This window comes from Ursus arctos, unplaced genomic scaffold (assembly GCF_023065955.2).
Source record: "Ursus arctos isolate Adak ecotype North America unplaced genomic scaffold, UrsArc2.0 scaffold_1, whole genome shotgun sequence".
Classification (NCBI taxonomy): domain Eukaryota; kingdom Metazoa; phylum Chordata; class Mammalia; order Carnivora; family Ursidae; genus Ursus; species Ursus arctos.
Window position 1 is genome coordinate 98,397,345 of NW_026622763.1, and position 144,179 is coordinate 98,541,523.

The 144,179-nt window shown below is 41.8% G+C and overlaps 3 protein-coding genes and 1 long non-coding RNA gene across 14 annotated transcripts; 2 read left to right on the forward strand and 2 right to left on the reverse strand.

The window, feature by feature from the left end:
* Window positions 1-5,529: 5,529 nt before the first annotated feature.
* On the reverse strand, window positions 5,530-41,438 carry LOC113250378 (thiamine transporter 2-like). Its single transcript, XM_026491782.4, has 6 exons — window positions 41,287-41,438; window positions 27,449-27,609; window positions 24,618-25,443; window positions 20,661-20,853; window positions 14,730-14,871; window positions 5,530-6,293 (listed from the first exon to the last, which is right to left on the reverse strand). The coding sequence occupies exons 2-6, from the start codon at window positions 27,596-27,598 to the stop codon at window positions 6,120-6,122; spliced, it is 1,485 nt and encodes a 494-aa protein (XP_026347567.2). The 5' UTR covers window positions 27,599-27,609; window positions 41,287-41,438; the 3' UTR covers window positions 5,530-6,119.
* A 7,545-nt stretch (window positions 41,439-48,983) lies between these two features.
* On the reverse strand, window positions 48,984-70,362 carry SLC19A3 (solute carrier family 19 member 3). 11 transcript variants are annotated; one of them, XM_048214292.2, is made up of 8 exons: window positions 70,219-70,332; window positions 69,117-69,239; window positions 67,959-68,197; window positions 57,330-57,481; window positions 54,733-55,558; window positions 52,975-53,167; window positions 50,965-51,106; window positions 48,984-50,172 (listed from the first exon to the last, which is right to left on the reverse strand). In XM_048214292.2, exons 4-8 carry the CDS (start codon window positions 57,477-57,479, stop codon window positions 49,996-49,998), a joined length of 1,488 nt encoding a protein of 495 aa, XP_048070249.1. In that variant the 5' UTR covers window positions 57,480-57,481; window positions 67,959-68,197; window positions 69,117-69,239; window positions 70,219-70,332; the 3' UTR covers window positions 48,984-49,995. The 11 variants fall into 11 exon arrangements, with proteins under 11 accessions (XP_048070249.1, XP_048070248.1, XP_048070247.1 ...); XM_048214291.2 differs by having other exon boundaries at window positions 68,141-68,197; window positions 69,117-69,246; XM_048214290.2 differs by having other exon boundaries at window positions 69,117-69,246.
* Window positions 70,363-93,229: 22,867 nt separating this feature from the next.
* Window positions 93,230-93,864, forward strand: LOC125281295 (small cysteine and glycine repeat-containing protein 4-like). Its single transcript, XM_057316736.1, has one exon. It carries the CDS (start codon window positions 93,230-93,232, stop codon window positions 93,593-93,595), a length of 366 nt encoding a protein of 121 aa, XP_057172719.1. The 3' UTR covers window positions 93,596-93,864.
* A 2,665-nt stretch (window positions 93,865-96,529) lies between these two features.
* LOC130542305 (uncharacterized) lies at window positions 96,530-111,326 on the forward strand. The gene is made up of 2 exons (XR_008956768.1): window positions 96,530-96,770; window positions 108,114-111,326. It is a non-coding gene; the product is annotated as an uncharacterized LOC130542305 (long non-coding RNA).
* The last annotated feature ends 32,853 nt before the right edge of the window (window positions 111,327-144,179 follow it).

Sequence of the window (144,179 nt, forward strand, 5' to 3'; positions counted from 1 at the left end):
GACCCCTCCAAAATGGCAGCATCTCTTAGTTTGCTTCTAAAACGACTTTAAGAAGAAAAGCTAAAATTAGCAAATGCATTGCGTCAAATAACATCCATAAGAATGTAAACAAGGAATAGCCCTGGCTGAGCTTATTGTGGAAGCTGCATTGGCAACAATGAGGAAGTGCTGGGGTCATGTGTCCTGGGTCACTCGTCCATCCCCATCCTCCTCAAGATGGTATATAAGGGGCTCCCCCAGCAGAAGGTGGCATCAGACCTCTCTCACCTCCTGAGTCTCCCTCCTCACCTCTCCTGAGTCCTTACTCTCTTGACACCATGGGGTGCTGTGGCTGCGGAAGTTGTGGTGGCTGCGGTGGTGGCTGCGGTGGCTGCGGTGGCTGCGGTGGCGGCTGTGGTGGCTGTGGCGGTGGCTGTGGTGGTGGCTGCGGTGGCTGTGGTGGCGGCTGTGGTGGCAGCTGTACCACCTGCAGGTGCTACCGGGTCAACTGCTGCCCCTGCTGCACCGGCTGCTGTGGGTGCTGCTGCACTGTCCCCGTGGTCTGCTGCTGCCGCCGCTCCTGTGGCAGCAGCTCGTGTGGCTGTGGCTCGTGTGGCTGTGGCTCGTGTGGCTGTGGAGGTGGGAAGGGCTGCTGCCAGCAGAAGTGCTCCTGCCAGCAGAAGTGCTGTAAGAAGCAATGCTGCTGCTAGTGGACGGTGTGTGGGGGCTACCGGTGCCCATTCAGTTGGTAAGACTTCCTCCTTCCTGTTGCTCTTCCCCCACCTGATGGTCCTGAAAATACCCTTTTCCTGTCTTTCTTTGGTGCCTTAAGTCCTTCCATCAGAAGAGTCCTGAAGAGAAGGCATCTACTGGAAAAAATACAGCCAGACACCAGAGTAATTGTGCAAATTACTAATGAAATCATGTTTGATGGAAATATCAGTTCTATCTTTTCCCACTTTTTCTTGTCATCATGCATAGTTTTTCCCCCTTTTTCCCTTCCTAGTCATTATATAATACTGTCTAAATTTCCTAATAAAATAAAAACTGGAAGTCCATACAAAGTGTTCTTTTTGCCTTTGTCGTGTATGTGCGCATGGAATCCTGGTTTGTCCTGAAACTTGAGAGCAAATATACCTTTGCATGTTTTTAAAACCCTTGTAGCAGTCCCAAGTTCGAAGCCCTAGCCGGGTCTCTGGGGACCACCCTCTCCCCTCAGTGAAACTTCACTCTCCTGCCAGCCTCCTCCCTTCCTTACAGCCCAGTGCGCCGACTCCCCGGGAGATGCGGTCTCCATGTATTGATGTAACGACATGGCCCTTCAGTGGCTATTCCTTAAGCCCTACATGGGCCTTCCCCCCAGGACCCAAATACAGAATTTAATGGTGGGCCTGAGACCATTTGGGCTTTCCATGGGGTCTCTTTGGTGGAAAGAGTCAATCTTTTCCTTTTCCTCTTTCTAAAGTTTTTTGGTGTATGCAGTTTTCTTCTTTCGATTATTTCAGTTCACCGCAGCATAACAGACATGGCCTTGCTGGGATCTGGCCTGGAAGTGGGCTATCGGCATGTGGAGGGTGGGAATATGATCACGGAGATCAGATATTCCACACAGAGAGGGGATGATACAGCCAGGCTCACTTGAGATTTGGTGTCGGGGTGGGGCCCCTTCTAGTCTTGAAAAAACTCTACGACTCTCTGCTTCCTGGGGCTCTGGCCTATAAACTGGTGTCCACCAGAGACATATGGACATAATCCTAAGATCACAAATTGACTTAAATCATCTGTAGACTTAAGAATACTCTACAATATCCCATTACATAATGGGATGAGGCTTGGATGTGGGGCAGGAGAATATAACTGCAAAACTTCCAGACAGGTAAAAGCCAAGGTGAGGGCTGAGGTAAGAGAGAGAGTGAGAGAAATGAAAGTGAAAACAAAACACCTCTCACTTAAAGTAAGTTGGCAAAGTTTCAAAAACTCTTTGTAGTAGGAAGCCTCTAACATGGCTCCCAATGATCCCTGCCTCCTGGTGTTCACACCCTTGTGAAATCACCTTCTCTTGCGTATGAGCTGGCTCTAGTGGCTAATGATGAGAATAGCACAAAAGTGACAGGATGCCACATTCTTGATTAGGTTACAAAAATCTGTGACTTCCCTCTTCAAGCCAGTTCTTGATTTCTTGGCTTGCACACTTTGATGAAGCAAGCTGATGTGTTGGAGAGGCTCACGTGGCCAGGAGCTGAGGGCAGTCTCCACTCAACAGCTAGCAAGGAATTGAAGCCTTCTGCTCAGTGGCCATGAGGAACCGAATCCTGGCAACAATTACATGAGCTTGGAAATGCATCATGCCCCAGTCAATGCCCTGCCTCCTTGAGATGACCACAGTGCAGTCAACACCTTGACTTCCTGTAGGACACCCCCCCAGAGGGCTCGGCTAAGGTGTACCCAGATTTCTGACTCAGAAACTGTGAGATAATAAATGTGTGGCATTTTAAGCCATGAGTGTTGGGGTAGTTTGTTATAAATACTAAATAACTAACACACATTTAAAAACATCTAATGTTAAGAAAGGGCAACAAAATAAAGTTGGAACATGAATTCATTTCAGATGAAACTGACTTTATAGAACTAACAGTGTCCTTTAAATATTTTTTGGATCTTTCAAACAATAAATAAGAGAATGCTTTCCATAAAAAAGAAGAGGATTGATAGTGAAAATACAGGTAGAAACAAAATAAAAATAGGTTGATATCAAAATCTCAGGAATAAAAAAAAAGTGTGAGTTGAAATAAAAACTCAAGCAACAAAATAAGACACCACCAAAGACAGAATTTGTGAATTGCCAGATGGATATCAGGTGTTCACTTGCACACAGCAGAGAGAAACAGAGTCCCAGAGTAGAAACTGAAGTAGTCTGTCTTGACGTGGTATCTAGTCTGGGAAAAAGGTTTTAAAGACTTTCCCAATAGGGCTGCCTCCTATGCCCAAGGATTTCTTTCTACTACCATCAAACTTACTCACCTGGACTTAAATTCCAGATACCCCTGGATGGATAAAATTTCAGTCAACTTTTACTCTGCTAAAAACACTGGACTCCAAAGTATCATGAAGCAACGGTAGCATTTTCCATTATGACTGTTATTGAATATTGAGTTGCTTAAAATTAATTAGAACACTTTTGCTCATACAGATCAAGTAAGAATTTAGTAAACAGTTCATCTGTTTCTTTTCTATGGATACCAACTAGCCAACACCACACGTATCTGTGAGTTAGACTATTCTGACCTCTGCTTTGGCTCCATTGTCCATTATGGTAACCATACCCATCTTTTCTTTAGCAACTCAGTGCCTCCGTGTGGCCCCTGCCACCCTAGGATCCCATGACCTCCATTGTATTTAAGTATCCCAGTTCATTGGTAACATCTCCCATTTAAATTTCTGACCTAAAGAGCAAAGCAGCCACAGAGTTCTTCTAGAATGGTAGACTGCTCTCACGAATGTCTTCTCACAGTTATGGTAAAAGGTGTGTCTTCTGGATCCTCCCAAGTTGGGTGAACAAATCCACATGATAAACCCACTCTAATATCGTAATTTCCCTACGCTTTTGAATACCTTCCTCTAGAGCATAACTAGGCAGTTCTGGCAATTCAACTCACTTAGTGTAGACCCCTTATGGCTTCACGTTTCAGCTAACCAACCAACCTGGCAGCCCATATCAACAAATTCTGCTTGATCCAACTTTATGTTCCTTCTACCATGATCCCACAACCTTAAGACCCATTCCCACGCATATTATCTAGATTTCTGTCTATACAAACTGGGAGAATCATGCAGCTCTTTTGGAGTGTAATGCCTCTCCACACATTTTGTGCTTTCCCTTTTGCGGCCTGCTGAAACTTGAGTCTAGTTAAAAGTTTAGAAGCAAAGGGGGATGGTGGGGTGGGTCTGAGGAGACTCAGCAATGTCTTGCTACCTTGGCTGACGCCATTACAGGACTATCTCATTAGGCAGGGTTGGAAGGGCAGCTTCTAATGGCAAAGACCTGGGAGATCTTGGGCTGAGATATCCCCAGCTTTATTGAGATCTGACCACATGTTTCCATTCCAGTTTTCAGGATTCCATTCATTCCCAGTGAATGTCCTCCCTTTATCAGAAGACACCCTGCAAGGTTAGGAATTCAGTTTGCATTGTAAAGCAGCCAATCACAGAATGAGACTCTGGGTTTGGTTATCAGAAATCTCAGCTCTGTGGCTGCAGGAGATAAGGGTTTATTTCAGGGAAGGATTAGAGCTTTCAGGACATTAATGTAGTACTCGAGGTGGGAATTTGAAGCCCTGAGCTCATCCTTTTTTCTCCCTTATTTTCTCCAGTGCTGTCAGGAGCAACCATCCAATTCCATCATTCTCTTTAGTTTAACTGAAATAGTCTAAGTTGACAAATACATGGCAATCCAGAACCTCACTCTCTACGGGTACTTGTACTGTGCTGAATATTGTCCCCCCCCCCAATTTATGTTCATCTGGAACCTATAAATGGGACTTTACTAGGGTCAACCCTAAATCCAATATGATTGGCCTCCTTATACTAAGAGGGGACTTCGGACATAGAGACAACGACACATAGGGAGAACATCATGTGACAATAGTGGAACAAATTGGAATGATGTGTCTACAAGCTATGGGATGTTAAGAATTGCCAGCAACTGCTCAAAGCTAGGAAGAGGCAAGGAAGGATCCTTCCCTAGACCAAGTTTTCAGAGAGCAAGTATGGCCCCACCAACACCTTGATTTCAGACTTCTAGATTCCAGAACCATGAGAAAAGAAGTTTCTGCTTAAAGTGACTCAATTTGTGGTCATTTGTTATAAGAACATTAGGAAACTAATATAGTATTTGATTAAGAGTGTCCAATGCTGACACTTGTGAGTCTAAAACCACATCATGTCCTGACTACTAGCGCCTTCCTTATGACTGGAAACAGATTCATAGTGGCTTTAAATCTAACTAGATCAGATAACCAGTTCCAGAAACCCCAGAAACTGTTCGGAAAAGTCGTTCTTATAAATCTGTCCTCTATAACCACTCCTGGAACCAAAATCTGTATCAATCAGAATTCAGCCTGAGAAACAGAACCAGTGGAGATATAGTTATTGAAAAATTTATTTCAAGTTGTTGGCTTACTTGGCTGTGGGGGCTGAGGAGGCCAAGTCCAAAATTCATAGGGCTGGCCATCGGGACGGGTAGGCTAGAACTCTCGGGCATGTCCTCAGATGGAACTTCTTCCTCTGGGAAGGCTCAGTTCTGCTCTTAAGGCCTTTCAACTGATTGAATTGGGCCCATCCAGATTATCTAGGGTAATCTCCCTTACTTAAAATCAACTGATTGTGACCTTTAATCACATCTGCAAAATCCATCGCAGCAACAGCTCCATTAGTACTTGTTTGAATAAATAAGGAACTTGGCCTAGTCAAGTTGACACATAAGACTGTCACAAATTGCAACAAACTTATCCATTAGTTTGAAAAGAACTGAAATCATTACAATATGCAATCTTTTCATGTAGAGTCATGGTAAAGTTTAATAAAAAATTTTTCCTTAATTTTTTTGGCCTCATTTTATAGGAATTAAATGATTTCTCCATTCTAACTTTTTGGTAGTATACAGTATGAGTATAATAATAACGGTTATCACATGTTGATCATTTACTATGCATCAGGCCTGCACTAGAAACTTCTTTATTACTCAAACCAAAACAAATCACACTTTTATGAGGTTGGGCACAGAAAACCTGTATATCTCATTCACTCTGTGATATTTCATATTTCTGTTCTTGGATGGTCCCATTTGTCTGATTTCCATGTTCTTTTGGGGTGGATTTGAAAATATTAAAACAGTATGTAGGGTCCTAGTTGCTCACCGAGGCCATAAAGATGGCTGTTTTCAACTTGGTTGACTCCAGTTTTTGGTTGTACCCAGTTCACCAGCCCATAGCGGAGGTTTTGATAGGGTGTTGACGAGGTCGATGATAATCCTGTCTTTTATGGTATTTTAATCTAGGACAAAAAATTAAAATGCCACGTAGTGTAGTACTATATATTTTCAGAGTCGTCCGTCCTTTGAGTCCATAGTAGGAGAGACCAGGCTAAAACTGTGTTGCTGTGTTCATATCAGACATTGAGTCCTCCGGTTCACTTGGGTTGTGACCAGTAGAAGACCTACATTTTTCCTTTCCACATTCGGCTGAACAGATTATGTAAAGGCTTCTCATTAGGAAAATTCCAGCAATAACAGAAAAATAACTCCCGTAAATTAAAAACTAAAAAAGAAAAAGAAATTAATGAATGACATTAAAATGGATATTCCACACTAAAGATAGATAGTGATGATTTACTCCTAGCTGGGAGATCGTAAACAGGTCATGGATTCTCTCTCTGCCTCAATTTTCTCAATTGTAAAATCAGAATAATAACAATATTTACAGATTGTTGTGAGGATTAAATGAGTTATTACATAGAAGATATTTAGAACAGTGCCTACATAGTAGAACTCAATGTCAACTGTCTGTAGTTCTGAAACTCTCTGTCTATATAGAGTGTGTATGGTCTTCCTTCTTGCTTTCCTTCTTCTTTCATATTCACATTTTGTATATGACATTGGGAGTTTGTTTATTTCGTAGAATATTACATGTGTTTCTATCCAAAAAATGATAATAAAAAGAAAGACAACGTTTCTATCCAAAATATTGAAATGATATTAATAGCTGTACAGAAGTTTAGAACTTGTATATATTCCTAACAAAGAAATTGAACATTTAATGATTTTTAATGATTCTCCTTAGATACACAGATCAAGAGGTCTTAATTATGTCCTATCTTTTAAAAAATTGACTGTATTAATTTTTGAAATTTTTGTTTGCATGGTATGAATTTTCCCTCCTCCCTTCAAACTTCAGATGTCTTTATAATTTTAAATGTGTCTTCTGTAAATGGACTATAGTTGTAACCCTTTAAGAATCTAACCTGAAAATATTTTTTTAATTATTTTTATTTTTTTCCTGGGTTGTTTAGCATTGAATTGCTTGATTTTTATGTTTGGAAAATTATAAACATTCACAAAAGTGGACAGGACAGTATCCAAATGCCCATGAATCTAGGACCTGGTTTCATCAATCACCAGCTCATAGCCGATCTTGTTTCCACAATGCCCCAATCACTTCCCCTTTCCCCTCGCAGATTAATTTGAATCTAGTATCAAATAATGTAATAAATATTTCAGCTTGTATCTTTAAAAAGAGGGACACACAAAAGCGTAACCACGAATCATTAATACATCTAAAAAATTAACAATTGTTTAATATTGTCTATTCAGTGTTCAAGTTTCCCTGCTTATTTCATAATATTTTTAGTTTCTGGGTATGAATCAGGATTCAAATAAGATCCACACATTGTGATTGCTGAATTTCTCAAGACACTATTGATCTTTTTTAAAAATTTTATTTGTTGAAAATCTGTAATTTCCCAGATGTTGGTGTTTTTTGGTGATAATCCTGGATGTCACATAATGAGTTCTTCTGCTTCCCCTATTTCCTGTAAATTGGCAGTTCAACCTATGAGCTAATGTGTTATTTTAGGGACAACTAACATATTTGTGTTTTTGCCACCATATTTTTCCAATTTTTCATGCTCCTTCATTTTCCCCCTCCCTTCTTGAGCTCTTTCGTGTGACTCTTTTTCCATATACTATGTTTCATTCCTTTCTTCTGCAAAAAAATTGCATATCTACTTCTAATTTTTTGTCATGGTAACACTTGAAATATGGACTCTTAAATAACAAAGCAGGGGTGTATAAAGGTGAGGGCGGTGGGAGTTGTCTGCCTTGGGTATGGGCAGTAAGTGGAGAGAACTATATAAAACTATAATAAAACTGATTAAAAGTCTGTTGCATCTCATTATCGTCATGCTGCAGCAATTTAAACAATGCTGGTGATGAAATCCGCCTCCCTACCAGATGGGCTGCCATCCCTCTCCCTGCTCAGTGCGTTGCCCTCACAGCGTCTAATCAATAATTCCTGCCCTCTTCCAGAATGGCACAGAAATCCTTCGTTTTGAACGTCTTCTACTGATATATATACTATTGTTGTCAACTACTTCAGGCATCTTCTTAAAAACTGCTCAAGATATAAAATATTACTCTTTTGGGGCGCCTGGGTGGCACAGCGGTTAAGCGTCTGCCTTCGGCTCAGGGCGTGATCCCGGCTTTATGGGATCGAGCCCCACATCAGGCTCCTCTGCTATGAGCCTGCTTCTTCCTCTCCCACTCCCCCCTGCTTGTGTTTCCTCTCTCGCTGGTTGTCTCTATCTCTGTCAAATAAATAAATAAAATCTTTAAAAAAAAGATATAAAATATTACTCTTTCATTTTTAAAGATTTTATTTATTTATTTTAGAGAGGGTGGGGAGAGGTAGAGGCAAAGGGAGGGAGAGAGAATCTCAAGCAGACTCCATGCTGAGCGGGAAGTCCGATAGGGGGCTCCATCCCAGGACCCCGAGATCACGACTTGAGCTGAAATTGAGTTAGACGCTCAACGTACAGAGCCCCCAGGCCCCTCTAAATATTACTCTTTTAAATGATTAGTGTTTGTTTCGATTGATTCACATGTTTACTTCTTTTTTCACATTCCTTCTTTCAGGAATACCTTCCTTTGGGGATAATTCTCCTTCTTCGTCAAGTGCATCCTTTAGAAATTGCTATTGTAAGGGTTTGTTGGTGATAACACACTCATTCTATTTCCATTTGTCCTCGGTTTCCTCTCATTTTTAAAATGTGGTTTCTTGGGGCGCCTGGGTGGCTCAGTCATTAAGCATCTGCCTTCGGCTCAGGGCGTGATCCCAGGCGTTATGGGATCGAGCCCCACATCAGGCTCCTCCGCTGGGAGCCTGCTTCTTCCTCTCCCACTTCCCCTGCTTGTGTTCCCTCTCTTGCTGGCTGTCTCTCTGTCAAATAAATAAAATCTTAAAAATAAATAAATAAAATAAAATAAAATGTGGTTTCTAGGTTGGCCGTTATTCTCTGCTACCCTTGAAGCCATTGCTTTGCTGGCTTCTAGTGTGAGCTACTAACACGCCCATCGTCGATGATCTGTGGCTGATATTCTGTTTCTCTAATTTTAAGATGTCTTTTTCTTTGGTTTTCTGCATTGAACCACAGTGTGTTTAGATATGAATTTCTTTTTACTTTTTCTTTTTGAGATTTTGGGGTCTTCTTTCTTAATTCTGAGAATCCATGCTCTTGATTACTTCTGGAAAATTCTAAGCAAGTATTTCTTTATCAGCCTCTCTTTACTACCTTTATTATCTCCTCCAGGAACCCCAAAGAGATATTTGTTAAACTTTCTCCTTTTCATCTCCATGTGTGTTAATCTTCCCACTTCTCTCTCTCTTTGTGCTGAGTTCTTGGTGATTTCTGCCCATTCAATAACTCTTCCTATATATGTGTCTAACTTGCTCTTAACATATTTAAGTTTCTAATTCTCATGAGTTCTATTTTTCCCAAATATTCACAATCATTCATGAGGTATCTTGTTCCATTCTCATGTTGTTATTTTCCTTTGTGTGCAAACCTGTCAAACATCTTTACATGCTAATGCTGGTTAATTTCTCTGTCTAAAATCTTTGTCAGTCTGATTCTGCTATTTAATATTTCAGTTGGCTTGCTCATGGCACTTTATATCCATGCATGATTTTGGACTTTTTTAAAAATCATAATCTCATATTTAGTGGCACTTTATCTGTGGCATTTTTTTTTTTAATTTCTGTATTAAGGGACAGTCTTCCAGAGAGCATTTGTTTTGATACAAACGGTTGCCTGGGGGCCATTACCAACCAGGGCTATTTTAAACAAAATACTCAGCTTTAGAAAAAAATCTTTAGCCTGTAGAAATTGGGCCCTAGAATTATATGAGTGCTGGCTTATGAAAGCAAATTTCCGGGGTAAATTCCTCTGATACCACCCAGGTTCATCTGCTTTGTTGGAGTTTCCCCCATCATTTCATGTTTTGTGTCTGTATCACCACTCACTGAGGATGTAGCTTTTGGGGTTGCCACGAAAACTAAATTCCAGGTCACTGGGAGAATCGGCAGATGCTTGAGCACATGATAGATTCAGTGTTTCCTTATCTATCTGGTTTCCTGTTCCTGCTTTGACCTCTGTGGAGTGTTCTTATTTCTTACCAATTCAGCCATTTATTTAAACAATCTTAAATTTACATCGAGCAGTTTTAGGTGTTTTGTAGGGAAAGGATTTTTTTCTGATATCTAGTTTATTGTTGCTTTGATGGAAATAAGCCTTTCTTATTTTAATATTTTTAAAGTCTGTGGCTTTTAATGGAAGTAAGTCTTTCTTAATTTAATATTTTTAAAAACCTTTGCTAACTTTAAACTTCAAACAACATGGACACCTGCCCTTCTTCTCCTTCTTCAAACGTAATCCCTCCACCCCATTTCTCTGAAGGTACTTGCCTTCAGACCATTTCCACTAGGATAGAAAAGTAAGAAAACAAGACAAGGTCTGAGGGTCAGGACCCAAACTCATTGAAAATCTATATAAGTAGTTATTTTGTTTGATGATGAAAATCTGGCCTTACCTTTAGTTACTCTTTGAGTTAGGATTTCAAAATGGTTTATGAAACAGTGAAACCTAAATCCAGCAGACCACACATTTCACATGTTTTGAGTTAATGAATGTGACCTGAAAACACTCATCTGAGCTATCTGGACTGGCAAATATTCCATGCTTTAAACACATCTGAAAAATTTCAGATTTGATGTATGGGAGGCTGCCCAAAATCTGAACGAATCCCCATTTCATGCACTTAAAAATAATAGCATCGCTGTTCTACTTTTTGTGAGATAATCGTTCTGTTTAGAGTGCCCCTTCCCTTATTAAGCCCTTTGGGGTTAAAACTGAAACTCCATTTCCATGATTCTAATTTTTATTTAATTTAAGGCAGCCGAAAGTACCAGTTATCCTAGCTAGATAATCTAATGGAGTGTGTAATCAGGGGTCCATCTGGTCCCCGCGTGGCTGAGTGCAGTGGCTTCCTGCCAAGAGAGCTGCGGAGGATCATTTTGCATTTCCCCATGAGGACTTGACAGACAGAGCAGAGCAGCAGCTGTGGTTTCCATGACATCAAGGAGTCACTTTACACCAGTGGCTTTTCCCTTTTCTTTTCCATGTGTGCTTCCCCAACTTGCTGGTGTTGGGGTTCAGGTCCAGCTACCCCAAATATGACACTTTGGCATAGCGAATATTTTGTAACTGAAGGAATCTGAGACATGGCAGGTGCAGGAAGGACTTTCAGACCTTCCTTTGGAGCAGGTCATAAGACCCTAGTGTCTATACCGGAGGAAAGGAACATCCTTATCTCCAAAGATAAAGGGACACAGAGAGGAATCTGAATGAACAGGCTGTGTGAAGATTCCCCAATTTACTATTCTTAGCTCATATCCTTTTTGTCCTATCATATTTTTTCCCACAACTTTCCACTCTTTATCAAATCTAGCATAAAAGCACTCAGGCTTCACTATTTCTTCGTGTCTTCATTTCCTTATGAAGGTTCCTGTGTTACATAACTTTTATATCAAATACATGTGTACGCTTTTGCTAATTTGTTGTTGTTACAGAGACCCAGCTGAGAACCAAATAGGGTGAGAGGAAACAATATTTTTCCTCCACTACAGTTTCAAGAGTTGCTTTTCATATCTTAAGCCTTAGGACCATCCAGGGAGGTGGCGGGTGAAATTAATGAGATTCATGAGTGGGAGCTGAATGAATGTCACTCCCTCAATCAAAAAGAAAATGATGGTTACCAATGTGTTCCCTATTCCAAGGGGTATCTCTGCAAATTGAAGGGTGAAACCCAGCAAGGGGTGAGAGGGATGGAGGGATACAGTAACAGGTAACCAACTTGTGAGTAATTGGGTGTGTTCATGTGAAATCTGTGAGGTGGTATTACTTCTTTTACCTAACAAAGGGATTATTTTTTAAAGATGTTATTTATTTACTTATTTGAGAGAGAGGGAGGGAGAGCGAGCATACAGGGGGAGGAGCAGAGGGAAAGGGATGTAATTTCCTGCAGACTTCCGGCTGAGTGTAGAGCCTGATGCCAGGCCCCATCTCAAGACCCCGAGATCATGACCTGAGCTGAAACTGAGAGCCAGACACTTAACTGACTGAGCCACCCCGGTGCCCCCACCCCAAAGAATTATTTTTTAAAAATTAACCTTTTTGAAATTGTGTGATTATTCACCCACTCCCTCTAAAGTCCCTCATATTTATACCTATGAATTTCACGTATTTTTTAAAAACAAAATACCCCAGAAATTTTCTTATGCCTTCAGTAAATCTATTCTTTAAAGTTCCTGCTTTTTACATAACTAGCTAAATTACTCCTTAGCTTTTTCTAGATGAGGTAAAAAGATTCTTTTAGCTGTTCTCATGGGCCTTTTTCCCCTAGCCTTTCAGTAATATTCAAAGGTATACATGGAAGCTCTTTTTAAGATCTGTATGGTCCTTTTAAATTGAGAAATCTATAAAAAGCCTATGTTGTGATAACAGGTTGAGAAATAATGAGAAAATGGAGGAATTAGTTCAGGTTGTCTCAATGCAGATTTCCCTCCACTGAATCTCTGTGTCCTATGAAAATGCTGACTTTGGTTGTAGTTTCTATTTTTTAGATTCCAATCTTTTAAAATGGCACTTGAAATTATATTAAGAAGCTCATGGGATATCCTAAGTGTGTAATCAATGATAAATGGACATTTATGACTGAGACTTGGGAGTTATTAATCAATATACCTCTATATTCCTGGCTTTCTGACATTTAATTCAAGCATATTTCATTAGATTCCTACCAGAAATCAATTTTTAAGAAGCCTGCTTTTCAAACCCAGAAATCTGCAGTAACACTTTTTGGTCTGGGGAATATTTTATAGAAATAGGGTTTGTCTTCCCTTGTGCCTTTGGACTGTATATTTTGTGCTTACCCTGCTCTGGCTCCTGGGTACACTAGTCCTTTATTTAGGAGTCGAGTTTTACATTACATAACTCACATGAAAGAATCTCAGTGAAAGTTGTCGAAGCATTGAGGATATTGGCAGAGATGATAAGAGAAGATAGATAGAAATACAAAGAAAGATTTTAGAGGAGTGCCCTGAATCTAGATTTCCCTTGGTTGAGAAGGTAAAATCATTCGGAAAGCTTGACTTCTCAGGGGAAACAAAGATGAAGCTTGACTTTTTCCGCCAAACTTAATTTTCACCCCCAGCTTTGGATGTTCATGTGAACTCCCCCAGAAAGATCAAAACGGCTCAGGTCATGGTACCAGGGTCCAGGATCGAGTCCCGCATCAGGCTTCTTGCTCAGTGGGGAGTCTGCTTCTCTCTCTGCCTCTGTGGTCCCTCTCCCTCTGTGCTCTCTCTCTCTTTCTCTCTCAAGTAATAAATAAAATCTTAAAAAAAAAAAAATTACATCCCTAGGGGAAGGATGAGGAAGTGTGTGGCAGGTACAGATGAAATAAGATTGGCCATAAATTTGGGTGATGGATGCCTGGGACATCATGACACTATTCTTTCTATTTTTAAAATATATTTGAAATTTTCCCAAATAAAAAGTTCTTAAGAGATCACTAATAAACATCAAGATTCATACCCATACTTTGTTGATTTCAGGCTGGTGCTCTCTTGATCACACCACATACCAAATGATTTCTAAAAAGCTGGAAAGCAAATTTCAAGCTGGATGATAAACCAGGAATTTAAATTCTATTTTAAAAAGTAACACTGGATCTCTTTTATTCTCAAAAAGAATTGACTCTATAGTAATCTTAGTTTTAATATTTATTCAATGAAGATATCTTTCCTTCTACTGAACTAGTTTGAGATTAAAATAGATTTCTTAAATGTCCTGGTGTTACTTGTTCAATTGTGTTTCCAGAAGTGATTTCTTTGTCTCTTTTTGTTTTTAAAGAAGATCTTTTAATATTCTAAACATTTGCGTTAGGTATGTGTAGAGACGTGTAAGACTGACCATCTTGTCCATGAAACGGAGCAGGCTTATGAAGTCTGTGAACTAAGCATTCGTAAGATTGGACTTTAGCCAGGGCAAGAAAAACCTTTAGCTGAGAACCACTTAAACCGGAATGACTTCATGGGTCTATTTTAGATAGTGCTTTCATTCTTTCACTTGCTTAATGAAAAGGTCACCTGTTTAATGAAAAAGTTTCCTAAGAAATAGAATGTATCTTAACTACACCATATTTATAGCTCTCAATACAAAATTATTCCACTGAAGACATCACGTAAATGAAAACAAGCCAGAAACAAACGGCTATCACTCTATGATTCCATTTATAGGACTTCCTAAAATGACAAAGCGATAGGGGTAGGAAAGCCATCAGTGGGTTGCTGGAGAGTATGGAGAGAGGCTGCGGATGGCACAGGGGCATGGGCATTGTCTGGGTGAAGGTGCGGTTCTTTATTTTCATGTGGTGGTGGCTACACAGCTGTGTGTTTGCCCAAATTGACAGAACTGTATATACATTTATTTATATGTCAGTTTATTGTATGAAAATTATATCTCAGTAAGTCCAGTTACTATGTATAATAATATAAATGTGTGTGTGTGTATAGTTTTCAAAGTATGCCTCTGTGTCGGTGAGGGCACAGTGAGGGCCCAGTGAGGGCACGTCCACTTACCTGGATGCTGACCGGAAGCCCTAGTCCCTGGTTGTCCACCACGGCTACAGTCACGACAGTCTGGATCACCAGGGCAATGAAGGTGTTGATTCCGAAGACCAGGGCATAGCGTTCCACGCTGAGATTAACAGCAATCTGAAATCTAACAGTGTACACATGGAAAGAGTTTTGAAAGCACACTTATGTGGGCTTTTTTATTTTTTAAAGTTTTTTTTTAATGTATTCATTTGGGAGAGAGAGAGAAAGCAGAGAGAGAGCACAAGAGCAGGGGTGGGGAGAGGCAGAGCAAGAGAGAGAAGCGGACCCCCGCTGAGCGGGGAGCGTTGTGCTGGGCTCCATGCAGGCCTCTATCCCAGGACTCTGGGATCATGATCTGAGCAGAAGGCAGACGGTGAACCCACTGAACCACCCAGGTGCCCCCATTGTGTTGGCTTTTAAATGCAGAGCAGGGAATCGTGTTGTTCCCAAAATCTGGAGCCCCTCACGCAGCCCAGGCTTCTGTTGAGTTTCTTATTAAAAGCTCCTCTAGCAGAGAAAAAGGAACGGAGGTGAAATGGAATGGTGAAGTGTTACATTCTAACATTTCATGCGATGTGATACATTATAAGAATTTAAAACTGATTAACCTTCTCTAAATTAAGCCAAATATTCCAAATGTTCTGCAACTAGGGAACACTGAACATTATTGGACGTGGATATGGTTTAACAGTCACTTTTTAACCAGACATATCAATGAGTAAATCATGAATCGATGAGTTTTTACTTACTTGGAGGCTCTTCGCTGGATCATTGACTGTCTACATTAACAGTTTCAGAATCTAATAGATGGATTTTTCTCTGGAAAACTCACATATTTGCTTTCACAGTTGGTTCAATCTGGCCATTAGTTCATTTTAAATAAATGGGTTTTTGAATTTAGTCAGGCAAGACTGACATGTATGCTTTCAAATTTTCCCACCCAATTTAGCTAACCTGAATTTATTTAAAAATATGAAAACAAATGGAAAGTTTTAACTATTTTTACATCCGCTCCCGAAATCCTCACATTAAAACACAAATACAAGCATTTAAAAATTATGTGATTTAATGAAAATGTATTATTTCAGTGCAAAAAATTACCATCTAAATATAGCAAAACCCACAAATTATCCTAGATCCCTAGATCCCAAAGTGACTAAAACACGTGGTCCAAATAGGCTTTATAATTTAGGGACTTTCTTGCTCAGGCAACAATTTTTCCTTTGGAAAAAAGAAATGCTATACTAGATAGATGGTCTTGAAACCTAGATTAAATCAGATGGCAGATTCCCGTTTAGTATGCAAATTATCCCAAGTTGGAATTTTGATTTAATTTGTACAGCTGCTTAAACTATCAGTGATTATTTGGTTTTGGGTAAGAACTGTATATGTGGTGGATTCAGATAGAGGCATAATGCTGACATCAGGCTCAGTGTGGCATCGAATCCTAAGATTTTTCAGTCTAAACACCAAAATTATTGTCCCAGGTAACTGAAATGACAAGGAATCATACTGTCTAAATCTTATACTGGTTCATTTCTACATAGGCTTAAAACTACCATGCAGAGTACACTGCTCGGGGCTAATAAGTTCTTGGAAAGAGAATTGTATTCATGTTCTGTTAGGCATTTAGCACTAAATACAGATGAGTCTCTGAGACAGTCTGTAATTTAAAGATAGAGCCACTTTGAAATTTTATTCGACTGTTTATGTTCTATATATTATGCCACTATGGGATTACATTTACCAGTTTACCCTATCTTAAAGGAAAATCATAGGAACAATTTATAAAGCATTAAAAAACACATTACTTTGTGCCCATATAAAAACAGAATGTTTAAATTAAAAAAAAATTCAATAGCCCAAAGCTTTTTGTTTTTTTATGTTATATTACTGTACTTGTTCTTTTTTTTTTTTTTTTTTTTTAAGATTTTACTTATTTATTTGAGAGAGAGAGCACAAGCAGGGGAAGGGGCAGAGGGAGAGGGAGGAGAGGACTCTCCAATGAGCAGGGAGCCCAGCATGGGACTTGATCCCAGGACCCCGGGTTCATGACCTAAGCTAAAGGCAGATGCTTCACCGACTGAGCCACTCAGGCGTCCCTTTGTTGTTGCTGTTGTTTTTCCAGAAATGCTAACCAAATATTTATCATGAAGCAAGGAATTGATGGGCATACCAATGAACAAGCATGATTCTATCCTCACAGAGCTTACACTCCAACAGGGAATACTTAACTGGACCCAGAGAACTGCTTTGACTAATACTTAATTAAATTTATCAGTTTTATCATAAAAAAGAAATATGAAGTAAATCTCTTCTTTTGTAGAGTAATCAGATTTTTTTTTATATGAACTTCTTGTATCACATGATAGTTGAAACCATGGATGGTCAATCATCTTAGAATTTCTTCTAAATCTGAACTCTAACCCTTTGCATTAGAAATACATTTATCCTACACGTGCTAAATTTATTTTAAAAATTTCTTAGGAGTTAGAGTAGTAAAAAGATGTGAATGAAGTTACAGTGACTGGATTCACCTACGGAGAAAATGATATTCTATCAGTATTCTGAAGTTGGACATGTGAGTGATAATTTCATTTAGCACCAAATTTGACAGATCTATGCGGTCAAGTTCTCTTTTTTCCCCACTGTGAGTGTGTATCCTGACATTAAGGTACTATTTGTTGAGTCCTGCCCAGTAATTAGAAAATTTAAATAATGTAACCAAAGTCAATTACATCTTAAATAATTCTTCTCTTCAATAAACTTATCAATCACCTGACTGAATTGACAAGTTAGATGAAAGATGATCATTGAGCTGTATGTAGAATGCTCTGAACATACTGTCTGGGAAAACCCTGACAGTTAAAAGTATGAGTGCCATCCTCAGGGCCTCTCGGAATCTCAGCATTCTTATTATTCTTGTGGCTTACCCCTCTACTTCCTCATGTCTATAATAAATTGTTCTGAGAATTTTTCAATACAGCAAAACATTTGGGTTGTTTGTTTTTTCCTAAACCATCTCATATTCTGACAGATAATCTTACAATTTTTTTTCAAATTTTCCTATTTGTTTCTTTAGTAGAGCAATATTGACTCACTTCACAGTATGCAATAGATATGCAGATGGCTGTGAACCAATCTGTTCTGAAATATTCAAGGATAATATACTCTTACCTTTTCACTATGTGAAGCTGTGGTCAGGAACAGTAAAAATAACTCTGAAAAATTATTTTTACTAATTTTCAGGTTCTCCATCTTCCTAAATGTAGCCATTGAACATCAAGCCAAACTAATTTAGGTTTGACTTAAGTTCCTTTTCCTAATCAAGAGTGAGATTGCTAAGAGGAAACAAAACATTTTGAATAATTTCTAAAATAAAAGTGGGGGAAGATAGAGATCTCCTTGTTAGGATGTTGAAGGTCAGAAAAGACCAAAATAACAATAAGAAAATAACAGAGTAAGCCAAAAATGATACTATTCCATAAAGAAAACAGAAGTATAGTAAATATGCTGAAAATCAAAGAAAAACAGAAAATCTTAGAAGCAGCCAAAAGCAAAATTATCATCACATTTAAAGGAAAAAACAATGAGAATGACAACAAACTCCTTAATGCAAACTGGAAGACAATGGAATAGTAAATCCGTAAAGTGATGAATGGGGGAAAAAAACCCACTATCAACTTAGAATTCTAATCAGCAAAAATATACTTAAACATGACAGTAAAATGTATTTTCAAATAGATAAAATTTGAGAGAAATTTTCACCAGGTTTGTACTGCAAGATATGTTAAAAGAAGTTTTCAGGCTGAGGCGAATCAACAGCCGATGGAAACTTGGATCTACAGAAAGAAATGAAAAGGACTGGGAACGGTAAACTAATGAGTAAGTATAAAAGATTATTTTTTTGGTCTTAATTTTTAAAAAGATGATTTTCTGTTTAAAGTAAATAGAATAATAATGTATTGTAGGGTTTATAACAGAAACTGAAGTAAAATCTATAAAACGGTACAAGGGACAGGGAGTAAATGGAATTATGTTGCTCCAAAGTATTTATACACAAAGTGGTATAATATTAATTTAAGGAAAACTGATGAGTTAAAAATCTAGCCCCACTAAAAACATAAAGACTTAGATAAGAAAAACAAATAGAGGAAATAAAAGTGGAATTAAAAAGAAAGCTCAATGAACTTCAAAAGAGAATAACGACAAACGAGCAGGTGGGGAAAATAGTAAACAAATAACGAACTGGTAGACTCAAACCCAATTGTAAGTTACACGGAGTTCATGGATGAGCCTCTCGAATGTGCAAATTAACGTTTTAAATGAATGTGCATTTTTTGATATATACATTAATGTTTTTGATCAAATTTGGAAACTTGTGGCCCTTATATCTACTTGTTTTTTCTTCTTCTTCATGTTCTCCTCTTCTGGGACTCCATAATGCATATATTGACACATTTTATGGTGTTCTGTAGGTCTCTAAGAAAAGTTTAAGGACAAAGAGCATGTCCAAGATTATGCAGCCCATAATGTTAGGTCAGGAAAATATTTTCAGATGTTTGCTTTGTCTCTGATCAACTTCCTAATTAAATTTAAACATATTGCCGCACAGGAAATGATGAGCAACACCTACCTAATCCTTTTTTAGGTGTTCTTAGGCAGCATTCATCACTTCCTTAGCTCATTTTCTTTCCATTCTAATTAATCGAGATCAAATATTCCCTATGTTTAAACTACTGTATCATTTAACGTTTCTTATTTTTATAGTAGTTTCATAGAACAGCTTCAGTTCTACAACCGCTCTGAGACTATTTGATAAGTTGTTTCAAAAAGAAATGAATGTGCTATGATTATTCAAGCATGTAAGAGGTGAAAACTAAACTGAGTCAAAATTAGATGCAATCACATCTTATTTTGTTGCTAAATAAAACAAAATCAAAGTGGAGAGATTGGAACAACGGTACGCTGTTGGTGGGAATACAAAATGGTACAGCCACTATGGAAAACAGTATGGAGGTTCCTCAACGAATTAAAAATAGAACTACCATACAATCCAGAAATTCCCACTTTTGAGTATTTGTCCAAAATAACTGAAATCAGGATCTAGAAGAAATATGAGCACTCCCATGTTCATTATACTGCTATTCACAAAAGCCAAGATGTGAAAACAACCTAAATGTCTGTAGATGGATTAATGAATAAAGAAAATGTGGTATATACATACAACTGACTATTATTTCGCCTTTAAAAAGAAGGAAATCCTGTAATATGGGACAACATGGATAAGTCTTGGGAACACTATGCTATATGAAATGTGTCAGTCATAGAAGGACAAACGCTACATGATTCCATTTGTATGAAGTGTCTAAAATAATCAAATTCACAGAAGCAAAGGATAGGATGGTAGTTTCCAAGGGCTACATGGAGGGGAAAATCAAGTTGCTATTTAATGTGTATAAATATATATCTTTCAGTTATGCAACATAAATAAGTTCTAGCAGTCCGATGTAAAACATTGTGCCTATATATAGCAATCCTGTAGTGTGCACTTAAAGGTTTGCTAAGAGATGTAGATCTCATGTCAAATGTTTTTATCAAATAAAAAAAAGAGGACTATAAAAGAAAAAATCAATAGAATCATTCTGTTAAATAAACACAATATAAAAAACATAAGAAATCAAAACCTCAGAGCATAACACTATTTATTAATTATGAGAACTTTGAATTTTTTTGCCTGAATAATAACCCTAATCAAGCCCCAGGAGAAAGTCCATTAAAATAGGAATATAGTTGTTGTCTTTTACATTAAGCATTAAATATAACATTGCAAATGTTATTCAGAAGAACTGGAAAAATAAATAAACCTATTCTGTTGCTTGAGATTTAAATAAAGAAATGATAAATACTTACGCTGCTATCGTTATGAGAAACATGTAACTTGACTTGAATATCATGAAACCAGCATAGCACACCCAAATATTAGTTGTGTAATGCATGAGAAGCAGAGACCCTGCGTCTGCTGCTGAGAACATTGCCAGGGCCAGCTCTCCCAGGAGATCCCAGTTGACTTTCACACAGCCCGCTGTGAAGGCTGCCAGAGCTCCTGGAAAGGAAGGAATCAATGTATATTACATCTTGTCATTCCACACAAAACAAAGTAGGGTACCATTTTGTAAAAATTCACACTGGATGGGCACTGAAGCATTTCCAGGCTAGGGTAAAAAATGTTGACCAGTTGTGAACTTTGAAGAAAATCACTCGATCCAGCTCTCTGAAGTGTACATGTCTTTTCCTCTTAAAGTTTGAAATAGACCAACTGAATTTGGGTTTCCACAAATCACAGACTGGAATGGCCCCAGAGAGGCCATTTTTTTCTTTCTTCTTCCCTTTGCGGAAGATAAAACTCAGGTTCAGAAACCTGGTGTCAAACAAAAACAAATCCAGACTTTGATAGGGGAAGGCTTTATTTAGAAGAAAGACTTGCCATAATAGGGAGAACGCTCTGATTGCTGAAATCTGCAAGCATCTTGAAATCAAACAGAAAAAGGGTTTTCTTTTATAGAGTAATCCTTCACTGTAGGGCAAGCAGACATAAGCAACATCTTTGGAGAGGAAGCTGGACACGGAAAGGGAAATGATCAGTGGAGACTGATAGGAAAGCATCCTGCTGTGATCAATTTTCAGGAGAAGTTGATGGGGGCTGGGCACATTCCATATTGCGTTGTGTTTACTCAGAGTTGGGGCAAGCAGAATGTAAGGGGTCTGTAATAAGGAGAGGAGCCTGATGCAAGTTCCAGTCAAGACAAAGCACAGCAGAAGGAACGGTCAATTGTGAATACTTGGTGACCAAGTGAGGCACCGAGTTCTTCAAACTGAATGCCAGCCCTTGCTACCATGTTCTTCTCTGTGCCGTGTTATGAATGTTCTAGCAAGGAGGGATTCTCTCTCTCTGTCCTTATCGCTGTTTTCTCTATCTTCTCTATAACATAGATTTAATAATTTTCTCAAATCCCTGAAAGATACTAACCTTTTCAAGAATTCTCTCTATACACTTCCCCCCATTTGTTAGTTTAACCAGTCCCCCCTTTATTTGTTGACTCATTCATTCACCTACTCACCTATCTAACATTTTTGAGCTTCTCTGTGGGAAAATATGGTGGTAAACTTTGGATCCTTGCCCTTGAAAATAATATAGCCTGGAGAAATTAGATATTTCAATTTTTAGTTTCAATAATGTGTGATAGGATTGTGGAAGTGCTGACCCTAACTCAAATTCAACTAACCATAACCTAGTGGTTCTCACAAGGGTGTTTTTGCCCTTCAGGGGACAGATGGCAATATTTGAAGACAATTTTGGTTGTCATGACTTGGCAGGGGTGGTGGTGCTGCTGGCGGTGGTGAAAGGGCATCTAATTGGTTAAGACCGGTGATGCTGTGGGACATCTTATAATGCACAGGACAGCCCCCATGACAAAGAATTTCCCTGCCCAACATGTCAATATTGCTGAGGATGAGAAACTTTGACCGAGACTTACATGTAGTCACAAGACGTATCCCTGGGACAAATTCATGTTATAATATGCATTATATGGACATACTTATAATGCACTTTTACATTGTGCCATGAATGAAGTAATCAATTGTCCGGTTTCTCGTGACCCTTAGCTTATTTCTTGACGACATGGCTTAATTTACATGCAGCCTTAGATCAGCAAACCAGTCCTACTTCACCTGGTTCTGCCTAAAAATGTGACACTAATTAAGGTCACAAAAAGACTAAAGAAAGATTGTGTTTAGGGGGCTTTTAAAGAGTGAATTTTATGAACATTTTACCTTTTCTACACACGCCCTCAGTAAGGGCACGTTATCTGAAGAGAAGAGGATTGTTTTCTCCCTTCTCCCGAGGAGCAAGTCCTTAGAGAGGAAATAGGTTTAAGATAAACAAATCCTAGAACAGGTTTCTAGAAGTCAAATGGAATTTTTAGAAAGGGAAGTGAGAAGTATATTACCCCAACAATGGACCCTGAAATGTTCAATAAATATGTGGGTGTGGAACGCCCCAACTTCAAAAATAATATCTTCAAAGTCTTATTTGATGTGAAAGCTTTGTTATGTCAGGAAAATCCATGTGCATTCTTGGGTTCACTTCAAAGACAGCTCTGGGCTCTACCCTTCAGACTTTAGAACATTAACTCTGTGTCAGCCCACCTTCCCTCCTTCTCTTCACCTCACTCTCTTTGGAAAAGGATTTTAAAATTCACAAAATATGTTCTGAGAAAAAGGAAGAGTCCATGGACAAGAATCTGAGAACCCCAAACCACTGTAGCTTCCCAGCCAGGAGGGAAGTTTTTCGAGTAGAAAGCCCAGGATAGGGTTGAAGGGTGAATCCCGTAGCAGAAGCTGGGAACCCTCATTCCCTCAGAGACCTTCTCAAGGTTACTCAGTCTCACTGCCTCTTCCTGTTGCACAAAATGCAATATCAGAAATCCATCTATGGGTAAATAAGGTTGAAGCAGACACTTACCAGTCAGCTCAAGGAGAAGCAATAAATAGAAACACACATATCCTCTTGGAAGTCCCGCCTCTCCCATCATGTCACACCCTGCCTTTCTCCTTTCCTAGTGCTCTTTGTCTTGTGCTGCCATTTTCTCCACACCCGAGGATTGCTGTTTGTTAAGGACTACTGTGGAGGGACACAGTTCTTATTGGTTCTTACTAATGACAAATGAATGAAAGTATATTATGTAGGAAAGGCCAGAGAGAAAATTATATAAGATAATACAATAAGCTGGCTGTAGAGAAGAGATAGGGTAGAAGATTGTAAGAATCCTGTCTGGATTCAATATTATTCTAGCAAATATCTGGATATGGTAGGGAATGGAGAAGCTGAGTAGGGAAAATAATCTTAATTAGAAGACAACAAGCTTTGTCAAATTCCTACATGTAGAATAAAGGAAAGATATAAATAAATTATTTAAGTTATCTCAGTGGGAACCTTTGAAATGATAAAGTAGCTCCTAGAACAGTAGCTTTCAAACTTTTTTGACCATAGCCTGAAAAAGAAATATATTTTATATGTCCACCAGTACGTACATACGTGTATGTAAACAGAATTTTCACAAAACAGAACTTATCCTTATAAGATGCTATGCTTTCTATTCTATTCTATTCTATTCTATTCTATTCTATTCTATTCCATTCCATTCCATTCCATTCCATTCCATTCCATTCTATTCTATTCTATTTTAAATTTTCTATTCTGTTCTTTGATTTAAAAATGCTGGACAGAAATCCACTATGTTAATTTCAAGATCCATATTCTATAAAGGGTCAGAGAGTAAATATTTTAGGCTTGCAGACCACATAGCCTTCTTTGTTTTTATTTGGTTGATTGCCTGGATTTATTATCTTTACAACACTTGTCATACATTATTTTTTTCCCTTAAAACCTTTTAAAAATGTAAAAACTATTAGCTCTGGGGGGCCATGGGCCATCATTTGCCCACCTCTATTAATGGCTTGCAAACCACAGTTTGAAGACTAGAGTTACAGAGCAGTTAGAGAGCAGAGTGATTTAGTAGCTTAACTATAAACCATTCAACTCTTTATGGCCAAAACAGGTTCGGCTTGTGGGACACAAATTTGCAGTCCCTGTTTTTAGGGATGGGTAACACTTTATTTTCCATGGATAGCTTTGTCAATCTTTCATTATATTCACTGCCTCTTTTAAATTTGGTGCAAAAACTCTTTTCTTTTTCAGAGTATTTGGTATTCAGTATTGAAATCATTACTACCAATCTATCTAAGACTATGATTTGGAAGACTATATTTCTTGCATATTGAAAAGATAAAGTCTGGTATACTGACCTCCAAAGGTTGCAATAGCTTCCACTGCCCCATTATAGATTGCAGAACTCTGGGACGGCGCCTTGTAATCCCACAGGATTTGAACATAGTTCAAAACCTGGTTGAAACCTGCTGTGGAGAAGGCCCACCACAGGGACCAGTAAAAAAGACGCTTCGAGGAGTAGCACTCCTTCAAATCTCGGAACCACTGCACAAAAACACTCCACACCACATTTCGTGGCATCGGGCTGCTCACCGGACCACCATCCAGGTTCCCTGAAATGGTGGGTATTTCTGAAGTGGGTTTCTCTTCGCCGCCTGGTGCGTTAACTTTGGAAGGTCCATCTAACGCCACATTTTTATTTGGTGGCTTCTGTACTTCTGTGCTGGATTTTGCATGAAAAAACATGCTCTTCTTAGGCATCGGTAGGAGAAGTGAGAAAAGAAAAGCCACGGAGACGGAGGCCAAGGATATGACGTTGAGGTGAAAGTACGACAGGCTGGCCAGGGACACCAGGAGCTGGCCCAGCACCGAGGCTGCTGTGTAGGCGACGAGCGTGACGCTCCTGCAGTAGCCGCTCACCTTCTGGTAGTGCTCGGGGCTGACCACGCTGTAAATGTAGGCGTAGTAGGCCACCTCGGTGGCGGAGACCATCCCATAGAAGAACTCCAGCACCTGCATGGCTCTTAAGCCTTGACCAAATACAAGCAGAAGCCAGGTGACGATGAAGCTGATGCCTTGCAGGATGATGACGGGCTTGTAGCGGACGTAATCGGTGAGGACGAACACGGGCAGCAGCAGCGCCAGGTAAGAGTATGTCCAAATTGGAAAGATCTCATTTGTGATCTGTAAGATGAAATGGGGGCGTGAGGACAAAAGCACCGGAAGTGAAACACACCATAGATCTCTGACATATGTATTATCTGAATGACATGTATCCATCCTAGGACACATTGCTTGGCCCACGTCCATTTGATACTTCACATGAGTTTCTGACAATACAATGGAAAGCTAGGGAAACTGAAATTCAAGGAAACAAGGTGGCAAAATCATGGATATTCATAACACGTGGGTTCCCTCCTCCAGGGAAAAAGAAAGAGCAGTTATTGTTCTTAGTTATCTGCTTCTTACATTTTAAAATGAAATATCATCTGTATAAGCCACTGAGGCTGGGAAAAGAGGCCATAATGCATATGTTAGGCTTACCAGCTTTCCCAGGGCAGTGTAGGGCTGCTCACTGCTCTTGCCTGTCCTTTAAAAATAGTTGACTCTTCTTCCGTAAGGTTAAAAAGAATGTTTCAGTACTGGCAGGACCTGACCATATTTACCTTTGATCCCATCAGTATATAAAACGTGCAGACCATCAGGAGACCATCTAGGTGACCAGGAACACACAGGACAAATGACCGGTTCAAGACCAATTATCGGAAGAAGGGATGCTAGTCTGTCTTCTGTTCTTCTGCATCCTTGGCCTTACTTTGTTGGGCTGCTTTAGAGGAGCCATGAGAAACCACTTAGCATGTCTCTTTTTAAGTCAGCTTTGACCACAGTTTTCCAGGAAACACTGGTGGCATCAGCAAATCATTTGAGCCCACAATAGTACATAATTATTTTAGCTTCTATAAGCGGAATCTATAGCGGATGGAAGGTGATGTAAAGAAGGCTGGGGTAGACCCTCTTAAATCCCTGTTCTTTCAGGGTCTCTCTGACCCTCTTAAATCCCAAGGTCTCAGATCACTGACATCAATCCGCCAACCTTCTGAGCCCGAGGTGTGTTTTGACCTAAGCTGTGTCCTGACTCCTTGAGTTCTCAGGTCACCATTTACCTAAGCCTTCTTACAGTTTGGTAGAACCTCATTCTGGCCCTTCCTGACATTTAGGCGTAGTTACTAACCTGGGAAAAGCTACATTCTGGATCTGTTTTTTGGTGACTGTCTCTGGACTCTAAATTCAGTCCAGGGCTACCTCCCAGCCAAACCTGTTTGCACCTACCGGCATTCAAGTTTGGCATGTGTCTTTTTTATTGGGGGGGGGCGGAAATGGTGGATTGGTTTAGAGGGTAGAGTTTCCTTGGTGTCCGGTAGGGACATGAGGATGGTTTCTGGGAGAGGGAGGCCAGAGGAGATACAATTGTTATGCCCCATTTGCTGCATAATCAGCCCGTAAAATGGGCGTGACATTTTTTCCCTAAGGACATTGAATTGATACAGTGCTTTGTCTGATCTTATTGTTCAGGGACTAAAGTGGTCATCCTTAAATTTTAGTGTGCAGCGGATTCACCTGGAGGGTTTGTTAAATACCAGACATTCAGACTCAGTAGACTCGGGGCAGGGCTTGAAAATGAATATTTCTAACAAGTTCCCAGGTGATGCTCTTGCACTGGTCCGAGGACCACGGTTTGAGAATCACTGACTCATAGGCTCCTTAGGATGAGATCTTAACGACCTGACTGAAAGCTGACAACAGCCTTAATATTTACACATAAAGAGGAAGAAAAAATCTTCAGAGGATTTTTTCATATGCTTTCCCCTAACTTTTCGCTTCCAAATCTTGTACTATCCTCTAAGGTTTGTGCTTGTATCTAGGTATGACTTTATTTTAGGTTCATGATAATAAACAATGACATCTGGAAGTATTATTTTTGTACGGCTGAAAGATCATTTTGAACTCGCCCCAATTTTGTGGTAGGGAAGAGTTTTATGTTTTTACATGACAACTACACAGACATCATTAAGGCCCATTTATTTGCTTTTGAGATTGTAAGTAGTGGTGATACTTTGCTCCCACCCAAGGCTTTAGACATGGGTTCTAACAAGACATAAACCTAAGATAAGCATGTTAGTAAACTCACCATGCTGAGGCTTATATTTTTATCTGGTCCTGCTAAATAAGGTACGACAAATGGCTCTGATGGTTTCATCATTGAGAAAAATCCAAAGCAGCAGAGGTTTACTGTGGGGAAAACCCAAGAATGGCTTGGTGATGTCCGGCAACAACTCATGGGTGGTTAAACTGTGGGGGAAAAAAGAAAAAAAAGCAAGTCAGAAGATTGATGGTTTCTTTTCATAAAATTTGTGTTCTCTTCCCTATGCTCCATTTGTCCTTTGGTCTTAAAAATGACAAAAAGAAGATCACTGTGACAGTAAATATACGTTACAGGTCAAAACACAAGGACCTGAGTCTAGTCTGGGTTTTTTGCTTTAAAGAGAAAACTAATGGTTACTTGAAAACACTGCAGTTAAGGAGTTAAGTTGCATCTCAGATGGAATGGCGGGGTCACTGAGGAAAAAGTACTCCCCAGTATGGCAAGCCAGGGGGTCATGCTCTCCTGTAATCTTTTCCAGTAGAAAGAAGTCAGGGAATTTCTCCTCAGGCAGAAATCTTGGGCATAAGATAAGATTGGTGGAATTTTGATAAACGTAGTTGTAAGCAGACATCAGCTTCATGCTTCCCATCATGGGCCTACTACCCTGTAACGGTTGATGAACTGAAATTCATTTTAATGAGTGCGTTAAAATGGTGAATAAAGTCGCCTTTGAGGAGTGAAGCAGATAGACCTCTTGCTTTTTCTAAGAATCAAACTCTAGGTGAAACTTGGTTTAGCATAAGAAGCCTCCACGAATTTGAATCGTCATCCACCCAGGTGATTTGATTTGCCTTTAATACCTCCCTTCAGAAGAACTCCATGTCATCTAGACAACATGGCGTCATGGGTGAAATTCAACAAGTCTTAAAAGTATTTTTCTGAGCTGATACTTAGCTCTTGCTCTGTTCTTTTCCCACTTACGTTGCTAATACTGAAACGTGAGAGCTTAAGTTCAGGAGGGTAAGCCTTAGGGTCGGCTGACTGGGGGAAGACACGGGCAGCCCTTAGGAAGGCAATCGACTGCTCTGAGAGAACCTCACTCACTCAGTCATTGACCATTTCCTCCCCGAAGCTTCCCGACCCTCTCCAGCTTCTCTTCCACCTTCCTCTATGCTTCCTCTTCGTTACAGCCCTGGCAAAGCAGTGTGGCCTGACAGTCAAGGGCGGCGCTCTGGAGTCAATAGGTCCAAATTCTTCCTGCTACTTACAAGCATGTAAACGTTGGCACATTACTGGACTCCTTTGGTATCTCAGATTTCTCATCTGTAAACTGAGGATGGTAATACCTACCTCATGTTGCAAAGATTACACGCATTAGTACATGTTAGAACGATGCCAGTCAGTAAGCATGCACCGTGCGGTCTGTAGAAGTCATGGCTTTGGAAGGCACTGAGGTGTTGACATGCACATCTGCTCGTTAGCCTGGCAGCTCCAGGGGATGGGGATTCATATTTGTCACCAACTCTAGCACACAATCTTACTCATCAAAGGTCTCCTGGAAATGTTTGTTCAAAGTATAGCCATTGGGCCAAACAGGGTTTTCTAACTGACCAGAACAATTCAAATAATAATAAGAAAGTATTCCCCAAGTGTCCTGGTTACTTTAACTTGTTCTCTGGAGTGGGAAATACAAGCCATTGTTTGATTCTCAAGAATATGGAGGTTACTCTTTTTTTTTCCTAAAGATTTATTTATTTATTTGAGGGGAGGGAGGTGCAGGGAGAGAATCCGAGGCAGAACCCCAACCCTAACCCCACTGAGTGCGGAGCCTGATGTGGGGTTCAATCCCAGGACTCTGAGACCATGACCTGAGCTGAAACCAAGAGGAACCACTTAACCGACTGAGCCACCTAGATGCCCCGGGAGGTTACCCCGAAAATAGTTTTGGAATAATGAAATGAGGATTTCCCGGTGAGAAGAACACAGCTTTTGCAGTCGAGCAAATTCAAATCTCGAATCCACCTTTTGAGTTGTGTGACCCCTGGACAAGCTTCTTAATGGGCCAAGGCCACAGTTGTCCTCACCTGGGCAGGTGGGTAACTTCCTATTCCATCCCAGATGTTGGCAGCCAGTTTGTCAAAGACTGTTGAACTCAAAATGAGTGGATCATTGGTCTGACTAGAATATGGAATCCGTTACCACTGCAACAGGAAGATTCACATGAGTGATCGTGTGGAGAAATAGTTACAACAAATCCTCTTGAATGGGAAATAGGGACTACTGCTGTCAGGACGGGCCCCAAGTTGGCCCCCTGCTGGTACCCTCACTTACTGCAAAAGGACAGCGTTTTTACTTTTTCTGTGGTGCTCTGCCTGCATAGCCCCTCTGAACTGAACAGCTTTCCTTATGGCCCGTGGAAAACTAATGGCTCCCTGGGAAGAACTTTGAAAACACGAGGTTTACACTATTCCCTGATATGTGGTCTCTGCTGAGATTGAAGGGAGTGAAGAACCCAACATGAGAGATGCAAACATTCCTTCCTAGACCTCTTTTTCTAATTCCAAGGCATTTCCCCCTTTTAAAAATTAATGATGGAGTTACAGCTTTAAAAAGAGACAAATACTGAGTTTACAATCTCAGGTTACCTAGGGGTGTGACTGTTAATAGTTCAAGCAGGTGATAATTCTTAGTTGATTTTTAACCTGTTGCTCTAAAGGTCATTGGAAATCAGTTAAAACGTTACCAAACGAATGCTCCGATTTGCTCTTAGGTATGTCAACATGCAAATTTCTAGTATTCTAGAGGATGTTGGGTGCACTGAACACAGTGGGCTTCTGGCTCAGGACACAGATCTATCCCAGCTGCTTCGGTGGGGAGCTCTGCCGCTTCAGGGCCCTCGCTGTTCGGGGGGCAGGTGCACTGCCACGAGTGGGTGGGCATTTAATAAGTATCCCAGCTATTACTGTGATGTGGACCTTCTGGGAGATGGTTTTTTTTTCTGTTGTACTTAACATAACTGGATGAACTTGAATTCCTTTGCCTCTCTGAGTCCCAGTGATTAAAAGAAGGCAACAGTGATCTACTTTATTATTTGTGAGGAGTAAATGAGGTCAACAGGAGAGGACTCAGGGCGCTGCCTAACACAATAAATACCCGTGTCTCTCCTTGGCCTCTCTTTGAGAATCTGGTCTAGTCCCAGTGATGCAGGAAATCACACCACCAATGAATCACTGATAAAATAGCAGCTTCTAATGTTAGACCCGGCTAAGTTGAATTGTTGGTCATCCGTACACGATGTAGGAATAATTTCAAAAATAATTACTCTTAATTTAAGAGAATTACTCTTTCAGAAGACACTGAAAGAGTAAGTTTACAATTTAAGATCGTGAGGAAAACTATTTCTTTAAGGAATTAAATTGTCTGAAAGCCCTTTATTATGCTAACTTCTACATGAGAGATCATACGTCATACTTACTTGCCTTTTAATCAGACCTTTACGGTCTGCCATAAAGGGAACACTTGATCAGTTAAGCTCTGCTCGAAATACATGCTGTCCAGACTTATGCTTCTCCATTTAGATGTTTTACTAAATTCATTCAGATTCTTCTCTAAATTAGTGAACATTTACTGTACATACTTTTTAAAGAATTAAGAGAAAATGATCTCTATATTCCAGCTCACCATGACTCAGTGTTAAAAGTGTTTTGTTTTTTTTTTTTAAACTCGATGACTTAAATCAGCTTTCCATGTCAACATTTTCCATCTGAACCTTGCTCGGCCCTTTCTAACTAGCTGTGTTGGTTAGTACACACTGACCATGGAGCCTCATCATTTTTAATGGTGATCAGACAGATTTCTTTCTACTTGACTTTCAGCAGTCACATAACTCATCTTGCTATTTGGATGCTATCAGGTAGGACTAGGGACTCATTTCAATGACATGGTTCCCTTGCATCCAAGAAATCACAAGAATTAATGAACCGTTGATACCAATTTTGGTACTGGTAACAAACATGTAAAAACGTGGAAGTGGCTTTGGACTGGAAAATGGGTAGAGGCTGGAAGAATTTTGAGGTACTTCATAGAAAAAATTTATGCCTTGAAGAGATTATTGGCAGAAATATTGCTGTTAAGCGCAATTCTGTTGAGGGCTCAGAAAGAGAGAAGCGCTATAGAGAAAGTGTCTATTGTCTTAGAGAAGACATATTTCACCGGGAACAGAATGTTGCTAGAAATATGAACGGTAAATGTGCTTTTGGTGATGTCCTAGATGGGAAGGAGAAACATGTTATTGGACACTGGAGAAAAGGTGGTTTTGTTTTAAAATGGCAAAGAACATGGTCGAATTACATTCTGTTATTGGAAGGAGAGTAGAACTTGAATGCACTGAATCTTGTTTGGAGATAGTTTGCTCGGAGCATTCCAAGCAGTGTTGAAGGTGCAGCCTGGCTTCTCCTTGCTACTTATAATAAAATGTGAGAGAAAGGAAAGAAATCAAGGCAAGAACTCCAAAGCAAAAGGGAACCAGCACTCAATGACTTGGAAGACTCTCAGCCCCTCTAGATAGTATGCTTTATAAACAGAGCCAACAGTATGGCTGGACCATCATTTGCTACAGAGCCCAGGTATGTGGCTGGTGGATCCAATCAACCACCCTAGCAGAAGCCAGGAATGGAGATATGGGCTTATCCTGGAAAGCTCCATGGAGGACCCTCTAGTCTGATGGTTTGGACCTCTGTGAATTGCATGGGAGTCTGGCGGGTCTTTGAGAATTTCATATCAGCAGAATCACTGCCAGTTCGGCTCAACAGGGGCAGAGGCAGCATGAAACAAAAAAAGAGTGAGTCTGAGGGCAGAGACACAGATGCAGAAGTTTGGGCTGACGGAGGACAGAGCATCGAGCCACAAGGGATTATTTTCAGGCCTTGAAATCTAATGGAACTTGCCCTACTAGTTTTTAAGACTTCCTTGGGACCCATTGCTCCATTTTTCCCTTTCAATTTCTCCTATTTGAATGAGAATGTCTACCGTATGCCATGATCATTGTATTTTGCAAGCAGATACCTTGTTTTCTGATTCACCGCTGGAGGGGAATTTTACCAAAGGATGGATCATACCCTAGGTCTCACCTATAGTGATTTATATGATTTAGAGGAAGAAATTCGGGATTGATGATATTTAGAGGAGTCTGGATTTAGAGTGGATACTGGGATGGTTAAGACATTTGGGAATGTTGGGAATGGGGTGAATGTAATTTTGCACGTGGGGAGGACGTGAATTTTGGGAGGCCAGAAGGTGGACTGTTATGGGTTGAGTTGTGTCCTCGCCCAAAAAAATATGATGAAGTCCTAACTCCCAGGCCCTTAAATAGAACTTACTTGGAAACAGGGTTGTTGCAGAAATAATTAGTTAAGATGAGGTCATCCTAGAGTAGGGCGGGCCGTTATTCCGACATGAATGAGATGCTTATAAGGAGAGACACAGATACGGAGACGCAAAGGGGGAAGGTGGCCATGTGCCAACAAAGGAAAAGTTTGGAACGATGCATCTACAAACAAGGAACAGTAAGGATTGCCAGCAAACGCCCTACGTTGGCAGAGGCAAGGAAGGCTCTTCCCTACAGCTTCAGAGGGAGAAGGGTCCTACTGACACCTTACGTCTAAACTTCTAATCGCCAGAACTACGAAAGAGGCAATAAATCGCTAATGTTTTAAACCACCCAGTTTTGTGGTGCTTTGCGGCCGCCTTTGGAAGCTGATATTGATTCTGATACACCTAATTTGAATTTTTAAAATTTAAATTCAATTAATTAACATGTAATGTATTATTAGTTTCAGAGATAGGGCTCAGTGATTTATCAGTTGCATACAACACCCAGCGCTCATCATAGCACGTGCCCTCCTTAATGCCCGTCACCCAGTTACTCCATTCCCGCACCCAGCTCCCCTCCACCAATCCTCGGTTTATTCCCTAGAGTTAAGAGTCTCTTGTAGAGTTTGTCTCTCTCTCTGTTTTCGTCTTATTTTATTTTTCCCTCTGTTCCCCTCGTAATTTGAATTTTTGATAATTTGGACAAAATGTATGATATATTACACATTTAAAATTTTTCATTAAATATATTCTATCCAGTATTTCCTTGTATTCATACTTTCATTACTATTAACTATAAAAAGGACAAATAAGTCTTTTTTTACATATTGAGTGAAATTTCCCAGTTCATTTTTGTAGCTACCTATAGATATCTTCAGCTAGGTAACAGACGTTAGTTATACCCCATATGGTGTTGGTTCAAGAAACTGAAGTGTTCTCATGTGAATTGCAGGAACGATAAAGGAGTGCCTCACCCCTTTAGGTCACCTGACTAAGCAGACAGTAATTTTTAAATAAAAATTTATACATTTCCTTAGAGCTTAGTCATTACTCATAAGTTTATTTTATATTGACTTTCCCACTGAGATACTGATGTATATAACGACGGGAATCCTTTTTACTGGGTCTGTCTTCTTTACCAAGTGATCAAGTTTTAGGAACAAGTGTGCCATGATGGCAACGATGGTGTCTTTTGTACAGGAGGCTGATGTTCCCAAGGCACCTTTGGTTGGGTTTTTGCTTTCAGCCAACAGAGCCCTCATTCACCCCAAGTACTCAGGAAGCCTTTGGGAAAGGAAGAAGAAATAAAGGAAGGAAGAAAGCCAGTTTTGTTGCAGCTGTAGTAAAATTACTCTAACCCATTCATGCACCCGTATTTGATCAGCCTGGTCTGAAAAGAGCATAAATTCAGCATGGCTGCCCAGAAAAAAAGACTTATGATGGAAATACCATCTTATGTATGTAATAAACCCAGGCTAGAGTTACAGGGTTTTCACCACTACTTCACAATGCAAACCCTATGTTTTACGATGGGCATTATCACTACAGAAATTTTCTTTTAAAGAAAAGATGACTAGGTTCATTCTAGAACCTTCTTTTGTCATTCATGGCAGTGCTACAGATAAATTGGGTCCTACGGTATTGTTGGAATGGATGTAACTCATACTGAGTCTGAAAGAATGGCGTAAGTGAAAATTGCTGAACGAATCCTAGGTATAGAAACTCCTCTGTGAATTTTTGGTTTTCAGCAGGCTGTTCCAAGTTCATTTTTTTTTCTTAATTGAAAGCAACATGGTACTCCCTCCTGTGGGTGATGGGCTGAGTTCTGATTTTGCTCATCTGGAGAAGGTGTTTAAACACCGACCGTTGGGTCTCTTCCCAACTTACTGATTCGGCAGGTCTTGGCAGGGAGGGGTTGAGCCTGAGAATTTTCATTTCTAACAAGTTCCCAGATGATGCTGGTGGTTGGGGACCTCACTTTGAGAGTCACTGCTTAGCAAACAGCAGTTTGGGGCAACTTTGAGGCTGGAAGTTTGAGAGATTTCTGTAGTAGTTTTAGCTTTACTCTCTTTGAAGGTTAGACACTAGAGGGCAGTGTGATCCCAGCACATGGGGACAGACAGCCGATGATGTCACATCAAATCCCGACCTTTGCTTCTGCTCAGGCATCTCTGATTTTTATCTGCTTTGTTTATTGACGGTTCATGTAAGAATTTATTTATTTTTATTATTATTTTTTTCACATAGGAATTTATATGTAAGAAAGGTTCTATTGCCAAAAATAGATTTAAAAGCTGTTCTCTCTCTCCAGTCCCTTCTTTTTGAAGTCCTAGGGCTTGCTAGCTGGACAGCAGGGGAGACGGGGGTCTGTGATTTTATGTCCCATTATTCAGATGGCTTTAGTACCGAAAGATAAATTGGCTTCTTAGAGTCCGGTGTTTCTAAAAGTGTTTGCAATGAACTCAAATTCTATTCATAACAGAAATAGAGTTTTGAGACTAAATAAGTTCAGAAGCATGGGTTAGATCAAGTTATACGAGTTCTTTACTGGAACGTTCCTCAGAGTCTTTATTTGTACGTTGGAAATCCTTGACAGGAGGACGTAGAATGCAGGGCCACCACGAGTATTTTGTAAAGAAACACCAGTCTGGTCCTAATTCTTCATTTTTCTCGAAGGAAGTAGAGACCAGAAGATAACATGGCTGCTGGGTAGTGACAGGGCCTGTCTCCTGAGTACGGCTCAATGTACTTTCCACGGGAAATTACCTACAGGCCCGTGTGCAATGACAATGCCCACGTGAGTCAAATGTGCTTCCTGTTTGGGGCCCTGAGTCTTCCTAGTCCACCTGTTGGAATGCTCTTCCTCCAGGTGCCTGCAGGCCGCGCCCCATACCTTCGTACAGACGGTGCTCCAAGGCCCCTTTCCAGACCGGACTTCCCAGGGCACGCAGGGCAAAATGGTTGTTTTTGGTTTTACTTTGTTTTGTTTTGTTTCCTGTCACTATTGCTTTGTCACTACTTGTTATATATTAATATGCTTAATGGTTTTTGCTCATTTCTTCCTTTTAAAATAGAAGAGCCAGAGACATCTTGGTTTCTACTATATTCATATTTAGTAGGTACTCGATGAACATTTTTTGGATAAATTACCCAGTGCTAGCAAAGTATATAACCTAAGATTGATTATTGTAACAGTCAAGGTTCTCCAGAGAAGTAGAATCAATAGGAGTTATAGATGTTATGGGCTAAAATGGCAAAAACTAATGTGTGTGGTTTTTTTTAAAGATTTTATTTATTCATTTGAGAGAGAGAGAGACAGCCAGTGAGAGAGGGAACACAAGCAGGGGGAGTGGGAGAGGAAGAAGCAGGCTCCTAGTGGAGGAGCCTGATGTGGGGCTCGATCCCAGAACGCCGGATCACGCCCTGAGCCAAAGGCAGGCGCTTAACGACTGAGCCACCCAGACGCCCCAAAACTAATGTGTTTTATAAAATAGTTCTAATAGGACCCAGATAATCTAGAGACATTTAGGACAAATTTCTATTTGCATTTCTGGGTTTAAAAGTATAGTATCTGACACTTTCCAGTAATTGTTTAAATGTAATGGTATTTTATTCGTATACATCCTGGTATGTTGGAGAACAAGCTTCAGGAAGTTTGGATTTAAATGTTATTAAGGTGATGGGTATTTACATTTATCCAAAGGCCTCTCTGAGAAGGGGTTCTACACTGGGTTTTACTGCAATTAAGGTAACTGCCTAGGAAAACACTGGCCACTTTTTTATTTTCCACCTTCCGAATCTCACAGGAGAGCTTCTCATGAGCAGACTGACCGGAAACCATACAGGGAAGCAAAGTCAGGCAGATGTCATCCCAGGCTTCTTCCACGCAGGAGGGAGGAGGCCCTGAAAGATGGCCGTGGTGATGGGGATGACATCCAGTCGCCAACAGACAAGCACAGATGTTTGTGAGGTTAACTAACTTAAGATAAAATCCACCCTCTGAGTAGCTCTTCCCTGCTTAGCCTCACAGAGCTTATCTTCCCTCCTTGAATCATAAGGTCCCTCCTGCACGCTGACCATTGAGGTAAGCGAGCAGGGAATGGGGAGTGCGTGCGTGCGTGCGTGCGTGCGTGCATGCAAGCGGTCTTAGATACAAAAGAAACCCTGAAAATAGATGTGATGTGTTAAGGAACTCAAATGTCAGGTACCCGGCTTCTAGTACTCTTAGCTGGAGCAGTGCTGCCTACAGTGAGAGAGAGATACGTTTCCACAAATGCATTCACACTTACTTGCTAGCAACAATCAATGAGTCTTCAGTAATTTCACTTTGAAAGGAGGCTAGAGATAATGTTCTCCAGGGAAGATGATGTTCCCTGGAAAAGAGTGAGTAACCTTGAAATCTCGGCTTTCCGTGGGAGAAGAAGTTTGGGAGGGATGACCTTCCAGATGACTGCATGTTATCTACCACCCACTCTGCCTTCACAAGGTGGGCCCACATGAAGACTGATTTATTTGGAGACCTATTAGATTGATTGTCCTCTTCCTCCGGGTAAAGTAAATACTGATCCAGTTTATATCAATAAAGCTCTTACTTAAGTAGAGTAGGTGGCAATAAAAATCAGAAACTGAATTACATCAATAAACAGGAATGATGACAATGAAAAATATTTGCCAGTGGTTGAGATAACTATTTTCCATTTACTTCTATTTCACGGAAAGTAGGGATTAGCTTTTCCATATGGAATGCTTTTGGGGTTTTCTAGGTCTTTCTTGTGTAACTTACGTGGAGCCATTGATGAGCCTCACTGAGAGTCATTTGTTTTCTGTGCTCCTAGAAGCCCACGCGCTTCTTTCATTCATTATGTTTCTGTCTAACCTAACCCTGGGTTGTTTGCATAACTTCATAACTGAACTTGGAGCTGAACTTCTGATCTTTTCTTCTCCATGACTTTCATGGACCTACAGCTATTTCTACTATCCTGAAGATGCTGAAATTCCTCTGCTTTCTGAATTTTGGTTTGAGAAAATCAGAGATCAACCTAATAGAAGAAACACAATCACGCCCTTGATGGGGATGGGAGAAGACCACAGCCTTCTTGCAGAGAGGAGGAGAAGAATAGGCAAAGTTCTGGGATTGAGCAAGAATATAGAAATGGAGGAGGTGATATTGAGAAAGAAGGGGGATGGAAGTTAGTCCCCGCAGCTAAGGAGAACAACAATGCTACCAGTATTTTCTAGGTTCTTGAGTTCAAATGCCCACTCCATTTTCTAGCTATGATTTCTGGTGTTTACGTGTGGTAGTTGATAATGTCCTTGATTCTCCATGCTGCCTCCAGACAATTATTCTCAATCTTTTGACAAAAATTAAAATGTTCATTTCTTTGGAACTCACTTAACTTGAACACTTTCTTGTGGTCTAGTTGCCGATATTCACTGACTTCCCCATCTCTCTTCCTCTGTCTTCCAAATCCTTGGCCTCAATTCTTCATCCCAAGTCCTGCTATTATCTTCCAGTTCTTCAATATCCACCTGAAATGCATCTCATCTTCCCAGTTCCTCAGTCTTCTCATTCCGGGGACTCCTTTTTCCATTCTGCCTGAACTCCCCATTCTCATAACTACACTCCATTCTCCCTCTAATAAGAGATCCCATCATCTGGTTGTGTCTACAAGTACCTCTTCTTGCTTTCATCAGCTACCTTGATCATGCCATTCCTTAGCGCCATTGGGATGTCTCTGTTTTGCTTCCAATATCTCAGCCTTCTCCTTTCCTTCTTTCCCTTATAATTTCTCCAAAAATCATACCAATACCCTAAACTCCCTTGCCTGTCTATGTTTTGATCACATCTGTGTGGAAAAAAACCTCACCTTAAGGTTTTTTCATAGCACATTTCTTAGTTGGTGATTTTGCATTTCTGATCTTGTCTATTGGACTCAAAACTGAGTTCTCCATTAGGGCTTTCCCTATGTTCCATGGAGTTCCTAGAGTGCCCTTCCACGAGGGGGTATTGGAATCTCCTGTATGCAATTTTCAGCTGCTACTCAGAGATCCTCTGGATTCTGACGCACCCCACCCCTAAGCTGAGGACCACTCTGATACCTCCACCCAGACTGCTTTCCCAAAAAGGGACCACCTGAGTGTCTGCATGCTGCCCGGGTTAGTGCTGTACAAGGGGGGTGTGGCAGGGCTACACGGTTTAAAAGACATATCTGAAATTCTTCAGCCCACAGAAGATTCTCATCCCCTCCATACCCCCTGGAAGCCCCTGGGTAGTCAAATACAATCTGTCTTCCTCTGATCCCTCTTTGGTTTGAATAACCACCATACGTATTACTTCTAGTGACCTACTTGAATCTGGTTGTGCCTGTCTGTCCACATTTCCTGAGATTCCATGTGCTCAGCGTGCACTCCAAGTATGCAATTCCCTATCAAAACCAAATCAATTCTTCCTAACACATAGTATCAACAAGCATGTAAAAATAATACTGCTGGTAGGTTCCATTGACCCAAATACTTGCTTGGGCAGACATTAATATGACATGCTTTCTATGCCTTGTTTTTAATCCTCTGAAAAGTTCACAAAGTAGATACTGTCTCCACTTGGCAGTTGAGAAAGCAGACATTCCGGGAGAGAGGATGTGGCTGGCCCAGGGTCATGCAGTTTAGAATCCAGTTCTGGAAGGATGCAAGGCTTGAACTCTTCTTCCTCTACCTGCTGGGTGGGGCATGCTGGTCTTGTTTTCTCTCATTCCTTTCAAGTTGTTCCATGGTCTTGTTTACTTTCTCCTCTGTCCTTGCTGGCTACTCCCCAAATTAGAACTGTGTGGTGTACAATTTAAGGTTGCCACGTAAAATGATGAACATTGGGGTGCATGGATGGCACAGTTGGTTAAGCATCCGACTCTTGATTTCAGCTCAGGTCGTGGTCTCAGGGTCATGAGATTGAGCCCCCCCCCCTTCGTGTCCAGCTCCTCACTTGGTGGGGAGTCTGCCTGAGAGTCTCTGTCTCTCCCTCTGCCCCTCCCCTCATGCGCGTGAGTGCTTTCTCTCTCTCTAATACATAAATCTTAAAAAAATAAAATGATGAGCATCATTAAATGTCACGTATTACCCCAACTGATAATAAACGCAGCATGCATTCTCTTTTTTCTTATTGAAGTATAATTGACATCCAATATCCTATTAGTTTCAGACGTACATTATGATTTAATATTTTTAGATATTATGAAATGATCCTCACAGTAAGTGTAGTTACCATCTGTCACCATACAAATTTATTACAATATTATTAATTATGTTCCCTATGCTGTATAATACATTTCCAGGGCTTATTTATTTTATTTTTTTATTTTTATTTTTTAAAGATTTTATTTATTCATTCGACAGAGACAGCCAGCGAGAGAGGGAACACAAGCAGGGGGAGTGGGAGAGGAAGAAGCAGGCTCCCAGCGGAGGAGCCTGACGTGGGGCTTGATCCCAAAATGCCAGGATCATGCCCTGAGCTGAAGGCAGAGGCTTAAGGACTGAACCACCCAGGCGCCCCAGGGCTTATTTATTTTAAAACTGGAAGTTTGTACCTCTTCATCCTTTCACCTGTTTTGCAAATCTCTGCCTCTCCTCCTCTATTTATTTTATGTATCTGTGAGTCTGTTTCATTTTATTTACTTATTTTTTTAGATTCCACATATAGGTGAAATCGTACAGCATTTGTTTTTCTGTGTTTGACTTATTTCGCTTGGGGTAATACCCTCCAGGTCCGTCCATGTTGTTGCAAAAGGCAAGATTACATTCTTTTTATGGCTGAGTAAGAGAGCATGCATCCTTGAAACCAGTTCAGTGGACATTTACAGAAGTTTTCTTTGGCTAGTTTAAGCCCCCACAAGCTGTTCTGTGGGTGGAAGAGATCCTGTACTATTTACTCCTAGTGACACCTGCCAGGGTCAGGCTTTCCGTGGTGTGCTGTTTCATGCCCATCTGTAAAGGTTCCTAAATTGAAAGTCGGATGTAAGGGGAAGAACGTTCGCATTGAGAGCTGGCTTTATCCCGTGAATGCAACGAGGCTTAGACCCCTCTGGTCCCTGCCTCCAGAACATCCTGTTCCAGCTGCTGCTGGTGTGGCTTAGCAGAATTTTGGAGGTTGCTTCAAGGATGCTTCGCCTTTATTCTTACACCTAATAGTATACAATTTTGAGTAAATGTTGCAGCCCTGTCCAACCTTGGGCAAACTCTAAAAAGTAATGACATTTTAATTATTATTTGACTCGTACCTTCTCCATAATAAGGAGTAGAAATCAGAATTCTGTACACATTGTTATTCTGTTATTGCCCTCTCTGTTCTGATACAACCCCCCCCACCCCCAGAATGGAATACTTTTCTGTACTTATTTTACCCTATGAAGATGAAGCAAGAGTGGTCCCGCATTTGGTGAAACCAGTGTCTGAAGCAAAAACTAGAAAGGTGCCTTTCATCAGCGGCTTCCTCCAGCAGATGAGTAAAGCTTGTCTGGACTTACCTTTGTGGGCTTAAAAGCCAGAGGAGAGGAGGCTTCACACAAAAGGAGAGCATTAGTCAGCAGAAAGCGAAATTCACAAGGTGAGCACGGCGTTCTGTCCTCTGCTCCGCGGGGACACAAAGCCAGCCAACGTCAGCTGCGATCTCCAAGTTCAGGTCTGTAGGGCAGACCCGTAACACCTGCTGAACATCTTGATTGAGCAACCAAGCACGCTGTGGCATGCTGCGGTCCTCGGCAGACGGAAGGAAGGACCAGAGTTCATTACCACAGAGGAGGGAGCCCCCACCTTTGCATCGGCGGAGACTTGATTTCTCCTTGTATTAAACACAAACCGCTACTATCATATTAACCACTGCTTGGAGAAGCTAAGTTTTTGGATTTTCTCAGCACCTGATTTTGTGAGTGGCCAGAAGACCGGTCAGACCCATTCCTCCTATTCCTTCGCTGGCTTCGTATTTTAATCTCACTCCCCAGGTCTCATCCAAAGACACCGTTTTCTTCCGGGAATATCTCATCGGGTTGAATTTTTGAGCGCACTCACTTGCCTTTCTCTCCATGACATTTGACTTTAATTCCTATCTCCAAAGGGGGTGCATTTTGCCTCCTTCCATTTCCTTTGAGAAAGTCTCCGTTTCTAGGATTTCCTAAGTAATTTGGTCTCTCAGGAGGAAGATTCAGACCTCTACCCCCCCTTTGTGGGCACTGTTAATGTGCTGCCCCATTTCTCCAGCCGTATCACTTACAATCTATTTTTGAGCCATTTTCTTCCAGACATTTGCAGCTGGCTCCCCGCCAGCATTTTTCTCCCTCTGTGTGGGTGTAGCTCACAGGGCTGGCATTCATCCGCCAGTCAGCCCTGTGCATTTTATATAATAACCTCGAAGCTCACATGCATTCTTAGTTTAGGTCAGTTGTCCTTATAATCATTTCGAAAGATAGGAAAGGAAACAAAAAGAAATGACAAGGTTCTCCTTTTGTGTTTAGCAGGAGGGAACAGAGTGTGGGATGTGCCTGCCCCCCAAATACTCCATGAATTTGCTGTGGGTACTGTAGCCTCCCTGGCCCCCCAAGATTCATCCCTTAGCTTTCTTTTTTTTTCAAATTTAAATTTAATTAGCCAATATCTAGTACACCATTAGGTTCAGACGTGGTGTTCAATAATTCATCAGTTGCGTGTAACATCCAGTGCTCATCACATCACGTGCCCTCCCTAATGCTCATTCCCCAGTTACCCCATCCCCCCACCATCTCCCCTCCAGCACCCTTCAGTTTGTTTCCTGTAGGGGCGCCTGCGTGGCTCAGCTGGGTAAACGTTTGCCTTTGGCTCAGGTTATGATCCTAGGGTCTTGGGATCAAGGCTCACGTTGGGCTCCCTGCTCAGTGGCGAGTCTGCTTCTCCCTCTGCCCCTCTCGCTGCTTATGCGCTCTCTGTCTCAAATGAATGAATTAAATCTTTACGAAAATCCGTTAGCTCTCTGAGGCACACTGACTGCGGCGGAGAAACTCCAATGTGGTACATCTAGTATCAGTGTCTGGGGAGTGGACATGGCTAAGTTCCCCAATATTGTTTTGCTCCCCATCCCAGCCTTTTTTTTTTTTTTTTCAATTCTGAAGCTCTGGAAGAGCTAAACAACATTATTTGGGCAACTATGTTTTACACCTTCTTTACAATCCACCAATTCCTACAGTGTCCCTAGAATAAACGCTGACTAGGAAGTTACAGACTGACGTTGGGGATACGGTCCGCCAAAACTGGATACTTGACAATGGAAAAGTAAGCACTTAGTTAAATTGCACATACCTTCAAATAACATAACGATTTAATTTACTCTTTAGTGTTAAAGCAGGAAAACCGCGGTAAATTTAGATGAAGCCCGCATGTGTGGTTCAAATCTGGGCCAGGATCGGCTGGAGCAGAAGCTGACGCTAGAGGAAGTGAGGAGGGTTGTTTAATTTCTTTTTCTCTGCTGCAAACAGAAAACGAAGAAGCACGGTTCTTTGAAGACTTCTGATTAAAAATAAGCTAACTGCAGGAACTAGAACAATGCCTGGTTCATACCAAGCACTGAATTAATTATTAATAAGAGGTGTTACTTTTTAGACGGGATTTCCACTAGGGCAGTTCAAGGTTTCAGCCTCATACAGGCAGTCTCTTCTCCTTTTCCCATCAGTGCAATGACCGCAGTTTCCAAAACTCAAAGCATGTGTTCTGCAGCATAATCAGGCAGTACCATAAGGTATTTGAATTGTGACCGTTCTAGAAAAATGCTACTGATATGGTCTCTCAATCAAAACTCAGGCAACCCAAGGAAATGTGTATGCCTGGACATCTCACATTTAGAAAAATAATTATTACTAGTAATATCGGCCAAGACTTACGGAGCCTTTACTGTGTGCTGGGTGCTCTTGGGTACTTGATAGACATGTCTTGGCTCATTTCAGCCTCATAAAAATCCTGCGAAGTAAGACTGCTCTTGTCCCCATTTTATAGATGAGAACACTGAGGTACAAAAACGTGAAGTAACTTTCCCCGAGTCATGCAGCACGCAGGGCTATTTTCAGCGGGGCAGGTTGGTGGCACGGGCAAAAATCCCCCTGAAGCTCCATCAAATACCGCATCAGACCGTCCCATTCCTTCTTCCATGGTCGGGGAGACAGGAGGTTGGCAAATTCAATGAGCTATCTTTTCTCAGTTCTGTTTGCTTTTATTCCTTTCTGGAGGAGTTCTGCTCTCTTCTGCTCTCGCTGCCAGTATCAGAGATCACCCGGCTCCGAGTCCTCCGAGCCACCTCCCTCCCCGCCACACTGTCAGGGCAGAGTCCAGACACTGAGGTACACACCCCACCGAAGCTGACTTCCTCTGTAAAGTCAGAGACTTGATGTTTGGATCTAGATCTTTCTGAGAATATGGGTGGCTGGGGGGAAAATGCAAGCCAACATCTTCCCCAGACTGCCATGATAGAAGGAACTTAATTCTGAATTTCTTCAGAATTTTGTGCTCAGTGGCTCAAAGTCCTAGAACCACAGATTTGGAGAAGACTCCCAGGGCAGCCTCCCACCCAGTGTAGACATGACCTGAAATCTCCCCCTGTCCCCCCCCCCACACACACACGGGTGATGTTTTTCAGCATCTGAAAGAGTAAAGGAACATCCAATGATCAGGTCAGAATGTTGCTGCTTTCGTCTTGCTTTTTTACTTTTCAATTGAATATGAGGTGTTTTGATACGTAGGGAAGAATCTATGCATCAGGAAAGGACTAGATGCTGTCTAGACCCTAAAGCACATTTTTCCCAGTTACCTGATTCTAGCTTTTCATTACCGGGTGAGCTATTTTCCAGATCTAGATGTTGCAGATAGCTAATAATGCTTATGGACTGACCTGCAAGTGAATTCTGTCCAGTTGAGGGCCCATCCCCCATCCACGTGGTAAAAATTCTGAATGTTTCCAGTAAGGATATAAATGAGAAAGAACTCGAGATTCTTTTCTGGATGTTGGAATAAATAATAAGGAAGAAGCCATTTGTCATGTGTCCTGGGTCTTTCCATCACCATCCTCCTCAAGATGGTACAGGAGGGGCGCCCCCAGCAGACAGCGGCAGCAGACCTCCCTCACCTCCTGAGTCTCCCTCCTCACCTCTCCTGAGTCCTCTCTCCTGACACCATGGGGTGCTGTGGCTGTGGAAGTTGTGGCGGCTGCAGTGGCTGCAGTGGTGGCTGCAGCAGTGGCTGTGGTGGCTTTGGTGGTGGCTGCTGTGACTGCCGTGGAAGCTGCCGTGGCAGCTGCACCAGCTGCAGGTGCTACTGGGGGGCTTGCTGCTCTGCCTGCTGCCTCTGCTGCTGCGGCTGCTGCGGTGTCCCTGTGGTCTGCTGCTGCCACTGCACCTGTGCAGTGGCTCGTGTGGCTGTGGCTTGTGTGGCTGTATCTCCTGTGGCTGCAGCTCATGTGGCTGTGGCTGTGGAAAGGGCTGCTTCCACCGAAGTGCTGTTGCAAGTAGCAGTGCCCTGCTAGGTGGCTGCCTGGCGTCTCCTCTAGGGTAAGAGGTTCTGGAGCCTGCTCTCTCCAGTTAATGAGACTTTCCTCCATCCGTCCTGTCCGCTTCTGCTCCCACACCTCCCCACTTGTTATCACATGGGTGCACTGGGACTCCCTCTTTTGGAGAATATCACTGGATTTTGAACTCATTGCCCTTCTCATTCAACCAATGGTCTCAAACATTTTTATCTGAAAAAATCCCAAATAGGGAATGGGCATCACAAAGACATAAACCCAGCCAACACCTTTTGATCAGTCACCTCACCGAGGCCAAAGGGATCACGATTCTGAATATTCTGTGTGAGGGATATTTGCGTGGCCTCTGGGCTTGGTACTTCTACTGCTCTGTACCAGTGTGCAAACTATTTTTATTACTATTACCATGTTCTATTACCATCACTATTGTTTCCAGTCACCCTGTAGCTATGGCCTAAATTTCCTAAGAGAACACAGAAAATATCTGCTGAGAGATGAATGGATGAAGAAATTGTGGGGTGTGTGTTTACATGTGTATATGTCTGTGTGTGTGGTGTGTGTGTGTATAATTCAGCCACACACAAAAAAAGGAAATCCTGCTATTTGTGACAACATGGATGGACCTTGAGGGCCACTTTTGCTAAGTGAAATAACTCAGAGAAGGGTAAATACCATATGATCTCTCTTATAGGTGGGGGGGGGGAAGGAAAACAGGACCATAGATACAGGGAACAGGTAGGTAGTTATCAGAGGTGGGGGTGGGGATGGGAGAAACAGATGAAGGGGGTCAAAGGTTAAAAGAAATAAGTAAAAAATGCGGAAAAATGCAGAAAACAACCCAAAGCAATTCTGCCTGTATTCTGCTATGGCAACAGGGTGCACCTGTCACCTTGGCCGAGCTGAATGGTAAGTGTGCACAGCAGCAATACAAGCTCAGAGCTGCTGGGCAGGCCACGGCCGCGGGCCCCTCCCAGACACCTGTCATTTCTCCATGAGATTGGCAGGCACTTCTGTCGGACCTTTCAGCACGTGCTACCCTGTGTGCCTCTTCCCCAAAGACCCAGCGACCCCGCTTATTTGTCAAATGTGCATCATGTGCCTCTCCATGTGACAATTTCCTCAAACCAGATCTAAATATTTCACCTAAACCAAGGGCAACTGCGAACAAGCTAGAACCATAACTTTTCTCAGAAATGGTTACTCTCTTGCCATTTCTATCCTCTTACTTCTGTTATTTGTTTATGAATTCTGTTTCTGTTGTTTCCATGAGTCATTCTAGGGACAAAACAAAGCATTTAACGTATTTCTCCATCAGGTGTTTTAGCCAGTCAAGAAACCCCACACCTTACGAAGCACACCTGTGTTTTAATATATATTTTTAAAAAAAGAAAAAGACCTTTCTCTTTAATGAGAAACCAAATGAAAACATTTCTGTCCAAAATACTCTTTTGTCTTCTGTGTTTGTTCCTTTTAATTATAGATGTACATTTAGGTTATTTATGCGTATTACAGAAAATGAAAAAGCAGCAGAATGGTGACATGGAAAAAATAAAAATCTCCAGCTCCTTATTCTCTGATGCTAATTTATTTCCCAAGAGGCTAAACACTTTTTAAAAGTTAGCATTTCAATTTTGTTATGGGTAATGTACGTGGTGGAAACATCAAAAGCCATGGAAAGAGCCCATCTCCACCCCCACTCCTCATTATTCCATAATAGGTAATTGTTCTTAGTTTTGTTTGTCCTTCCAGAAAAGTCGTATGTGTATACCAGCTGATACAGGTATCTCTCGCCTTACTTTTGCACAAATGATGAGCTACTGCAGTCATCATTGGCACTTGACTTCTCGCCACTTAAGAATTTATTTTAGAGCCCTTTATCATTATGTAAGGATCTTCCTCATTTTTTTATCCAGTTAATATTATTACAAGTGAATATATTGGTGCACCATAATACATTTTTCCTGTCCCCATGTAACGACATTTAAATGGTTTCCAATCCTTTGTTCTCAGAAACACTACTGTAATGAAAAACATCTGTGCGAGTCATTTCCCAGGCAGGCAGTACCTCAGTAATGTATATTTCTACCAGAGAAATCTATAGGTGGAATTTGTAATTGTGAGAGTGTGGAGTTTTCCTTCACAGCAATGAAGCTAATTTATACCCCCACCCCCCATCTTTGAGACTGCCTGCTGAACCATTCCCAGAGAACCAAGTGTACTGTTACACTTTTGGATTATTTTCTAGTCTGCCAGGTGAAAAATAGTATCTCATTGTACTTTAATACACATTTCCTTCATGAATTAATTTAATCATCTTCATGTCTGAGCCATTTGTATTTCACTTTCTCTGAATTCCCTGTTCACGTGCTTTGCCCATTTTTCTATCAGGTAACTGATCTTTTTCTTATCAGTTGGTATTTGTTCTTTAAAAATTAGGGAAAGCAGCTTTGGAGTGTTGCAATATTTATTCCAGATTATCGTCTGTCTTTTGGGTTTGTTTGCAGTGATTTTTTTTCCACACGTAAGTTTGGTTTTATGCTGTCAATTCATTTTCTTAGACTTCAAGGTTTTATACTGCTTTAGAAAGATTTGAGGTTATAAAGTAATGTTTACATGTTCTTTCTAGTATTTTTGTGATTTCATTTTTTTATATCTGTGCATTAATAGGTATATGTTACATATAGATAGAGTTATTCTATCATTCTTGGATCCAACTTTGTTTTTCTTCAAAAAAATTGTTCCGATTTATCAAATATCCTATCTTTTTCTTCCTTTTATATGAAATGCTATCTTTATCATAGCCTAAAATCCCATTAGGGACTAGGGATTAATTCAGAACTTTCTACTCTGTTCCAGTGGACTGTCTGTTCATGTTGCTATGTTACTGTAGTCAAGAGTTCAAATAAGATTTTATTCTTTGCAAATAATTTAATTTCACTTTACCACTTGACAAAGCATTTTCTTGGTACTTCTTTGTTAACTTTCCAAATAAAATTTAGAATCACCCTTACTAGTTTTGAAAAAAAAAAAGTTGTATTTTTTCCTCTGGGATAGGATTTAACTTGTAAATTTACTTAAAAGGTGTGATGTCTTTATATAATTTTTTTCTTCCTAACCAAGAACAAGATGGGCTTTTCAATATGTTTAGGTGTTATTGTGTAATCTACAGAAGTGTTTGTAGGCGTATTCATACAAGCTTCACATTTATTAAATTATTAAATAGATTACATGTAATTATTTTATATTATTTTTGTCCTACCATAAATCAGGTCTTTTACTCCCATGCATCTTCTAAATGGTTGTATAATGAAGACAGTTTATTGCTATATACTTACTTTCTGCACTGCAATCTTAGTTTTTAGTTGAGTCTCCTGGGTGTATACTTGTGTCTGGAATGGTGACGTTTTACTTCCTCTTTTACAGTTCTTGACTTATTTATTTATTTATTTATTTATTTATTTACTTACTTACTTACTTATTTATTTCTCTAATTGTGTTGGTTTATATCTCTATTACAATAAATTAAATAAGGAGAATAATAGCAATCATCCTTTCCTTGGTTTTGATATAAGTAGGAATGTCTTTAGTTTTCCCTACTGAGTGTTGGCTTTGGGGCTGAATCTTATTTTCAGTCCAGAGATCGAATTTTAGAATCTGGAGAAGAGAAAAGTATATTTGAAACACAAATCTTGAATCAGCATTCTTTATTTCCATTGCTCCATGTGTCCTCTATTGAAGTTTCAAAGGACGCAAGCACAGATGATTCTCAGCACAAGTCATCAAAAATTTAGAAAGGCTCTTTAATATTTTTGCACACATTATTTTATGTAGCACAATCTCTGCCTTTTAAAAATTCGGTGTTCCCCCCACCCCATCAGTGTTTTCTTACTGACAAATACTTTTAGAAACTCCTGGAAATTTCTACTTAAGTTTTTCTGTTTTAGACAGAGATCACACCGACATAGCATTAAAACACCTGTCTGGGGTCACAGTAAGGAGAAAGCTCATTGCCTCCCCCAGGGCCACTGGGGATTGACTTGAACGTCATTCCATGGACACACAGGAATGTCTGGGGCTATTCTTGAGGTAGAGTTTCAACAACGAAGCTCAGCAGAACACAAAGTAAAAAGTAATCATGACAAAATTAAATGGTGATATTATCAATAATGGCTTGTGAATAATAGCATGTTGTCAGGATTGAAGAGAGGTCCTTAGAAATGGGACCAGGCCTTGAAATTCTCACAGGCAACTGCAAGTTACATAGATATACACTTAATGGAAGAAGGAGGAAAATGACTGACAAAAAATGTCCCATCTCTTGCCTGTTTTGGTAAGATAAAACAAATATCTAAACCAAGCAGAGAGGTCAGTTGAGTTAGTATTTCTGCTTATCAATGGGGAACATCAACTGCAGTATGACTGGAGTTTTCTCATGGTTTGTTTCCATGCCATTTGATGTCCTAGTGAGTAATCAAAACCGGAATTTCCCAATCCTCTACAGGGACTAGTTGACTGAGATGACCGGCCTTGTCAACTGCATCCAGCTGGGCACGTAGTAATTGACATAACTCTGACATTCTGTTGTGGTTTTGTAAAGGTTCATTGAAATCCAGACTTAGGAAGCATGTCAATGTATGGGACTCGGTGACTTTGTGACCAAGAGGGTCCTTGCTCAGTGAATGCAGCCTCTGCCGTAAGGTTAGAGCTTTGTTCCTGTGATGACATTCTTTAGTCCCTCTGGGCGGGGCTCATCTGGAGTCTGACTTGCAGCAGAGCTCTGTGCTTGCTTTCGGCATTTGGTTAAGTAGATGATGGACATACTTCTCATTAGAAAAATGGCAGCAATAACTGCAAAGTAACTCCCATAAACTAAAAACTAGAGAAAAACAAATAGAGTTAATTAGACACACATAAAATATCACTGTGTATGTCACTGATAGTACACTGTGATGGTGCTGATTTGCTTGGATGGTGGGATAACTAAGACCCAGGATCTTAATATGGGTCATTTAGATTTGCACAATACTTTCTTCTTCTATCTTAGAAGAATCAGCTATAAAAGTGTAAGAAATGCAATAACTAAGAATGTGGGCTCTGGAGCCAAGGTTACTTGGGTTCAAACCCCAGCTAACACCACCGGTCGTGAAAAAACACTAAATCCCACTGATCTATGAGTTTATGTCTGCAGGATACTGCAATGCTATGAGTGAATTTTAGATAATGAGGCTACCTCTTACATGCCTTATCCCCCCTTTCCCAGATTCATATGTAAAATGTGAAACTGGGCTAGTTTCAAGTCCCTCAGTGGAGCAGGGAAAAGGAGCTGAGCTCTGCAGCCATGTACCATTTCTAGTTGAATCTCCTAACCCTTGGAAGTGGGTGACGGGAGGAAGAGCAGGCAGACGGGGGACACAGTGGCCTGAGTAGCACCTGACGAGGTGTTAGGAGCCATAGGCAAATGCTAACCGACTGCGTTTATTGCTGAAAACCTGCTTGGTGTGTTAAAACATGATTATTAAGAAACTGCTTATTTAAAAATTTGCCCAACTAAGCAATTCAAGAAATTAAATATTGGCTGTGGTGAGACTGAAAAGAACCTTTCAGATTTCCTAGGTATTCTACATTCCCCCAACTACCTGGCTAGGAAAACAGCAATATTGCAGCTTACCTGTATGCTGATTGGCAGGTTGAGTCCTTTCTGATCTACTACGATCACTGTCATAATGGTCTGAATCACCAGGGCCACGAAGGTGTTCATTCCAAACACCAGGGCATAGCGTTCCACACTCAGATTAACTGCAATCTGAAATCTATCATTAAACATTGAATTACGTTTTTTAACAAAATACATGTGGGACTCTTACCTTTAAAAGACAGAAACTGAAGGTAAAAGCGATGTCTTGTTACCAGTACTCTTTGTCTAAATCTCCTCCAGTTTATTTATTTTTTTATTTATTATGATATGCTAGTGACCACACAGTACATCATTAGTTTTTGATGTAATGTTCCATGATTTATTGTTTGCGTATAACACCCAGTGCTCCATGCAATATGTGCCCTCCTTAATACCCATCACCGGGCTAGTCCATCCCCCCACCCCCTCCCCTCTAAAACCCCCAGATTGTTCCAGTTTTTTTTTTTTTTAAGATTTTATTTACTTATTTGCCAGATAGAGAGAGAGAGAGAGAGAGAGAGAGAGAGCGTGCACATGCAGGGCGAGAGGCAGAAGGCAGAAGGAGAAGCAGGCTCCTTGATGAGCAAGGAGCCTGATGAAGGACTCGATCCCAGAACCCTGAAATCATGACCTGAGCCGAAGGCAGACTCTTAACTCACTAATTCACCCAAGCGTCCTTATCCTCCAGGTTAAACAAACAGGTAGAGCAAAGAAAGGGAATTAATTTTAAAAATACAGTTGAAAGCTGAATTAAAATACCAGTTGAGGAAATACAGCACAATCCCTCCTATCCAATTAAATGCTTCCAGAAATGAAACCTAAACATTCTAAGTACTCATAACCTGAGAATATTCAATGTTATCTGATTTTAGATACTATTTCACAGTGTATTTTTATGAAAATGCAAACAATATCCAATCCGTGGAATCATTTGGGGAGTTACTCTTTTTACCGTCAATTGTATCAACAGTTTCAAATTTTGGTAGGTGAGTTATTTATTCTTTGGAAGATCCAGATCATGATAGGCCGTGCAACTGAGTGAATCTGTAATTAATTTGTTTTTAATAATTATATAGATTTTGACATCTTACAACTCACGAACGACTAGCAAGTGTATGTTATTTAGAGCTCTTCCATGGAGCAAAGGTAAAAGATTTTTGGTTCTGAAGATTCTTAAAATGAAAAGAAGTAATGTAATCCTACCTTAACAGCGACCTCGCATTAAAAAGAGAAGCTTAAGAGACATGAGTTTGATTCATTAAACCGACATATTTCCATAAAAAAGTAAACTTGCCAACAACCTTATTCTCTTTCTTTTGTTGCGTGATCTTTTCGAAGTCTGCTTATATTCCTGTGTTTTGTCAATTCCTTATCAAACATTTTTCACACATTAAATCCCAAAACTTAATAAAGTTTCTGGCTCACTTCTTTCATATGATTTGAAATTCAAATATTTCTTATCTCTTTTGGTTAATACCAAAGCACATTTCCTATAGTCAGCTTTCTCTGAACTTCTATTCAGAACAAAACGCTTTCATTGTTAAAAAAACTGATTTCTGGGATATATAGTTTCTTATAATCGTTCCATCTACTTTTTTCAATATCCAACTTTTTATAACTTGCTGAGCATATTTAAGTTTCACACAAAAGTATATGCCTGGACTTACACAAACAACTAAGTGAAATTAACAATAAACGTAATCATTCAAAATCAGATTGCACCACACCTTGTTATGGCAAAAAGCGCGTAATAATAATCACAACCCAACAGTGTATCATTGCTTTTGGTTTATGAACCCACAGAACTTTTTTTTCTTTGATAACTAATCTTAGCAACATTCACAGGGCAAATAGTTAAATGAAAACATGGCTTAATTTAATATGAAATCAACATTTAATATGGCAGTTGATTAAAATCCTTCTGAAGTTCTACAAGGAACTATAGAAATGCTATGGAATATGGTGTGGGCTTAGGAGTGGAAAGAAATGGTTGGTAATACTTACACTGCTATGGTTATAAGAAGCATATAGCTGGACTTGAATATCAAATAACCAGCATAGCATGCCCAGATGTCGGTCGTGTAATGCATGAGAAACAGAGAGCCTGCACTAACGATGGAGAAGATGGCTAGAGCCAACTCTCCCAGAAGATCCCAGTTGACTTTCACATAGCCTACTGCAAAGGCAGCCACAGCCCCTGAAAAAGAAACATTAAGGGAGATCCAACACATTGACTTTGCACGTGGCATAGGTCAACATGCTCTCTTTAAAAAGCTACATCTTGGGCAAATCTACAAAATGAATACGTGGCTTTCACAAAAATAGTGTGATCCACCTAAATATGTATTTATCTTTTTCTCAGCCACGTTTTCATTCGGCTTCTCTCTTTACCTCCTCTTCTTTCAATCGGGTAGTTGCCGCACTTTTAATTGGCGTCTACACCACATGCCATGCAGTGTACCCTGTGGAGAGGCCAGAGAGGTTCTTTACCACAGAACCATGGGGGAGAAAAGATACATAAACCTAGTCACTTGCTACAACATGCAAGAGGCTGGGGTAGAGAAGAGTGAAAGGGCTACTCTGGTAGTACACCTAGCCTGTCCGCACTTGCCTCTCTTGCCATTGTTGATCATACATTTTTTCAATGGGTAATGGATGTGTTGCACTGGGTAGAAAATTTTAGTCTTTATTAGTAATCTTAATCTTCTGGCCTCCATCTCAATGTCTTTGAGATCTGGTCTCCTTTACTTGAGGTTTTCAGCGAACTCTATACTGATTTATAGAGTTTAAGTGATTGAATAATTGGCAGTCATTACGGTTAGTATTTATAGTTCTTTTTAACAAAATGAAAGGTATTTATATTTCAAATTACTGATGTTTGATTAATTAACTTTTCTACATGTTAGCCAGGAAAGAACCAGTGCTACAGAGGAACTAAAATCCCCCCCCCCCCCGAATTTGGAACTTAAGAGAAAGAATTTCAGTGAACCAATTCTAGCTCAGTCCTGGTGTGCAGGAGTTAAGGTGAAGCCTCCCAAAAGAGAGACAATAAGAGAACAGACACCACATGAGTTTTCTGAAATTTTTGGTAAATGAGGGTGTGGAAATCTCCTACTTCCTAGAAAATATCTTTAAAGTCTCAGTTGAATTTAAGTTTCCACTTACCAGGATATAAATATTTATTGTAGAGTAAACTTCAAAGGCAGATTTCCTTCTGATATTAGAATCCTGACTCTCACATTTATTCCACTTCTCAAGTCTTTTAAGAGAGCTACTTTTGGAAATTTTTGGCATGGAGCCTAGAATTGCTAAAGGTGGGCACTAGCTAAATCAAATCCTTTATTAACAAAACTCTTCCAGTGGTAATCTGGAAGCCTTGATAGTTCAATCTATTTTACTAAAATAATAAAAACTCCTTACTTATATACAAGGTGAGTATTTTCCTTTGGATATAAAAACAACCTGGAAGAACAAGGGGTATTATTAACTCCCTTCCTGATGATGAATTGGAATCTTAGGAATTTGGCCAGAATTTAATCATTTGGTGCTTAATCCTGAGCTCTTGAGTTACTTGCTATAACTCTACCACATTGAACAGAAGTGTCATAGTCCTCTTTTTCTTTTTTCCAGTGCCTTCCATTTAAAATTTTTTTGAATATGCTTTCTGAACAGAACTAGTTTACCACCATAGAATTTAGCAACTGAAGACATAAACTTAATGGGGGTAGCCCATCAAAGGAAGATAAAGCAATCTTTGCTTACCTCCAAAGGTTGCAATAGCTTCCACTGCCCCATTATAGATTGCAGAACTCTGGGACGGTGCCTTGTAATCCCACAGGATTTGAACATAGTTCAAAACCTGGTTAAAACCTGCTGTGGAGAAGGCCCACCACAGGGACCAGTAAAAAAGACGCTTCGAGGAGTAGCACTCCTTCAAATCTCGGAACCACTGCACAAAAACACTCCACACCACATTTCGTGGCATCGGGCTGCTCACCGGACCACCATCCAGGTTCCCTGAAATGGTGGGTATTTCTGAAGTGGGTTTCTCTTCGCCGCCTGGTGCGTTAACTTTGGAAGGTCCATCTAATGCCGCATTTTTATTTGGTGGCTTCTGTACTTCTGTGCTGGATTTTGCATGAAAAAACATGCTCTTCTTAGGCATCGGGAGGAAAAGCGACAGAAGAAAGGCCACGGAGACTGAGACCAAGGATATGACGTTGAGGTGAAAGTACGACAGGCTGGCCAGGGACACCAGGAGCTGGGCCAGCACCGAGGCCGCTGTGTAGGCGACGAGCGTGACGCTCCTGCAGTAGCCGCTCACCTTCTGGTAGTGCTCGGGGCTGACCACGCTGTAAATGTAGGCGTAGTAGGCCACCTCGGTGGCAGTGACCATCCCATAGAAGAACTCCACCACCTGCATGGCCTTCACTCCCTGGCCAAACAGGAGCAGCAGCCAGGTGACGATGAAGGCGATCCCTTGCAGGATGATGACGGGCTTGTAGCGGACATAATCGGTGAGGACGAACACGGGCAGCAGTAGCGCCAGATAAGAGTATGTCCAAACCGGAAAGATCTCATTTGTGATCTGTGAGGTTGAAAAGTGGATCACGTGACCCTGAAGCGCCGGGAGGTGAAGGGAAACCTTTCTAGGTACTACGTTGCTAAGGGACAGGTGGCTTGCCCATGAGCAAATTCTGCATCCAGTTGGATAGGATGTTCTTTGTTATGATGGAAAAGGACAAGAGAAAACTGATTTTTGAGGAAAAGAGAGCTCCCCCGCCTTCTCCAAAACAAAGCCAATTTATAAATGTACTGTGCCTCCCAACATAAGAATATATTTGCTTCGTGTGCAATCTGAACTCTCTTAAAGTTAAATAGTATGTACATGTGAGTTAAATTAGTTAAAAATCATTCAACAGACCCTTCTGAGTTTTTCAGGCTCTTAAAAAATACCATTCCCTTCTTGTTCAAAGATTTTTAACCTTAGACAAAGCGGCTACAATGTTAGAAGAAGAGATAATCTTTTTGTTTTTTGATCCATCACCGTGTCATCAATGTCCACAGTCTAATAAACACATGGGAAGACAGCAAAGAATAAATAACGTTGCAGAATTAGAACGTGGGAACAAGTAATGCATTGGATTTTCTTCCTGGCCAGATTTGCTAGGCTCCCAAAGCCTTTTGCCTCCCAATTCTACTGGCTAATCTCTGCTTACTCAATTCTGGCCTCAATTTGATGTGGGTATCTCATGGCTGTCATCGGAAATGCCGGGGACCTCAGTGATCAGTCCTAGAAAGCAAGGACCGAAGGGCTGATCTTTGGGGCAGGATATGGGTGTGGTGGCAGCTCCGTCACACCAGCCTTTGTTTTGTGCCTCTGCTGTCTACAGCAACTTCCATGGGCCCCAAGGTCAATGATGAGGGAAAGCTCGGTGTTTGGAAAGGCTAGTGGAATTGAGCGGCATCCCTGAGCAAAGGTGCATTAACTGGCCCATAGTGCTTGCAGAAGCAGCCCTCACTGGGTTCACTGGCTGATTTGGGACCTGTATTTGTTTGTCCTTTTTTTTTTTTTTTTTTTGGGTCTTAATCATGATAGGCTTCCACCTGGAAAAATTGGAAACAGAGTTCTCGCGAAGTGATTTGACATCACCACACAACAAACTTGCTTTTCTGTCCATAGCACTTCATCGCCAATTAGCAAGTATCGAGGAGCCTTCCAGGTGAAGCCACATGCTCTGCAGTGCTTTCGTGGCTATGGCTGGAGATGAGAAAACCAGCGCAAGGTAATTCTCCAGTTGGGTGAGTGCATTTTCTTGTTGCACTTAATTATAAAAAAGGAGGTGAATCAATCTTTTAAGTAAGAGAATTTAGCCTTCAGGGGAAGATAAAACTGAGAGATAAAGCTGTTCCTGTCTCACCCGCTGGTCGATAGTTTTTCACAGCTGAGTAAGTGTCCTCAGGAAATGATATGATTCTTTATCAGATCCTGCTTATACCTCAGTAGCCCCCAAATGTACAAGGACTAGATCCTGTGTCCGGCAGAGATTTTACTTTCGGATTAGTAAAACAGAACCAATTGAGCCCTGAAAGTTACCATGTGTTAAGCCTAGTGGTAGAACTCTACGGAAGTTAAAATATTTATTAGACATATAATGTGCTGTGGTTTCCCATTTTTGTAAGTGTGAGGACAGAAGAGTAGTTTGAATCATTGTATTAAATGACAAGGACCATGAAAATGGGATCACTGAGGTCAATGCGTTAATGTCTCAAGTTGAATGAAGCCCTAACCTCACGTCCTGCTCAAATCCTGTAAAATTAAACCATGTTAAGATATGTCTATATGTATATTACTTTACCTCTGAGCTGGTCAGGTTTTTATCTGGTCCAGATAAATATGGGATAAGGAAGGGTTCTGAGGGTCTCATCATGGAGAAAAATCCAAATAAGCACAGGATCACGGTGGGATAAATCCAGGAACGACTTGGTGAGGTTTTGAAACAATCCATGGCTGATCGAATGGAAACAAAGGCAAATTAGCTGATGTGTAATTACTTTTGGCATCCTGGATATAATGAAAAACCGACTTCTAAATGTTTTGTGAAAGGGTAAAGTTTCATGAATGAGTGTTCTCAAATATCCCTTCGGTGCACCAGTCAAACCCTCCTTTGTCAATGGGGCTTCTTCCTCATTGTTGCCGGGACAGGTTACTTAGTGTTCTCTATCACACACATGGTAAGGAGTAGTTACTAGCAAATGGTAAACGTGGGGTAATGAATGCTTGAAAGTAAGCAAAACATTGGTGGGTGAGTTACTGGGGTACCTCTGGTGGGTCAAGTATCCCTAGGAGGTCAAATCCAGCTTAACGCTGATTTAGCGGATCAAGTTACTACTAACCCGCCCACTCTATATTGTCCTGTGACCCTGAAATCTTTCACACACTGAATAGCATGTGCTCGTTTACACATTTATCTCCCTGTTAGACTATCTCTTGCTTTGTATGGTGCTTGACACATAATACAGATCCAAGATACTTTTGTTAGGTGTCTCCAATCTGAGAATTTATAATTCTTCAATTTAAAAAAACTAAACCAGATAAAGATCTGACTGGCCATGTTTCCCTATTTCCCTCCATTCGAGACAGATGCTAAGCCTACGTCAGGAATGCAGGGATCACTTTGTAGACTGCTTTTCTCCTTTTCATTAGGACTGGGCCCATTTCTCCTCTCTGTCTGCAGTTTCACACCACTCAGTGGGGCAGGGAGCTAATTCATAGTTCACAGTTTTTTTTCCTAAGCCATAAATAAAATTGCTTGAAATTCAAGCTTCAGATAGAAAGTCCAATGGAGAATCTGCAACAGGAAAATTCCCTCTCATTCCTCCATATTTGGGATCCAGCTTTACTTATGAAGCATCCACATTTTTGGTGGCCTTGGAGGGGGAAACGAACTTGCTGTAGGATGATTTTCTGCATATTATCTCATTAAGTCCTAATAATAACTGGAAAATAAATAGCATTTTCCCACATTCCCAGCTGAGCATATGGGAGATCCAAGGTTTCCTACAACTGGCTTCAAACCACACTGTCAAGATTTGAATCCAGATCTTCCTGACTTCTGTCTGGGTCCTTTCCCCTGCTCCACGCTGCCTCATTCTGCTGGCCCTTCTTCCTGGGCTGCTGGTAGCAACCTAATGACAGTCTTTCCTCACAGCAAGGGAAGAAAGTGTTTTCATGAACACACTCATCCTAAAGATTATGACTAACTACCTAGAGCTTCCCGGGTCAACTGTAGTTTGAAAGTGGACCCAAGAGAGGGAAAGTGATGCTCACTCCAGAAGAGCCAGTCACTGGGTGCAATTCCAGGTATCCGGGAAGAGGAATTTGTGAGGGGTTAGCGAGGGGGGGAGGCTCTACTGGGCCACCCTGTCTTTTCACAAGGTGACCCCAGACAGCAGCAGAGTTCTCTCAAGTTAAATGAGAGGAGCACTGTCTCTCTTTATGTCAATAAGACCGTTGATGGAAACAGTGCAGAGACAATGGAAATCAGAACTTGAACGCGATTATGACTGCGAGCAATGCTGACCGTGCGAAAATTTTGCTAAGAGGGTACTGGGTTTGACTCTCCTCAGCCTTCAATGCCTGGGATTTATCTCTTCCTGAGTTATTCCTGGAAACACTAGCAAACTGCTGGGGCCCTCTTTCTTTGCGAGTCATATTCTTGTAGAAAAGTCTATACTGGGATGGTAACTATTGAGGCTTGGCTATCTTTCAAAGGATGGTCTTAATGGGGGTAACATCTGCTGACTCTACATCTAGAACATTCTCTCCATATATGCTGACCATGGATTGTCTGGTGCCTTCAAGTCATCATCTTCTCCATGCATTTCAGAGAAGTAGGTCTACTCCCATGGTTCCCTGGGCTGTTAAGAGTCCCTTGGGTTATCTATCCCTTCAACTCTTAACTGTCCTAGTACTCCTACCCAACTGGACTTGGTTGGAAAGGTCACACAGAAAAAGACGGTCTATGTCCCATGAGAGCGTAAGCAGGAGGGCAGGAATTTTGTTTGGTTGGTTCACAGCTCTATGCCTAGTGCCCAGAAGAGTGTCCAACACACGGTATGTCTTGCAAAAGGAAGAGGATGAAGGTCACACCTCACTTTTACTGAGAACTAGTAAAGCTTTGTCTGCATTTCCAGAGTGTACTGCTAGCTGCATCAGGGGAAGGCCAGGGAGGTCGTTAATTCTACAAGAGCCTCAATTTCAGTTGTGCATCTGTAAAATGGGGTAATGATGCTCACTCCATGTGTGGGCTTTCTGTGAGCCCCAAGTGCCTTGACTGATATCTGGAGGCGCCATGTTGAGCACAGAGTTACTGCTCTCAAACACATGGCATTTCTCTTCCTTTTCCTCTCTCCATGCTGGAGGGGCCATAGTGATTCTGGCTTACTGAGGAGAAAATGAGGAAAGGTGTCTGACCATAGTTGAAAACAACCGAGAAAGATCTGGGGGGCTCACACCTGCATCTAGGACTGGACTTCCTTTCCTCGCTCCTTTGCCAGCCTCCTCCCCACAGAAACAAATACAGCCTCCAAAGCTAGGTTTTCTGCCAGAGGAAATAAGAGAAGACATCGAACCATACATTAGCAGGAATCCTTCAGCCAGGAAAGACGGCGGAGCAGCAGGAAGGACCGGACCCTTTCCGAGGCCAAGTCTTGCCTGGTGTCTGTTCTTCAGCCAGCACAGCTCCGATCCTTGTCCCTGTCTGCTGGGAGACTTCTCAGCGGCAAATGTCTGACTGTTGTTTCCCTTTCCCCCAGCCCAGGGTCTCCTTGTCAAGCACTGGCCTCATTCCAGGATCCTTTCCTACTCTGGCCACTTAACAAAGACCATGTGAACGTGACTCACCTATCAGATCGCCCGGGAACTTGGAAAAACAGGGACTCCTGGACTCCATCCCTAGCGTGTGGTTCAGGAGGTCTGGGGGCCAGGGAACTGGTGATTCTGACACAGGAGGCCCAAGGACCACTGGTCCCTTTCCCATTCCCCAGAGGTAAACTGGCTCCATGCCACAGCCTTGGAGCTTAACAGGTGAAGGGGGAAGTAGACAGAAATCATCCAGGGAGCTTTTGCAAAACTACATGTAGACATGTGACCCTGAAATTCTTTTCTGGCTCTCTAGGCCCTGAAGAGGCCGGGACAGGTGGAAATATCCTCGGGTGACTCTGTTTTAGATATGCCCCTCACACTCTGTCTGCCCCAGCCCACTAGCCCCTGCATGTGCGCACGTCACTCCCTGTTGGTGACCCATTCTGTCCTAGTCAGTCGAAAGCCTTTTCCAGTAGGGGCCCTGGAGTGTCTGTATCTAGCACCGAATAAATATCATGGTTCTGGCTCCTTCGGTTCTACAGCACACAGATATCTGAAATTCTCCAGTCTAGCATGACCTTTCACCCACCTCCTGAAGTCAGTGATTTTTTTCTTACTTATGTAAGAGCCTACAACTCACACAGGTGAAATGATAGCAACCTATCAGCTATTGTCTGCTTGGCTCCTGCTTTACACCAAATATTGTATTAGTTGCTATATATAATTATTGTCTCTAATCCTTAGAACAATCCTAATTATATAATTACATATATGTAACTATAATTATATATTTTAGATAACAATTATATACAGGCATTTATTATATAAATAATTATAATTATTAAATATGGTCATATTAAATAAATATAAATATATGGTATAATATATAATATATATTTACTATATTTAATATTATATGTAGTTGATCCTTAAACAACAGGTTGGAACTGCATGGGTCCACTTATAGGCAGATTTTTTTTTTATAAATACAGTACAGTACTGTAAATCTATTTTCTCTTATGATTTTCTTCTCTAGCTTACTTTTAAGAATACAGTATATAGGGGCGCCTGGGTGGCAAAGTTGGTTAAGCGTCACCTACAGCTCAGGTCATGACCCCAGGGTTCTGGGATCGAGTTCCCCGTGAGGCTCCTTGCTCAGCGGGGAGCCTGCTTCTCCTTCTGCCTGCTGCTCCCCCTGCTCGTGCTCTCTCTCTCTCTGACAAATAAATAAAATCTTTAAAAAGAAAGAATGCAGTATGTAATACATATAACATACAAAATATGTGTTAATCGATGTTTGTTATCGATAAGGTTTCTGGTCAACAGTAGGCTATTAGTAGTTAAGTTCGGGGGAGTCAAAAGTTGTAAGTGGATTTTCAACCGTGTAGGGCACTGGCATCCCAAATCCATATGTTGTTCCAAGATCAATTGTAATTACATATTTTTTATATGTCTCTAAAGTGTCTCCAATTTCTCAGACATGGGAACAGGGCCTCCTCAAAGCTCAGGGTCCCTCAGCTAAGAAAGGTTAAGACTGAGTTCAGGGTCGGGTCCGCTGGCGCCCAGTTTACATCTTCCCTCTACTCGGGTGGGTAGATGCCTCCTACTTCTGGGACACCATTCCCGCCTCCTGGATATGTTCCTCTCATTTCCTCACCAGCCATCCCCACAGGCACTGTCCACATGGCCTCTAGGGTTCCGACCAAACAATCTCTGCCAAAATCCTTCCGTCTCTACTGGACAGACCTCTGGCTAACGGTCTCGTAAAGCTTGGAAGTACTGACCGCGGTCTTTTGTTTTTATCTTATTGAGCAGATGCTGCTCTTTGCTGTCACCATGACTATGATGACGATAATCAAATGACACAATCCATAATTGTACATTTGGAAAATTATGTCATTTTTTCCTTGACAGTTTTGTGCAGCCGGTAGAGAAGATGGTATTATCCTCGTTTGATAGACGAGGAAACTGAGGGCCAGAGGCAGTAACATGTGTGCAGGTTTTCACCTTTAACCAACATTAGAGCCTGGACTTGTGCTTGGTTTTTCTAATTCCAAGTTTGGTAATCTTTCTTCCATGTTGAGATACCTGGTCATACCCTCACGCTTCCAATTCCCGTTTATTTTAGAATAATGTTTTTCAGATTGTGGATGTCTGAAAATATTTAGAGGGTTGCAAACAGGATTTTTTTTAAATGACCTCTTTGCAGATAAAAGATATTAAATATCAAGGTGCACTGCAGAGTGAAGCTATTTTTTTCTGAGCTTTGTTTGGGTTATCAATATAGAAATATACAAGAGTGACCCCACTGTATATTACATCTTTCTGTGGGACACAGTCATGGGGTTAGAAGCTGCAGACGCAAGGGGCGCCTGGGGGCTCAGTCAGTTAAGAGTCCGACTCCTGATTTCGGCTCAGGTCATGATCTCAGGGTTGTGAGATCGAACCCCGTGTCCAGCTCTGCACTGGGTGTGGAGCCTGTTTAAGACTCTTTCTCTCCTTCTCCCTCTGCCCCTCCCTTTATCTCTCTAAGAAAAAAAGAAAAAAAAAAGTTGCAGAGGAAAATATAGGACTAAATATTTACTCGTGTCTCTCATAAGCACACCTGTTAAGGTCATCATAGAACACCTGTTCTGTTCGGGAGGGCCTCAGCCTTCACGGCAAAGCACCATCCTGGAAAAGACTATCCTTTTGCTACTTTTCCATTTATCATTATTTTTGACCTTGTAATATTATCCTCCTCCTAGAGAATACTCTAAACCTTCCCTCACTTCGTTGACTCTAACTCAAGGACATGAGTCGGATTGATTTTCTGACTTGATGCTTCTGAAAGCAAGACGTTGCTCTTTCCCCTTTCTGCGCTTTCCAAATAAGGCAATCCTCTTAAAAGTTGCTCTTGCAGTAGTAACTCTCACATAGGCCTCGTATGCTCCTTTCCCATCTTTCAGAAGGCCCAAGAACATCAGATGGGCAGTTGGTTAAAAGAAAATACAATAAAAGGGCATTCTTTAAACCAAAGTCAGCTTATTGGACTATCATGACTTGAAATCTATAGTGAAAATGCCAGAAATAACAGGAAAAGCTGAGTCAATCAGCTCCTTCTGGAGGAGACTTGGAGCAGCAGCTACATCGCCCACAGAGCTTACCTCGGTCTGCAGGGCCATGGGGGACAGCTCTTCAGAGGCCAAGCAACAGCAGAGGGAGGAGGTGAGGCTGGGCATTAGCCTCTGCTTCACTCCTGCGCCACGGTGGCCCCGGGCAGGGTGCCTTCTCCTGGCTCCGCCTGCCCAGGGTACTAGCGAGCACCTACTTCTGACCCAGTTGCACCATCAGCACACGTGCAGCACATCACGTGAGCCCAGGTGCTAAATGCCACCTGCACGGGTGGGGTTACCAGCCAGCACATGTGACCTCCTATAAACTTGGGAGACCACGAACACCTTTGCAGTGGGAAGTGGCCCATCTAAATTACTTTGGAAACGATGTGTTCCCTTCTCTTTTTGCTGGTAAGAAAATAATGATGATTTTTCATTAGAATTCACCAGGGACCCTTCAGCAAGACTCCAGTCTCTACTTGGGGTCTATTTCTGGAAGGCCACCTATTTTTACTGCCACTTCCCTTTCTTCAGGGTCCCTGGGGTGCTGTGGCCTTCAGAATCACAATTCCCTGGTTAGCGTAGTGCAACCAACTTTGTTTTAAGGTGCTCATAGACTTTTCTCTATCTCCTAAAAAACGTAAGGATTACTTGTGTTTCAACTATGATCAGGTTGGGCTGGGGTGGCTTCTCATTATTTTTGTTTTCATCTTCCTTGGAACAATTTCTTTTTATTCATTCCCTTATGTGTGTTTCCAGTCTCTTGCTATCAGAGTTCCAATTTTCATCTCCTCCTTCATTCCAATTACCGTATTATTGACTTTTCCCCATTTTTATTGGTCTTTAACCACGTCTTTAAGTCTTTCCAACTGGCTTCAGGCCAATGTCTTTTCCATATGAAGGTGCACACCTTTAATAATAATAATCATAAGTATTCTTTGATTTATAATAGCATCCTTGAAACTCCCAATTTTCTTATATTCACCACCAAAGAAGTTCATCTGTCACTATAATTCTTTGGTATGGGGAAAAGGAGACTTTTTGTTGGTTGTTGCCGGGATCCACATTTGGATTGAGTTGCAAAGTAAACCTAGAACTCACATTTCCTGGTTGCTGAAGTCCACAGCCATCCACTTGGCTCTATTTCCGTAATTAACTTACAGACTCATTGCGTGAACTAAACCTTTTCCATATTTGTGCATATAAAAATTTTTGTGTAGTGTTCATCTACGCCCTGGAGAACCATACTGGGCCCGTGCCAATGTGGACCTTATCTAAATTGCAAGCATGGACAGTGTCCTTCTTCCTAAACAATAGGCTATACGTGTGCACTAATATGTGTGTGTGCGTGTGTGTGTGTGTGTATACATATATATGCATATATTTATAAACATTGTGGCCACAAATATTTCTAAGTATATATTTCCATTTGTGTAGAATAGGCAACTATTAAAAAGCAAGGACTATAGAAACTGGCACACACTCGTGGGCCTCCTGGCTCCTTGAGGCCTGCGTGGGCTTCCCAAGCTGGGGGGACCTTAGGTGATCAGATTCCTCCACCCACTCTGCGAAGATGGAATTCTCCTTCCACTGCCAAAGCCTTCAGAGCTGTGGGCTCCCTGACGCAGGGGATAAGATGACATAGTCAAAGCAAAGATCTTTCCAAACCTGGTTTTCCAAAGGTTTCCCATAGCAGAGAGCCTGGAGTATCAGGGACTTGGTCAGTGGAAAGGAATCAAATCCTCTTTTAACATTTTATCAAATTCTCTTCCATGTTTGTTTAGAAGATGCTGCCAGATTTAACTGAGGTGCTAATACATTTGGAGAGAACTATCCAGAACCCCCAGTCTCCACCTAAGTCCTGTCCCATCCTCCCTACTAAACATTCCAGTCATCTCAGAGAGGGTGCCTGACAAGGCAACCAGCATCTTAGAATGGCTGGCCTAATTTTCACATTATTCTCCAGAACCTTTACTGCAGTCAAAACATCAATTTCAAATAACAGAGCCTCAGGCTGGTAATTTAAAATAACCATGAATCTCACCACCTCTAAATGCCAAAGGACTTGGGCAGTGGGTCAAGAGAGCTGACATTTGCAAATGGTTTCACTCCCCAAGCTCCAAAGCCCTTTTAAAAACAGAGTTAGGGCCAGTTATTTGTTCCATTTTCAAAAAAAAATCACCTTTCAGGTTTTTCAACACTGCTGGAGCCACGCCCCTCATCAGACAGAAGCAAACCCAAAGTCTGACTACTGAAAACTGAAATAGATGCTTGTCCCTGACAGCAGAGTATAACGACTAATTATGCCTCTCAATCTACTTGCTACTAAAGTAGAAGAGACTAGGACTTTGAGTGAAACATCCAAATAAAGGGAGGAGCTGCAGCCTGCTTAAGTCAAGGCCGCAGATGCTGGAGGCAGGCATGGGAACGGATCCCAGGGAACTGCTGAATTATCATCCCTCTGTTGCAAAATCAGGATCGGAGGGTGGTTTCACCAATTTCTAGTGAGCTATTGTATTTTAGCCCTCATCTTATTTAAAATGCATTTCACTGATCTCTACTTCACTCTATACACAAAAACTAATTTGACGTAATCTATTCTGGGAACCATACAGTATCGTCTAGAAGAAAACAGATCATTACGACATATGGATTGCAAAATGTGTCACTGAAATGATAAAAAGGACTCAACTTAAAAGAAAATAAATTGGGGGGCGCCTGGGTGGCACAGCAGTTAAGCGTCTGCCTTCGGCTCAGGGCGTGATCCCGGCGTTATGGGATCGAGCCCCACATCAGGCTCCTCCGCTATGAGCCTGCTTCTTCCTCTCCCACTCCCCCTGCTTGTGTTCCCTCTCTCGCTGGCTGTCTCTATCTCTGTTGAATAAATAAATAAAATCTTTAAAAAAAAGAAAATAAATCGGTAAATTGGATTTCATCAGAAAACCGTATCTGCTAATCAAGAGACAGCAACATTAGGAAAATGGAAAGGAAAACCACAGGGAACATTTTATAACCACTGGAACACCTAAGCACAAAAAGACTAGCAAACCAAGTGCTGGCAAAGATTGAGAAGTCGTACACATTGCTTGTGGGAAAGTAAAATGATACCAGCAACTCTTTAGAAAGCCATTTGGCGCTCTATATAAGAAAATTCATAGTCACAATAGTGAAAAAACAGGAAGCAACTGAAATGTCCATTAAAAGGTGAATGAATAAACAATATTATATATATATATATATATATATAAAACTAATACTGATCTAATCAGCAATAAAAAAGAATGAACTATTGTACGACTTGGGTGAGTATTTAAAAAGTTATGCTCTGCCAAAGAATTCAGACACAAACTGTGATTCCATTAAAGTATATAAAGTCCTAAAACCAGCAAAACTAATCTACAGTGTAGAAACTGGATCAGTGGTTGCCGGAGGGTTGCACATGGAGGGGGGGGGACTGACTGCAGTAGAGCACAAGGGAACTTTCTGGAGTGATGGAATATCCTATATCTTGATGAGATATAGATAATGGGTGTATACAATTATAAACACTCAAACTTAAAATCCACACTTCATATTATATGTAAATTATACCTCAAGTAAAAACAAATACATTCTACTCCCCCTCTCATTCCCTACTCCTTAAAAGCATTTCCCACCGTGTGGGACTCTCTGTCCCCTGGACTTCTCTTATTGTTGTAAGCACTAAGGTTTTTCCGACTTCTACATGGGACAATCTGAAAACAGAAGAGCCTCTTACTAACTGGGTCTTCCCTAGAAAGTTTAGAACAGAAACTGTGCCCACAAATCAAAGCTAGGACAGACCCACAAGCTTTGGAAGTCTGGCCGCATATCACATTCTTCAAAATAATGCAGAGAGAATCAGAGTTACCTGTTCCTTTTGTGTCCTGAGTTTCTTTCTTTCTAGAACTGAGTCCAGTTTCCTGCCTTCAGATCCCACTCCCGCTCCTTCCTGACGTTCCCTGCTGGGAGTCCCTGTCACAATGCCCCTCCCTCTCCTGGGAGTCTGGAGTCCTTCAGAACGGAGCTGTCAAGAGCAATGTCTTTACACACCAAAGCCCACCCCCTTCTGAGGGCCTGCGACACTGGAACCCACCTCTTCCGCAGCCACCCTCTTTTGGAATCTCATTAGAAAAAAACCCAGAGAAACAGATCTTTCTGAAACACAGAGAGGTAAACATATCAAAAACACTGTTTTCCTGAATGTTAGAACTAAAATAATCTCGTTTTTCCTGAATTTTGTATTAAGTGACTTAGAATCTCAGAAAACAGGGAAGTAGTCCCATCACCTACCACCCACTCATAAGGCTCTATGTATCCTCCCCACCCCGCCCCCAAAGAACCATGACCAAAGCAAACACCAGGGAATCTTTGCTGAAATGAACCTCTCCAGACAACTTCAAAAAGTGTGAATTAGGCCCACATCCTCAACAGGCAGGCCACATTACTTCTGGTTCTGGTCAAAACCACCGTAAGAGTAGACACAAGCGGTCTTTATTAACACATACTTCGGATTCCGTTTTGTCATATAGGGCATCATTCTTTTTGGCTCATGTGAAGCATTTGCTGATGAAGTAATCATGCCTTTCGAGGCTGTTTCTTCTCTGTACGTCTATGGTTAGATCGATCTAGCCTCAGGTCGGCCAGAGGAATAAAACCGGCAGAGAGCTTATCTGGAAAGTCAACTGACCGAGTCCAGCCACTGAAGTGTCCTGTAGATAACTAGTCCAATGCAAGGGGTGTGCACCTGGGTAGGGAAAAATTTGTGCTTCAAGGAAAAAAACCCCCAGAACTATGCATAGTTTGAGCTATTTCACAGCTATGTACATTGCAGTAACCAATAGCAATGTGAAAGAAGTCTTGTCTACAGACACTCAAAGGAATTCTATATGGTGAAGGGACAGGCCTGTTGCCCCACCCCCATGGAAAACCAGTTTTACCTCGATTTCAATATTCCTGATCTATAAATATACCCATTCTTTGGGTTCTCCTTTGATCTGGTTGTAATGGCTTTACCAGTTTCCTCATTAATGAGTTAATAAAACCTTTAACACATGTTCATATTTATATCTGTGTGACGGATATCACTTTATCCTTTTCCAAAAATTATCATTTAATACTTATTACCATTCGTCATGTCTCTAGCCTATCCAAATAACTTCCACTTCATTCCTCTGAATCTAAATGATTTGCTAATAGTTGTTAATTACTGAATATACTATTTAAAACTTTGACATCTTACTGCAGACCTTCCCAGCTTTAGGCTTTTCCCTCCTCTCTTTCCAGGTTTGGGTTTGGGGTGGCCAGTGTAGCTCAGTGGAAAGAACACGACTTTGGAGTCAGAAGCTCCAGTTCCTCCTCTCCTCACCCCTGTTTGTGGCAAGTACTTAACCTCTTCAAGTCTGCTCTTAAAATGTGGATAACCACAACCACCTCACAGGGCTGTCTAACCAGGGCACCTGGGTGGTTCAGTGGGTTAAGCATCTGCCTTCGGCTCAGGTCATGATCCTAGGGTCCTGGGATTGAGCCCCTCATCAGACTCCCCGCTGAGCAGGGAGCCTGCTTCTCCCTCTCCCTCTGCCTGCTGCTCCCTTGCTTCTGTCTCTTTCTCTCTGTCAGATAAATAAATAAAATCTTGAAAAAAAAAAGTGGATAACCACACCCACCTCACGAGGTTGTCCCAGGAACTGCTCAATCTGGTTCTCAGCACATCATAGCTGCTCAATAAAGCTTCCTTCCCATCTGCCTCCTGCACGCACACGTAGCAAATTCAACCAGAATGAACACAGCTGGGCACTCATAGTTCGGAGAGAGTAATTTCAGAAAAGGGACAGAGTAAATAACTTCACCTAAATTCATTTGAATATTTATCCTTGAATTACAATTACCATTACCCAACTTTGAGAAACCCAACTTCGAGAAAGAATTGATGATCTCTGACCAATAATGACCAAGCATACCTCGTATTTTTGTCCATTTCAGCTACTTCTAAGGCAGTGTGAAGAAAAACATACTTGGAAGTTAGTTACGTTTGAGTCTGCTGAAAATATGTACCTTAATGAAAACACAGCTTTTGCCTTAGGAGATAGAAATGTGTTCCATTCTTGGTAACAGCAAAATAGTTCTGTATGAGTATTTGTAGAAAACATTTTCTTCACCCTTTTCAAGTTAAGCAATCCACATCCTCACTCCTTTTGCACACTTAGAGTAGCAACCCTGACTTGCCAAATAATTTTTATGTACGTTATCTGATGAATTAGGTATCCTTTCCAGAAATATTTTTGTAAGGTAAGCTTGTGTTTTCCTTTAGCCTCAATCGAAGTAGTCTCTCAATAGAGTCCTGGGTCTCTTCGCTTCCAAGTCCCCTTTTCCTCACTGGGGCCTTTCTCTCTACTCTTGGATTAGGATTTAGAATTCTGCGCTCAAGTTTCCTTTCAGTTAGAATCTGTGCCCGTGGGTGTAACTATGGGGGATGCTGGCCCTTTACCGGAATCCTGGTCTCATTTAATCGGCTTGACAGATGGCAGAAAGTGAAATTCTCTCCAGACCTACTTGCGCGAGTCTCAGCACCGGGCTGGCAGGAGAGCGCAGGGGCCTCAGCGCGATGCTGCCTGGGGCTCGCGATGGAATCCAGGCCAGTCCCAACCCGCCCGCGGCCGCTCAGGTACGCGTCCTGCCCCCGCCGCCGAAACTGGGAGATACGGGAGTGCTGCGGCCCCGGGGTGTTGGTGTTTCTGCCAGGAATTCGCCTCCTGCAGCTAGTCTTACCTAGAGGAGGGGGTGTCTGCTCGCCAGATCGCTCACATCCCCAGAGAACAAGCCCCGGCGACAGGCTCCCTCCGCCGACCCACCGGGGGAAGCCTGGCGCAGACTGTAGGGGCGGGGGCAGGAGCTTGCCACACAAGGAGCCCTGGAGCCCCGCCCCCAGTGTTTTGCATGTGCTAATTACAGGTCTCCGACACCTTTAAACTCAGAGGAGGAAATCGGAGATTTGCCCACAAACACTAACCTGGTACCCCTTGTACCTGAACCCGAAAGGAGCAATTTAAAGTAATATCCTGATATATCAGTGTAATAAAGCAGGATGAACTGAATGCAACGTGGATCTATTTATAAATATGTCCTTGCCTATAAATCCATTTACTTTTCCCAAAAACTTGTGAGAGAGGTACAGTTAGGATGCCCATTCTGCACTGAAGAAAGTGAGACAGAAGGCAGTGAGGCTAGTAAACGGAGAAGTCTGGGTTTTTGTCCGGGCATCCTGGCTCCAGAGTTAATGTTTATAGTCGCTGTGTTATTTTATTTTATTTTATTTTATTTTATTTTATTTTATTTTGTATTTTATTTTATTTTGTTTTTTTAAATTTTATTTTAAAGTTGTGAGATGGCATGGTTTTCTTGCGCTTTGAGAATTTTCTAACACAAATAGTTCAACTATTAAATAGTTTTTGTTAAGCGGAGGTTGTTTAAAAAAAAAAAAGCATTATGAAGTTCTCGTTAAAATGGGGGGTAAAAAAACCAAACGCCCTAAACCTTTTTCGTTATCTGTTGGTAAATGGAAGATCCTCCCCAAAGATAAATACTGTTTGGTTTCGAAGGACTCTGACTGGAAGTGAAATTGATTAAAAGCCCCCTACGTGTTTTGGGTCGCTGTCCTGTGGGCTTGGATTTTCTATTTTCACCTTCCTGTGATTTGCGGAAAATTGATTTATAAATTACCAAGCTACCATTGGGAGCGGGAATGCCTGCTCATTGTGCAACAAAGTGCCCTTGTACATTGACTGCCAGGCCTCCCAGAGAACCGGAATTTTCTTAAAGGTCCAGGGTGTCACAGTTTCCTCCATAACCGTTTGCCAAGAGAGGACCTCATTTTGAATCTTGATTTTACTTCTGTGTTTCTCTGATAGCCCTTGGCCGTAGTCTAAGTCAGAGAGAGATGATGAGGAATTCATTCACTTGAAGGAACGTAAACATATTTGCTGATTAGAAGGCATGAGGTCTTCTAAGCCTTCCAAAGAGGATTTCGTTGTATAGTATCCAATGGTGGGAGGGGTAATGGATGAGGTCATAGATGAGAAGGGACTGGCCATGTTGATAATTTTTGACTTGGGTGATGGTTCTCAGGAATGTATTGTCCTATATTCTCCACTTCTGTTTATGTTTGGCATGTTCCATCATAAAAAAAAGTTTACAAAATCATTTATTCATGAAGAAGCTATTTAGGGGTGCTTGGGTGGCTTAGTCAAGTGTCTGCCTTTGGCTGAGGTCACGATCTCGGGATCCTGGGATCGAGCCCCAAGTCGAGCTCCCTGCTCAGCAGAGAGTCTGTTTATCCCACTCCCTCTGCCCCTCCCCCTCCTGCTCATACTCTCTCTCTTCTCTCAAATAAATAAATAAAATCTTGAAAAAAACCCAAGCTATTTATTGAGTATATATTACTTGCCAGATGCTGTTCTAGGTGCTTGAGATACTGTCAGTGAACAAAAGAGTGAGAAATCTTTGCTTTGTAGAATGTACATTTCAGTTGTGCATGGGGTGAGACAGAGGGGACACCAAGGGGTCAACATGATAAATTCCTGAATTTTATGGTATGTTAGAGAGTGTTAGGTGCTATGGAAGAAAAAAAAAAGAAGAAGAAGACAGTGTAGAGATCGGATGAGGATGTAGAATGAAGGAGGAGAGGGCTAGGGTCTGAGCAGTGGGGTGTCCGTGTTGGGCAAACACACAGAGGATGAGAGGAAGTCACTAGGAGGAGGATGAAAAGCAGGAAACAAAAGTTTATTAGGGAGGACAGGTGCTCAGTTGTGTCAAACTGGGAGCCAGGGAAAAACCCCATGGAAAGTGTCAACCACTCACTTGGTCGTCTTACCCAGCAAGTGAATTGCATGTCTCCTATGTTGGTACTCAGCAACGTGGCTGCAGCGATATGCACAAAAATCTATTTGAATTGTTGACATAGGAGTGGAGAAAGGGTGACCAAAGAAACCTGACATTGGATACTGTTTTGTAATGGACTCTCTCTCTCTTTCCTTCTCAGACAGCAACTCTTTGAAGCCAAAGGCTTGTTTTTCCTGAGATCCCTGGTGGTTGGCTACATACTTACATGTCTGCTGACTGAACAGATGGGTGAAACCTACACAGGGCAATGGAGGGGAACATGACTGGCCATGGGGGCTATCCAACAGTAACCACCAGAAGTAGTTGCAGACACAGACATCAGGGAAGGCATCTGTAGGATGGTACCCTCAATGACACCGACAACCAAAAGTTGGGTTTCTACCTCCCTCCCCCCAGGTTTCTATCTTTATTATAAAACCCATTATAGGACAGTATAGGACCAATCACCCATGAACTGAAGCCTATCCCAAGTCTTTAAATATCACCCTTCGTCTTCAGCTCCATTAGCCTCAGTCATGGGAGGGTACACATTTTATAGAACAGAAAGACACATTAGAATAATGTGAATAATTTTTTTTTATTAAGAAAGAGTTGCCTTTTTTTTTTTTACAGAGACATAGAAATGGAAAGAAGTTAGTGAATGTGCAATAGAAAAGTTCATCATAAGTAATTTTTTGAAAAAATGAAATATTAACTATCATGATTTTATTTTATCGAGCTATAATATAAATAGATGTTTGACCTGGGTGGCTTCCCACCACTCCCTTACGGTGCTCCCACTCCCTAAGGCTGACAACATATGGTGTTCATTTATCTTTCTTCCAAACGGAGACAAGATTTCAAAGATGACAGAGAATAGTTACCTGCTTGACGTTACCTTCTGGAAAATACAGGGAGAAGAAATTGGTGTCATCATGATACCACATTGAAGGGAAAGAACCAGCCCTGAAACTTCAGAGCCCAAGGACAGAATGAGCAGCTCTAAGACATCAAAGTACATCAAACAGGAGCGAGCCGGCAGGAGGGATGGAGGAAAGTCTTACCAAATGCTGTGAGCAAAGCCCCAAACATCTCTCATGCTAGAGGCAGAGCTGACCGGCCACTAACAGCAGCATTGCTTCTTACAGCAGCATTGCTTCTTACAGCAGCTCTTCTGTTGGCAACAGCACTTCTGCTGGCAGCAGCCCTTCCCACCGCCGCAGCCACAGGAGCCACAGCCACAGGAGCCGCAGCCACAGGAGCGGCGGCAGCAGCAGACCACGGGGGTACTGCAGCAGCCCCCGCAGCAGCCGCAGCAGCAGGGGCAGCAAGCGGAGCAGCAGCCCACCCGGTAGCACCTGCAGGTGGTGCAGCTGCCGCAGCCGCCCCCGCAGCCACCGCAGCCACTGCAGCCACCACCACAGCTGCCACCACAGCCGCCCCCGCAGCCGCCACCGCAGCCACCACCGCAGCCACCGCAGCCGCCACAACTTCCACAGCCACAGCACCCCATGGTGTCAGGAAAGAGGACTCAGGAGAGGTGAGGAGGGAGACTCAGGGGACGAGGGAGGTCTGCTGCCCTTTGCTTCACGAACCCTTATATACCCGCTTCGGGGACCAGCCAGGGTCATGGGGCCACTTCCTTGTTGTGGTTTCCACCAGCTTCCTTGGCTGAATTTCACAAGACCCTGAATGTATTTCCTCATTGAACACCTCTGACTTCATAGAATTGCTTGTTTTAGCATTTACTTCTTCCTCAAGTTGTGCTCCTAATGAAACAACATGTTTCGAAAATGTTTAATCTTGTTCGCATCTAGCAGTCTTTCTTCAAGGGCAAGGAGGACCCGCACAGGAGTCTCACTTGATGAAAGCTCACGCGTCTGTGCGCATCAGGAGGCCTTTGCCCAGTGATTGTCTTTTCCTTGGTTACAGACGATCCCTTCTCTGCTTGCAGATGGTCTTTGCTGAATGCCAGAGAAGGTGGGATCCCCCTTGAGGAAGCAAAGCACTCCCATTTGCCTCTTTTCACATGTCATAAAGTTCTGAGGCTAGAAAGTCCAAGAGTTTTCTCATTGATTTTCAGATTCACTTCGTCCTTGACTCATGCGTCAAAATATGGGAAAGTTGCTTGGAAAGGGATTGCTCTGGGGTTGGAGGGCTTGAGATGTATTTCAAAATGAGCTTCCCATGCCGGCTCATGCCTCCCTGTGCTCTGCACTCATGGGGTCGTGCACTGAGTCAAGTTGGCTCCAAGGCCCGAGAAAGCCATGGTCCCTTTGTGCCTCAGTTTCCTTCGTTTAGGTTAAGACATGTCTATTTTTTTTTAAAGTAGACTATATATATAGTCTACCATATATATGTGTGTGTGTGTGTATATATATATATATATATATATATATGGTGTACATATGTGTATATATATATAGGAATATATATAGGAATCTTTTATTTTTTTTATTTAAATTCAATTAATTAACATATAATGTATTATTGGTTTCAGATTAGACTATATTTTTTAGACCAGTTTTAGGCTCACAGCAAAGCTCATCCGAAAGTTCCGAGATTTCCCATATACTTCCTGTCTTCACACACGGCCTCCCCCACCATCAGTGTCCTGCCCCAGAGTGGGACAGTTGTCACAATGGAGGAACCTAGCACGAAGTGTCATTGTCTCCCGAAGTCCACTGTTTACTCTCCGGCTCACTTTTGGTGTTATAAATTCCTTGAGTTTTGGTAAATATATAATGACAGGTAACCACCATTATAGTATCATACAGAGCAGTGTTCTGCCTATTCGTCCCTCTTTCCCCATGAATCTCTGTCTCCAATTTTACCTTTTCCAGATCTCTTACTATGAAATAATTGTCTTAACATGAAATAATTCATGTTTAATTTGAAAAATACGCAGCTGACTCTTGAGCAACTCAGGTTGGAACTCCATGGTTTCACTTGTAAGTGGATTTTTTTTCAATAAATACAGCACAGTACTGTAAATGTATTTTCTCTGCCTTATGATTTTCTTAACAGCATTTTCTTTTCTCTAGCTTATTTTAAAGTAAGAACGTCTTACATACTATATATAACAGATAAAAAGTGTGAATCAATGTTTGATGTTATCAGTAAGGCTTCTAGTCAACAGTAGGCTATTAGTAGTTAAGTTTTCGGGGAGTCAAAGGTTATGTTTTAAACTGTGTGGGGTTTGGTGCCCCAATCCTGCATTGTTCAGGGGTCAACTGTATATAATTTATGCCCTGCCCAGCTTTGTGTTGCCAGCCTTAAACTCTTCACAGCAAGATCTTGACTCTACTACTTACTGAGGTTCATAGTAAATGTAGGAAACTTACTTTGTCACTGTAGCTTCTACTTCTAGCTTTTGTAGAAGAAAGGAACTAATCACATGTGTGTATATGAAACTCCATTGCAGGTGCTTAATCGTGGTTAGTGTCCGCACAGTCCTGGGAGGTAAATGCCATTCGCATTGGGTCAAAAGGGTCAAGGTACTCTCTGCTTGTCACATCTGGGGTCTGAGCCAGGATTCTGACTCGGCTCTGCCTCGCCCTGGCTGAGTGTAACAAAGGGACAACCATGTCCCTTCATTTGTAAGATCGGCTCTGTTTTCTCGGAACCTACTGCTGAAACGTCCAGACTCCCTTTTTCCTTTCCATTATGACTTCGAGATTCAACATCACTCGCAGGGATTACAATCAGCTCCTGTCATATTTAACGTATGTTGTGTAGAACAATGGTTCTTTGAGGCTACGCCCCTCTGCAGAAATGCCAGCAATGGATCAAATCTGCTCAGCCACCCATCACTTCTGAAGGAGCTCCAGTGTCTCATTATCACTTGGGTCCCCTCTGCAAATGTCACCGTAGGTTGCAAAGCCTAGGGGAATGGCACATGACCTTGGCCTTCACGACCCAGCTTAATTTTTTGGATTTTTTTTATATTCAGAAAGATATCATGATTGGTCATTAAAAAAAATTTATATTTTAAGAAAGATACCTCACCACCGCTATTTTCCTCACCTGTGGCCTCTTGAGAGATTTCTGGTCTTATTCAAAGCTCAACTGAAACATCTTGTGTCTGGTTCATCTTTGCCCACAAAGCAGCATACACTCCTTCCTTGCCACTTTTTCCGCTCCTTTTTTCACATCTTCACGTTACCAGATTATACAGCTTTGTCTGTGTTCCTGACCAGACTGAGTTCCTTGAAGTCTGGGATCATATTTTATTTATATTTTCATCCCTGTATCAGGAACACAGAAGTGAATTGAGAAAGGGGCTGGTTGGTGGGACGTGAGAATGTTGCAACGGACTGAAAGTTTATGTCCCCCCAAAATGCATTGGCTGAAATCCTAACCCCCATTGTGATGCTATTAGGAGGTGGGGCCTTTGGGAGGGGATCAGGTCATAAGGGTGGAGCCCTCATGAATGGGATTAGTGCCCTCATTCAGGGACCCTAGAGAGCTCTTGCATCCTTTTTCCACCATGTGGAGATGCATCGAGAAGTCTGCAACCACGAAGAGGGCTCTCACCGAAACCCACCACAGTGGCACTCTGATTGGGACTTCTAGCCTTCAGAACTCTGTTTATAAGCCACCGGTCTATGGTTTTCTGTTCGAGCAGCCCAAACTAAGATGTGATCAGGCAAAATAATTTGGGCCAAAGAGGTATCACACCAAAGGCTTCCAAAAAGACACTGAGGAAGACACAGTGGCAGATCTTGGGAAAGATGGGGTCTTCCTACCCAGCCTGTAAGCAACAGGAATAGAGGGGGAAAGAGGCATGGGAAGTCCCAGGCCAAAGTTCCAAGATGGTAGATTTGTCCATAGCATTCTCCCAGCTCTGTTTTTATGGCCTCTTTCCTACCTCTTGGAGCACTGCCTTTCTATTCCCGGCAACCTAGGTCTCTTGGAAGCCATTTTGAGCTCCCTGGCTACAACGTAGTATTAGAAGTTTTTGTCCCAGTTCCCTATGCCTGGCTTCCAATCTTTACAACCGTGTTTGTGCAGCCAGGAGTCAGAAGGCAAGCCTGCTGGTCCAACCAAGGCACCTGCCCCTTTCCCTCACCAAGCATGGCCTGCATTTCTCTGTATTCCTTTTTTCCCCTCCTGTGGGGATGAAAGAAAGAACGCTGGGTTGAGCTGACAAGCAAAACGACATAGACGCACATGGCTTTTTGTTTTGTTTTGGTTTTGTGCTTTGCTTTGCCTACTTCATTTTTTAAAAGGGGCTAGGATTTCATTTTGGTGGCTTCACTAGCGTTTCCCGTGGTTTTCTCACTACTGACCTCCTACCTCTCTGTAGTATTTGACACAAAAGAAACTGATGAGAATGCAAAGCAAGTGACTCCATCCAACAAACATTTTGAGCTCTGGCTCCTTGTCAGTATGGTGGCAGGGGTCAGTCAGCGTGGGCGAGCCCCTCCCTGGCCTCATCCACCAGCCACCCCACGTCCTTCACCCCTTCTGAATCATATGTCCCCGAAGATTCTCTCCAAAAATTAAAAAAGAAAGAGAAATTTCATACAAAATCCTTTTGTGGACTTCAAGGGTTAGTTCTAAACTTGAATCTTTTGCCCCAGTGGTAGGATGTGGGATATTTCCCTTATATTTTGGTAGGGCTCCGGATCTCAATGGGGGGCGATTTTGCCTCCTGGGGGACATTTGGCAATGTCTGGAGACGTGTGGGTTGTCATCCCTGGGGGAGAGTTTGACATAACTAGTCAGTAGAGGCCGGGGATGTTGCTCAACATACTAGAATGCATAGGACAACCCCCACGACAAGAAGCTGTCTGGCTCAAAATGTCAGTAGGGCCAAGGTTAAGAACGCGTACCACTGTTTTATCTTTCCAAAGTACTTTCCAAAGTATTTCTCACCTATTTTTTCAAAATGAGATAGTGGCCTGAGACTCAGCTAAAAAAAAAAGAAAAAGAAAAAAAAAATTCTCAACAATAAAGAAGCATTCATCCCATGACGTAGACGGTGTTCTGTGCTGGGAGGTTCCATAATGGACCATTCTGTGCCATTATTTGGTGTGTGTTTTAGACAGGATCTCAGGCTGGGTGTCTGGTCACCTATATGAGACCACAAGAAATGGGTAATACGGGTCGTGTCGGTAACTTTCAAATATGCCTTGACTGTTAATTTAAAAATTGATGTACATAATTAAAATATTTCTCTTCATTTATCCGCCATTGTGGGCCATCCCATTTTTCACAGAGTTTCCTCTTAGATATCAAGTGATAAAAACTTCCCAAGCATTCGGGTTCATTTTTGTTGTTGTTGTTCTAATTAGGAAATGTCTTCGTATTTCCAATGCAATAGGAATTGTACCAGGAAAAGATGAGCCATTGCAAATATTTACTTGTGCTTTCAAGCAGGCTCACAAGGCGAAATGTACAACACAGCTGAACAGGGACCTGCCTGACAGCTCTGTGGCGGCCAGTGAGACTCCCGTTCTCTGGCAAACAATCTCTGACGTGGGTAGCAAGCCTGAATGTGCAGTTGGCAGGGACATTTCAGCCTGACACTCCTTTTGTTTTTCCAGTTTGGGTAAGAGATCTTCTGGGCTGAGCATGGAAATAACCTCCCTCCTGATGTTACTTGTTGCTCCGACTTCAGCCCATCGGTTGGGCTGCAGGAAGTTGTGCTGTGTGGGCTTGTTCATAGAGGGTCCGTGGCTGTTGACAGCATCCCCTTTTCCATGGCTCCCAGGAGCCCTTACTGGAATTTTTAGGGCATTTATTTGACCTAGAAAAATAAACAAATAACCTAATAAATCTAGCCGACATCATGAAAAGGGAAGTAATTAATATATTATGAGATTTTCCCCATGTGACTGAACGAAATAGCAACAGGGAAGTGGTCATGGGTCTCACTGTCCCTACCTCGGAGTTGGTATATAAGGGGCTCCCCCGGCAGAAGGCGGCATCAGACCTCTCTCACCTCCTGAGTCTCCCTCGTCTCTACTCCCTCCTGAGTCCTCTCTCCTGACAGCATGGGGTGCTGTGGCTGTGGAAGTTGTGGTGGCTGCGGTGGCTGCGGTGGTGGCTGCGGTGGCGGCTGCGGGGGCGGCTGCGGGGGCTGCGGGGGCGGCTGCGGGGGCGGCTGCGGCAGCTGCACCACCTGCAGGTGCTACCGGGTGGGCTGCTGCTCCGCTTGCTGCCCCTGCTGCTGCGGCTGCTGCGGGGGCTGCTGCAGTACCCCCGTGGTCTGCTGCTGCCGCCGCTCCTGTGGCTGCGGCGGTGGGAAGGGCTGCTGCCAGCAGAAGTGCTGTTGCCAGCAGAAGTGCTGTTGCAAGAAGCAATGCTGCTGCTAGGCGGCCAACTGGCCTCTGGGAAGATGCTGCAGGTAACTTTCCCTTTGGTAAGATTTTCTTTCTTCCTGCCAGTCCTTCCTGATCTGCATGTCGCAAGAGTGACAGGACATTGGTTCTCAGGCTGAGGAGTTTAATACCGATCCCCTGGTCCCTGAGATCCTGCCTCTAAATGGAAAACACCAACACAATCCTCCATCCATCACCAAAGTATGAGCCCAACCAAGCAGAGTGATGATTTTTAACGTTATGCTTTCTTGAAATATTACTGCTGAAATGTATGTTTCTACTCCTTTCCTCCTCTTTTTGTGGCTTCTATATCCCGAATCTCTGTTAGTTTCTGTTTCTGTAAACCTAAGACAATGATTTTCCTAATAAACCACATAAAACTGTCTCACCAAGATCTCCTCTCTTGTCCTTACTCGACTGTGTCTCACCCAAGGATGTGATTAACCCATCAGAGTACAACCCCTGGTGTTTGTTTGAGATGGGTTTGGAGTAAGTAATCAGTAATCTGTCATTAATAGGTTTTCATAGGACGGTCATAATCGGGTGGCTTCAACTATCCTCCTGGGCAAGTCAGAAAAAAGATTCTGGTAACATTGTGTCAATGGACTGTCTACCTCCGGATTCAACTTTTCTAACAGATTTTAATCGTAGTGTCTACAGTCGGGGGAAACCCAACACCCATTCAGGTTTTAGTTATTTCCCTCTGATCTTATTAACAACCCCAAATCCTACTGCATATTAACGAGAATTTTTATTCCATCACCACTACTAGTTAACTGTGTCTGTCTTTGTCAGGTAGTGGTCACAAAATAATAGCGTGGTCGTAAGTGAATAAATCTATTGGTAAGTGTTCTGAGTTACCAAACACTTTGACTACATTCTGTCCTATCTAAACGTATTGTAAGAACTGAAAAATTAAAATGTCACAGTGGGAGGGGCGCCTCGATGACTCAGTTGATCAAGCATCTGACTGTCGATTTCTGCTTAGGTCATGATCTCAGTCAGGGTCGTGAGAGCGAGCCCCACCCGGGCTCAGAGGGGAGTCTGCTTGAGGATTCTTTCCATCTCTCTCTCTCTGCCCCTACCCCTCACTCATGCTCTCTTCTTCTCTACATACATGAAATCTTTAAAATGCCACAAAGGGTTGTTTTCAGACCACATGTCTCCATGTCCCTTGAAGGTGAAACCCCTCACCGTGTATGTAATTGATGGGCCCACATTCAGAATGCGGTACCTTTCAGGCGAACAATGCTTTAGACTCTTCTACTTATATCTGTTTCTTTTGGAAAGCAAGGGACAGAGACAGGGGCACCTCAACATTTCAGGCGGCTGTTTAAGGGCTGCGGCGGTGATTTCCTCCCACTGGTTCACGACTCAGTCCCCAGGGTCTCGGGTCCTCTCTCTCTCTTCCACCTGGGAAGTCCTCACAGAGAGCAGGAGTGCTGCCCTGAACAGAACCGCCGGAGGGGCCAGCACAGGGAGCAGGGGAAAAGCACACAGCGAATTACAGCGTCGGGGATGCTTCCGCGGAGGCCGGGCCGGGGTTCACAAGACTCACGCAGAAATGGGCACGGCTTGCCTGGCCCAAGTCTGTTTACAAAGACGCCCAGAAGGTGGTGGGTGATACTGCCTGCTGGGAGGGGGAGTGCTCGTTACCGCCGGCCAGCCGTCACACTGATGTGCGCATCGAAGGAACGAGAAAATAAAACGAAATAGATGAATTTGCTTCTGCGTACACCAACTCTGCTTGACACGCCTGGGCAAGGGGGGCACACAAAAATAATCCAGGGCTGGGAGAATTCCCGCACTAACGGAAGGGGGTTAGGTCTGAGTGATACAGTGTTTACTTCTGAGGATAACGGAAATAAAGCATGTGCATCTATTTTTATAGATACATTATATTTCCTGATTTTACAAATACATAGGAAGTAACTGATGAGGGACTAGAAGGCAGGCTGAAGACAAAGCAGAAGCTGACACCCTGCAACCTTCCTCCCCCCCATGTAGTCAACATTCCTCGGCACTCCTGGCTGCCCTAATACTAAGGAAAGGACCTGCAGCTCATTGATAGGGACACAGTGATAGTGTAAACAGCCTTGCCTTGACAATAACGGGGTTTCTAATATCCTGTGAGTCTTCTTTGACATGTGAAGGTATCTGCAGCTCATTGATAAGGACACAGTGATAGTGCGGACAGCCTTGGCTTGACGATGGTGGGGCCTCCAGTGTCCTGCGAGTCTTCTTAGACACATGAAAGTGCTTCTCAGTCTCCCTTTTTCCTGACCTCCCCCAACCCCATGGTATATAATCAGCCACCCCTCACAACCCGGGGCAGCAGCTCTTTCTGCCCGCGGGTCCTGTAATAAACCACCAATTTTGCACCAAAGACGCCTCAAGAATTCTTTCTTGGTCGTGGGCTCCGGACTGCACCCCACGAACCTCACTTACATTCCCCAACCTCCTCACCAGTAACTACAATGTGCCAGACACTGTTCTAGGCACCGAGAGTACATCGGTGAACAAGACAGATAAAAATTCCCGTTCTCATAGACCCAACACCCTAGCCGTGGGAGTGAGACAGTACACTTAGTAAATGAATATATTATATGGTATGTTAGAGACTAAAGACTGAACATACAAATGGTCAAAGGCCAAACCATGTATAAAAACAGACCTCTCACCCATAATCTGCAGCAACCAGCCGGGAAACCAGCCTTTATCTCAGTAAGCTGCCCAGGCAGCCCATCTAGGACCTGCAGCTCAGAATTCCAGAAGTCTGATCGTTATCTCCAGCAAACAATCCATGTGATAACTCCTGCAATAATCGGTTCCAGATGGTTAGGACCTGATCAGTAACTCACAGCTTCCCGGATTTCTGTCCCTGCTTGCAACTTAGGACCAACTAGAGAGAGCCAGAAGTGCCCCCCTTCAACCAGACACATAGCATGGTTGAGGAGCTAACTGCTTCTAGTTAGCCCGCCTCTGCCTTCTCGGGCCCGCAGGCTCCCATCGGGGCACACCTGGAGCCTCTCCTTTTCCACCCTGTCTGCCTTGGAACTTCTGCCAAATGCAGGCGATGGTGCCCACGAAGCATCTGCTGTAGTGAGCTCCGAGTAAATAACCTTTGTCTGTTCTCGTGGGTCTTCATTTATTTCCACGACACTCAACAATCCCGCTCTCAGATGTGTAGGAATTCTTCCACATGTGCTCCATGAGATATATACAAAAATGTTCATAGCAGCACTGTCAAAACCAGCAAAACTCTGGAAGCAACAGAAATTCCCATCATGCAGAGAGTAGATGAACAAATGAATTTTAGCGTAGTTACAGGAAGGAGTACATGTGGGTGTAATACATCCACGTCCAAGAAAAGCAAAGAAATGATGAGCTCAGGCTTTAGGGTAACGACTAACCTGGGTGTAGGGGTGCAGAAGAAAGGGTTGGGGTGGTGAGGAACCTTTTAGACTGTGAGCTCAAGGCTTTACCCTGTTACATTATCAAGATAATTAGCAAACTAAAGACTATGCTTAGAGTGTATTATGAACCAGAGGTTACAGTGCCATTGATGAGGGAACAGAGGCAAGCCGAGGACAAAGCAGAAACTGACACCCCGCAACCGCCCCCCCATGGATGTATATGACATTCATTAGGCACTCCTGACCGCCCTAAAGGAAAAAGAAATAGTTAACCTATAGATACTACAATCCTGCAAGACTTAAGTCTCCCTCAGTTTGCAAATGTCTTAGCAGTCTACAAGAACAAAGCATTTCTATCAATAACCTAGCTTCCAGAAGGGCATGTAGATACAATTAAATGTCCTTATAATCTGCAGCCTCCAGGAAGTTCCCAACTATCTTCATGTGAATGCCTTACTAGAAGGAAAAACAACCTTAACTTGACAATGGCAAGGCCTCCGGTGTCCTGTGAGTCTTCTTTAACATATGAAAGTATTTTCTCAACCTCCCTGTTTCCTGACCTCCCCCAACCCCATGGTATATAATCAGCCGCCCCTCCCACCCCAGGATAGCAGCTCTTTCTGCCCACGGGTCCTGTCCCCGTGCTTTCATAAACCACCATTTTGCACCAAAGACGTCTCAAGAATTCTTTCTTGGTCGTCCGCTCCGGACTCCACCCCACTGAACCTCACCTATATTCCACAAACTCGTCACCATGGAGGTCCTTAAAAAAATAAAGTATATTAAAATACAATGTCATGGGGGAGACAAAAAGCAGTGTAGGAGAGATTTGGGTTGCAGGGAGGGTGGGTCGGATGTCATTTTTAAATTGAGTGATTCAGATAAGACTCATGGAGAAGGTGGGTAACATTTGAGCACAGACGGGAAGTGCGGAGGGAGTGAGGTGTCCAGTTGTCAGGGTCAAGAGCACTGTGGACTGTGGGACTGTAAGCAGAGGAGGGTGCTGGGAGCAGGTGTTCAGCAAGGTGGTGGTGGTGGGGGGATTGCATCTCACATGTCAGGTCAGGTCACTGCAAACTTCAGCCTGGCCCGTGAGTGTCTTAGGCCACCTGAGGAAGGTGTGAGTTAGAGATGAGATCTCCTGACTTTCTCTGCAGGAGGATTACTGTAACTGTGCCTTGAGAATTGACTATGGTTGGGGTGGGATGGGAGCCACTCCACCCTGAGGAGGCTCATTTTGGGGTGGGGGTGGGGGTGGGGGCAGGGACCTGGCAGATACTTCATTCCTGTGCTGCTTTGGAACTGTTTGGGTAGACCTGTTTCTCTTCTTTGCCTGGTTTCAGGCGCCTCCTTCCCCGGGGCGGAAGGGAGGGGAGGGGGACATTGTGCGGTCAAGCCTATGGTCACAGATGGCCTGGAGCACTGGCCTTGAGTCTCCAGAAAAGATGTCCCCAGTTCAATTTTAACCCCCCAGTGAAGGAGGGAGTGTGAAAACGAATAGGACAGAATTTGGCACTTTTCAACAGAGGCGTAATATTCCTAGGCCACATCCCACATGACACTTGAAATTAAATTCTCCAAGCATCAGGAGGTAGGGCTGCTGGTTAATTGAGTTCTGGGACTGGGGACAGACCCCATCTGTGTGGGTGGGACTGAAGTGGAATTTACCCTGAAGGGAGCAGATATTCTTACCTTCCGAGGTATGAGCCAGCCCAGGCCGATTGAAGAATGGGACACGGGGTGAGGCTCTCCCTGCAGGCAGGTGAATCCTTCTTCTTTGAATGGAATTTAATTGTGGTTTGTGACTCCAAAGGGAGCAAAGATGCTGGAGGGCATCCTGCAGGAAGGGTAGGGGCTGGCTGGTGCTACTGGGCCCGCAGCCAGGTGGAAGGAGGTGGGGAGAGGCACCTGGGGGGGGGGGTGAAGAGCACTGTTTGTATTTGGCTGTGGTTTTAAATCACCCCCTGTTGTCCTTGAACCTGTAGATACTTGCCAATAGTTATAATCTGGGGCCTGAAAGGTCATGGGGAATTACAGGAAGACTCTACCCCAACCTTGGGATGAGGAGGGAAGAGGGGAGCAGGCCCAGTGGTTGTAAGAACCGTGGACACCAGCAGGGTGCCCTGCCCTCAGCCCAGCAGAACAGGGACCCCTGAGAGCCAGTTGGTGGCAGCAGAGGGGCTCCCTGGTGATGAGGGTAGAGGTGGGGTAAGTAGGGGCAGCTGTACCTGGGTCTGTAATCTGGAACCCTAGGGATGTCTCAGAACAAGCTGAGGGGAAGAGTGCACAGGGCAGCCCAGCAGTGACTACCTGAGGAACTGAATTCCAGCAAAAGGCTGGGGCAGATCCAGCCATTATCACTGCTTGTCTCTCTCTCCCTTTCCTCGCCTCCCCCCTCTGCTCCCAGGCACATGTGCTCTCTCTTTCTCTCATTCAAATAAAATAAATCTTTAAAAAAATAATATATTGAATCCAAATGGATATTATGCAGATTAAATGAGTCAGTGCCTGGCACAAAAGAAAAACTCAATAAATGTTAGCTATACATTACACCTTTTCTTGCTCCTGATTATTTCCTTGGAGCAAACTCTTAAAAGTGGAAAGACTAGATCAAAGGTTATCCATGTTTTGCTGATAAAAGTCACAGAGTTGCTCTCTATAAAATGTTCATCAGTTTTTCCCAGCCACTGTGTATGATGGTTTCTTTACCTCTGCAACCAACACTAGATATGATCAAAACCATGTTTTGTTAATATAGCGGAAGAGAAAATTAATGTTTTTCTTATTAGTCAAGTTCACTGTAAAAAAAAAAAAGTTAACTTTAAACACTTATCATGAACTCCCGTGAACCTAGCTTCAATAATGATTAATTCGTAGCTAATTATTTTGAAGCAAATTTGTAAGAATTAAAGTAAAACCACAATACCATTGTCATGCCTAACAATTAAGAATGTTTCTCTTTTAAAGAGAGTGAGAGAGAGAAGGAGCAGTGGTGGGGGAGGGGCAGAGGGAGAGGGAAAGAGAATCCCAAGTGGGCTCCACAGTGCAGGGCCTGAATGGGGCTCCATCTCACAACTCTGAGATCATGACCTGAGCCGAAATCAAGAGTTGGGCCCTTAACTGACTGAGCCACCCAGGTGCCCCTACGAATAATTTTTAATTAATATCTCTTAGTAATTGTTATGTTCAAATTTCCCCAAATACCTTATTTTTAAAAACAGTTACCTAGTTAGGGTTCCAAGAACACTCATGTATCCCTAGAACTGGTTGAAGCCTCTACGGTCTATTCTAACCTGCATTTCCCGTGAGGCTCTCTCTGTGTCCTGCAATTTGTCTTTACTGTACAGTTGGCTGGTTTTCCACGGCTGAGTTGGAAGACTGCACCCCATGGAATCATTGAACACTCTGGATTTCCAGATCTAATGGCCTGCTAGGATTCCGTATCTAGTTTTGGACAGTGTTGAATTCTTCCATCAAGGGGCACATCATTCTATTTCTCTCACTCTGGGTGAGACATCCACAGATTCATTAGGGCTGCATTTTCCTTCCTCTTTGTTACCTGGGCTCCTTCTGCAGAGACAAATGTCCTTTTCTCAACTCTTTGGTTACTCTGAGGTGCATTTTATTTAGGAAAGGAGGGATAAATGCCTGATTCTCTGACCCACCATTTTTAAAAACTGAATTCAAAATAATGTGTTAATTTTCTGGCATCTTCCAAAGATAACTAATGAGGTTTTTTTTTTTTTTTTTTAAGGTTTTATTTATTTATTTGAGAGAGAGAGACAGAGAGAGAGAGAGCCATCTGGAATTTATGGCAATTTGGTGTGATGTAGGGTTTTTACGTAAAAAAAAAACCACACTGTTATACTATAGTTATGCATGATGTAACCATTGACAGAAGCTAGAATAAGAATACATGGGACTTCTCCATAATATTTTTAAAACTGCAAATCTGCACAATTTTCAAAATAAGGAAACAATCATTTTTTTTCTTTTGCTGTTGTTGGTATCCAAGTTTATATCTTCAAGACTAGTTAAATATCCAATTGCTTAGGTATCTTAGTGGTGAATATGAGGAAATTATACACAGAATTGGCTATTATGTGGTCATTAAAAACAGTTCCTAAAAAGCAAATATTTAATATAAGGGCAATTATATACAATTAAATGGTAAGTCAAAAATCAGAATAAAACCTATATATTTGTAATACTCTTCATTTTGTTATGTAAATACACAGAAAACAGCACCACGGTTCTTAAAAGGGGAAGAGTAGATTAACAATGACAAAATCTGGTGGACATCGTCCTCATTAGCTGATCAAATTTAACATCACCAGTAAGGGATAAACTGACATCACATACTTCTCAATGCCATGTTCTGAGTAGAAAAAAAAAGTCACTTGCATAGTATTCTTGCAAATATGTTTAACATGAATTTGATCATGAGAGAACAAACAAATTCATTCTGAGGGTGATTTTGCACAACTTGCCAAGACAAAAATAAAATGTTGAAGGACCATTCTAGGTGAAAGCCAACTTAAAAGACATCTTTGGTTGGAGCCAGATTGAAAAATTATTAAAACTGTCAGAGAAACAAACTGCGGGCTTCAGAGGAGAGGGGGGTGGGGGAATGGGATAGGCTGGTGATGGGTAGTAAGGAGGGCACGTGTTGCATGGTGCACTGGGTGTTATACGCAACTAATGAATCATGGAACTTTACATCAGAAACCAGGGATGTCCTGTATGGTGACTAACGTAATATAATAAAAAAATATAAAAAAAAAAAGAAAAAAGAAAAAAATGTCAATGTAAATTACAAGGCATTCTTGGGAGAGAGAAACTGAAGATTGTCTGTATACTACATAGTAGCACGTATCACTATTAAGTTTCTTTAAATGTGAAAATCGTATGGCAGTTTTGCAGAAGATCCCTTTTGGGGAATACATGTTAATATTGTTAAGGGTGAAGTTTCATATTTGCAACTTATTCTCAAATGAAAGGGAGAGAGAAAACTAAAACCCTGGCAAAATGTTCACTGTTGGTGAACTTTAATGAGTGGTACATAGGGTCTTATTCCAATATTCTCGCAACTTTCCTGTAGGTTTGTGATTCTACAAAATAGAAATATTGGGGAAAAAAATAAAAGCATAGGAACACAACGGAAAGAAATATAACAGAACGGTAGAAGTGGTTACTATAAGCAATGTTAACTTTCGCCCTTAGAATTTTCTGTCATTTGAAATTGTTTATAAGTGGACACAGGGAAGAAATGAGGACAGCATTTCACGTCTCTGGGTGGCATCTCCCCACATGTTTGGCCAAGGGCTCTTACCAGTGGAGAGTCGAGCAACCCTCACTTCTGTTGTGAATGTGTTTGCGGACAAGTTCCTCTCTGGGTGTGTTTCCTCGGAAATCTGAGGACAGCGTAGGTCTAGTTCCCCAACTAAAGAACATCTTTAGGACCTACAGGAATTTGAAAACCTGCAGAGAACAAGCTTATGGTGGATTGTTTAATGAAACCTCTAGATTGACCTAACTTGATTATAAGAATTTCCTGATTGTTTCCCAAATTGCTTTACTATCAGCCCAAAGCCTGACACATTGACTGCTTGGCCAACTGGAAGTCAGACACCTGCATCCTGCACAGCAATGGAGGCAGCCGCTGTCACTGTCATGGCCACGATTTTGCCTGGACTCCCTCAGCCTCAGGCCCAGGGCTGTTGTGTGTAACTGAAGAGATGCAGCGGGTCCCCTGGAGCAGAGTTCAGAGCACCTCTCTCCTTGGGTGTGAACACTCCCTGGAGCATTAATACTTCTCTGGGCGGGTGATGTCACAGGAATACTATAATGCTTGGTGGCGCTCGTGCCATCTAAAAGCCTGCGGGGTTTCCATCAGTTAGGTCTTTCTTTCTAAAATCTCCCTAATCCGTTTTGTTCCCCCGTGGGCACCCCACTCATGCACACCTTGCTGATAACACCTTTCCCTTGACTGCAGGTTACAATATTTTGGGTAAGTTTCTATGCACATAAATTGATCTTGTTGAGCTCTCAAATCATCCTTTCTAAGCCCTTCTAAGTTCACAAGGATCTCACTCTCTCTTTTTTTTTTTAAGATTTTATTTATTTGAGAGAGAGACAGACAGAGATAGTGAAAGAGAGAGCACGAGCAAGGAAGAGAGGGAGAAGCAGGCTCCCAGCTGAGCAGGGAGCCTGATGTGGGGCTTGATCCCAGGACCCTGGGATCATGACCTGAGCCGAAGGCAGATGCTTAACCGACTGAGCCACCCAGGCGCCCCGGGAATCTCACTCTTTTTGACAGCTGTGCAGTTTTCTGATGTATAGATATAACATTTAATGTGACCTCAATGGCAGACATTTAGATTTTTTCCTAGTCTTTAACTATACTGCAGTGAAAGCCTTGCCAATAATGTGTCTTTGCCCAAGACGTGAATTTCTGAGTTAAAAGGCATGTGCTTTGATAGGCCGCTGATGGGTAGTAAGGAGGGCACATATTGCCTGGAGCACTGGGTGTATAATGAATGCAAACAATGAATCATGGAACACGACATCACAAACTAAGGATGTACTGTATGGTGACTAACATAACATAATAAAAAATTATTATTTAAAAAATAAATTAAAAAAATAAAAAATAATGTGCAGATTGCTAAATTGCTGTCCTGAGAAATAGTACCCCTTACCATTCTCACCAATATTGTAGAAAAAGTAGTTTTTCCTTGCCCATGCCAACAGGTTACTATTCAATTTTCAGAAATAGCTAGTGGGGACTGGGAAAAAAAACCGTTCAAGAGATTTTGAAGGCCAAACTTCCTCGTTATCCCTATCCATGCTTATTTCACACAAACCAATGGTGGCAGTGTGTAAGATATCCTCTACGGAAAATCCCTTTTGCAAATGGGCTGGCAGAGTTCACCTTCATAGCTCCAAAAGCTGGTTTGTGTACATTTAATGGGGAAATAGAGTTCTAATTGAGGAACGGTATCACAAAATTTCCCATAAGGGAATATTTAGGTTGGAGACAGACCCGAGTTGGTTAAATGTGGGAATTAATCTTTTGTGGCTAAACCTGAATTTTAAATTCAGTTAAGGAAATCCACTTGTCAAAAAGATACCATTCCCAAGTCAAATTTAAATTGTCTACAAAATCTATATTTTCACGAAATTATTTTGCCTCGGAAGGAGCATGCGTGGATGGCCATGATAGACATTCTGATGCCCGAGGTACATTTTATCCAGCTCCACGTGTGGGCTTAGCTATTATTGTCGGTTTACTTAAGACCTTCTTGAAAATATTTCAAGTTACAATATAGATTTGAGACAGATAAAATACTGAAGAATTTAATGGTGATTAAGGTAGGTCATCCATTATAGGAGTAGTTGGTGTTCACAATAAATTCAAGCAACCCCAATGGGGCTCTTTCTCCCCTGCTCAACACCGCCTGTTCATCCTCCCTGAGGTAACCACCAAATAAGAAGCTGTTAGGAGACAGTATTTTAAGGATGACCTAGTATCGTTTATTAGACATCATTAGTATTATAACTAGAAATACAAAGCAGCAGTTGAGAAATCAGGAATCCATTGTGCTTAGAGATGGGAAAGGCGGACACCGATGGGCAAAAGCAACACCACAGAGTAAAATGATCCCACTGGCCTGAGCTCAGGGCTGCTCTTCAGGTGTTGGGAAGGGCTCACGTCTTTTGGTTTAATTATTCCTTTTGGTTTAGACACTATTGAGGTGTGAAGTCATGAGCCACCCAAAGCCAAGCGAAAAGAGAAGACACGCAAGCAAGGTCCCAACACAGAGCCCCAGGCGACAACTCTCTCCCAGCAGGGCAAGCAGCCAGGGAGCAGCAGACGGGGACCGGCTGAGGGCGTCTGCCCCCCACAACTACTGCCTGGGGCAGGTACCAGGCCTGCGTCTCCCAGGATCAGCGGAACCGCCAGGTGGGACAGCCACTCGAGCCCCAGGTGAAGGATCACGGTGTTTTCCATCTCTCCCCACTGCCTGTCCCCGTGCAAGATGCTCTTGCTAGCGCTCTCAGAGAGTGACACTCACTGACACTTCCCAGTACCAGAGACTTAACCAAAGAGAAAATTCCCAGGAAGTTCAGGTGACAGGGAGTCAGCGGGGCAGACAGATGGGATGGAGGGGAGCCCTCGCGAGGGGAGCAAGCAGACGCCCCAGCAGCACCTGCACACCGGCCGCCTAGCAGCAGCATTGCTTCTGGCAACAGCACTTCTGCTGACAGCAGCCCTTCCCACTGCCGCAGCCACAGGAGCCGCAGCCGCAGAAGCCGCAGCCACGGGAGCCACAGCCACAGGAGCGGCGGCAGCAGCAGACCATGGGGGTACTGCAGCCGCCCCCGCAGCCACCGCAGCCACTGCTGCAGCCACCACCACAGCCGCCACCGCAGCCGCCACAACTTCCACAGCCACAGCACCCCATGGTGTCAGGAGAAAGGACTCAAGAGTGGTGAGGAGGGAGACTCGGGAAGCGAGGGAGGTCTGATGCCGCCTCTGCGGGGGGAGCCCCTTCCGTACCAACTCCACAAGCTGAGCCAGCGCCTTGTTGTTTATCTGTCTCCCCAGGAAGGATCTCACGAGGCCGCTGACACCTTCCTTGATGAAGTCATTCAGTGGCCTGGCTAATTTTAACCTTTACTTGTCTCTTAAATCTATATTTGGATGAGAACATACTTCTAAGACGTGCGTGCCGGTGAGAACGTAATATTTTTTACCCCAGGGCCTCCTCTAGTGCCTGGGCCCTTGTAAGGATTCAGTGGACAGCTATTGAGTTACATAAATGCCTGAAATATTTAAGAACAATATCAATTTTTTTATAACCATGGGAATCTGAGTCTAGAGCCAGGTAAAATCCCGTGTTTCTGTATATACTTCTTAGTGACCATGGGTTTAAAAAAAAAAAACACACCAACACTGTTTTTCTCTCTACCGGGATTCAGGACCCACCTCTCTGTTACAAAAAACTTCCTTAAAGGATAAGTGAAAATCAAATTGAAAAGAGAAAAAGTAGGCATCCCTAACTGTATTCTGTCTCCCCTTAAAAATGCTTTTCCTGGCTCCCTGCGATTCCTTGTTCCCAAGAATCGCTTGCTCATTAAAATTTGTTTTAAGAAGTTGTGTAATATCATATGTTTAAGATATAATTGTGGGCAGCCAGCTCCTACGTCATCTGTCAAGTGTGAAGTTTCTGCTGTTGTTTGTCTGTTAAATAATTGAAGGAACAAAAAATAAGAAAGGTTTCATCGGGTGGCTGGCTTTCCCCTGAGCCTCTTTCAGGTTTACAGCCCGTGGCCAGGCCCCCCATTTCAGACCAACCAAGGCCAAGGGAATGTTTATTTGAAATGATCACTCTCCATCTGGCTGCCTCTCCGGTCCCAGAGAGCCTGCGGCTGTGATGCTGGATTTTTGCAAGAACCTTCCTCTTCTGGCTACTCCAGACAATGCAGGGGAGAGGAAGCCACTCCACCCCGGTCTGTCTCTGGGCTTATGCTGCAGCCTTTGGAGGGGACACAACCCGGCTCAAGCAGGGCTGCACTCCCCCAGAACGCTCCTGTCCCTGGGTTTACAATTGGCACCTCTTTTATAAGCTTACCTTTTGAAAGCCAGAGAGGGAAGACTTAGAATGTCCTCCCATGGTCTACTTCTGGTCAACCAGAAGGCTGTCAGGATGCTTCTGGCTCTCCATCTTGGTTGCCCAGCATCCCGGGGAAGCCCTGCTGTGCACAGCAGAACCCCGTGAAAGGTCTCTGATGGCTCCTGTCTGAGACACACGCATCCCTGTCAGGCCCCTGGAACTGCTTTTTTCCTCCACTTTGGCCATAATTTTTCTATGTCTGGACTGACGATGCAACACACAACGATTTCTTTCAAAACAGAAAACTCAGAGTTTACTAAGCATGCTGCCGTGCTAAAAATAGCAGTGTTACCATGGCAAGGGTGCTCAAGAAGGAAGCAAAGAAAAGGTCTTGTGAGATTCTTCCATGGAAATTGGGCTAAAAAATAAGGGGGGTGTCAGTATATAAGGGGCTCCCCCAGCAGAAGGTGGCATCAGATCTCTCTCACCTCCTGAGTCTCCCTCCTCACCGCTCCTGAGTCCTTACTCTCCTGACACCATGGGGTGCTGTGGCTGCGGAAGTTGTGGTGGCTGTGGCGGTGGCTGCGGTGGCTGCGGTGGCGGCTGCGGTGGCTGCGGCGGTGGCTGTGGTGGTTGTGGTGGCGGCTGTGGTGGCAGCTGTACCACCTGCAGGTGCTACCGGGTCAACTGCTGCCCCTGCTGCACCGGCTGCTGTGGGTGCTGCTGCACTGTCCCCGTGGTCTGCTGCTGCCACCGCTCCTGTGGCAGCAGCTCGTGTGGCTGTGGCTCGTGTGGCTGCGGCTCGTGTGGCTGCGGCTCGTGTGGCTGTGGCAGTGGGAAGGGCTGCTGCCAGCAGAAGTGCTGCTGTCAGCAGAAGTGCTGTAAGAAGCAATGTTGCTGCTAGGCAGCCGGCGTGCAGGTGCTGCTGGGGCGTCTGCTTGCTCCCCTCGCAAGGGCTCCCCTCCATCCCATCTGTCTGCCCCCGCTGTCCCCCTGGGCTTTATGGCACCTTCCCCCTCGTTCTCATGCTCTTAGTTTAAGCAACTTTTGCCATTTAAAAAATGGTCATGTGGACATTGTATACAATGTCACCCAAGAAAAAAGAAAGAGAACCTCTTGATGATTGAGCTCAGTAACCATGACTTCTACTGTGTTCTCTTCTTACTTTTTTTTTCTATCTAGACATGATGTCTTTTTGTATTTACCATAAATTTTTTGTCCTTTTTGTGGCCACAGAAGCTTTCTAGATACTCTCCCAAAAATCTCTTAATAAAGTACAAAAATAAACTCTGAACAGTTGTTATTGTTTTATTCTTAGAGTTATTTTCATTAAGCTAACATTAATTATGTTCCTTCGTGGGTTGGAGCTGTCAACACACAAATAATTATGCCTTGTGTGATTACAGTCTAGTCATACACAAATAACCACGAACATAAGGCAGATAATGAACATGTCAAAAGGCAGCCATGTTGCACGTCGTGGGAGGACGGAGTCCACATGGTTGGATGGGGAATGAGTGTAATGGACTGGAACAGCTTCAAGAAAGACATGACACATTTGGGGGTGTGTTTTAAAGAATTAGTGAAGTTTTGACAGGTGAAGTTGATGGAGGGCAGATATTTCAAGAAGGGCAAAAAAGTGAGGGATGGGAAAGTTCAAGACATATATGGGAGCTTGCAAGCTGTGAGTGTGACCAAAGTACAGAGTCTGTGAGTGTAGCTGGACACAAGCAATGACAAGACTAGGCATATAATTTATAGTGACAGCAGCGACTAGCATTTACATCGCCCTTAAAAACCAGGCATTCTTCTAAGAACTTACCATGGTGCTTATAAGTTTTGATGGAAGCCATATTATTATGCCCATTGCATAGAAAGAGAGGTTAAGTAACTTGCTTAAAGCACACAGATGTCGGGGCTCCTGGGTGGCTCAGTCATTAAGCATCTGCCTTTGGCTTTGGGCATGATCCCAGGGTCCTGGGATCGAGCCCCACATTGGGATCCCGGCTCCGCTGGGAGCCTGCTTCTTCCTCTCCCACTCCCCCTGCTTGTGTTCCCTCTCTCGCTGGCTGTCTCTCTCTGTCAAATAAATAAAATCTTTAAAAAAAACAAAACAAAAAAAAGCACAGGGATGTTGCTGGTGGAGCTCTGGCCTGACGCAGGGCTACGGGCTGGTGGTTTTTGAGAGGGGGTGTTTAACTGCAACGTACAGTTAACTGGTTCGTGGAGTGAGCTGAAGCTATGTCAGCCATCCTGGGAAAGACAACGAGGACCTAAGACAACGGCAAATGGAAACAGGAAGTGTATGTGTGAGTGATAAAACCATACTACAAAACCCACCACTCGAGGGCCATGCTTGCAGTCACAAAATAGGCAAGATACCAATGGTGATTGCTGTGGACTGAATAAGGCACAGTCCCCCGCATTCCTGGGTGGAAGCCCTAACTCCCAGTATGACGGTATTTGGAGCTGGTGTCTTTGGGAGCTAATTAGGTTTAGATAAGGTCCTGAGGGTCTGAACTCATGATGGGATTAGTGCCCTCACAGGAAGACAAAGAGACGCCAGAGTTCTCTCTGCCCTGTGAGGGTCCAGCAAGAAGGTGGCCCTTTGGAAGTCAAAATAGAGCTCTCACCAGAGCCCAACCACACCTGCACCCTGATCTCAGACTTCCCAGCCTCCAGAGCTGTGAGGAAATAAATCCTTGTTTAAGTCAGCGAGTCTGTGGTCTTTGGTTATGGCAGCCCTGGATAATACCGTGATGTAATGATACATAGTGACTTCTATTCTCGTTTCTGAGAATTTTAGGATACTGTACAAGGCAGCCTGTTTTTAAACTCATATTAAATATGGTCAACATAGGTGAGGAACTGACCACTTCCTTTAAGGTCATTTGTGTCACTCTGTAAGGTGAGGGGGTGAAGGGAGTTGATAACAATGTAAAAAAGCTGCCCAATAAATCACACGATAAATTCTCTCATAAATTGCTCCAATCCTGTTCGCCATGTATGTATGTATGTATTTATTTGGGGGGGAGGGGCAGACAGAGAGAGAGAATCCCAAGCAGGCCCCACGCCCAGCACGGAGCCGCCACGGGGCTGGATCCCACGACCCTGAGATCATGACCTTGAGCTGAAACTAAAAGTTCGATGCTCAACCAACTGAGCCACCCAGGCACCCCACGGGTGTGTATTCCACTCCCTCAGCATGGGTGTTTTGAGCAATGACACGGTGCCTTGATTTGCTAACCCGAAAAGACCTAGACTTGAAAAAACTGTCTTTTTGGTCTCCTTATCTAATCTTGATCTTTCACACTTGTTCCAAAGAAGACTATTTAGATTCAGATTGTAGACTAAAAATATGCTTTGTATGGATCCCAAGGCTTGGCACACATTACAGTTTGCTAATAATGTTAGTATGATGAGTAGACGCTCATTATACGATATGTGTATCACCGATATGTTTTATGTTTACATGTTACTCATATTGAACATTATTTATGTCAATATGTTATCTTACACAGGTTATACATATATTTTGATATATACATATCAGGTCATGTATGTGTTATACGTTATACACAATATTTGCACGCCTATATATGTATACACACATACACACAAATGCACTCAGATTCTGAATTTTATGACTCAACACATGATTTTTTTTCTTCACTCATTTGTAAAATCTGGTGATTTGTGAAGATATGTTCTCAAATACAGTCGTTTCTGTGAAGGCTTGCCTCCATCTCCTTCTGTCTGTTCCTTCCTGATTGCTGGGGCAACCGTGACTCCTGGGACTTTGCCCTTGTGTTTACTTTACCCTCTGTGGATTCTATGATCCAGGTTATCACAGGTTAGAGCGTTAGGGTCCGAAAGACCTTTGGTCACTTCAAAGCAGCCAAAGCAAAGACATAGGAATCTTCAGTATATACTTACGTACAGAATGTCCTGGAATTGTGTTTATTTGGCTGTCTGGGGAGGAGGAAGGCGAACATCAGTGAGAAAGATGGGAGTGTCCTGGGAAGGGCAAACAGGTGGGCCATGATGGTTGACTTGGCTTGCCTTTCAATGTTGGAAAGGTAAGATTTGGTCTATCTCATTTTTTTCTTTGGACCTGACTTCTGGCTCTCTTTGCTGTTAGAGGTTAAATGACCTGTTTGATAAAGATGCCTGAAGTTAAAACAGAGCCTTACTGAGTTTTGTTTAATCTATGATTCAGGTTCTTTCAACAAGAGAAGGTCTTTATGCCTTGGCAAGACCCTGACGTAGTAACATGGTACCTTAAATGTCTCCTGCATTTTCAATGATTCGAGTAATTATTTCTCTTTTATATCTTTTAGACTAAATAAACCAAAATCAGATGATATTGAACTGAACCTCCTGTGATAAAGAAAAATAGTCTTATGATATTTGGTTTTTATATTAGATAAATTTCAAGGGTCAATTACTAAGACATGGAGTATAACATACTCAACGACTTTTTAACTTACTTCTTGTAAGGACACCATCTATCAAGAGTGGCATCCTGTATTAGTTTCCTAGGGCGCAGCAGCAAACCACCACGGGCTGGGTGGGTGGCTTAAATCACAGCAAATTATTTTCTCACAGTTCTGAAGGCTGAAAGTCCCAGATCAGAGTTTTGGGACGTTTGGTTTTTCCCGGAGGCCTTTCTCCTTGGCTTGAGGATGGCTATCTTCTTGCTGGGTCCTCACGTGGCCTTTTCCCTGTGTGCTGCCTCGCTGGTATCTCTTTCTCTTCCTACAAGGATAACACCAGTCATATTGGATTAGAGCCCCACCCTTAAGCCTTTATTTATCCTTAATACCTCATGAAACGTTTTATCTCCAAATACCGTACAACGGGTGTCCTTATAGAAACTCCGCCCTGAGAGGACAGACACACAGGAGAATGTCACGTGGTAACAGCTGCAGAGATTGGAGTTGTTCAGATGTAAACTGAGGAATGCCAGATTGTCAGAAAACCAGTAGAAGCTAGAAAAAGCCAAGGAAGCGTCCCTCTATGGTTTGCAGAGGGAGCAGGCATCTGGATTTCTGACTTCTGGCCTTCAGACTATGAGATAATAAATTTCTGCTGTTTTAAGCCCCCCAATTTGTGATTCCTTGTTAGAGCAGCCCTAGGAAACTCACGCAGGGGTTAAGTACCCTGCATTTAAGCGTAGTATATGAAGAATTGCTATTGATTTCTTCCATATGGTCCTGTATGTGGTCACTGTGCTGAGCTCTCTCACTGGCTCTAATGATTTCTCAGTTGATTCCATTACTATTCCTAGTAATGGCAATATACCTAAAGCCTCTCCGTTACATATAATGTTCGTTGTAGATTGCTTGGACATTCCCAGGTAGCTAAGACGTACTCTTTTTTTAAAAAACCATAAAAAGCTTTCGAGTTTTATGAGGTGCTTTTTCTGTGTAAGTTGAAGTAGTCTTACCCTTTCTCCTTCAGTCCATCGAAGTAGTGAATTTTATAAGTGAAATGGCCCTACATATTTTTTTATTCCTGATATGGTCCCTACCTAGTTTGGAATCAATATTATACTTGCTTTATAAAATGAGCCAGGAAGCTTTCTTTTTAAAAAGTATTTCCTAGAGCAATTTTATAAATAAGGAATTAAGTATTTTAAAGAATTGGGTAGGATTAACTAAAAAAGGGGTACTTGAAAATGTATGTGTATTTGTTGATAATTTTCAAAAATGCAAGGTTAATAAAAAATGGATTCCTAGTAGAGAGAAAGAGGAAACAAAACATGAACTAGATACAACTGAGTCAACGTGGATATAGATCTCACAACCAGTGAGGAGATACAGCAAGATATAGCATTATGCAATTTATAAAGAGTTTAATACCATATAAGACCTTCCTCAATAGGACTGTACATCGATATGGATACATACACATACTGTGAAATTATTTCAAGTATTATTTTTAAAATGAGAAAGACACAACTTTTTAAAAAAAAAAAAACTGATTCCAGAGTAGTTAACATACAGTGTTATAATAATTTCAGGTGTACAATATAGTGATTCAACAGTTCCATCCATCACCTGGGGCTCATCAAGATAAGTGTACTGTCCATCTCCTTCACCTATTTCACCCTCCCCCCACCTCCCTTCTTGTCCCCATGTGTTCGTTTTCTATAGTTAAAAGTATGTTTTGTAGTTTGTCTCTCTCTTTTTTTTCCCTCGTTCATTTGTTTGGTTTCCTAGATTCCACGTATGAGTGAAATCATATTGTATTTGTCTTTCTCTGACTGGCTTATTTCGCTCAGCATGATACTGTCTAGCTCCATCCATGTTGTTGTGAATGGCAGGATTTCATTTTTTTTCATTTTCATTTCTTTTATGTCTGACACTTGAGCTGCTTCCCTGATTTGGCTGTTGTAAATAATGCTGTAGTAAACATAGGGGTGCCTGTATCCCTTTGAATTAGTGTTTTTGTATTCCTTGGGTCAATACCCAGTAGTGTGATTCCCGGATTGTAAGATAGTTCTACTTTGAACATTTTGAGGACCCTCCATACTGTTTTCCAGAGTGGCTGCACCAGTTTGCATTCCCACCAACGGTGCCCGAGGGTTCCCCTGTCTCCACATTCTCACCAACACTTGTTGTTCTTGTGTTGTTGATTTTAGCCATTCTGACAGGTGTGAGGTGGTCTCATTATGGTTTTGATTTGCATTTTCCTGATAAGGAGTGATGTGGAACATCTTTTCATGTGTCTGTTGGCCATCTGTATGTCTTCTTTGGAGAAATGTCTATTCATGAAAGGCACAGTAACTTTATGATTGTCTTTTTCTTTAAAAAATATTTATTTATTTATTTATTTGAGAGAAAGCGAGAGAGTACTCATAAGTGTGCATGTGCATGTGGGGGGAAGGGCAGAAGGAGAGGGAGAGAAGCAAATTCCCCATTGAGTGTGGGGCCCTGCGCAGGGCTTGATCCCACAACCCTGAGATCATGACCTGAGCTGAAACCAAGAGTTGGATGCTTAACCAACTGAGCCATCCAGGCGCCCCTATGATTGTCTTTTTGGGGTGGAGAAGGAATCAGTTGTTTGAGCTTACTGAAAGCAGGTCATAGTCTAGTGTCTCTCCCCGCAAAAGTTATCTTCTGAACACACTTCTTGTGTGTGCACTTAACACATTATGGATAAAATGTTAAACGGGTCTCATAGCTTTCTCTGCCTGACTTTGGTTGGGAAGAAGCTTAGAGTCAACTTTTCTGTCTACTCCAGTGGGGAGCAGGACTGCCTCAGGTCTGTTTTTCTATATTAGTTTTTCCTCTTAGTGTGATTCACGTAGCTCTAGTGCTCCCTTGCCATCAGGTTTTCAACTCTTTATCTTTCTGTGTGCTTTTTTATAAGCCGTCTCAAGTCCTTTGTGAAATCAAGTGGAATATAAATAACCAAGCAAGAAAATTATCAAACAAAAGCCATTGGCACTTCAGCCAAATAAAATGTTGGTAGTTACGTGTCTTCGCTGGAGCTTCCCAGAGTTCAGCTTCTCGGATTGGTACCTACTCGTCCACCCTGAGCAGTTCTATTCCTACAGGAAAAAGACATACATTATGAAAAACCTTTCTTTATATGCATTTCCCCTCTCCTTCCATCACCTTATTTTGATGCATAGTGAAAAATGGACCCAATAATTCCTCCAAACACTAAATCGTGCATAATGTCAAAGAGAGGCAGGTAAGATTGGAAAAGAAGAACTTCACCTGTACCATGATAAATGACCTTTTGTCTTGTCCAGAGAGGTAGATTTTCATAGTCCTATCATGTGGAAATTCAGATGTCATGTTTTCAATGATCCATGTAAATTATTCCACTTCAAAGTAGACATCTTTTTCATATATTTTAAATTGTTCTCTCATCTCACTTAGCCATCTCTCAAGGCCATATTTGCTAACAAAGACTTTTGAGTAGGGTCCATTCAAATGGAGGAGAGAAATGGTTTGACCAAAGGCCCCCGAGACACACATACGACCCCTGTTCTGATCTGATCAGAGGTGTAGCCATCAGCCTCTGTGTCTTCTCATGCTGTGACTGGTCTCAAAAACCCAAATTACAACTCCATAATGTTTTTTCATCCTGGTTTTGCAGAGACCGTTTTTGGAGATATCAAACCGAAATTTGAGATTTCTTATTAAGACCCCATGGTGTCCTTTTTCTGAATGAAACTCACTCTTGATTTCGCGTCTTCTTTTCTTTCATTGTTATTCCTTTGTTCATATTTCTGCACTTGAAAAAATCATATATATATGTATATACATGTATATGAAATACATGTATATATATGTATATATGAAATATATGTACAAATGAAACATATATTTGAAATATATGTATATACAAAATATATGTATATACATAATATATGCATATATATTATGTATATACATATATATGAAATAAAGTGGTATGTAACTAATACAAGAGTACAGTATTTAGAAAAATACTTTTTCTTCTTTAATTTTGTCCCAGATAGAAATAACTTTTCTGGTGGCTTTTTTTTAATAATGAAAAATAAAGCTTTATTAGTTTTTAAAAATTGCTGATTTTTCACAATCACATTGTCACTGCGTATTCTGCATTCAAGGACAACTCTCTTTTCATTGGACATTTTTTGGTTAAGACTCTGACGACAGCAACATTTCTTGACGTGTTTGGGATTCCCTGAGCACTAATTCCATTTTTCAGTCTAAACATTACAGAGGAGGACACTTAGCACGTCCCATAGCCAGAAGCTTTCTGCAGGGCCAGACGTCATGCCTCCACCTGCGTAGCTGTGAGCAGGGGTGCTGTGTGTCCTGATGGGGCTAATTTATGAGGGGCAGTTGGCTGAGGCCCGGGAGAGGGTCTTGAAGGATTAGCCTGAAGCAATAGGTGAGGAAGGTCAAGGTTGCTGTTGGAGTCCTGTTCCCGTTCTTCACTCCTGTTCTTCCTTAGCTTGGTGGCAGTGGTGGGGAGGGCTTGTTTTCACCTGTATTCAGTGACTCACGTGTTCTTTGTTTCTCAAAACCTACTGTCAGGAAATACTTACTAACAGAAGTCACTTCTTAAAAGTTCAAGGTGACTAGTCCCACGCAAAATTTCATTTAATATTTTAACTGGGAACCAGGTGCCTTTGCAGGAACGTCAACTGTGATTACTAGTTGGGGCTGAAGCACTTTTGTGATGTTCTGCACAAGTTCTGGTCTCGAGAGGAGAGCTGCCCGCATAGATAGCATGCAGAATGTTAATCCGCTTAAATAATAATTATGAAAAATCAGAGTTACTGGGACACTAGATAATCATGCGACATCTCTGCGCTGACCCTTTGGCACATAGCACGACAGAGCAGAGTGCACCAGATTCAGAGAAGGGCAAAGTTTAATGACTGGCTGTAATGCAAGTTTATGGCCGTTTCCCTAGGCTCTGTTTTTCTAGCAGGGAAAACACTATCTTAAACGTTTAAACACTGTTTGATTGCTACTGTTCTTGTCTTCAAAAGAGCAGGAGCTGTTTTGTTAAGTGTGGGCAATTTTCAGTGATAACCACCATAGAAGATCTCTTGTTCTCTCTCTCTCTCTCTCTTTTTTTTTAAGATTTTATTTATTTATTTGACAGAGCACAAGCTGGGGGAGCGGCAGGCATAGGGAGGGACAGAAGCAGACTCCCCCCTGAGTAGAGAGCTCCATGCAGGGCTTGATCCTAGGACGCTGGGATCATGGCCTGAGCTGAAGGCAGACACTTAACCAACTGAGTCACCCAGGCACCCCATGCTCTTAGCCTCTTGTGTCTTACTTATTTATACGGAAAATTACTGAAGTGGAATTTTCATGTTATGTTGGCGTGTGCATCGTACCTTAAAAAGAGGTAGCATGTGGGGGCACCTGGGTGGCTCAGTCAGTTAAATGTCTGCCTTCGGCTCAGGTCATGATCTCGGGGTCCTGGGATCTAGCCTGCATTGGGCTCCCTGCTCAGCAGGGAGTCTGCTTTTCTCTCTCCCTCTGCCCCTGCTTGTGCACTCTCTCTCTCTTTCTGTCAAATAAATAAATAAAATATTTTTTAAAAAAGAAAGAGAGCGTGTGTTACATGGATATATGCTAGTCATGGATCGATATGCTTGCCCTCTCCTCCACCCCCCAGGTTTTGAGTTTGTCTGCTAGTTCTGAGAGTGGAAAACTGAGAGAAGCCCAGAAAGACAAAATCGATTTATATTTGGAGGACAGAGAAGGATTAGATGAGGAAAGAAAATAGGTGGGATCCTGCAAGAAGAAAGGCAAGGCTGAATTCCTTGGGAATTCGTGGGTCATTTTCAGAAGGCGAGGAGATGAAGAGGTGGGCTATGCTCCAATGCTGAGGGTGCTGGAGGGACCGGAGAGTAAAAATGTTTAGGATGTTTTCTATTGTTTGCTTCCCACGTTTGAACTTTGCTAAGAGATTGCAGTGAACATTCATATCTTACTTTCTCCTGGATAATGGGACTCTGCTAAGACAGACCATAGGGCAATGCAGCCTTACAGAGAATGTACACATCTATCTGTCTACCACTCTATCTAAACCAGTGTTGATTTTGCATCATGAAAGTAAATCATGGTAATGGAGAAATGTAAATGGTCCAGCAATGGACAATGTAAAAAGCAAAAGTCCACTGTGAATCTCTTCACTTAAATATAACCACATTTACATTCAGTAGCTACACCCAGTTTTTTTTTCTCCACATGTACTAACATATAGTTAATATTTGCAAAACGAGGCTAAGTTCTATCTATATGCTTTTGTGCAACTTTTCTTTCTCATCTGTTAGTACTGCATGCCATCTCTCTGGTCTATCCATACCTTCTAGAAATTCTTGCAAAGCTTTCCATCTTAGATTTACTACTGTTGTTCTTAAAGCTTTCTCACCATTACTGGGCATTTAGATTGTGTCCAATTTTTTGATACGGTCAACAGTGCTGCAATGAGCATCCTTGAACATATGGACATATAGATTCTACCATAAACTACCCTTTAAAAAATGTAAAAGACCCTTATGATCCTTTGTATTTCTATGTTATCAGTTGTAACATCTCCTCTTTCATTTCTGATTTTATTTCTTTGAGTCCTCTCTCTTTTTTTCTTGATGAGTCTGGCTAAAGGGTTGCCAATTTTGTTTTTGTTTCTCTTTCCGAAGAACCAGTTCTTAGTCTTATTTATCTTTTGTCTGTTGTCTTTTTAGTCTGTACTGCATTTATTTCTGCCCTGATCCTTGTTATCTCCTTCCTTCTACTAACTTTGGGTTTTGTTTGTTCTTCTTTTTCTAGTTCCTTGAGGTATAAAGTTCCATTGTTTGAGATTTTTGTTTCTTGATGTAAGCTATGAAATTCCCTCTTAGAACTGCTTTTTCTGCATCTCACAAGTTTTGGTGTATTTCATTTCCATTTGTCTCAAGGTATTTTTTGATTTCTCTTTTGATTTCTTCTTTGACCCATTAGTTGTTCAGTAGCATGTTGCTTCATCTCCACATATCTTTGAATTTTCCAGTGTTCTTCATTTCTAGTTTCATACCATTGTGGGCAGAAAAGATGCTTGATATGATTTCAGTACTCTTAAATTTATTAAGACTTGTTTTGTGGCCTAACATATGATCTATCCTGGAGAATGTTCCATGTACACTTGAAAAGAATATGTATTCTCTTGCTTTTGGATGGACTGCTCCTTATACGTTTATTAAATCGATCTGGTCCAATGTGTTGTTTAAAGCCAATGTTTCCTTATTGATATTCTATCTGTATGATCTATCCATTGATGTAAATGAGGTCTTAAAATCCCCTACTATTGTATTGCTAACTATTTCTCCCTTTAGGTCTGTTAATATTTGCTTTATAAATTTGGGTACTCCTATACTGGCTGCATAAATATTTACAAATGTTATTCCCTCTCATTGGATTGACCTCTTTATGATTATGTAGTGCCGATCTTTGTCTTATTACTGGTTTTTGTTTCAGAGTTTATTTTATCTGATATAAGTATAGCTATTCCAGCTTTCTTTTGGTTTCCATTTGTATGAAGTATCTTTTTCCATCCCTTCATTTTCAGTCTTGGTATATCCTTTTATCTAAAATGAGTCTCTTGTAGGAGCATATAGATAGGTCTTTTTAAAAATTGATTCAACCATTTTATGTCTTTCAATTAATTTAAAGTAATTATTGATAGGTACTTGATACTTGTTTTCTGGCTATTTTTATAGTTTTCCATTCCTTTCTTCTTCTCTTGCTCTCTTCCTTTGTGATTTGATGCTTTTCTTTTCTTTTCTTTTTTTCCCTTTCCTTTTCTTTCTTTTCTTTTCCTTTCCTTTCCTTTCCTTTCCCTTCCTTTCCTTTCCTTTCCTTTCCTTTCCTTTCCTTTCCTTTCCTTTCCTTTCCTTTCCTTTCCTTCTTTTCTTTTCTTTTCTCTTTTTTTAAGAGAGAGAGAGTGCACATGCATGTGAGGTAGGGAGGGAGGGGCAGAGGGAGAGAAAGAATCCTAAGCAGGTTCCAGGCCCAGTGTGGAGCCCGTTGTGGGGATCTACCTCATGGCCCTGAGATCATTACCTGAGCTGAAATCAAGAGTCGGACACCCAACCAACCGACCCATCCAGGTGTCCCTGATGTTTTTCTTTAGTGGCATGCTTATAGTCCTTTCTCCTTAATTTTTGTGTATTTACTATAGACTTTTGATTTGTGGTTACCACAAGGTTTACACATAGTAATTTATATCTAAAACAATCTATTTTAAGTTGATAACAACTTAAATCTGAAATGAAAGAGACATTACAACTGATACCACAGAAACACAAAGGATAATTAGAGATTACTATGAACAATTATATGCCAGCAAATTGGACAACTTAGAAGCAAGAGATAAATTCCTAGAAACATACAACCTAAAAGACTGGATCATGGTGAAAAAGGAAATCTGAACAGTCTGATTACTAGTAAAGAGTTTGGATCAGTAATCAAAAACCTTCCTACAGACCAAAGTCCAGGACCACATGGCTTCATTGGCAAATTCTACCTAACATTTAAAGAAGAATTAATGCCAAGCCTTTTCAAACTCCTGCAAGAAATGGAAGAGAAGGGAACTCTTCCAAATTCATTTTATGATGCCAGCATTAGTTTGATGCCCAAACCAGACAAGGATGCCACAAGAAAATTATAGGCCAATATCCCTGATGAACATAGATGCAAAATCCTCAACAACATACTAGCTAACCAAATTTAACAATACATTAAAAAGATTATACTACACCTAAAAGTAATATAAGGTTTTATGTTGACTAACTTCAATTTAAAAAATAGGTTATAGGATTATACACCATGATCAAGTCAGATTTATTTCAGGGATGCAAGAATGGTTTGACATCTGCAAATCAGTCAATGTGATACACCACATTAATCAAATGAAGAATAGTCATATAATCATCTCAATAGATGCAGGAAAAGCATTCGACAAAGTTTAGCTTCTATTTATGATAAAAACTCTCAACAAAGTGGTTACAGAGGTCAAGTACCTCAATATAATAAAGACCATATATGACAATCCCACAGCTAACATCATATACACCAGTGAAAAATTTAAAGCCTTTTGTCTGAGACCAGGATCAAGATGGGGATGTCTACTCTCACTACTTTTTTTCAACATAGCATAGAAAGAATAATAAATAAAAGGCACTTAAATTGGAAAGAAAGAAGCAAAACTATCAGAATTTGCAGAATTTGCAGAAGCAAAACTATCTATATATAATATTATATATAGAAAACCCTAAAGACTCCACCAAAAAACTGTTAGAACTAATAAATAAATTCAGTAAAGTGCAGTATACAGAATCAATACACAAAAATCTGTTGTGTTTCTATACACTAAAAGTGAACTATCAGAAAGAGAAATAAAAAAAATAATCTCATTTACAACTGCATCAAAAAGAATAAGATACCTAGGAATAAATTTAACAAAAGAAGTGAAAGACCTGTATTTTGAAAACTATATTATTAATAGAAGAAATTGAAGACACATAAATGGAAAGATATTCTGTGCTCATCCACTGGAGGAACCAATGTTGTTAAAATGTCAATACTACGCAAAGCAATCTACAAATTCAGTAAAATAAAAATATCAATGGCATTTTTCACAGAAAGAACAAATAATCCTAAAATTTGTAGGAAACCACAAAAAAAAAAAAACCCCAATAGTCAAAACTGTCTTGAGAAAGAAGGACAAAGCTGGAGGTATCATGCTGTCTGATTTCAAACTATGTTATAAATTCCAAAGCTATAGTAATTTGAACAATATGATATTGGCAGAAAGATCAGACACATAGGTCTATGGAACAGAATAAGGAGTCCAGAAATAAATCTGTGCATATATGGTCAATTAATTTAAGACAAAGGAACCAAGAATATGCAATGGAGAGAGGATAGTCTATTCAGTAAATGGTGTTGGGAAAACCAAACAGCTACATGCAAAAGAAGAAAACTAGATCACTATCTTATGCCATATGCAAAACTTAAAATGGATTAAAAACTTGAACATAAGACCTGAAACCATAAGACTTTTAGAATAAATCATAGGAAGTAAGCTCCTTGACATAGGTGTTGGTGGTGACTTTTTGAATCAGACACCAAAAGCAAAAGAAACAAAAGCAAAAATAAACAAGTGGGACTACATCAAACTAAAAATCTTCTGCACCGTGAAGGAAACTATCAGCAAAATGAAAAGGCAACCTACTGAATGGAAGGAAATATTTTCAAGTTATATATCTGATAAGGGGCTGATATCTAAAATTTATAAAGAACTTACACAACTCAAAAAACCCCAAATAATCCAACTGAAAAATGGGCAGAAGACCTAAACAGATATTACCCCAAAGAAGACATAGAGATAGACAACAGGTACATGGAAAGATGCTCACACAACATTATGTCCTTAATCATTGAGGAAGTGAAAATCAAAACCACAATGAGACAGCACACTCATCAGAATGGCTATTACCAAGAAGACAAGAAAGAACAGGTATTGGTAGGGATGTAGAGAAAAGGGAACCCTCTTGCACTATTGGTGGGAATGCAAACTGGTGCACTCACTCTGGAAAACAGTATGGAGGTTCCTCAAAAAATTAAAACTAGAACTACCATATGATCTAGTAATCGCACTACTGGGTATTTACCCAAAGAACACAAAAATACGATTACCCATTTTTAAAATTGGATTATTTGTTTTTTGGTTGTTGAGTTGTATCAGTTCTTTATATATTTGGATACTAACCCTTTATCAGATATGTTATTTGCAAATATCTTCTCCCATTCCATAGGTTGCCTTTTAGTTTTGTTCTTTCCTTCACTGCACAAAAGCTTTTTGTTTTGATGTCATCCTAACGTTTATTTTCACTTTTGTTTGCCTTGCCTCAGGAGACACATCTAGAAAACTGTTGCTACCGCTGACGTCAAAGAACTTACTGCCTGTGTTCTCTTCTAGGACTTTCATGGTTTCAGGTCTCACATTTAGGTCTTTAATCCATTTTGAGTTTATTTTTGTGTAGGGTGTGAGAAGGTGGTCCAGTTTCACTCGTTTGCACGTAACTGTCCTCTTCCTTTCTTGAAAGGAGACTGACAAGGAACTCATGCCGACCTTGAATCCGTGACACTGGCCTATGCTTAGATCCTTCCTTTGTGGCTCAATAATTTCCTGAGCTTTTAAGGTCAAATCTCCTTATTCCTGGCTCCCAATTTCATCACTTTAATAGAAAGAAAATGCATTTACAAAAAACCAAAAGCTGTCTTTATTGGAAAGTGAACGAAGTTGTACTATGTGAAAATCCATTAATAAAGGTCAGATACCAATACCAGTAATTACGAGACTATGTGATGGCTGTGACTAGAGTAATATACACAACATACGATGGAATGGGGAAGAGGAAATGTTGGGGTGCTAAGGGCGATAGAATGAGGGGGAGAAGCTCCATGAGGAGAGAGTACGTGTGTTCAGGCAGAAGCTCCTTGTAAACAGTGATGAGTGTGAGGAAGGCATGTGGGGTGGGAAGTGTGTGACCACAGGTGGTGGAGATGACTTACAGTTAATCCTGAAACCCCTCCGCCATCTTTGTAAGCCTCCCAAAGCCGGACTTTATCCTCCAGGCAGTCATGAGCCAGACGGGACTTTGAAGTAGGGGAGTGGCGTAATCAGATCTGAACCCTCCAAAGTCCTCTCTGATGAGGAAATAACCAAAGCAAGGGGTTTGAACAAGCAATTCACAGGGCAGGGGCGTGTATGATGGGAAACGTTGCAAATAATTTGGAAAATTTTGAAACCCCTAGGAGAGAATTAAGAGACTCCTGTGAAGTGGATTTTCTGCTGTTCATGTTTAAACAAGAAACAGTAAGCTGTGTGCCGGGAGAGGGGGACACCGCGTGTTTACCAGGGGACTTTCTGAGCAATTTTCATAGTTAGCTCACACAATCGATGCAACAATTCCATGACATAAATTCTGTTTTACCTCCATCTCACAGGTAAAGACAATGAGGCACACAGAAACAGGTGATCCACCCACGGTCATTTAACTAGTGGTCGGCAGCTTGCCCCCCCACCCACCCCGCTGAGGCTCTTAAACGCGACCCTGTGCTGCCACCTGGTGGCTAGACACGGGAAGTGCAACAACAGAGGTGTGTCCGGGCAAGTGCGGGGAGGTCAACAAAGGCTCCAGAAGGATACGAACTTGGAGCAGAAGCTAGGAAGACATTTGAGACAGAGGGCTGGAGGACACTGGAGACATCTGAGACAGAGGGAGCAACACGTGCCAAGGCAGGAAGGCTACAGTTTTGGTGCCCTGCGCAGGGAGCATGATGATCTTGGTGAACCAGGAGGAAAGTGGGACATGTCAGGAGATGCAGTGGAGAGGTCGTGGAGAGCACGTTATAACGCACCTCATAGGGACTGGGACTTTGAACCTGAGCTGATGGGAAACTGATGGAGAGCAAAGCATGGGAGCAATAGGGCGAGATTTCCATTTGACACAAATTGCCCCGTTGCTACAAGAAGCAAGAAAATGGATGCGAGAGCTGAGACCAGGGCAGGAGGCCCACAGAACAGGCAGAGGGAGAAGATGAGCTGCTGGCGGAGGGCAGGGAGGACAGCGTGGTCAAGGAGGGTTTCGGGGCAAAGTGATCAGAGCTTGGGAGAGGATGTGAGGTGGGGGGACGACAGAGGGTGAAGAGTGATGTTCGGATCTGCAGTCATGATGGTCGCAGTGGAGACAAAGCAGGAGAAGCAGGTTCGGGGACACCAGGAAAAAGACACGGGTACAGTTGTTCATTGTCTCTGAAGCTCCATAGCCGTGACCCTCAATCAGGGAAGATTTTGACTCCAGGAGATACTTGTCAATGTCCAAGACATCTTTGGTTCTCATAATTGGTGGTGGGCACCTGGTTGCTGCTGAAATCCTATAGTGCCCAGGACACCCCCACAACAAAGAATTATGTGACCCCAAATGTCAATGGGGCCAGCCTCAGCATGCACCGAGCTCAGCGTCACCTGTGTGCCTGCTGGGTCAGAGCCCCAGAGCAGGCCACCGGCTGGCTCGGTCATGCTGAGTTCTTCCCAGCCACGCTGCTCCGGGAGCCAGAGCAGAATAATTCCGTCTTACAGAAACAAGGCCCTGTGCTCCTGGCAGATTCCCAGCGCATCCCACAAAGGGCGATGTTCGTTCAGGGTTCCCTGCCCCACAGGAGGGCTTAGTCAGCCTCGCGAGCTAAGAAGTGCGTTCCAAGACACAGACAGCTAGATTACGGTCTTATCTTTGAGGAAGCCACTGGATAAAGTTGACACTAATGGGAGTAAAGTTCTTCTTCAGGCAGTATTAGTTTATTCTGAGGCTTTTCCCCTTTCCTTTTTCCAGGGCCGCCTTCTTAGGAGCAGAGAGGTGGACCAGTAGGCTCATGGGAGTTGCGGCTTTACCGGCTGGCCATCCAACACCTGACTTTGGGATTGATTCTCAAAAAAGCCATGAATTCTTCTTCACTGTTGGTGCCGTGAGCTGCAGTTCCAAGAATAGGGCTGCAAACCCGTGATGGTGGCTGGGTGAGTGGAGGGGGGCGGCTGCTTCTCCAGGATGCCTGTGGGCCCCTCCCTCTGCCCCCCAGCTCTCGTCCGCAGCGGTAGCCCAGGGAGAGGCACATTGCACCATGCTTGAGTGAAAGTAACCTGTTTCCCCTAACTGACATCACCGGGTTGACGAGAAGATTTTCTTGAGAACCATTCCTTGTTTGTATATGCAGGATAATCTGAAGGGCAGAGAGAAACCTGCCTTCTGGTGATTCATAGATTCTTCACACACTGAAAGTTTATGTGGACTCTGATACATTACTTTCTTTTCTTGAGGCAAAGCCAATGTTTAAGAAAACAGTTTGCGGGGCGCCTGGGTGGCTCAGTGGGTTAAGCGTCTGACTCTTGGTGTCGGCTCAGGTCATGATCTCAGGGTCCTGGGATGGAGCTCTGCGTTGGCTCGACTCTCAGCCCAGAGTCTGTTTGGGTTTCTCTCTAACTCTCCCTCTGCCCGCCACTTCACGGTTGCACTCTCTCTCTCTCTCTAAAATAACTAAATAAATCTTTAAAAAAGAAAAAAAAAAGAGTTTGCAAGTTTTGGGTCACTAATTTTAGCTGGGAAAACCACAGGTTAGCATCTAGACGGCGATGCACGAAGATATGGAGGTCCTCTACCAACAGGACACCCTTCTTGAATGTCAAAGATATTTATGAAATGAACGACAAAGCAGGACAGCGTGGGTAAAGCACAGCTCAGCTCACATTTGCTAGAAATGAGCTTTGTGGTTTGAGAATGCTAGTTGACTCAGTTTCTCCATTGGTTTTGAAAAAATAGCCCTATTTGCTTATACGGGGGTGGCGTAGGAATCAATGTTGAAATGTTTTGTAATAAGGTAAGAGGTGAGTGAGAGGATCAGAATGCAGATTGCTGGGCCAATGATGCTACACGTCGTTCTTCTGTGTCAAGAACTGTCAGACTGTCTCCCCTCCTCACATTCCTTCCCCCGGCAGCCGGATATTAATTTCTGTTGAATTCGGATGCAGTGTGGGGGAATGGGGAGGGGCTGGCAAGTGCTTTCCTGTGACATGGGAAACGGGAAGAAGCTCAACTGTTTGTCATTCTATGACCGGTGCCTTCAGTCATTGTCCACTGTCTTCACTGCTTTGCTTCTCAACTCCTTCTATTTATGAAGTAACAGAGGTGAAAGACATAAGTAAGGGATGAAATGAGCTATCCTGCCACTGACCCACGCTCACGTGGCCTCGCCTCCCTGAGCTTCAGGAAGGGAGTGCTCTTTCTCCCGGGAGGTGTTGAGACTGGGGCCCCTGCACAGAGACCAGACATCAGACCTGGAGGTGAGCGCCCGATAAGACATCAACTCTTCCGTCCAGTGGCTTCTGACCGACTGGACAGGCCTGGCTCACCCCCAGTGGCGGTCTCTCTGCTCCCAGATTTTCAAAAGAAAGATCTGGAATTACAGGATGCAGAATAGTTTAACTTTGTGACACTCCTTTTCTGCTAATGTTCCTGGGAAGAGTCCCTCTGGCTGAGCCCTGTTGATGTTGTTGATTTGTTCTTGATTTATAATGGTATCTAAAGGCAATTGCTTGGAAATGGTTCCTATGTGGCTTACTGTTTGTCAATAACATTGTAGTCTTGGCTCATTGATTAATTTGGAAATTCTCCAGGGCCCGAAGCCTTCCTGATCAGGGCACCTAGAAAAGCGGTGTGAGGAATGTGTCCTGGGCTGGTGTGCAAACAGATGCTAAATGAGGAGGCCTTGAGGCCAAACCAGAGGTGCAGGGCTCCCCGGGGCCCCATATCGACTCTGTGGGATTCTCCCTGATAAGCTTGTCTCTGCTTCTTTGTCTTCAAATGGAAATGTGCCTTGGTCACCACATGGAAGTCAGTCCCGTTCAGCACCTGCATTAGTTTCCTCTTGCCATGGTATCAAAGAACCACAAACGTGATGCTTCCTGATGTCACACGTCTGTTGTCTTACATTTCTGGAGGTCACAAGTCCAAAATCAGCCTCGTGAGCTAAAGTCAAGGTGTGGGCAGAGCTGGTTCCTCTGGAGGCTCTGAGGGGAGAAAGACGTCCTTGCCTTTTCTAGACTCTGGAGGCTCGTGCATGTCTTGACTCAGGCCTTTCCCTGCGTCCCTCCAGCCCCCTGCTTCCATGTCGCTCCACTTTCTGCCTGTTCTGTAGTCGAATCTTCTGGCTCCCTCTTCTAAAGACTCTTGTGATTACATTTAGAGCCCACCCTAATCATCCAGGATGATTTTCTTATCTCAAAAGCCATAATCCGGGCACCTGCGGGCTCAGTCGGTTGAGCATCTGACTCTTGATGTCAGCTCAGGTCATGATCTCCAGATTGTGAGACTGGGCCCAGAGCTGGGCTCCGTGCTTAGGGGGGTCTGCTTGAGGATTCTCTCTCTTCCTCTCCCTCTGCCCTTCCCCCTTTCTCGCTCTCTCTCAAATAAATAAATAAATAAATAATTGTAAAGATCATGTATTTATTTATTTATTTATTTATTTATTTATTTATTTATTTATTTGACAGAGAGAGAGAGAGAGCCAGTGAGAGAGGGAACACAAGCAGGGGGAGTGGGAGAGGAAGAAGCAGGCTCCCAGCGGAGCAGGGAGCCTGATGCGGGGCTCAATCCCAGGACTCTGGGATCACACCCTGAGCCGAAGGCAGACGCTAACAACTGAGCCACCCAGGCACCCCATAAATAAATAAATCTTTAAAAAAAGCCTAATCAAGTCTGCAGAGTCCTTTCTGCCCTGTGAGGTGACATTCACAGGCTGCAGGGATGAGGACCTGGTTACCTTTGGGGGCCAGTATTCAGCCGACCAGAGCACTTTTCCTTTAACATTAGTCAAACAGGGTGACTCAGAGGATCGTGTTTAGTCTGGGGGAAATCCTCATAACATCTAAATAGGTTTGCAAAATAAGAGGCTGACACAGCTATGCTAAAAGCAAATGTTTTAGCTTTAGGAAGTACTGTTTGGACAAAGAAAATGCTTCCTTTAGAATCCTTTAGGAATTCAACCTGCGCATACAAATGTCACATTTTATTTGAATGGCAGCTTTTTATTGCAATTTATACTTTTGTTTTATATATTGGTATAGTTGGCACGGTCATGATGACTTCCCCCAGCTTTGCTTGATAGGTGTTTTACCTAGAGTCTCCTCATTTCTGGAACTCCTTTCCCCTCTGATCATGAGCCAGGGAGCTTCGAGCTGTGTCAGGTGCTGCTGTGCTCACACGAGCAAGTACAGGGGATGTGCTTCAGCTGAGGAAAGACACCCGGAGGCTGGAGGAGTGTGTCATTTTCTCCATGGCAGAAACAGTGGACGTCCCACAGCACACGCTTGAATGCTTGATGGAGGTAGAGGCATGTTTTAAAAGGAGAAAATGCAGTTGTCTTCAGCATTGATTTGAATGTCAGGAGATCTGGCTCTAACCAGATGACAAATTTGGGGCCTGTCATTTGCCTTTTTGTGGTCATTGGTTCCTCACTTGAAAGAAAAAGGACTTTCTTACATCATCTGTGGCTCCCCTTCCTCCTCTCCCACGCCAGGATTCTTATAAATTAGGTCGACTCTGACAAGTTTCTCCATTAATTTGCCAAAGGCCTTATGAGGCCTTCTGGGCCATTACGGAAATCCTCCTCTAGGTACATTTCTCCTTGAGATCCCCCAGAGTAACACAAATAAGCTCTCAAAGTGCAAAGCAAACAAATCCAGAAAACAAACAAGGGAGGGCTGGAAAGCTACAGGAAGTCCTTTTTTTTTTTTTTTTTTTTTTTTAAAGTAGGCTCTTCGCCCAGCATGGAGCCCAGTGTGGGGCTCCAACTCACGACGCTGAGATGGAGACCTGAGCTGAGATCAAGAGTTGGATGCTTCACGGACTGAGCCACCCAGGAGCCCCAGTATGGAACATTTTCAAATTGACTTCTTCCACTAAGTAACATACATTTATGGTTGCTCCCTGTTTTTCACGTGGCTTGATAGCTCCTTTCATTGTAGCGCCAAATAATACTCCATTGTCTGGCTGTACCGCAATTGATGTGTCCACTCACCTACTGAAGGACGTCTTGGTTGCTTCCAAGTTTTGGCAGTTATGAATAAAGCCGCTATAAATATCTACGTGCAGGTTTTCGTGGGGACACAAATTTTCAACTCCTTTGGATAAATACCAATGAGCACAGTTGCCGGATCATATTTTAAGAGTACGTTTAGTTTATATAAGAATCCACCCAACTGTCTTCCGAAGTGGCTGTACCATTTTGCATTCCCACCAGCAGTGAGTGAGAGTTCCTGTTGCCCCACATCCTCACCAGCATTGGCACTCTCAGTGTTCTAGATTTGGGCCTTTCTAATAGGTGTGGAGTGATACCTCAGTGTTGCTTTGGTTTGCAGTTCCCTGATGACATATGCTATGGGGCACTTTTCATATGCTTGTTTGCCGTCTGTATATCTTCTTCAGTGAGGTGTCTTGGGTCCATTTTTTAAATTCCGTTGTTTGTGTTTTCATTATTAATGTTTAAGAGTTCTTGGTATATTTTGGATACCAGTCTTTATCACATGTCACTTTTGCAAATATTTTCTTCCAGTCTGTGGCCCACCTTCTCATTCTCTTGATGTTGTCTTTTGAAGAGCATATGATTTAATTTTAATGAAGCCCACCTTATTATTTCTTTTACGGTTTGTGACTTTGGTGTTCTATTTATTTATTTATTTATTTAAATGTTTTTTTATTATGTTATGTTAGTCACCATACAGTACATCCCTGGTTTCCGATGTAAAGTTCGATGATTCATTAGTTGCGTATAACACCCAGTGCACCATGCAATATGTGCCCTCCTTACTACCCATCACCAGTTTATCCCATTCCCCCACCCCCCTCCCCTCTGAAACCCTCAGTTTGTTTCTTAGAGTCCATAGTCTCTCATGCTTCATTCCCCCTTCTGATTACCCCCCCTTTCTTTATCCCTTTCTTCCCCTACCGATCTTCCTAGTTCTTATGTTCCATAGATGAGAGAAATCATATGATAATTGTCTTTCTCTGCTTGACTTATTTCACTTAGCATGATCTCCTCCAGTGCTGTCCATGTTGCAGCAAATGTTGAGAACTCGTTCTTTCTGGTAGCTGAGTAATATTCCATTGTATATGTGGACCACAACTTCTTAATCCAGTCATCTCTTGAAGGGCATCTCAGTTCCTTCCACGATTTAGCTATTGTGGACAATGCTGCTATGAACATTGGGGTGCATATGGCCCTTCTCTTCACTACGTCTGTATCTTTGGGGTAAATACCCAGTAGTGCAATGGCTGGATCATAGGGTAGCTCAATTTTTAACTTTTTAAGGGACCTCCACACTGTTTTCCAGAGTGGCTGCACCAACCTGCATTCCCACCAACAATGTAGGAGGGATCCCCTTTCTCCACATCCTCTCCAGCAATTGCTGTTTCCTGTCTTGTTAATTTTTGCCATTCTAACTGGCGTAAGGTGGTATCTTAGTGTGATTTTGATTTGAATTTCCCTGATGGCTAATGAGTTTGAACATTTTTTCATGTGTCTGTTAGCCATTTGTATGTCATCATTGGAAAAGTGTCTGTTCATATCTTCTGCCCATTTTATGATTTGTTTATTTGTTTCTCGTGTATTGAGTTTGAGAAGTTCTTTGTAGATCTTGGATACCAGTCTTTTATCTGTAGCATCATTTGCAAATATATCCTCCCATTCCGTGGGCTGCCTCTTAGTTTTTTTTATGGTTTCCTTGGCTGTGCAGAAGCTTTTTATCTTGATGAAGTCCCACAAGTTCATTTTATCTTTTGTTTCTCTTGCCTTTGGAGATGTGTCATGAAAAAGCTTGCTTCGGCCGATGTCGTAGAGGTTGCTGCCTATGATCTCTAGGATTTTGATGGATTCCTGTCTCACATCGAGGTCTTTCATCCATTTGGAGTTTATCTTTGTGTATGGTGTGAGAGAGTGGTCAAGTTTCATTCTTTTGCATGTAGCTGTCCAATTTTCCCAGCACCATTTATTGAAGAGACTGTCTTTTTCCCACCGGATGTTTTATCCTGCTTTATCAAAGATTAGTTGCCCAAAGAGCTGAGGGTCCACTTCTGGGTTCTCTATTCTGTTCCATTGGTCTATGTGTCTGTTTTTGTGCCAGTACCATGCTCTCTTGGTGATCACAGCTTTGTAGTACAGCTCGAAATCCGGCATTGTGATGCCCCCAGCTTTGTTTTTCCTTTTCAACAGTTCCTTGGAGATTCGGGGCCTTTTCTGGTTCCATACAAATTTAAGGACTATTAGTTCCAGTTCTTTGAAAAATGTCATTGGTATTTAATCGGGATAGCATTGAAAGTGTAGATTGCTCTGGGTAGCATGGACATTTTAACTATGTTAATTCTTCCGATCCATGAGCATGGAATATTTTTCCATCTTTTTGTGTCTTCTTCAATGTCTTTCAAGAGTGATTTGTAGTTTCTAGAATATAGGTCCTTTACGTCTCTGGTTAAGTTAATTCCAAGGTAACGTATGGTTTTTGGTGCTATTGTAAATGGGATGGATTCCCTAATTTCTCTTTCTTCAGTCTCATTATTCATGTATAGAAATGCAACTGATTTCTGAGCACTGATTTTGTATCCCGCCACATTACTGAATTGCTCTATAACTTCTAATAGTTTGGGAGTGGCTTCTTTTGGGTTTTCCATATAGAGTATCATGTCATCTGTGAAGAGAGACATTTTGACTTCTTCTTTGCCAATTTGGATACCTTTGATCCCTTTTTGTCGTCTGATTGCTGTTGCAAGGACTTCTAGTACTATGTTGAATAATAGTGGCGAGAGTGGGCATCCTTGTCGTGTTCCTGATCTTAAGGGAAAGGCTTCCAGCTTTTCCCCATTGAGAATGATATTTGCTGTAGGCTTTTCATAGATGGTTTTTATGATATTGAGGAATGTACCCTCTATCCCTACACTCTGAGGGGTTTTAATCAGGAAAGGATGCTGTATTTTGTCAAATGCTTTTTCTGCATCTATTGAGAGAATCATATGATTTTTGAATTTTTCCTTCTGGATAAAATCTAAGACACTGATAGATTTGCAAACGTTGAACCACCCTTGCATCCCACGATGAATCCCACTTGGTCATGATGGATCATCCTTCTAATGTACTGTTGGATTCTATTATCCAGGATCTTGGCATCCATATTCATTAGGGAAATCGGTCTGTAATTCTCCTTTTTGATGGGGTCTTTGCCTGGTTTGGGGATCAAGGTAATATTGGCCTCATAGAACGAGTTTGGTAGCTTTCCTTCTGTTTCTATTTTTTGAAATAGCTTTAGGAGAATAGGTATTATTTCTTCTTTGAATGTGTGGTAGAATTCCCCAGGAAAACCATCCAGGCCTGGAGTTTTGTTATTTGGAAGGTTGTTTATCACTGTTTCAATCTCTTCATAATTAATTGGCCTGTTTAAAAAATCAATTTTGGACCGTTGTGTTTTCATTCTCCTTGGTCTCCATAAATTGTTTAATTTGATTTTTGATTTCCTGGTTTATCAAATCATTCCTGAGCAGGATGGTTCTTAGTCTCCAAGTGTTTGAGTTTCTTCCAAATTTTTCCTTGTGGTTGAGTTCCACTTTCAAAGCGTTGTGGTCTGAGAATACGCAGGGAATAATTTCAGTCTTTTGGTATCGGTTGAGACCTGTTTTGTGTCCCAAAACATGGTCTATTCTTGAGAATGTTCCATGGGCATTAGAATAGAATGAGAATTCTTTGGTTCTGGGGTGTAGTGTTCTATATATATCTATGAGGTCTAACTCGTCGACTATGGCATTCAAAGCCTTTGATTCTTTGTCGATTTTCTGCATGGGTGCTCTGTCTGTTTCTGATAGTGGAGTGTTGAGGTCCCCTACTATTAACGTATTTGTATCTATATGTCTCTTTATTCTGGTTAAGAGTTGGCTTGTGTATCTTGCTGCTCCCCTGTTGGGGGCATATATATTTATAATTGTCATATCCACTTGTTGGATACACCCTTTAAGAATAATATAGTGCCCTTCTGTGTCTCTAACTATAGTCTTTAGTTTAAAATCCAATCTGTCTGATATGAGAATTGCTACCCCAGCTTTCTTTTGAGGTCCATTGGCATGAAAGATGGTATTCCATCCCTTTACTTTCAGTCCGAATGTATCTTTAGGTTCAAAATGAGTCTCTTGTAGACAGCAAATGGATGGGTCATGTCTTTTTATCCAATCTGCAACCCTGTGGTGCTTTATGGGAGCATTTAGGCCTTTTACATTGAGACTGAGTATTGAGAGATATGATTTTAATGATGCCATGTTGCCAATAAAGTCTTTGTTTCTATAGATTGTGATTTTCTGTTCTGTATCACTCTTGGGGCCTTTTTACTTTTATAGAACCCCCCTTAATATCTCCTGTAGGGCTGGTTTCGTGGTTACAAAATTGGTCAATGACTAGCGATTCTGGAAGGTCTTTATTTCTCCATCAATTCTGAATGACAGCCTTGTTGGATAAAGGATCCTTGACTGCATGTTTTTCTCTGAAAGAGCTTTAAAAATGCCCCCCCAACCCTTTCTCTCATTCCAGGTCTGTGTAGACAGGTCTGACGTAATTCTGATACCTTTGCCTTGGTATGTGAGAAATTTCTTTGCCCTGGCAGCTTTCAATACTGTATCCTTGAATCTAATATTTGCGAATTGCACTATGACATGACGTGGCTTAGGTTTGTCGTGGTTGAGTTTGGGAGGGGTTCTCTCTGCCTCTTGGACACGAATGTTTGTTTCCCTTGCTAGATTAGGGAAGTTTTCAGCTACAATTTGTTCAAATATCTCTTCTAGACCTCTGTTTTTCTCCACCCCCTCAGGGATGCCGATGATTCTGACATTGGAAAGTTTCATTGAATCAGTAATCTTCTGTAACCTACATTCTTGAGCGTGGATTTTTTTGAGTCCAGATTCTATTTTAGCTTTCTTTTCTACTAACCCATCCTCCAATTTGCTGATACATTCTTCTGCCTCATACACCCTGGCCATCAGAGCCTCTAGTTTTGACTGCATTTGGCTCATAGAATTTTTAATTTCTGCCAGAGTAGCTCTCATTTCCGCCCTTAGAGATTCTATATTCTCATTAACATTTTCGTTAATACTTTTTTCAAGTCTACACATCATCTTGACCATTGTTATTCTGAATTCCATTTCTGATAATTTGGTTATATCCATATCCATTAGTTCTGTGGCAGAGGCCAGAGACTCATTGTCTTTTCTTTGCTGGGGGGGATTTCTCCTTCTCGTCATTCTGATGAGGAGAGGGTGAGGGGTTGTCCAGAGCCCAAATTATTGACCGGGACCCAGGCCGTGCGCCCTTGTTTTATAGGGATCTTAGGGATGTGGGCTTCTTGATTTTTCAGCCTGCCTTCTGGGGGAGGGGCCTGCCGCGCCGATACTCAGGCAACCCTGTTTGGGTAGAGTCTCCGTGTCCCCTGCGAGGGGGGATGGGGATGGGCACACTGTGAGCCGGTCTTTCCAGGCTTTTGTTCTCTGGCGGCTTTCCCTGGCGGTTTGCTGTGCTTCTTCTGAGGGTCAGAGCAGCAGAGGCTGCATTGTCACAGAACAGAGGGGATCGCGGACCGTTCTCCATTGATGTTCTGGCCACTTTAACTCTGTTACTGTTGGTGCTGCTCAACCCTGCAGCGTCCCGGGATGTGCGCCCCACACCTGGCGTCCCAGCCCTCACTTCCAGGGCCGGCGCGTCTCTGTCCTTTGTGTTTCTAACGCCGCCAGCCACCGGCCGCCCCCGCGCGCTCCCGGATCTCCCGGTCTCAGTCTGGATCCAGTGAGCGCACCGGAGCTCCGTGAGAAGTCTGGTCTCACGTGTTCCCGGCTTACGGTCTCAATCTGCTTTCTCGGGGTGCCGATCCTGAGTCCGCCTGCTCCCCCGTGCAGGTGGCTACCGCTTCCCGGCACCCGAACGCGGCGGCTCCCTCCCCCTTCCGTATATCTTCTGATATCTGTGCGCGGATTCATGGCTCCCCGCTTAGTACCTCAATACTCAGCGCTGGAGATGTTCATTTGCAGAGATCCAGATGCATCTTCCTGCGTCTCAGGCTGGTTCCGTGGATGTTCAGGCTGGTCTGGTACCTATCCAACTCGACTCAGGGGACCGGCTGAAAAAGGGGTCCCCTAGTCCTCCACCATCTTAACTCCAAGTGTTTGGTGTTCTATCTAAAAAATCATTGCCTTACCGAAGGTCATGTAGATTTTTCTCTTGTGTTATCTTCCAGGAATTTTATGGTTTGGGGTGTTAGTTTCTGTTGATTTTCAATGCAAACACTTTAGCTTTCTCTTTTGTGTCTTTGTCTTGGCTTGTGATGAATCTACCCACTTATCATGACATTTTTGTTTGTGAAAACAGGTCCCTCTCTGAGAGTATTTCTGGCAGTAGACGTTAAGATAGTGGCATGGCAACCTTATTCTCTATGTACTTAGTTATCCTACAATATTCATGGAGGTGAAGGTGAAGATTGTCTAGGGTAAGAGGCTCTTGGGCTCAAACAGGAATATAATCTTGCTCTGAAAGCATCACTTTTATTTTTCTAAATAAAATAGTACAGACAGTTGCTTGTCAGTAACAGAATTTTTTTTTAAAGATTTTATTTATTTATTACACACAGAGAGATACAGCCAGAGAGAGAGGGAATACAAGCAGGAGGAGTGGGAGAGGAAGAAGCAGGCTCCCAGCAGAGCAGGAGCCCGAAGCAGGGCTCGATCCCCGGACTCCGGGATCACACCTGAGTCGAAGGTAGATGCTTAACGACTGAACCACCCAGGCGCCCCAGTAACAGATAATTATTGTCTCCTATTTCTTCTTTGGCCTTCTTATGGTTATAAATGCCTTTTCTTTGAACATAATAATTAATTTCTTTACCCTTTCTCCATATATGACCATTTTACTGTTTTTACCCAAAGTGAAATAAGCAGAAAAGTGGCTGAGGGGTTGAGGGTAGACCATCAAATATGGCAGTGGAAGATCTGCTTTAGAGTCCTGGTTCTCCACTCACTAGATAACTCACTTGGAAAAGCCACTCAACTGATTCAGACCTCCATTTCATATCTGAAACATGAGTGGTTGTCCCAGACGACCTCTGAAGTTTCTATGAAAATATCACTGAGCCCTAAGTAGGTCACTTTTCGTAGTAGATTTTTCCACATCTAAGTTGACCCTAGAAAGACTTTTCAAATCTATGTAAGTCAGTTTAAAAAAGAAAGACAAAGAATATAAGAGAGGAAATGATGAGTCTACGGCTTTCCACTTCTCAATTTTTAAAATCAAAGTTCTGGTTTTGTCTATCAGAATTTCCACTGATGATGGAAAGGGCATTGGACCTCTCCTCTGGCTTTGTCATTGATTAATAATCTCATTTCTATTCCACCCGAAGTTATGGGAGGGTTCTATGCTTTTATCTTTTTTGGTGCTCTGGTAGAGCATGCGAACACTGTCCATGCTGATTTCTAAGAAATATTGATGTTGAAATTTATCCTTGGTGTTGTGGTGTTTTGTCCCCCCGATAGAAACTGGAGATATTCTCTCCTATACCTTGAAAACGGACACGAAAAGCAATGCTAACAGTTAAGGTTATTCTTGTAGCGAAAAGAAAAATGTTGACATTTACACGTTTTGGTTCACTTTTCTCTTCCTTCCTGCGTGCTGACATGCGCAGTCCCAAGCCACATGGTTAATTCTCACTTGTTGTGCTTTGCTTGGCAGCACTTCATACAAGCCGTTTATGTAAAACAAACAAAGAAAAAACCCCAACAAGAATGTACCAGTATAAATTCATGGTTTCTGCTCCAAGTTTTAGGTTGCTGGGGGTGGTTTGACCTCCAGAGAGACTCTGGTAAGAAACAGGCGGGATTATATGATGTTTGCAGCATTATCTGATTCTTGCTGAGATGGAGAATGTGGTGAGCAGTACGGAATAGAGCTGGAAGCGAGTCGAGGCCACCCAGGGAACCGTATCTCACTGTCATGTCCCAGAGTGACTTGATTTTCTCTGGGTTCTTCTTCTCTTGAAGACTTCAAGGAAAAGAAGAAAGGAAATCTTCAGTCATAAGAGAGAAAACAGGAGAGAGGCATAAGTGAGGCCTTTGGAACCCATGCACGAAAGAACTTGTTCTTGCGTCTGACTGTTAGAGAAGTAAGGTCTCTTAAAAGTAAATTTTTTCCCCCCTGAAAAACAGGAGAAACACAAGATTAAGCTAAGACAATAATAACGGTCTGCTTTGACTGCACTCAAGTTTGTGCATCAATATTTTATTTATTTTAACATTGTCTCTTCTACTTTGGGGTAATTTTAGACTGGCAGAAAGGTTGCAGACATGGTACAGAGGGTTCCTGTGTACCCTTCACCCAGCTGTCCCCGTGTGGCCAGCTTCCACAACCCTGGCACATGGAGTAAGACTGAGACCTTCTCACTGGCACTTTCTTACGAATTAAACTCCAGACTCCACCGGATTTCACTGGTTTCCCACTAATGGCCCTGCTTTGTTCTGGATCCCCTCGAGGTGAACCTTCTACATTTAATTTCTCTCTCTTGGTCTTCTTTGGTCTGTGACAGATTCTCAGTCTTTCCTTGTTTTTCATGACCTTGACAGTTTTGAGGAGTCAGAGCTTTTTAATTGTTCATTGTCTGTAGTTTTATTATTTTATTTTATTTTATGAAAATACTTTTTTCAAAGTTTCTTTTCTTTCTTTCTTTCTTTCTTTCTTTCTTTCTTTCTTTCTTTCTTTCTTCCTTCCTTCCTTCCTTCCTTCCTTCCTTCCTTCCTTCCTTCCTTTCTTTCTTTCTTTCTTTCTTTCTTTCTTTCTTTCTTTCTTTCTTTCTTTCTTCCTTTCTTTCTTAGAGATGGCCCACCAAGTACCTGGTAAATGGCAGTGTCTCTCACCATTATCTGTTCTGATGCTACCCGATGGGTCAACGTTGTCCCAAGGTCAACATAGCAGGATGTGCCTAGGAGAAGACAGCTGGATTCTAGGGAGAATGTCTAGCAAATCATTCCATTTTATCAAGGGTAATGGTTCTAGAGGTAGAGCTGGAAGTTTTAGTGACTTAACCAAAAAAAGAGTGCCAATTTCTTCAAACCCTGGGCGGGTAGGAAGGCAAGAAAGACTTTTCTTTGTTTCCAGGGTGAGTAGGGGATGCGGGAGGTTCCCAATAAATCTTTTTTTTTTTTTTTTGGACAGCTGTATTAAGATTTAAGTCATGTGCCACATCTTGGTCCTAGTAACTCAGGATCCTTTGTCCCACAGCAATTTATTGGTCCCAATCATACGTTTGAGATATGACAGTGCCCCTCTGGAGTGCCTTGCACAAAGTAGATGCACAAGCTTTGTTGCTGAAATTACAGCAGGGTAATATCAATGCTCATCCCAAGGGTTTAGTTCTGTTCTATGTTGTTGCTGGAATCAGGCAGACTCAGGTTTTGATCTTGGCCCTGGCACTTCATTGCTGTGTGACCTTGGACTGGATGCGAATTTCCCTGAGTCTCATTTTTCTTATCTGTAAAATGAGCACTAATGAGCCTACCTCACATGGTTATAATAGGCATTGGTTGAGACACCATCATTGTTAGCAAGAATCCCCTGGTTCTGGCATGAGTAATTCCCAGATATTCTTTTGAGAGACACTGGAATAAATAAAAATAATATGAAATCCCCTAGCACAGAACTTTTGTATGTTTTGAGTTAGTATTTGAAAATCACTTAGAACAAGGCCTGGTACACATGGTATGTAAGTGTTGTGTAAGTATTAAAAAACAAAAACATTTCCTTATCTTCTTCTTTCTGAATAGTAAGGATTTATGAGCCATTGGCTTAGAGAAGAAATTGGAAAAATCATTTCCATGGTGCTGCTGATCACAACAGGAGTATGGTTGGGTTCCACCTTGCTGACGCTGGGCCGCGGAAGGTAACCAGAGCTTGGAATAGTGTGGGAGAGCTGATCACAGAGCTCACTGAGAGGTGAAATTTAGTGTTACTTTTAAAGAAATCATCTCACCCAGAGGAAAGAAGAGCTAAGTCGATATCAAGGGTACATCTGATTTTCAAACCCCATCTCGAGTGCTATCTTGAAGACCTCCGCCCTTCTTGCTAGAATATCCCCTGCCTTGCCCTGCTTTATCCACTCAACCTCAACTTCCAGTGTCAGAGCCTTTCTCCGTGAACCTGCTTCCTGCCTCCCATTTCACTTGCCCGGATCCATATGATACCAGGGAGCTATACTCCTCAACACCGAAGGACAAGAGTGCTCCATGCCAGCATTTTCTCGAACGTGGACTCCATGGTGGCCCCCAACGAGTAAAATGAGAAACTAGCCAGTGGTTTTGCCTTTTTATCTCTCCTGGGGGAGCTGCATTTGGGAGAGAGAGGTGTTTGGCAGAATCGATAGAACTTTCGGGGTGGATCAGTTCCTATTGGAAGAAAGTGGAGGGTAAAGAGCTGTTGACTGAAGAGCCTCAGCCTTGCTTTTGGAGACCTGCTGAGCCCCGTCACCAGCAGAAGCTGCGGCCAGCCTCCTGCCACACAGCTGCCTTTGCAGATTTAATACTTCAGTGGGGGGCTGGGGCCCTACTGCTGAGCCCACAAATAGTTAGACCTTGAACCGTGAAACCAGTTTGCAGATCTTTAGTGGTGCACTATTTAGATGTGTCTACAACTTTGGTCTTTATTTCTTTCCTCCCCTCCTTCCTCCCTCCTTCCTTCCCACTCCTTTCTCCCTCCCTCCCTTTCTCCCTTCCTTCCTCTCTCTCTCTCTCTCTCTCTCTTTCTTTCTTTCTGAAGCATAAATCTGTTCAGAGTGGGTGTGACCACAGTCTGCATATCCAATCAGTATTCCTCAGCTTAGGCACATAGCCAGGAAAATCGCTCCAAAGCAACGTGTCCACGTGTTCCTGGTTTTATGGCTAAGAAGCTTTGGTAGATAGGATTAGAAAAATGCTACTCTAAGCAAGAAAAGAGCATGTGTGTATCTTGGAGTTGGTGGTGCAGAATGGTTTTGGTGGAAAAACCTCTTGACTCGGCAACTGCCTAGTTTTAAGACTTGGACAAGACTCTTGGGTGTGTAGTTGACTTATTTGTTGAGGTGAGTGAGTGAATTTTAAAGCCACTCACAACACTGAAATCTTACTGTGGATCTGAACATTCCACTCTCTACCCTCCAAATCAAGTGTATATTTTTAACTTGAAGCTCTGAATTGATGACAAAAGATGACAGAAATAAAATTGGTTCACATTTATGACATTTTCCAGTAGGTCTAAGTTTTCCTTTTGGGGATTAAAAAAAAGAGACAGAGGGGCGCCTGGGTGGCACAGCGGTTAAGCGTCTGCCTTCGGCTCAGGGCGTGATCCCGGCGTTGTGGGATCGAGCCCCACATTAGGCTCCTCTGCTATGAGCCTGCTTCTTCCTCTCCCACTCCCCCTGCTTGTGTTCCCTCTCTCGTTGGCTGTCTCTATCTCTGTCAAATAAATAAATAAAATCTTAGAAAAAAAAAAAAAAAGAGACAGAGAGAGAAAGAGAAAAACCACCAGAACTGATTGGCTCTTGTCCCAGCACCAGGAAACTACCTGCCCAGCCAGGCACAGTAGGGAAAGCTTGAGATAAAGAGCCTGGGAACAGGGTATCAGATTTTCTAAGGAAGAGGAATCAAATAGCCCGCAAGTAACACCATGTGATTATCTGAAGAGGATAAAGGAAAGAAAGAGAGCGGTGCCAAGGCTGGGAAAGTACCATCTCGAATAAGAGGAATCCTGGAATTCTGCCCATAGGAAACAAGAGCAGGCCATTTGGAGCCCATTTTGTGTCCAAGAAAAGACTCTGGTGGGTTGAAAGTCTTTTGCATGGTGGGCTCAGGGAAATGAATCAAAAGGAATGAACATGCAATTTTTTTCAGAGCAAATCCAAGGATTTGCAGAAATGCTCCAAGGCAGTGATTCCTTAACTTTTTGAAATTATAGATTCCTTGAAGACGCTGGTGGAAACCATGGTCTGTCTCCTCAGAAATACACACCTACCCACATAGACCCAATCTTTTTTTTTTTTAAAGACAATTTTTTTAAGAGCAGTTTTAGACTCATATCAAAATTGAGAGGAATGTACAGAAATTCCCCATATACTCCCTCTCCTCACACATACACAGCCTCCCCCTCCATCAACATTGTCACTAGAGTGATGTGTGTCACAATCAGTGAACCTGCACTAACACCTCATTACCATCCAAAGGCCATAGTTGACATTAGGAGTCACTCTTGGTGTTGTTCTTTCTATGGGTTTGGTTAAATGTCTAATGACATGTATTCACCATTATAGTATCACACAGAGTAGTTTCACTGCGCTGTAAATCCTCTCTGCTTCCCCTATTTATCGCTTCCCCCCACCTTGGTAACCACTGATCTTCTTACTATTTCCATAGTTTTATCTTTTCCAGAAGGTTCTATAGTTGAAATCATATAGTACATAGTCTTTTCAGGTTGGTTTCTTTCTCTTAGTACTATGTATTTAAAGTTCTTCCGTGGGGGGGTGTGTGTGTGGCTTGTTAGCTCATTTCTTTTAGCACTGAATAATAGTCCATTGTCTGAGTGTCGCCCACAGTTTATTGAAGGACATCTTGGTTGCTTCCAAGTTTAGGCAATTATGAAAAAAGCTGCTATACGTATCTCTGTGCAAGTTTTTTGTGGGGTTTTTTTTGTGGGTTTTTTTTGGTATACGTTTTCAATTCCTTTGGATAGATACTAAAGGAGCATGATTTCTGGATTGTGCAGTAAGAGCATGTTTAGTTTTGTAGTAAATCACCCAACCGCCTTCCAAACTGGCTTTATCGTTTTGCATTCCCACCAGCAGTGAATGAGAGTCTCTGTTGCTTTAGGTATTGTCAGTGTTCTGGATCTTGGCCATCCTAATAGGTGTGCAGTAGTATTTCAATATTGTTTTACTTTGCATTTTCCTGATGACATATCTTTTCATATGCTTATTTACCATATGTATATCTTTTTTGGTGGGGTTTCTGTTGGTCTTCATCCCATTTTTTAATTGGGTTGTTTGTGTTTTCATGGTTGAGTTTTAAGAGTTCTGCATATGCTTTGGATCACAGCTTTTATCAGATATATTTTTTGCAAATGTTTTCTCCCAGTCTGTGGCTTGTCTTCTCACTCTCTTGACCTTGTCTTTCACAGAGCAGACATTTTTAATTTTAATGAAGTCCAGCTCATCAATTATTTCTTTCATGGACTGTGTCTTTGATGTTGTTTCTAAAAGTCATTGCTATACCCAAAGTCATCTAGAGTTTCTCCTATGTTATCTTCTAGAGGTTTCGTAGTTTTGCATTTAAGTCTATGCTCCATTTTGAGTTAATTTTTATGGAGATTATAAGGCCTGGATTCTTTTTTTTTTTTTCCTATATAGATATCTAGTTGTTTGAGCACCATTTGTTGAAAAGACTATCTTTGTTCCACTGTATTGACTTTGCCTCTTTGTCAAAGATCAGTTCACTATATTTTTGTGAGTCTATTTCTGGACTCTCTAGTTTGCTCTACTGATCTATTTGTCTATTCTTTTACCAATGCCATACTGTCTTGATGACTATAGTTTTAGAGTAACTCCTAGCATCTGGTACTGTCAGTCCTCCAACTTTGATCTTCTCTTTCGACATTGTATTGGCTGGACCCAATATTTTACACACCATTTCTGAGGTTTGATAAATATCTTGAAGGCCACCCATGGGTCCTAGGAATCCACAAAATTCAGATTAATAATTCTTTACTTTAGAAGTATTGTAACAAACTTCGGTAAGTAATAAATAATTATGAAGGGAGGGTAGCAAGGAAAGCTTCATGAAAAAAGAGTTATCTCTAGTGATGCCAAAAAAGATTGGAAAAGGGTATAGGGGAACAGAGAAGAGCAAGGTTACTAAGATGGAAATCCAAGCAGAACAGCTGAAGAAGTTTGGGTTTTGGAATGAAGTTGATCAGAGTTGAAATTCCAATTCTACTATGGTCTAGGTATGTGAAATTGCATGAGTGTGGCTTAGCATGATGCTTGACAGTAAGGTGTGCAGTGATAATCCCCATCTTTCTCTTTCTATGAACAATGTAGAAGAGGCAAGTGATGGGGAAGCAGCATGGACTGGAGGTCTGGACTGATCTGGGCTCAAATCCCAGCTTGAGAGGAAGTGGTAGATCCATGAAGGATGTAATTCCAAATTATAAATATTTAAGAGCTATTTTAATTTTCCCTTTCTCTAAAATTCCACACTCATAGTTGTTATAAAAAAAAAATCTCTTCACCTCATTTTCTTTATATTTTCTCTCCATGATCATTCTTCTTTCTCATTTATGTCTCCTCTTAAGATCTAGCTCATACAAAACCATCTTCTCTGTTTTTGTTTGTTTGTTTTTAAAAACAGCCCTATAGGAAAGACAGACTGGTCCATCATCCTCTTTTTTTCTTCTTGGGGACCAACAAATGGAACAACATGGAGAACAAGTGTCTCCATGTCATTATTACAATAGTCTCTGATTCTGTGATGGGTGAGGAGACTGCGTTAGGAACTATGGTATTAATTCAGAAATAGTTTTCTGAGATGTGAGGCCAGGGCAACTGTGGTGGGAGAGAAGAAAATGAGTTGGAAGCCAAGTGCGTAGAAGAATTAGTGACTGAGAGACATGGGAAATGTGGGTGAGGGTAATCAAAGGTGAATTTAGTTGGTTCATTCATCTGGCACACATTCTCGAACCTCTACAAGTGTGGAAAGCAAAACCCCATGGGAGTTCAAAGTAAAAAATGGTTTCATCCAATTATTGACACTGCCCTAGAAAAGTAGCCTTCAAATTAGGTCTTGAATGATAAATAGGATATGACCATCTACCAACAGTGAGGGGCCAGGCATGGGGAAGAAGGAGTAAAAAGGATTACATTAGGAATGGGAAGATATTGGGGAAAGGCCCTTGAATCAATATGTCCATATTGATGGGTAAGAGATAAAACCAGAAGGAATCTTAGGTTTCTTAAAGATGTCTTGGGACCTTGTTGTACATTGAGGAGTGTGGGCAGAGCTCCAGAAAGTGAGGACCCTCCCACCTTCTGAGAGTCTTTCCCAGCCTGTAGATAGTATGGTGAATGTTGTCCTGTCTAGTGGTCACTGCCTTCCTAGGCGGGAGCCCTGAAGACCAGACTCCGAAGAGGGTGGGACAATCCCAGAAGCACCCTCAGGCCCATTTCCCCAACCCATGGCTCTGTCTGTGTCTAAGGCTGATAAGAAGTTTTGCATTTACTTTTTGAAGCAATGTCTTCCATGCCTTTCCGTATCCAAATCCTTGTTTGGAATCACACCAACTTTTCCTCTTGCATCTTGATCACAAGAAGCTCATCTTGAATCCCTGTTTGAGTGTGTGTGAGCACCCTTCTCACGGTCCCAGAGAAGGGGATCAGGTAGTTCATGTGGGATCATGCTAAGCTGCTCTTAGTCACTCCTGGGAACTGGATTCCTTTCAAGTTCTAAAGCATTCAGTGTGACTTACTGCTGACAGATTACTTTGTACTCCAACATCAAGACTCTTCCTGGCATACAGGAAATAGTAAATAGGTCACAAGAAAGGCAAGAGTGCAAAGATCAGCAATCTTTAAACTGCAAGAGTTGAAGCCGAGGAGGAAGTTGGTGGAGTCGTTGCCAAACCTCCTGGCAGAATGGCACACGTGCTGGGGAAAATTCTGTCAGAGGGTGTCACGCACACTGTGGGTGGGTTGTAAATGCTCTCGGAATGACGGGATAGGAGTGGAGAGAGGCTTGCTTTTTTTTTTTTTTTCTGAGAAGCCGCATATGAGAAATTTTTACAGGTGACAGGAGGTAATTTCTTCACATCGAGGAACTTTTAAAAGTCTTTCACCCTAACACTGAGTGAGAATGTTTTATTTATTTATTTTTAGCTTTACCCCCCATCCTTTCCCAGTATCTGTTTTCTCTCTTAGCTGAGGAAATGCTAGCATCTGCTAATGCTTCAGATAACTTCTGAGGTGATAGTGAGGGAGAAAGTGAACAACTTCATTTCTCCTTTTCTGTAGAATGTCACCCATTAGATTTCCGTATCCCACCACGTTCTTACTAATATCTTCAGTTTGCCATGTTCTCGAAGGACAGGGCTTCTTGGATATCTTTGTTTCCCTGGGAGTGGTCCTCAGAGCTATAGGACATTGGTTGCCTAAATAATCAATCTCCTTTAATAGCACAGAATCTGAAACACTGAATTGAGAACCTCATTTACTTCTATTTATCTTTCTTCTCCTTCTCCCCTCCCCCTCCTGGTGTCCCCTCTACTCCTGGATTCCAATCTCATTTCCGTCACTGACTACCTGTGACTCTAGATAAGTCGCTTTGGATTTCTTGGTTGTAGTTTCCTCACGTGTTAAGTGGAAATAATACTGGCCGTTATTGTATATAATACATACATGCAATAGTAGTATCTCCCTTAGGCAGTTATTGCAATGATTAATCGAATAAATACACATAAAGTACTTACAAAAGCACCTTCCAGTAAGTTGCTATGTAAATGTACTTTTTCACGGATTCACGTTTTGTCTAACTGAAGTAGAAGCTTCTCACCACCAGGACTCCCTCTTTTGCATCTTTGTCTTGACCACACTGCTTAGTGTGGTGAAAGCAATACCACGACCCACACCTTGCTTTTGATTCCTGCTTTCAATGGCACAAAGTGCTTTCCCTCGCATTGCCTCACCAGCCCGCTCAGTGATCCTTGGACACGCGTTTATCCCCACTTTGTGGAAGCAGAGCTGAGGTTAAAACTCAGGGGCTTGGTCAGGGCCATGTGGCCAGTGTGTGACCCAGGTGACATAGAACTTAGTCTTTCTGACTCTGGCTCAGGGCTGCTTCCTCCAGCCAACCTGCCCACACATGCTCAACCAATACTTGTGTGTGTGTTTTAAAGCTTTATGTATTCACTTGAGAGAGAGGGAGAGAGAGAGAGAGAGAGAGAGAGCAGGGGGAGGGGCAGAGGGAGAGGAGAATCCCAAGCAGGCTCCATACTGAGGGGAGAGCCGGACAGGCGCCTCAATCCCATGACCCCAGCCAAAACCAAGAGTCAGATGCTTAACCGACTGAGCCACTCTGGCGCCCTTACTCCTGTGTGTTTACATGTGTCTCTAAAATGTTTCTTCTTTCACGTTCTATAAAGTCATTTGGCCGTTTTTGCCGTTTGGTGCTGATTTCTTATTTATATATTTTGGCATGATTGAAATTCCTAAAAGATGAAGTTTTTCAGTCTTTCTAATGTGTTTTATTGCTAAAAATTGTAGGAAGCATAACATTCAGTCTCTTTCTATCCACCCCCCTCCCAATCCTGCTTCAATGAAATCTTTCATTAAATTTAGTTTTCTGGGTGCTTAAGGGAATTATTTATATTCCTGTAATATTCTCGTATTTATTGTGACATTCAACAAGGGTCCAAACTCCTTGGAGTTGGAGGGAAGAAGAACATCAAGCCTGAATTAATTTCTTAGTCGCCTTCACTCTAAAACAAAAGTTTTCTTATTTGCAATGGCTCAAACTATGTGTGCATGCTACCAACTTACTCTAAACTCCCCAGAGTCTGTGGGAGGATCAGATAAAATATTTTACTAGTGGGCACGGAGGTGGGAGGTAACTGTACGCATATGTACACTTGTCAGTAAGTAAAAGGGCCAACATGTTTTCTAGAGTTGGTTAAGCAAATTGTACTCCTGGATATCATTATTGGGCACAGAAAATGAGAAAGAAAAAGAGAAGTAGAAAGAGAAGGCAAAGTACATCTTTTCTTTTGTATGTTAAAAGGAAGGAGAATGAGAAGGGTGAGGAAAGAAGACAAGGAGACAGAAGAGAAAAAGGAAAAAGGAGAGAGAAAATAAGTTCAAAGTCCTACAGAAAGCAGATGTGATATTAAAATAAGATAAATGGAGAGTAAGAGGAATGTGTGCCAGAGATCTGTGTGAAGGCATTTCATGTGCTCCCCAGGGTCAATAGTGTTTCGACTTCCCCATTCCTATTTTTATAACCATCTTTCTGAAAGTGATTGTGTATCTTTGCTCATTAGTAACACATAGTTTTAGGGTGGAAAAGTCTCCTGTGACTTGCACAGTGAGATTCACAACTTCTTAAAATCATATTATAGGGTTCTTGCTCATCCTCCAGCTTGGGTGAAAATCGTCTGTGGCACTTGACTCATCTCTGGAAGAAAGTTCTTTGCTAGAACACTTTATGACACAGATATTAGAAAGTCTAACGGTTTTCACCTGTGAGTCTCTACCTAGGGAACACAGCAGTCCTCAGAAAGGGGGGAAACATTTCAGAAGGTGCTAAAACTCAATAATCATGATATTGATTAGGGTGTATCCTTTTGGTTGAGCTTCGTAATAGTTTGGGGATTTATTTTGGAGATGCTGTACTGATTGTTACTTCAGAATAGACCACATTTTGTTCTGGCCCATCTCTCATCACTCACCCCAGCCCCCTTACATATATCAGGCTTGGATTAAAGTCTGTAGGACAGAAGCAAATCAATGAGCCCATTCGGTAATGAGTCCAGAGCTTTGGCCTTGTTGGTTTCATTCCCTGGCCAGCTACTATATCACCCCACCTAGTTCTTGCAGCAACTGAAACATCTTTAAACAAAGCCAATGATTCATTTAATCTCCATGAACTGACATATAGACTCCAGGCAAATCAGTAGCTCTTGGCTTGGGCCAGAGGGCATGAGGAAGCATTCCAGTTGCTAATCTGATTCTATCACTGGGTTCACTCCCAATGGGCACCTGTGAGCTCTGAGGCCATGTGCTATAAATGGTAATGTACGTAGTTGGAAATGACAAGATATCTTGGGATTTGCCTAACTTCTACTATGAACGGAAGGATGATTAAGACGGTGGAATGTAACAATCAAGAAATATAACAAGGTTCAAAATGGATGCTTGCTTAGGTTCAGACCATGGTGAAATGCAAGGAAGTGTTTATAAGCCTATTGGTTAAACTGGCTTATTATAAGTTGGTTAAGATTATAAGGCTATTCAGAGTAGAATGGTGGTTACCAGGGGCTAGGGGCTAGCGGAATTGAGGAGATGATGGCCAAAAGGCACAAGCTTGCAGTTAGAAGATGAATCACAGCATTGTGATTATAGTCAATGATGCTGTATTATATACTTCAAAGTTGCCAAGAGACTAGATCTTAAATATCCTCACCACAAAAAAAAAAAAAAAAAAAGAAAAAAAAAACACATAAGGCTACAACACTACAAGAATTTATAGACCTTTCTTCTTATTTAGTGGAAATGAATTTGCTAATTAGTAAGATCTGTAAAATAATTATTTTATGTCATTGAATAGTTTATTACTTCCAAAAAGGAATTCAGAGAGCAGCTATTTGCACCTTGCTTATTTTTTGATGAAGATGCTAAGACCCAGAGAACACGCTGACTTGCCCAGTCACACGGCAAATTATTGGTATGGCTAATTATTCTTTAGCCTCCACCAGCAAAGTAATCTGTGTTTCGACACTGTTTTATGGACACATTTCCCTAACCTAAGAAAGGAAGTTCACAATTAAATTTCGAAACAGCTACTAGCTCATGTAAACTATTTCTAGTTAGCTTTCACCTATTTTATCCTGTAAATTCCAACACAAAATATATTACTGATGTTCTCCTGGAATGCTTATATTTCTTCTAGTACTGTCCATGAACTTAGGAGGGCAGTGAAAATTTTGCAAGACTTACTGTACTATTGTCATGAAAGCCTGATAGGAGGTATTCCAAAAAAATAGGTCATTCATTCTCTTCCAATTTTTATTAAAAATATTAAAACAATGAATAAAAGCAGTTTTTAAAAATCATGTTTCTAAGTTCATTATATTAGGAAATGAGGATTTTAAAAATTTTTAAATTAAAAATTTTTTTATTATGTTCAATTAGCCAACAGATATGATAGCCATCACTAGTTTTTGAAATGTGTTCAATAATTCATTAGTTGTGGAAATGAGGATTTTTTTTAATATGTGGGTTTGAAATAATTCATTCTTCTTTGATTATAAAAGCAATATGTGTGTATTATAAAGATTGATAAATACAGAAATAAAATAAGTGAGGAGAGCCTCCTACTTCAGAGGTAATTTCTGTTTTCATTTCGTGAATTTCCTTCCAGTCTTTTTTCTTTTTTTGAATACATGAGTACAAATACACACAATTTCCCATAATGGACTAACATGCTATTCACAATTTTGTTTCCTACTACTCTCTCTATTTTTATGCCATTAGCATTTTCCCCCTTGCATAAAATGTTTCAAAATTATTTAAATGGCAACATATTATTCAATCCTATGGAAATCCTATAATTATTTTAATCACTGCTCTATTATTAACAATTTGGGTATTTTCATTTTCTTTCTTATTCTACATAGTGCTGCAACGAACAGTTCTGCATGTCATTTTTGCGAACATTCACGATTGTATTCTTAGTAGATACAGATTGTCTTAAATAAATGATGAGGTTTAGTCCTTCCCAGAATGATGCCAGAGATGTCTGACAAATGGACGCTGAATCTTTCTCTGCATAAGGTTCGTGAATGTACATACTATTGACGTATCTAAACGTCACATAGTAGAACTTGGAACACATCGACATGCTGGTTGTTTGGCTGATGCCATTTGTAAGGTCAAATGAGAATTGCTGGCTCTAATATGAAAATGTGTGCTCTGATGGAACATGTGGCCGTGGTACCCATCCCTGCCCTAAGCAACATTCCTTAGCAAATTATGCTCTGCCTACTCAGATTATTATAGCTGGCTTCTTTGTGTCGGCTTTGAGAAAGCATGCAGGGGAATTTTCAAGTTTACAGTAGGGAGCAACCAAGATTTCATCATCGGAGCAATAACTCAGTTAGATATTTAAAACCTCTAATCTGTTAAGTAAATACACTCAGTACCCAGAGGTTCCTTTGGAAAGTACGGGATTGATAGGGACTGCCCTCCTCCTTTTCATCGGTTCTCTTCCGGTTCTTCGATGTCCCTGGCAAAATATTTACTTTAAGGGTTCAGGGCATGGCCTATACATTTCACAGCATGTTCTCTTCGTGCCAGAAAAAAAAAAAAAAGGCCCCAGCAGTTAATGAGGTAGAGGCTAGGACATATCACAGTAGCTGAGAGCAGTTAGACATTTACCACATTTAGACTTACATTTAATGGAGAAGGAGATCTAGTTGCTCCCACAAAGCCCTAAGCAAGTGCATTTATTTCTATTTATTTATGTTGTAAAATGTACAAGGAATTGGGTCCATTCACTCGGATTTCTGGTAGGTAGCTTTGCAATTTCAAAACTGTTAAATATGTACACATTTCTTGACCCTAAAATTCCATTTCTTGGACTTATTTTAAGAAAGTGATTAAGAATATGTACAAAGATTCATCCATAGAACGTTCTTCATAGTACTAGTTACAACAACCAAAAAGTTAGAAACAACCTAGGGAATCAAATCACAGATAACCATGTAATGAAGAACCATATTACTATTTAACATGATGGTACAGAGAGTACATTTGTGATGTGAACATTTGACTATATCTGTATTCTTAAATGAAAATAATAGGTTTTTAAGCACACGCATGCTATACTCTGACTTAGGTTAAATATATGAATAGATGCAAGTCTAGAAGGTTATACGATAATTTTTTTAGTACTGTAATTCTCTAGGATGGTGAGTTTATAATTAATCTTAATCTACATATAATCTTAATAGTCTAAAATAATCTACAATTGCTTTTGACTTCTTTAGTATCTTTTTTCTTTTAATAGAGTACGCATTATGTTAATCTTTTTTAAATTTTTTATTTATATTTAAACATTTTTTAAAGATTTTATTTATTTGAGAGAGAGAAAGAAAATATAACGCATTATGTTAATCTTTTTTAAAATTTTTATTTATATTTAAACATTTTTTAAAGATTTTATTTATTTGAGAGAGAGAGAGAGAAAGAAAATATAAGAAAATATAAGAAAATATAAGAGAAAGAAAATATAAGAGGGAGTGGGAGAGGCAGACTTCATACTGAGCAGGGAGCCCACCGAGGGTTTGGGACCTGAGCCGAAGGCAGGTGCTTAACCAACTGAGCCACCCAGGCACCCCTGTGGTACTATGTTTTAAAAAGTGCAGGAATATGTTAAAAGCTCTGCTCTTTCTACACTATGCCTTATAGATTTTTTTCAACTTTCAAGAAAAGGCACTTGAAGATTTATGTCTTCAGCTTGACATATATACATTGTCTTCGTGATAAAATGTTTTTGCAAGGAAAAGACTACATATTCAACCATCTCATTAAAACCACTCAAAGAATTCAGGAGCTGCTATGACTCTGGGGACCACAGGTATGCTGTGCTCATGTCAGATCCCCAAGTCTCACAGCAGCCTCTTCTACTACACCCTAATACCTCAGTGCGTTGCACCCCGCCTCAGAATCCTTCTCCCACATTTCATAAAAGGCTGACTTCCGTTTGTCTGTGCACAGGAACCATCATACTGAAATCAATCATAAAACTGTTGAGTAGTATTTATTGCATTTTCCACTGAACATTGTTAGAAGAAAACTCTACTAAACCAAGCACAGCATTTCAACAGTCAAGTCCTTTCAGGAAATTACAGTCAATGCTTTGGAGTGTTTAAGGAGTAACACCTTATATTAGCCCGATGAAATTTAAGTTAACATATATGTTTCAGATACAGAAAATCAAGAATATTTCTTGTAGCATAACTTGTCAGATGGTGGTGCACATGTTTTAACAACGTACACCTAGAAAATTTAAGTGTCTTCTCATGTTGCACGCATACAAACACACATCCAGCATCAACACTGAAAATTTTAGTGTGTCGTGTGGTATTTATCTTGTTTCTTATGGGAATTTTAATCTCATAATGTTTTGTGTAGCTTTTAACCCTCTTCAGCCTGGATTCCAAGGTGCAGATCTTGGTTGAGCCAGCCAGAGAAACCTGTTAATCACTCTCCTTAGATATACCCAAGAAATCTTCAGTGAATGAATGAATTTCTCTACTTCCTTTTCAGTGAATAGGGGGGGGTCCATGTAAATGGAGTGTCCCTTCCAGATCTTTCCTTTGAGTGATAATACTTCGCATTCTTTGTCCCTTCCTTCTTATTTTGACCTTTGTATACGTGTGTGTGTGCATGTAATTTTGTGTGTGTGTGTGTGTGTGTGTGTATTTGTGTGTATATGCATGTGTATGTTTTAAAATTCAAGACTAAGTAGGGATGATTTTCCACAGCAGGAAAGAAGTGGCCCCAGCAATCCCGTAAGTCAAGTTCCATCTAGAATTCTATGGGAAAGAATCATTCTATCCCATAGCAACACAGTGGAGAAAAGAATTTTTTAGATGTCTACAAAAAAAGTTTCCATTTTCCCAATGTCAATAGCAAGCACCAATGGTCCACCTCTGGGCCCTCCGAAGGCTTTGGGAGGTTGTTATCTGTTTGACCTGTGCTAAGTTTTCCTAATATTTGCTATTGAGTGAAAGGGAAGAATGAATTCCTAGTCTGTTGAGAAGAGATTATTGAAGGATGTCTCTGGAGTGATGACACCTGTTCTTAATGCTACCCTGGGACCCTCTATTGGGGGGGGGAATCCTCTTTGTGAGGCATCATGGCTGCAAAGAAGGAGCCCCTGTCATGTCTCAGGAGATATTCTGCTAAATAGAACCCCACAACATGCCAACTTCAAAAGTACCACAGGTTATTAAGTCCAAGATGATAACATGATGAAGACTTTGATGGTGAGAGAAAATGGGATTTTCAGCAGCCTTTTGGCAAAAGTGGGCATTCAGACAAAAAAATGAACACATTTAACAAAATTATTCAAGAGTTACACTCAAAGTGGTGGACTCCCGGTGGAAAACCAGCTCATTTGGGTTGTGTCTGGAGGAGACAGAAAGAAGACCAGCATCGGAACAGAAATGGTTACAGATCCAGCTGTCCTGTTTCTGGGTCAGCCCACCACTGGCTTGGATGCCAGACCACCAAATGCAGGGGTTTTTTTTGTTGTTGTTGTTTTGTTTTGCTTTGTTTTGTTTTTTTACTCCTGGAGATGTCAAGGCAAGGAAGGACTGTCATCTTCTCCTTTGACTAGCCTCATTACACCATCTTCATACTGTTCGATTGCCTGACCTTGCTGACCTTGAGAAAGGTGATATTCTAGGCCCTGCGCAGGAATCTTTGGCTGGCATCTGCTGGTTGCATGCATGACTCCGAAAGCAACACTGTTGATTTCTTCCCACATGCTATTACTGGGGACTCCTCTGTTGTGACTACACAGAAACTGAAGGTCTGAGAAACTGGACGCAATTAAAGAGCCTCCCAGTCAGGATAAACAACACAGAGAGGAGTTAGCTGAAGTTTATGTTAATTATTCTCGCTACAGAGAAACTAAATCTCAGCTGGTTGGGCTCTTATAAGACCAAAAAGGGAGCATACTGTTTTCGCACATGTAACACACACCGCTTTCTTCGGTCATTGACTCAGGTGGGTGTCCAAATGCTCACTCAAAAATTTACAGGTGACCCTCAAGGCTGCCTACCTGAGATACTAGTGGGAGTTACCATATGACTAGTTATAGAGGCTCTTTTCTTTGGTTCACACAGCCCTGCAGGAATTCAGGAGAAAGCCTGCTCCCTGTTCTAACTGACCCGCAACCAATGCTTTAACAGTCTCTCAGTGACCTCACTTTTGGCTCTTGAAAAGAAGCAATGTAGCATGAGTCTGTCAGTGGCTATTATACAATAACATCATATATTTCTGGAAAACTTGGTATCTGACCTATTCCCTTTAAGAATCTGATAAAGTATCCTATTCGATGAGTGTATCCTATTTAATGTTGGGACTGGACTGAAGGTAGAAGGCTTCTTTGTCTTGATGCTTTGCTTCGTGGTGCTTGCACGGACCCCCAGCACCTTGTCTCTGGCTGTTGCTGCAGCTCGAAGTGACATCCTTTGGCTACTCCTCTCTTGACTATTCTGTTAGTGGTAATGGTGATCTTTTGAGGCCTTTTTGTGAATCTCAGAATTATTAGGCCTTGGTTTTCCTGAATCCAATAAATAAGTATTTCTTAGTATGACTACACATTCTTGCAGCATAATGAATTTATAGGCCAAAGTTTTTATCCCAGGATAAATGGGACACAAGAAAACAGAGCTGTGGATATGCAGGGTGTTCTGGAGAAGACTTTTTACAAAATGAGGCTGTCTTCCTGGGGTCTATGGAGGAATCATCTGACCTTAGCATGTATGATAGTTACGTTCTTCACAGTTACTTACCCCAAATTTCCTTTTCTAAAAAAAATACTTTCCCAGCCAACTATAACAGGTATCTCTGGACCCCATGTCACATGCTTTCAGCCACCTTTGATTTCAGCCTCAGCTGTGGCAGAATGAGCTCAGGTCACATCACATTGACAACAGCTTACCTTAAATTCTGCTTGTCTTTCTGCTCTAAGAAATTCTCAAGGCCGAGGGAGAATGCTGGACTAATCTTTCCCCTCCCAAGGAAAGCTTAAATATGTAGGGGGATTAATACTCCTGGGGAATGAGGGATGTGAGCCAGCTTACAGACCCTCTGTCCACCATCTTTCAGGGGGATCATTCCAAGACATTTGTTTGTTTCTTAGGAAGTTCTAGTGGAATCAATTCTCAGGTGCCCACAGAATGACCTTGAAAGCTTTTTCCTCGCCCTATCTTCTTTCTTCACTCTTGTTTCCTGGACTTATCACTCAAATAAAGGATCTGCACCTGAGGCTCTGCTTTCGAGGAATCCAAACCAAGATGCCAAGAAACAAGATACTTGGTTCGTTTTAAGTAGGCATTGTAGGAATTCATATTGTTGCTATCCTCCATTGAAGTTGTGGTTTCTTATTCTTGTTGTTAGTGATCTCCATAATACCTCAGTATTTGGTGTGTATGATTAAGACTATATGGAAGATACCACTTGTATTACTATCTGAAAGAAATGAAAGTGAAGGCTAATGATACGTGATACCATCGATTTGATAATCAGATAATAAATCTTCGAGGAGGAAATGAGGAACAATTCCCTAACTTAGAGAGGAGGTGTGATTTCTAGAGCCAGCTCTGGTCATCATGGTTCTACACTGAGAAAGTCAAACATCTCTGGCTTTCGTGTTCTCATCTTGAAAATTAGGTATTGAACTAGAAGGCCTCTGTGCTTCTCTAGCTTCGAAGTTCTATAATTTGTACTATTCAAACACCGTGGTAAGAACCATTTTTGTCACGGGAGCACAGCTGCAGTCAGGCCCTACTCTGCGGAAGCCAGAGGGCTCAGGGTTGCTGGTCTTTTGTGCACCTCGCCTTGTTGGAATCAAACATCATGCTTCTTTGCTTTCACAGCACATTCTCTGCCACAAAATCTGGCATCTAGTAGGTGCTCAATACATGCTGTTTTAAAGGGAGCACCTATTATCTTCTAAAAGCTTTTCATGGAAACCTATTAGAAAGAAAATAGTTTTTAATGGACACTCCATTAGTCAGGATGACATGTCATAGAAATGGAAGGGGAGTTAAGTAACTTTAATGATCACATTCTGTGAACAATTTCTATGAAAATGTTTATGTAATATGAATATGACTCTTACCCTATATTGCCTTGTTTTATAGTTACTTGTGTTTAATCATGTTAAGTTCTCTTTAATTTAATCATGTTCTAGCCATCTGTATACGCAACTAAGTACTTCTACATAAGACACTTGCCAATTAGGGGGGTGGGGAGGGAAGAGAAAGACACAAGACTCTACTACACGTAGGAATTAGGTCTTATTAGAAACGTGTCTGAGGTATTTGAAAAGAATAGCTAGAAAATAAATTCCAGTGTGAAAAATAGCTTTCTACTAAAATAGGTTTGAAATAATTTTATGTTTAACTTCCCATTAACATATTCAGTGACCCAAAAAAAAAAAAATCAGTTGAAGGTCACATTTAAAAAAATTTTTAAGTGACTCATCTATCCAAGTAAGCATTGGGAAATGCAATATCAATCAATATAAACAAGTACCCAAAGAATCAGTTCAAAAAACTAATGTGATTCAGAGAGAGAGAAGAAAGAGAAGAGGAGAGACAAAGGAATAGAAGAAGGAAAAATGCAGAGAGACTGCAAGCAGTCAAGAGCAGTCATAGAGAAGGAAAGAGGATTTGTGGGCTGGTGCGGGTGTTAGACCGAGGTAGGTGGAAAATTTTTTATTGTTGTTATGAGCTTTGTTGAGGTATAATCCGTATGCCATAAAATTCACTCTTTGCAAGTGCACAATGTGTGTCTCAGTACCTCACAGTGTTATGCAACCATCACCACCTATTTTTAGATTATGAAAGAAACCACATACCCATTAGCAATCATACCCCATTCCCCTCCCTTTCCCCTGACACTCCACCCTTCCCTAGACGATCATTATTTTACTTCCTGGTTCTACAGACTTACCACTTTTGAACACTACACATAAATGGAATCATATAACACATGGTCTTCTATGCTCATTTTTTTCACTTAATACAGTGTTTTCAAGATTCATCCATGTTGTAGTATCCATCATTCATTCATTTTTATTGCCAAATAATACTCCATTGTACAAATTTACCACATTTTATTTATCTTTTCCTCAGTTGATGACATTTGGATTGTTTCCACTTTTTGGCGATTATGAATAAAGCTGCCAGGAACACTCGTGGGCAAGTTTTTGTGTGGGCGTATGTTATCACTTATCTTGGGTGTATACCTAGGAGTAGAATCGCAGAATCATATGGTAATTCCATGATTCACCATTTGAGGCACTGTGAAACTGTTTTTCAAAGTGACTGTACAATTTTTCATTTCATCAACAGTGTATGAGGGTTCCGAGTTCTCCACATCATTGTCAACATTTCTTATCCATGTTTTTGATTAAAGCCATTCTTGCGGGTGTGAAGTAACATGTTACTGTGGTTTGGATTTACATTTCCCTAATGACTAATGACATTGAGCATCTTTGCATGTGTTCGTTTACGTACCTTTGGGAAAGTGTCTATTCAAATATTTTGTCCATTTTCAATTGGGCTGTTTATCTTTTTATTGCTGATTTATAAGAGTTCCTCATATATTCTGGAAACAAGTAAAAACCCCATATCAGGTATATGATTTGAAAATTATTTCCTATGTTTTTGTGGGTTGTTTTTTCACATTTTTTTTAGTAACCATTGAAACACAAAAGTTTATAGTTTTGATATAGTCCAGTTTATTTGTCTTTTATTTTGTTGCTTGAGCTTTTGGTATTATATTTGGAAAAAAAAAAAAAAAAGAAACATTGCCAAGAACATGGGGATTTACTCCTATGTTTTCTTCTAAGAGTTTTATACTTTTAGCACTCTTATTTAGGTCTACGATCCATTTTTAGTTAATTTTTATGCATGTCGTGAGGTAGGGGGTTAACATCATTCTTTTACATTTTTTACATTTCCAGTTGTCCCAGCGCCATTTGTTGAAAGGACATTTCTTTCTTGCATTGAATGGTCTTGGCACCATAAAAAAATCAGTTGACTATACAAAGAGTTTACACCTGGACTCTTACTTCCATTCCATTGGTCTATCTATGTGTGTACATTTATGCCAGTACCCCATGTATTAATTACTGTAGTTTTGTAGTAAATTTTGGAATCAGGAACTGTAAGTCCTCTGACTTTGTTCTTCCTTTTCTGTGTTGGGTTTGTTCAGAGTATTTGGGATCTCTTGCAATTCCATATGAATTTGAGAATTGGCTTTTCCATTTCTGCAATGCCAGCTGGCATTTTGATAGGAATTTATTGAATCTGCAGATCAGTTTTTTTGGGGGGAAAGGGGTAGTTCCATCTTAACAATGTTGTCTTTCCAATTCATGACCTGGGATGTCTTTCCATTTATTTAGAAGTCTTCTTTAATTTCTTTAATGATGTTTTGTAACTTTAGTCACATTTTTCACATCTTTTGTTAAATTTATGCCTGGGTGTTTTATTCTTTTTTTGGTGCTATTGTAAAAGTAATTGTTTTCTTAATTTTATTTTCAGGTGAACATTATTATCAATGAACATTGATAGTGTATAGAAATACAATTGATTTTTGTATATGGATCTCAAATCTTGCAACCCTCCTGAACTTATTAGTTCTAATAGTTTTTTTTTTTAGTGGATTCTTTAAGATTTTCTATATATAAGGTCATGTCATCTGCAAATAAGATAGCTACTTCTTCCTCTCCAGTCTGGGTGCCTTCCGGTTCTCTTGTCTAGTTGTCCAGGCTAGAA

Coding starts and splice junctions, on each gene's coding strand:
- LOC125281295 (XM_057316736.1), top strand. CDS start 93,230: ATGGGGTGCTGTGGCTGCGGAAGTTGTGGTGGCTGTGGCGGTGGCTGC.
- SLC19A3 (XM_026491778.4), bottom strand. CDS start 57,479: ATGGATTGTTTCAAAACCTCACCAAGTCGTTCCTGGATTTATCCCACC. Junction 55,559..57,329: donor AAAACCTGACCAGCTCAGAG/GTAAAGTAATAT, acceptor TCAACCTCACAG/ATCACAAATGAGATCTTTCC. Junction 51,107..52,974: donor CTTCTTATAACCATAGCAGT/GTAAGTATTACC, acceptor GTTTAATGATAG/ATTTCAGATTGCAGTTAATC.
- LOC113250378 (XM_026491782.4), bottom strand. CDS start 27,598: ATGAGTTGTTGCCGGACATCACCAAGCCATTCTTGGGTTTTCCCCACA. Junction 25,444..27,448: donor AAAATATAAGCCTCAGCATG/GTGAGTTTACTA, acceptor TTCATCTTACAG/ATCACAAATGAGATCTTTCC. Junction 14,872..20,660: donor TTTCTCATAACGATAGCAGC/GTAAGTATTTAT, acceptor GTACACTGTTAG/ATTTCAGATTGCTGTTAATC.